A 144,179-nucleotide genomic window follows, 5' to 3' on the forward strand; every position below is an offset into this window, starting at 1 on the left:
TGAGAATAACAATGGAAAATACAGATCCTCAAAAATTGTTCTTACAGATTTTTGGGAACTGAATCGATGTTCTTCTAGCCATCCAAGAAATCAGTAACTTCTTGGAGAACAGCTGACATTCTTCTCTCTTTTTATTGTATTACTGCTTATTAGTATATATCAGGTAACACTATACATTAACTGCACCTACATAATACCTAAATAAAAATTATATGATAATAACAAACATTATAATCATATAATGTCTTGTATTAATGTATGAAGGTAGATGAATATAATTAATTTCAATTCAAAGAAATGAAGTGTGTAAAGTGTACTTTATATTTTCATGATTTTCGTGACTTTACATTTGGTTTATGTTGCCCCTTTTCCACAGGAAGGTATTTATTGTTTTTGCATATTTAGCTCTTGATGTGTTTTGGTATTTTTGAGCATTTTGCTGTAGTACCTGCATAATTTAATTCAAGAGCCGAAGAGCTGTTTGCCCATTACTAGTTTGTCTATCTTTTAACATTAAAGAAAAAGTATACATAGTAAAAGGAATTACTTGGTTTCGTAGTTCCTCCTATTTATTTTCTTATGCACACAAAAGTAAGTTTTTCCGTTCAACCATAGCACTACAGCGAAAAGCAAAACGTCATGGCAAATACAATTATGCTTTATTCCAATACACATTGCTAATTTTTCATTATTATTACATTTATTCAGCATAATATCTTCAAAGGTTTCATGATTTAATTTGCAATCTTCTGGCCTGAAATCTTTTCCTGCTACACTGAAGACTCTCTCAGCGTGTGCAGAGAAAGCTGCAGCCAAAGGGTTGGCATCCTCTGATAAACATGGTTGGTTCAGGTATCGGTGACATTATGTGAACCTTTCATGGCAGGAATAGGGACTAGTTTGACTTTTGATGCAGGAAAAGTGTTTGGGACTGTTAGGTTGAAGAAACAGTTGTTAATCATTTCTGTATGATCAGCAATGAGTGTAAATATATATGTATACGTTATTTCTTATCTTCTAGCCACATACTCTTAGCTATTGTACTCTAAGTAGGTGGTTAACAGCTGCCTACTTAGATAAGAATCTCACTTCCCTCTCTTGCGCCCCCCATTGACTATAAATAAAGAAGACAAGGGGAACCACCCTTTGTAACACATTCTGCTGTAGTTTGCATTGCAGAGAGTGTGGGTACCCTTGCAAGTAAAACTGTAACCTGTGTGTGTCTCATAAATGTGGAGTTGGGGTGGAAACGCCGGGCGCTTTCCCCAACATAGAATTTGGTCCTTCGAGCCGGATCCGAGGAACCCCGAAGACGTCTCCAGTACGCCGAGAGAAGCGACACCGAAGTCTGTCGACAGCCACTCGAAGTCGGGTGCAAGAAAGACCTGTGATGTGAATTCGTCATCAGGCCGGTGGTTAGAACTACGCTCGACGTCTGGTGATGTCTGAAGGACCTCGGTGACGGATCAGAGAGCACACTATACAGGTGAGAGATATGGCACCTAAGTGAGTAGGTGGCCAAGTGAGAGATACGGCACCTAAATAAGTAGGTGGCCAAGACATGCATGTGGTTGAGGTTAGCCGAAATTAACCGGGAGAGAAAGTAGGCGTTGTTGGAAATATATACAGTGTTGTATGTGGATGTGTTTTTATAGGTTTTAGATTAACCTACACGATCCACCCTAAAAGCAACAACATACTGGTGACTGAAGGATCAAGGACGGGTTTCATCCCTGAAAACTAACACCGCTGCTCTAATAGGGAGCAGTAGAAGGCCGTGTTAGTGTCCTCCTGAGGTCTCATGCCAGAGACTTGCTTTTAGGATTTTTTATTTTTTGTAGTGTATCCATTAAAAGGTAACAATGGGGAAGAATCAAAGTAAACAAATGGAACTAGAGGGAGATGAGAAGTTTATGGAAGGATATAAGCCAGGATCAGGACAAATAAGTAGTCAGAGATGGAGGAAAAAAACATGGGTTTGAAGGAAAACTCCACACTCCAGATATATTAAAATTACAGGGAAACTTAAAACTGGAGATGTTACAGACTACCAATAAGAAAGAAGGTAAAGACAGAAAAAAAGAATATGTTTTTTCTGATGCATGGTTAGAACAGAGTAAATTAAGAGATAATAAAAGACAGCAAAAAAAGGGAAATAAGGAGAAAAAATTACAGGCGACTTTAATTACACTAGATGAGGAGACGGCAACAAAATCTTCTGCCGCTCCAGTTCCCTTACTGCCCCCACAAATTCCAATGATTGCGCCTGCACCAGTTCCAGCTGTAAATAGACGACAAATAGGAGGAGGGGAATCATCTCGAATGATGACCCGAGGGTCTAACCCTTCTCTGTATCCGTTAAAGGATCTGGAGACAAGTAAAGTACGCTGGCATCCAAAAAATGACACAGAACAGGAAGACTGGGAGAATGATTTGGTGTGTCCACTCGTAGAAGTGGCAAATCCAAATCGAGGCCCAAATAATGCAGGACCCGAAACTATGTTAGTATATAGACCCTGGACCGCTGAGGATAGAACAGCGGCTTTAAAAGGAATACCCCCGGTTGAAGAAGGGGTACCCGAGTTTTGGACTGCCATCCTAGAATTACAAAGTAGTTTTCATTTGAACGGCAGGGAAATGTATAGATGTCTCAGACAGTTGTTTACCCATAAATGGGGACGTGTAGCGGGAGACTTCACAGGACATGGTAATAATGATGAAGTCTTAGCACATGACTCGCAGGAACTCATACAAGCATTACGAGACTTGCGAAACAGGGTAGAGACAGCCTTCGTAAGACGCGCAGACTATGGACGAATAGCGCAATGTAAACAAAAAGATGGAGAGGAACCTGAGGATTTTATGGATAGAATGAGAGTTGTATTTAGAGGAAACTCAGGGATCCCATTTGATGAAGAGGCAGTAGGAGTGTACCAACAACAGCTAAAACGAGCTTTTGTCGCAGGCCTAAAGCCCGAATTGCGAAAATATCTTGACAAACATTGGGTACATCAGAATACTGGTTCAGTCCAACAAGCACTATAATATGCTCAACACGCGCAGAAAGCGCAGAAACAGGAAAAGACAGACACAATATTCAGCGCCTCAGAAGTAGTAGCGCTAGTGCAAATGAATCCTCCGGGGAGGGGAGGATTCAGAGGAAGGTCAAGAGGCCGAGGAAGGGGGAGAGGTGTTTTCAGAAACAATTACAGGAATTCGTCTCAGCAAGATAACATTTGCTGGACATGCAGGAAACCTGGACACTTAGCTAGGAATTGTAGAGTAGGGAAACAACCATATAACCCAAACTCCATTGAAAACAATGATCAATGACCCCCCTCGGAGGCCCCTGTTACCGACACCATCCGAGGCAAAACAGAGGTGATTTTAAGAAAGGAAACGGAGGTCACTTTACAAGACCTTTTAGATAAGGAAATAGATTTACAAGCAGTGTGTCAGTTATTAGCAGAAAGGCAGTGGGAAACCTTGCCAAGTCGGAAGTTAGTCATAAACGGCAAAGTATATGAATGTCTGTGTGACACTGGAGCATGTAGGACTGTCCTAACCTCCAGTCCTCCCGGAGTCACATATTCTTCATCAGTCATAAATATAAAAACGGCAGGAGGTCAGACAGACAGACATCAGTTAACAAACCCAGTTGCAGTAAAAGATAAGGAAACTGGACTTGAATGTCAAGCACAGGTGTTAATAAGCCCTTCTTGTCCTGTTAACTTGTTAGGCCGAGACCTTATGGTACAAATGGGCATTAGCGTGGTTGCCACAGCCACTGGCATGAAAGCAATCGTAAATGAAGAAGCTTATGTTGTGCAAGGAACCACAACACCACAATATTACTGGTCTCTGGACCTAGGGGGAACTGCACAGACACGAGAATTATTGCGGAAAACTAGAGAAAAGCAGTCCCCTAGACAGGCCCAGTTCATGCCTGACGATGCCTTACACGTCACTATGTGGTACAAAGACACCCTTGGACCAGATTATGTCTATGACAAAACGTTTCATGCCCTCCAAGACACTTGTATTACCTTACAACATATGTATGTTAACCCCACCACTGGGTTTTCAGCAGCCTCAGTCATTTTATCTAACAAGCAACAGGCTGTATTTAGAGAGAGAACACCACACGTATCTCTTTCAAAACCACCCCAGATGCAGTGGAGAGATGTAGAGATGTTCTTACGAGATTCTATGCACAGTTACAATGACTACCAACCCGTATCTGGCTCCTGTTGGAGCTATGATGAGAAACACAATGTGTGGCGGTTTCCTTTGGGATGGAGAGTTCAAACCACTCCCACCACACACTTAAAGGACCCAACCTGACAAATTTTTTCAACCCTGGAGGAGGGATCATGTCCAGATCTAGATCGCCTCCCAGAAGGGTTGTGGTCGTCCTCCCCCACTGATGTAGGGCTGGTAAAGGGGTTTCCACCTTACAAAGTAATTGTGAAATCAGAACACCGTCCGGTAGTTAGGCAATACCCATTAAAACCTGAAGCAGAAAAAGGTATAGCCCCTGTAGTGCAAGACATGTTAGCATCAGGAATATTGCGAGAGGCTCCTGAAGCCACTTGCAACACTCCTATCTTTCCAGTCCAGAAGGGACATACAGGGAAATGGCGCATGGTGCAGGATTTAAGACCGGTTAATAACATAGTGCAACATGCAGCACCAGACGTGCCTAACCCACACTTATTGCTCAACTCATTGACTCCTGATAAAAGCTACTTCTCAGTAGTGGATCTTAGTAATGCATTTTTCTCAGTACCATTGCACCCTGATTCTCAACATTTATTTGGATTTACCTATAAAGGGAAAAAATATACATATACTAGACTCCCTCAGGGATTTTCTGAAAGTCCACATGTATATACCATGGCCCTTAGATACTCTATGAGTACCTGTGAAATACCATCACATAGTCAGGTATTACTATACGTGGATGATATCTTAATAGCAGCAGATTCAGAACAACATTGCAAAGAAACTACCCTAACTGTGCTTCAGCATTTATACAATACTGGACATAAAGCTTCTAAACAGAAGTTGCAGTATTGCAAAAAGACAGTTGTCTATTTAGGGCATAACCTTTCACAAAAAGGTCGCTCGCTGCTAGAGATAAGGAAACAAGCTATACAGGAAGCACCTAAACCACAGACTAAACAACAGATGATGTCCTTTTTAGGGCTCTGCAATTATTGTAGAGAATGGTTACCAGATTATGCTTTTCTAGTTCAACCTTTGCAAAATTTAATATACGGGAAGGAGATGACTCTAAAGGACAAAATACAATGGACTGAGGACGGAGAAAATGCTTTTACAAATTTAAAAAGAATGTTGCAAACCAATGTGACCCTTGCTCTACCAGATTATCAACAACCATTCACCCTATGTGTAGATGCTAATCAAGGTTATATGAAAGCAGTATTAACACAGCCATTCGGAGCAAAAGAGAGACCGTTAGCATTCTATTCAAAACGATTAGATGCAGTAGCAGCTGGCTTTCCACAGTGTTTACAGGCATGTGCAGCTGCTGCAGAAGCAGTAAAGGTATCAGCAGAATTGGTACTTTGTCACCCCCTCATACTTAAAGTTCCTCATTCTGTGTCTCTAATCTTGTTGCAGACACCGCTTCCATTCTTAACACATACAAGACATCTTACCTTAGTGTCACTTTTGCTCTCACAACCTAACATTGAACTTCAGCGGTGTGGCCTATTGAACCCTAGCACGCTCCTCCCCACCGCAGAGGATGGGGAGCCACATTCTTGCAAAGCAACAATAGAAGAACAAACAAAACCAAGAGCAGATATTCTGCAAACTTTTATACCAGGATCAGAAGTTGTTTATGTAGATGGCTCAGCATCAAAAAATGATATGGGAAAAAATAAAGTTGGGTATGCTGTAGTTACATCTACTGAAGTGTTAGAAGCCAATGCACTCCCTTCTACTTGTTCAGCACAAGCGGCTGAACTCTATGCTGTGATCAGGGCATGTGAACTGTTCAAGAACAAGTCACTTACTATCTACACTGATAGTCAATATGTGTTTGCAGCTGTCCATCACCATGCAAGAGTCTGGAAAAATAGAGGTTTTAGAACATCACAGGGCACATCTCTTACTCATACAAATTTGCTACTTAGATTATTAGACGTTGTGCATTTACCGACTCACTTTGCACTGTGCAAATGCAAAGCACACCAGACTGATGACTCTGCAGAAACCGCAGGAAATAGTTTTGCAGATAAAACCGCCAAAGAAGCGGCACTGAAACAACCTACCTTATCAGTGGCAGACATTCTTTTTATAGATAGCGATGTGCTATGTGATGCACAGATTCATGCTCCTAAAATAGAAGTACAAAGTTGGATCAAAAGAGGAGCAATACAACGAGAGAAAGTTTACTATATGAATGACAAGCCCATCCTACCAAAAAATTTATACAAAACAGCTGCTTTGGTGAGCCATGGAAATACTCATGTCTCAACAGGAGGGATGGTACATATCATACAACAATATTTCTATGCTATAAATTTTTCTGATTATGCAAAACAATTTTGTAGGACATGCTTAATTTGTTGTAAACACAATGCACAAGGAAACATCAGACCAAAACGTGGCCAGTTCCCCACAGCTGAGTATCCGTTTCAAGTTGTACATATGGATTTTATTGAATTATCTTGGTCACAAGGAAAGAAATACTGTCTAGTTATTATAGACACCTTTTCTAAGTGGGTAGAAATATACCCTGTAAAGCATTGTGATGCAATGACCGTTGCAAAATGTTTGGTAAGCCATTATTTCCCTACCTATGGCATACCTCATATTATAAGATCAGACAATGGGACTCATTTTGTAAATCAGACTATGTCCCTTTGCTCACAAGCATTAGGTTTTACGCTTAAGAATCATTGTGCGTATCACCCTCAGAGCGCAGGCTTAGTGGAAAGGACCAACGGCACTATTAAAACAAGGCTAAGAAAGACAGTGGAAGAGACAAAAAGGCCGTGGCCAGAATGTTTGTCTCTAGTAAAATTATGGATGAGAATAACTCCCACTCCTGCAGGATTAACACCTTTTGAAATAGTGTATGGTAGACCATTTCCCCTAGCAACTGAAATGAATGACATAGAAAAAGCAGACCGAGAAAATACGCTGGCCGATTGGATGCGTAAACTACTAACATCACAACAAAAACATAGCCCCAGTAGTCTGCCGGTAAATTCTGTTTCTACTCAACAGGATAACTTGCAGCCGGGAGATTGGGTCCTGGTCAAGGTCCTGTTGCGGAAAGATTGGAGCACACCTCGGTGGGACGGTCCTTATCAAGTCCTCCTTACAACACCAACAGCAGTAAAGATCGCAGAACGACCTTCCTGGATACACAAAAGTCACTGTAAACCCATCAAGCCCTTATCAGAGGCCTCAGCAACAGAGTAGCAGTGGAAGTCCGCTACAAAGGCACAGTAACCAATAGGGTGCTGTTGTCTCAACCCGGTGAAGAAAACAACTGAGCTGCACTCTATTTAGGATGGCCCTGATAGGGTGGGGATGTGGTAAAGTGACTCTAGGGGTCATTCTTGTTGTAGGACTTGTATGGTTGTCCTGGCTCTCACCAGCTCCATTACAGCACCTACGGCGATGGACCCATGATGACTTCCATCTACGCCCGTTGCCCGCTGACCACTCACATCCATTTATGCAAAACTACTGGTACCGATATGTACATGATACTGTAACAGCGAAAAATGTGACAAATTGCTATGTTTGTTCAGTAATGCTCACTCATAGTGAAGGACCTACGGTGTATGGCAGAGCTATGAATATCTTCTGCAGGTATAGGATATCAAAGTAATGTTTCACTTATATTTTCTTTTGTTTTTCATTTTATTTTTCTGTTGTTTTATTACTGTTATACCATGTTTGAAAATGTTTATTAATCAAGCTCTTAACGCTGCTTTTCGGACACGCAGTACAATGTTTCTCTCCCTTACCCAAACTATAGAGACAGAGCCTGTTTCCAGCGATGGCGATGAAGAAGACATATAATTCATAATGACGGCCGAGCCGAAAGCACCCGTGCAGGGCTCGGACCTGAAGAACCGGAATTAAATGTTTTCCAGGATAATGACAATGTGGTCTAAATGAAGGTTGTACCTAAAGTGCTTTTGCAACTTGTACAATGTTGATGCTTCTGATCATACTGTCATGATAAACAGGAGGGACTGTTAGGTTGAAGAAACAGTTGTTAATCATTTCTGTATGATCAGCAATGAGTGTAAATATATATGTATACGTTATTTCTTATCTTCTAGCCACATACTCTTAGCTATTGTACTCTAAGTAGGTGGTTAACAGCTGCCTACTTAGATAAGAATCTCACTTCCCTCTCTTGCGCCCCCCATTGACTATAAATAAAGAAGACAAGGGGAACCACCCTTTGTAACACATTCTGCTGTAGTTTGCATTGCAGAGAGTGTGGGTACCCTTGCAAGTAAAACTGTAACCTGTGTGTGTCTCATAAATGTGGAGTTGGGGTGGAAACGCCGGGCGCTTTCCCCAACAGGGACGTTTCTTAGGTTAGAAACTGCCGTCACTGCAGCCAACACTGACTTTTAAGGAGAGACACTCAGCTCTTCCTATGAGCAGATCCACCATGGTGCACAAAATGACAGTAAAATTATTATTTTAGGTGACACTTCAAATGTTGCATTATTTCATTCTTTACAAAACGACATTTTTATAACAATGATGTATAACAATGTTAATGTGTTTATGTATAATTCATATTTAAATTAAAGTTCATATTTTAGTTAAAAGCTACACCTACAGTACGTATATGAACTTGAATTTGAATCCAAACCCTTTTTCGTTCTTCTTCTTTAAATTCAAATATAAATTTCAATGCCACAACCTGTTTTCAACCACAATTCAAATGTAATTCAGATTAACAAAATGAACTGAAATTCAAGTTCATATATGTATTCAAAATCCTGAATTTTAGGATACGTATTTGAGAATTTCATTCTCAAATCAGTTCTGAATGGTGCACATCCCTAGTTCATATGTTAAATCATGCATTTTTTTTTTCAGAGTGAATACACACTGACTGCTCAGATAAATAACGTCAAAAATAATTTTCTTTTGTTGCTTAAGATTTTTGCACAGTCCTATACTGTATATAACAACTCAAACATTTTTTTATGTTATTTGTTTTAAAGAGGCTGCAATGTGTAACATTAACATCTGTATAAAGAGAAGGTTAGGCTTTTGGCTGACAGCAAGCAAAATGCAACAAATTGTATAATAATAATAATAATAATAATAATGAATGATTTTTGTTTGATGTTTAGAAAAACATTTATGGAACAAAGCAGACAATAAGGTATCTTTGCTAATTTTATATTGACAAACAACTAAACTGTCAAAATTATTTTGCAGGGAATAATCTTACTGACATTATAATAAAGCAAATATGAAAATAGTTGGAATCTCATTTACCTGTGATTATGACAAAGGTTCCATTCCCGAAGGTGACCTCATGAAGAAACACAGCAGCACAATAATACACTGCAGAATCTGACGGCTCCACGTTAGAAATAGTGAGGTTAAAACTCCCCTCTGCATTCAGTAAGGAGTAACGTTTTATGCTTTTATATTCCTTGTAAAATTCACCAGGTACGTAGAGAAGTGCTTTCGCCATGGGCTGGGGCTTCCGACCAACAGCTTGCTTAAACAAAGTAACAAAAGTTGTTTCTCCTTGACAGAAGCATGTCAGGGTCACACTGTCTCCAAGCTGAACCCTCATCAGGTGACTGGGCTGAACAACATCTGTAGTCAGTGCAGTGTCTGCAAAAACAGAAAAACAAAAAAAATCATAATCAAATAAGACATATAATAGTAATCTAAATAACTATTAACTATGATGCAGATTAAATGGCCAAATTCCACTGATCACATCATACAGATAAATGAAAATATTAAAATCCCAAAATAATTTATATTATAGGGCCTTACTAATGAAAATGAGAAGACCAAAGAGTCTGAACATTTTTGTGCTTCCACTGTTTAGAATAAACTGCTCTGCTGCTAAGTGAGAGATCATGGTCGTGGTCGGGATGAAAGGGCAGGAAACAGAGAGGAAACAGAGAGACACACATCAGGCTGATCTGATTGGCTGTTCACATGGGAACTTAAGTAACAGTGAAAAAGCATTTTAATGTGCACTTACATGACGTTTATTAATTTACTCCTTAACATCCAGTTAAAATGAGAACAATTAGATAAACAGGAGCAGATACTGAGCATATAAAGTTCTTTGTACAGAGTGCTGAGATACTGTGGGAGAGCATTTGCTAATCATCTCTCTCAGACAAGCTCAGCACAGTATGAGTCTGTTATCTATCTGATATTAGACAGTCTCTCATACAGTAATAATAATTGATACTTTATTGGTCCCTGTGGAGAAATTGTCTTAACTTCTCTCTCAACTTGCTCTCTTTTTTTTAGAGTAAACAGAGTAAGTTGTCTGCGAAGGGCAGCCACCCATAGTGATGCCCAGTGAGCTGGGGGTTAAGGGCCTCGCTCAAGGACGCAGAGATGTGCTGTGGCTGGGTTTGAACCAGCGACCATCTTATTACAAGCACACAGGCATTAGATCTTCTAATCACACTTAAAAGGCAGATTAAATGTTCTTTCCACCATGCAAACAGAATGTAAATTGTAGCTTTACTGCTTAGATTTACATTCACACATTTGCATTTAAAACAAGCATTTTAAGTGATGTACATGAGAGTAAATGGTGAATCAGTTTATTTGCCACTCTACACATTACATTGGCGCCCATTATAAGTAACTGTACAGTGACATTGCAGTTCCTCAGTTGCTTTGATGCATTTCTGGAATCACCCTTAACATCTGCAAAACTGTAAGTGCATTTCCCAAAACAATTCGTGCAAACAGCACCACACAGATGGACTGTCTACAAAAAAAGTCATAGAGGCCACCAGCAGCCCGAATACCACACCGTAAGGCCGTATGTTAGGATGCTCTCTATGGCAGAGCGGTAGGAGGCCACCAGCAGCCCGCATACCAGACCGTAAGGCAGCATGTTAGGATGCTCTCTATGGCAGAGCAGTTGAAGGTCCCGATCAAGAAATCCGACAAGTTTCCCCAATAAGCCAGTAACCCCGCTTCATAGAACAGGCCACAGGACTGGTTTTGGTGAGATAGTCCGAGTAGTAGGTAGAAATCAGGATGGAGACTGAGTGTGGGTCTAACAGGTGAGCAGATGTAGGACAGAATGTAGAGCCCTCTGGTGGAGTGCCTGTGCATGACTGAATGTATGGTTTGGGTCTGATGGTCTGAATAGTTGGTAGAAATAGGCACCTTCCTACCTGATGTGGTAGGTCTAGATAAGGGGTCACCAACATGGTGCCCCAAGGATGCCCCCAATGACCACATGAGTTGCCCGTGGACCTGTTCTATAAAATAGCACAACTCACCAGCGAACATCATCTAAAATTTTATTTTGTCCTGTTTCTAATCTATCACATTTGCATTTATATAGATTTGAAATTGAATATAAAAAAGCATTTAAAACATGTTTATCATGCATGAAGTTTAGACATGTTTAGGAGGGCGTTTAAAACTGATATCAAACTTCGTATGGCTCAGTACCCGTGAAGTAGCTCTCCGTTTTAAAAAGGTTGGTGACCCCTGGTCTAGATCTTGCAAGTTTGTTTGTACTGGCTGTGTGAACATACTGTAGCACTGTTAAGAATATGCAACACAGCCTGAGTTGGGGATCTGCTGTATGCATCAGTAATATAATGCTTTGTCCTTTTCTAGGCTGTTCATTAAGACATAAAGCCTGAAAGTTTTCTGAATGGCATTAATGAAATTGAGCACTGCCCCCACCTGCTGGCCAATTTATTAAAACATTGAAATCGCTGTCTGCACAGGCTGACGTGTCATTTAAGTCTGATAATTTTCTATGAGTCAAACGGCAAGAAAATGACAAGAAGTTAAAAACATGGAGTTAGATGAAGGAGAAAAGATTACAAATTTGAAGATTATGAAATCAGGACATGTCAGCTAAGTCAGCCAAGGTGGGTCTTAAACATATGGACGGAAGTATGAGCGCTAAACTTAAACGGGTTCACTTGTAACCGCTGCCACCAAATTTCGTTAAATTGCTGGGGAGGTCCAGATACATGAGACAGGAATAGAAGGATTATTCTTTATTAATATACAGACGAGGGTTACAACCCTCCCTAGGGCAATAGAAGGGGATACCTGCCACGGGACATTCTAAAACGCTTAATGTGAAAATGCGTAACGCAACTTAATGTATTAAAACAGTCACCACAAATCACCAAATTTCTCGCGAATGTATCTGGCCATAAAGACTTACCTGACAAGAAATCAAAACCGAAATGCTAGGAATATGGACTTTAAGCCTTTTCTTTATGGGCGTCAATGGAGGGGAAAACGCTTGACGTAAGATGAAGTCCATATTCCTAGCATTTCGGTTTTGATTTCTTCCCTGGCATGGGTGACGGGTGCACCACGTTCCCAAAGCCACGTTAGCCTCGAGCGAACTGCCCGGAGAAACCGCTCACACCAGCGCTGCAACCCGATCTCCTCCCCTTTTAAACACACATTTCTATGGCGTTAAATTAGTGCCAAAAGTCGTGCGCATAAAAACAGAAAATCCATGCTCTCTACGCGCTCGCGATTGCACAGCACTCACTCACTCGCTCGCCGTTAAATTAGGGCCAAAAGTCGAACCACGCGCGTGCGTGTGCTCGAGTGCTGAAAACCCATCCCCTCTACGCGCTCGCGTCTGCACAGCACTCGCTCGCTCGAATTTCCCGCTTCGTCTTACCGTATATAAAAGAATGGGCCAATGTACGGTAAATTGCATTGTGAATAAAATTTCTTAATACAACATCACAAAACCAATTTAATAAATTCAAATCCTGGGAAGAACGCTCCTCAGATATTAGTTCTCGGGTTAGTGTTAGCAGACTATAGGCGAAACCACCTTAAGTGCTATCTGTTAATGTTTATTAAATTAGCATTAAAATGGAGAGGTTTATAATATCTTTTGTCCTTGTAGCTGCTAAATACACTCATTATTAAAGCCATAAAGTTGTCTGCCTACTACATTGGAATCTCCACTGAGTAAGTGTTTTTGATGGATTTTATTTAACTTTATTATACTCTGGTCCTTAGATCTAATGTCATACTTCTTCACTTATATTGTTTGTGAAAAGGTTTACCACGGTCAAACAGAGCAGCCACTACATCATCATACATGAACAAGCACCTCACAAAACAAAAACATTTCATTTTCATAATTAAAACTTTTGAATGGTAGGCCTAGTGTGTGGATCAGAGACAAGATCTTGACACCTCATTAACTATAATTTGTTCTGTGAACAGCTCAGATACCACCTTCTCGAAAGTCTTCTGCATAAAATAGAAATAGGATTCAGCGCGACTCCACTAAATTTGGATTACCTGGAGTTCCTTTGTCATCAGGAGCTGTATCTTCTGCAGGCCCTGTCTAATCACATTGAAGTACCTCCTGCTATCACCCTGGCTTTGCAAGAGCTCTTTGACCTTGTGAGGGCACATCTGGAACGTCCAGCCCCATGTGTCACACAGGAAGTCGCTGCCACCAATAGACGACCCAAGATTTTGATTGAAGAACAATGTTTGAAAGAAATGCTCCATACTCAACTTCCTGTGCCTTGCATAGCCACACTGATGGGTGTTTCAAGAAGAACAATCTTAAGAAGAATAAAAGAGTATGAGCTCTGTGTTAGGGAACTTGACAATTTGGTTTCTTCTGTCAAGAATGATCTACCAAATGCAGGCTACAGGATAGTCAATGCAGGCTGCAGTCAATGGGCTACAGGGTTCGGTGGAGAAGAGTTGCAGCCTCCATGCATAGGGTTGATTCCATGCGCATCATATAAAGGTTGTCAAGTCTTGGCTGTGTTGTACGCAGAATGTACCAGGGCCTTTGTCTCTAGTACACGTGGACACAAACCACAAGTTGATCCGGTTTGTATTACCAGCAAATTTATTTGGAGTAAACCCTGGGTGGATTGGTGTGAGGTGGTGGTGGGGCTTTGGAGAAGATTTCCTGCCGATCAACACTAGCAACTTATATCTATCTGTCATGGAGGTCTCGGGACTCACAGATATTCAGAGACATGTGGATAGTTTACCAGTGGTTTTCAGCAGGAAATAGTTATTACTACAAATTGTCACCCCCCCCCCCCGCCCCCCACAGAAACTGGATCTGGCTATAGTGGGAAAATCTTTTTTTTTTTTTTATTTGTGAGAACTTGAAAGCAAAACAAAACTTGGAAAAAATATATGCTCATTCACCAATTTTCTAATCTGGGGTCTAAAGTGGTCAGGCTTGCAAGTGTATTTGGTTATTTGTCTATCCTAGCCTGTTGCAGTGTATATTTCCTGTATATTTTGCATGTAAAAAATGTTGTTTGTTATGTCAGTGCTTAATATTATCATGTAGTCTTCATGAACTTTCTTCATCTTGGCCAGGGACTGCATTTGAAAAGTAGCCACTTGACTAAAATTGGCACATTTTCAGAAATGCCAGCAACAATACTGATAATGAACACCCCTCTAACTGACTCTCAGTTGGTTTAGAAAAAAGACTTTTAAGAGAAAAGAAAGCCTTCCTTTGGTTTAGCATTTTTCTCTTTTTTGTTGGCTGTGCACAATATATTAGAAGAATACCTTACAATTATATTAGTTAAGAAATAACAGATTGCGTATATACAATATTAAGGTGATAACAACAACCCTCACTGTCTCTAGGTGCTGCTTCAGACAGGGCATTCTGCAGCAGGGACACCACCCGTCGTGCAGCATCCAGCAAATCTCCCTATCACAACAGCCCACATAACAGAATAACATTAGTGTATGATTCAGTAGGGCTAGTCCAGGTCTGGAAAGTAGTTGGGCCAGATTTTTAAACCAAGAAATTTAGCTGGGCCAGACATTTTCAGCGGCCCAGTAAGCAACAGGTAATGGCATTTTAAACAAACACAAATCAAGGTACATTATTTTAAAAAACTACAACTGAACAGAATCTGAGAGCAATATTTTTTTTCACTTCTGAAATGAGAAAAATATTTTGGTCGTATCTGACCTAGACGCATCCCAAAGAAAAAAAATGCCTATTAGATGGTAAACAGACATAAAGAAAAAGGGAAAAATCGTCTATAATCATCATCCGCTTATACTGTGGTGATCCATTTCACCCACACAGGCATGATCACCATTAGCGGTTTTCACATTATTGTCGAGGTGACTATTCACTTTACCTCTGCTTTCTCCGACATCTTCCTGATTCTGCCGCCAACAAGGGGCTCATAGGGTGGAGACTGAGGGTGTTAAACAGACCAATCTTTTGTCACTGAATGCAACAAATAATGTATTTATCTGTCAAAAGTCCAGCACCAGGAAAAGCAACAGAGTGACAGTAGAAACTGTAATAATAATGGAAGTGCGCCGCCCTACAGGGAAGGAGGAGTGATGGGAGTCCCGGTGGTGGCTAAGCGCGCGTGGGGAGAGGCGTCGTACTGTGAGGCTTCATGAACTTCCGATGGGGCAGTGCTGTCATACAGCGGGGAGCCTGAGAGGGGCACTGTGGCCGGGTGCGAGAGCCCTGGGTAATGAGTTGTAGAGCTGCGCAGTGTCACGATCGGGTACAAGCAGGCAGGCGATCGTGCGGGCAAGGCGTGCAAGGAGCAAGCGGACAGGCAAAAACGGGAGTTTAATTAGGAAGCGCGGACGGGGAAACATCTCACGCATACAAACATCAATGACAGACACTGGACTCAGGTAAGACACGGACTGAAATACACAGGACTGAGCAAATTAACTAGATACAGCTGGGTACAAATCGGGAGAAAACACGTGGGTAATCAGGGGGCGTGGCACACAGGAGGAGCGGACGAGCCGGGCATGACACGCAGGAACTGAGAGCCCAAGCTGTTGGACATTCCACTGGACTAGGAGACTGGGGTGAGTGAGGAGGAGCTCATTGACCACAAACTGGGATACTGGCTGTGTGTGAGCAATGGGGTGGAGATTAAGGAAAGACGTTAAATCAGCATGCAGTGTTGCCTGGAAACAACAACAAATATACTAGTGTCACTGTACTAAAACAATATCAAAATAATGCCTATTTTTTATTCATTTTACTTGTAGAGTGCAAAGTACAAAGGAAAACAAAGAGTAACTATGGCGAAATAAATCAAAGCATGTCCCAGAATGATGGGCCTGAATGGATCAGGACAGAAGAAGGCGAAAGTCCTGTTAACGAGGTGAGACGATGCAGACACAGGCCAGGATGTGGGTATAGGCGAGAACAAGAGGGAAGACGGGGGCCCGAGACTCAGCATGGGGACAGGTGGGGGAGGGGAGGCACGGGCTCACCTGGAGCTGCTCCCGGAGGTGCCGCTATGACTCATGGGTAACATGCCGGAATGGGACGGCACCTGTAGGCTGGACCAGTTGTCATGGGAGGGCAACATGGACAGACAGGTAGACGAGCTGTCTGAATAAGCAGCTGCAAGTATAAAACAATAAATGAAGCAGGTATGTGGTGGGCAGTGTTACAGCGTCCTTAATATGGTCAATACAGAAAAGGCATGTTATCATGTTATGTATATACTGCCTCCAGTTACTTAATGCCTAACTTTAATACATTGATTGATTTGTTCACTGCTGCAGCCTGTGTCAACTTTCCTTTCAGACAGATGTAAAGTCCATTCTGTTTTTGTTCTGTGTAGTTTTTTTTGAACAGCATATGGCTGAATTCTGTTAAACCTCAGACTGAAGAAAATTGTGTTAATTGAAAAGCAAATATCAAAAACTCAGTCTGCAGGAATGTTTTTCTAAATATTTCTGTGGACTTTTGGAAATTTCACGAAATTCCATTGCTCCATTACATAAACACTGAGTGAGATTTCATTCCCATTACTGCAACGTATGAAGAGGATTATGACTTATTACTTTAGGTTATCGGACTGAGTGAGTTTTCGAAATTTGCTCTTCGATAACTGAAGCAGTGCTGTGAATGCAGAGGTTATATGCGTCGCATATCAACAGAACTGTATGTTTATGTCTTGTCTTAATTATTTTGATTAAATGTCTAACTATTCCCAATATGTGTGAACATACTTGGCCAAATAAAGCTGATTCTGATTCAGTCAGAGGGTAATCGTCGGTGTGCTGTACTATCGTGGTGACCCACACAGAGAGCTTAGGACCATGATTTCAGTGTGTGCTTGTGTGAGGGGACAGGCAGGGCGGCGGCTCACTGGGTGATGCACTCCTGTGGGTATAGGGGCTGGGATAGGGGGCGGAGCAGTTACTCCTCAAGGAGGAGTAACAGTCACAGCCGTGGGGGGAGGAGAGGGAGAGGGTGCTCCCAAACTGGGGGTGTGGGTTTGATGAAGAGCAGAGAGACCCTGAGCCTGGGATGAACCAGCTGCCTACTGAAACGAAAGCGGATAAAGACAGAAACTAGAACCTCAAACTAAACAACACAAACAACAATATCAAGTTATATTCAATCATTAAACCGTTATATATTTAATCTAAACAATAGTAATAAATATCGTTCCGATTCAAAATATCATTTACGGGTGAATCTTATGACTTGCATTGGGAAACAGGAAACGGGCCAAGCTGCAGGGCCAGTTCAAAGGCATAGTGCGAGGCGCCCAGAAAGGGGGCGAGGTCTGGGCGGAGTCAGCTAAAGAAGAAAAAGGCCTGACCTTTTTCTGGATGCTGTGGACTGTGTTTGTGTGTGAGCTGCAGCTGCATGTTCCTTACATTTTTTTTATTAACACCAGCACCGTGAGGTTTGGCCTGGACTGGGTCCTGTCCTGCACGGTTGAAGACATGTTGACTGATGGTCAGCCCGTGTTCTGTTGGATCCCACAGAAAGGAAATGGGAATCCCGTTTGGATCGGATGCTGACAGTTGAAAAAAAACTCATGTCTGTGTGTTATGAAAGAATATCAATAAATGTTTCCGAAAGGGGATGACTCATTTGGTAATTATTTACGGCTTATGTTATGGCTGAGAAATTTACAGTCTTTACTAAAGTCTGACTTCTTTCGAGTCACCTTTAATATAGATTGGACACTCTCTATGCTATGTACAATACTTATATAGATGGTACATGTTTACTTGCTTGCACAGATGGTTGATTAGGTAATTAGTGTAAGTGTGTGTGTGTGTGTGTGTGTGTCCAATCGCATGTATGTCCAAGGTCCATAGTAAGTAATATACACTGATCAAGAGATGCCTGAAAGTGGATGAAAGAGGACATTAGTGGGTGTATCACTTAGTGTAACGGGTGCAGGAAAATGAGCAGGACTGCAAGCCATATAATGACCCACTGTCCTTATCTAGCTCTTAATACAGTATGCATACAGTGATGTATCTACAATGGACAGCTACTATAAGCAGATAGCACAGTACAGGTGCTTAATCTGTATGCTATTTCCATCCATCCATTGTCCAAACCGCTTATCCTACTGGGTCACAGGGGGTCCGGAGTCTATCCCGGAATCAATGGGCACGAGGCAGGGAAGAACCCAGGATGGGGGGCCAGCCCATCACAGCTCACACTCACACACCATTCACTCACACATGCACACCTACGGGCAATTTAGCTACTCCAATTAGCCTCAGCATGTTTTTGGACTGTGGGGGGAAACCGGAGGAAACTAGCAGCTTTGTGTGGTAATTGTTTGTATTAAAAATACATTGGATCAAGTCAAATTATTTTTATGAAGAATTAACATCTAAAAGCTGCTAGTAGACCGTGGGAAAATAATTTTTCTATTTTCTTGCTGCCATCTCGTGGCCAAAAGTAGGTATTGCAATTTCCATCATATGTAAGAGGGCCTGCCCATCAGAGTAATGTACATCCTGTGACATGTATTGACTATCAAGACAAACTGAAACACGGTGTATTAGGCTGTCAATGAGTACTGGACTAGGGTGAAAAACTGCCTGATAATCTACCTATTAACTAGAAGAGTACAAACTGGAGACGGATCCCCTAATACAGAGGGATTAACGTCTGTGCCACATCCAGAACCATTCAGTGTAGGAGTCTGGTGGTTCTACTGGATACTGACAAGTACCCAGCCCCTTTGTTCCCTCTGATAATCATCAGTCCTCCTCTGAATGCCTTCACCACTCTATTCCTGAATAGGTACACATTTAAATATGCTAGCAAGATCAAGGTATTGGGATAACTGTTAGGTTCGCTGTTAAGAGAGTTGCAGTGAAAACCATCATACACAGTGGCCCTTTCTGGATAAGATTACCTCCCTCTGATCTAACAGGTCAAGATCAAAGCAAGGTGCATTGCAATGTCTGACACCCAGCACACTACAGCATATAAAATACAGGTATCCATCGCCTTCCGCATTTGGAACCAGGACCACTTGTTGCAAGTCAATTTGGGCGTATCTCAAGTTATACGAGAGAGGCAAGACATTAAGGACAGTATACACAGTACTGAAATAATAATGTACATATTAAACCACAGCACTTAATAAACAGATACTGCACTTACATTTCACAAAAAAAAAATAAAGCACAGATTGCACTAAGAAATCAAAAGATGCATGTGCTAGCAAACAGTGGGAGCTGAGGAAGAAGCAGTGGTGAAATACTTTATTGTACAGTACAGTAAGTTTCTTTTTATAGAATGAAATAGCATACAGGGGGCGGCATGGTGGTGCAGTGGTTAGCACTGTTGCCTCACACCTCTGGGACCCGGGTTCGAGTCTCTGCCTGGGTCACATGGGTGTGGAGTTTGCATGTTCTCCCCATGTCGTCGTGGGGTTTCCTCCCGCAGTCCAAGAATATGCTGAGAATATGCTGAGGCTAACTGGAGTTACTAAATTGCCCGTAGGTATGCATGTATGAGTGAATAGTGTGTGAGTGTGCCCTGTGATGGGCTGGCTCCCCATCCTGGGTTGTTCCCTGCCTCGTGCCCATTGCTTCCGGGATAGGCTCCAGACCCCCCACGACCCAGTAGGATAAGCGGTTTGGACAATGGATGGATGGATGGAAATAGCATACAGATCTTATAAGCACCTGTACTGTGCTATCTGCTCATAGTAGCTGTCCATTGTAGATACATCACTGTATGCATACTGTATTAAGAGCTAGACAAGGGTCATTATATGGCTTGCAGTCCTGCTCATTTTCCTGCACGCGTTACACTAAGTGATACACCCACTAATGTCCTCTTTTATCCACTTTCGGGCATCTCTTGATCAGTGTATATTATTTACTATGGACCTTGGACATACATGCGATTGAACGCACACACACACTTACACTAATTACCTAATCATCCATCTGTGCAAGCAGGTAAACATTTACCATCTATGTAAGTATTGCACATTGCATAGAGAGTGTCCAATCTATATTAAAGGTGACTCAAAAGAAGTCAGACTTCAGTAAAGACTGTAAATTGGCAGCCATAACATAAGCCGTAAATAATTACCAAATGAGTCATCCCCTTTCGGAAACATTTATTGATATTCTTTCATAACACACAGACATGAGTTTTTTTTCAACTGTCAGCATCCTTCTCGATTGTCAGAAGCTCTGCGCTAGAGGGAGGTTTACTGGTCTTATACTCTTCTGGCACCTTGTGTGATTCCTGACTTGGGACATCAGTTTGGCTCCTTCTGTATGTGGTTTACATTGTATTTGTTCTTTAAAGTTGCCCCTTCAGAATTAGACAGTGTAACCAGCTTGCCACATATTGCCTGGATGACATAAGGTCCGGTAAAATCCGGTTCCGTTCTTCCTCCTTTCCGTCCCCGCTTCCTCATGTTGAACAGAAGCGCCTCATCTCCAACATGATAAACTGTGTTTTGGTACCTCTTTTGTATTCGTTTACCACATGCCTGCTTCTGTTTTTCCTGTGACTAGGAGATGTTTTCAGCTGTTGTTGCTTATTGTCTCAACTACTTTATTTTTTTCATCAAAAAACGTGCCGTAGCTTTTCTCATCGGGAAGAATAATTGTGGAAAGCTGAAGTGGAAAAACATTCATAGCAAATTATTATTATTCACAGATCATTATAAAGAGTCATTTTCTAAAAGCATTAAGAACAATGTAATTTGCTGTTTCAAGATATGTTTTTAAATAACTACTTGTCAGTCATAAGAAACTCTTCAACACACATGATCCGATCTTGCCACAAATCATTTTTAATCTCACTTTTGTTGCCAGCAGTTCAGACATTAATGGCTGTGTGTTGAGTTATTTTGAGGGGACATCAAATTTACACCATTATACAAGCTGTACACTGATTACTTTACATTCTATCAGAGTTTCATATCTTTAACGTTGTCCCTTGAAAAGATATAATAAAATATTTACAAAAATGTGTGGGGTGTACTCACTTTTGTGAGATACTGTATATTAAGGGATTGATTGTCAATAATATCAGTAATTCCTGATGTAATGTTAAAAGAATAGAGCCTGTCTCACACAGTTCTAAAACAACCTCAAAAACAGACTTACCATTTTATGTCATCATTCGTTTTCTCATCCAGGCCATTGGTTTGGGGATGATATGCAGCAGTGATCAACGGCAGAACAGGGGCTCTGAACGCAGTATGGATTAAAAAGGAATTAACCATCTCTCTCAATATAAAATTAGGATCATTTATTCTCTACAGAGGCCCCCATAGAATAGTGCATCCATCCCCTCACTCATGTTTAGACAGACGTAAGGCAACAGGCCAATGACATTCAGAACAGCAACAACATCAACAATTGTACAGCTAGTTTTAAAATTTAATAAAAAAGACAAACCAATTAGGTAATATTAATGAAATTATTAAAATGTGCAGATTAATAGTCAGAAATAATTTGCGATTTTAAGAGCGGAAAGGATACATTAAAACTCAATTACATTTATCCCTTAATAATATAAAAAGGTTTTTGAATTTTACATCATGATAAATGCGAACTATATGTGATTACTAATTACTGTTGACTAATTTCCTGTCTGGACGTTTCCCTCCTCATTGTTAAAAGTCATTATATGTCTGGGTGCCAGTCAGTGGAAGCACACAGACATGTTGGCCAGCTGTCATATTCATTCAGCACCAGCCCATCAAGTAGAGAATTCAGCACCACGGACAGTGACCTGTGTTACAATGACATCAGGTCATTGGCTCTAAATATTTTTCTAGAAATAACTAAATGGCTCTATTGTAGAAATTTCCAGCCAGAGTCTTGTGGTGCGTTCGTTTTTCTCTCGGAACTTGGAAATTCCAAATTGGGTGACATCACATCCAACAATCTCCCGTTCAAGCTAGCACAACTCGGAACAAACATGGCTGCCTCCATGAATACGCTGCTGTGTTGTTGCTTTATATTTTAGCAGTTATGGAGTAAGATTATTATTTCAGACAAATAAACAAGAAACAGGAACTAGTCAAACCACATTAAAAGCTTTATAAAGTATTTTAGTACATTCATAGCGATATTCTTTTTTCGAGAGGCAAACAAACTACAAACAAACCAAAAACACTAACAAGTCTGGTAAAAATCTGATATTGCATGTTAGGATACTGTTTACGGTCACAATATGGTATTCTCTAAATCGAACACGTGCAATTACATTAATAATTACTAATAATTATAAATAATAATAATAATAAATGGGCGGTATGGTCGTGCACTGGTTAGCACTGTTGCCTCACACCTCTGGGACCCAGGTTCAAATCTCCGCCTGGGTCACATGTGTGTGGAGTTTGCATGTTCTCCCCATGTCGTCGTGGGGTTTCCTCCGGGTACTCCGGTTCCCCCCCACAGTCCAAAAACATGCTGAGGCTAATTGGACTTGCTAAATTGCCCGTAGGAATGCATGTGAGAGTGCATGGTGTGTGTGAGTGTGCCCTGCGATGGGCTGGCCCCCCATCCTGGGTTGTTCCCAGCCTCGTGCCCATTGCTTCCGGGATAGGCTCCGGACCCCCCGTGACCCAGTAGGATAAGCAGTTTGGAAAATGGATGGATGGGATAATAATAAATTTAACAAAATAAACATTTTTAAGGATTTGTAAAATAGAATTAATGTTGAGTGTGTAAGCCGCCATGTTGAAATTACGTCACAGGGGCAACTCGGACAAGAAGATTCTGTCAGACATTAACGTCATAAAAGAGGCGTTTCTAATGGGAAGTGATGTTTTTCGTGACGTTTTTGTCCGAGTTGGAGTGAAATAATCAAACGCAGCATGTGTTCCTATTTGAAGAGAATATTCTATTTTTATTCTAAGGAACTACAGAAAATCAGCTCTGCATGTGATCTCCCCTTTACTGCTCGAGCAGGGCACACGCACATCAACAAGTGTCAAGGCAGCAAGTGCATGCAAACAACTTCTCAGGACGGTTACAGTATAGGACCTTCAGAAAGAGCCAGACTGCGGCGTCATTCAGAGATTCCATTGTCTAAGGCTTGCACTAAAACATTACAGCATATTTAAACAAAGTAGCATGGCACCTGTGTCAGAATCCCTCCCTGCCTTGTTCTGTTCTCTCTTTGTTGTCCCCATTTAGCCAGCACATGTCACTGGCCATCCTGACTCCTCTTTTGATTGTGGGTTTTAAGGATATCAGTGGGTCTGTGTTTTCATAATTGTCCCCCAGGCCACCATGCTGCTCAGCCCTTGATTCCAACTACAGTTGCAATCAGGTGGTTCTCAATCTACTAGGACTGTATAACAGGATTGGCCACCTGTTCTACCTTTACTCGTTCAGCCGCATTCATGAGTCTGGCCTATAGGTTATTCAAATTTTGTCCTGCCAAATTTACCGGACAGGAGGTGGACACTGCAAATGAATGTGTGAATACTCCAATACCTACATCTTTACAAGTTACCTGAAGTGGTTTGGTAAATGATTGTGAGGTTGGAAGTCCTTCTTGATGTCTGTTTGCAGCTCATCCACCAGCAACTGCACGAGTTGTCGCTCCCAGAGGGAATCCCACTCTCGGTCCGCTGGAGGGTCCATCTCACTGTAGCTGGAGTATGTTTCCATCAGTCACTTGGCGTGGGGCTCACAGAATTTACCAGGCTCCTGTTTAATCTGACGCACCTTAGTCCAGTCCATGCATCTGGGGAACTTCTCTGAAAATCTCTGGCAGATTCTTTGCAGCTATACTTGATATTGGGTACTTGCCGCAACTAAGTAATGGGTTGTTGAATCAAAGTCCCGTTCCATGTCAAAAATAACCCCATTTTAGGGTTTTGTTAAACAACTGGTCTAATTTGGATGCAGAGGTTCTGCACGGAAGGCCCAGTCTCTGAAGGGCTGTGGCATAGCGAGGCCTGTTCTGCCTGGAATCCGGCAGGTCACTGGCAACATCCCCCAACTCCTTCATCTATAAGGTCGGGAAACCAGAACGTTTACTCCCCCTTATGGATAAGGACATACCAACGTTGGGGCAACTCCTGCTGCCTGAGTCTTCAACCAAGTCCAAAACAAAAGTATACAATGTTAGGAAGGGTAATTCAATGGTATGAGACTGAAACTAGAAACTGTAAATCGGATGGAGTTAAATAGCAATACTGTGGAAGAGGCATGGGAATTTTTTAAAAGCACATTGTTGCAAGTGCAAAAGAACTTCATACCCGTTTCCAGAAAAACTAAATCTAGGAAACTGCAACCAAGCTGGTGTCATGACCTGCTTGTACGATCCTCGTGTGTGCCACGCCCCCTCATTAACCATGTGTGCTGCCCCGATTGTAACCAGCTGTTTTCTGTCAGTTTGAGTAGTCCTGTGTATTTAGTCCACATTCAAGTCTGTTTCCCCAGTCCTGTCATTGAAATCTCTCGCTGTTGGTACCTGTTTTCATCAATAAACCCTCATTCCCGACTCTCCGTTTCCCGGATCCTTGATTCCTCGCTTCCTGCCTGTTCGTCCAGCACGCGATGTCACAGGTGGTTTACTACGAAAATTAAGAATAAAGTCAGGAGCAAAAGGGCTTTCTTCCACAAATGGAAATTAACTAATGATTTCAAAATAAAGCAGGAGTATCTAAGTCTACAGGTTTAGTTAATAACAGTTATAAGGATGACGTTAAAAGTTTCTTCCAATATTTTAACTCCGAAAGAGCTCTAAAAGCTGAAAATCACTCATTTGCAGGATAGTAAGGGCCTTATAATTGAAAATGAAATTGATATAAATGAGTTTAATGATTATTTTACAATGGCTGTTCACAGTAGAATAGCTTACCACCATTTAGTACAAATACAACGATGTCTATGACCAATATATGTATAACTGAGGCTGATGTGGTACAAAGCCTAGCTAAGCTCAAAATAAATAAATCGCAAGGCCCTGATGGCATCTTATCTATAGTTTTAAAAGAGATGAGGGGTATTATTAGCCAACCTTTAACTTTACTATTCCAGAAATCATTATCTGCTGGTGTGGTATCTTCTGATTGATGTTAGATCATGTCTCATGTCCAGAGAGGCTACAACAGGATCTGGATTTAATTAGCGACTGGGCTCATACGTGGCAGATGAAATTTAACATAGATAAATATAAGGTAATCCATGCAGGGAGCAGAAATATAGTAAATATAGTAAAGTACAGATATTTTATGGGTTCCACTGAAATAAAGGTAGCTGATTACGAGAAAGATCTCGGTGTGTATGTTGATACTTCCATGTCCCACTCTTGCCAGTGTGGGGAAGCATTAAAAAAAGGCAAAAGGATGTTGGATTAAACTCCACACACCTAGAGATGTAAGTCAAGAGAAGTGATGCTACGATTATATAATTCCTTGGTAAGATCCCACCTAGAATACTGTGTGCAGGTTTGGTCACCATACCTTCAGAAGGACATTGCTGCCTTGGAAAAGGTGCAACGTAGGATGACTAGAATGATTCCTGCACTTAGAGGAATGTCTTATGAGGAGAGGTTCGCTGAGCTGAATCTGTTTAGCCTCAAGCAAAGGAGACTATGGGGGGACATGATCCAGGTATATAAGATTCTAACAGGTCGGGATGCTGTTCAGCCAAATGACCATTTCAATATTAATTTAAAATACTAGAACTCGTGGCCATAGTGGAAATTAGCTGGAGAACATTTAAAAATGAATCTGAGGAAGCACTTCAATTCAATTCAATTTTATTTATATAGCGCTTTTAACGACATGCATTGTCACAAAGCACTTTACATTTAACCGGCCAGAACCCCACCAAGCAAGCCTGAGGCGACAGTGGCAAGGAAACTCCCTCTAGCAGGAAGAAACCTTGAGTGGAACCTAGACTCAGAAGGGGACCCCATCCTCCTCTGGGCGACCAAGGAGCATGAAACTGCATTTACATTGACATTCATTAGAGTTCATATAGTTATAAAGTCCCAGTTGGTTTCATGTAGTTATATCCAGGAGTCCAGGTGCGGGTTCACACGGTGTAGTCGGCTCGGTATCAGCTCGAAAAAGAGAAGATGGAGAAGAGTTATTGCCCTACACCTAACCGGCAGGACTAAAGCAACTATGACAGCCTGCCTAAAAGAGTGACCTGGAAGGAAGCACAGGCATGAGGGTTTACAGAGGTTTTGGCGTCAAGCCACCTCCCATCCACAGCTTAAGTGATCGGCGAGAGTGGCAGGACGACAGCACCAATCCCCCCTTTCCCCTTCAATCTCAAATAACTATGAACCTCCAGATTTCCCATTCACCTTAGAAAAGAAGATTTAACTATCCAAAAGACTGGCGAAAGAGGTACATCTTAAGCCTTGACTTAAAAGCAGAGATTGTGTCTGAGTTCCGAACACTAATAGGAAGTTTATTCCATAGCTGTGGTGCTTTATGAGCAAATGCTCTTCCCCCAAAGGTAATGTTCTTTATTCTGGGTACGGATAGAATACCTCCATCTCGTCATCTAAGTGTATGATTCGGAACGCAAATGAGGTCACTCACATACTGCGGTGCAAGACCATTTACAGCTTTATAGGTTAAGAGCAGTGTTTTGTAGTCAACACGAAATCTAACTGGCAGCCAGTGCAGTGAAGATAAAATTGGGGTAATATGATTATATGTTTTAGTTTAACTATTGCTAGTAGCGGTTCAATCAATGCTGGGAGCATCGCTGAATAATTTTGATGGAACAGGGTCTAGCATACAAGTAGATGAATTTGAAGATAAAATTAAGTACATCAGTTCTGACTGGTTAACCAATATTCAATATTCAAAATGTTCTGTTTAATTGAGCATATTTTTGGTCAAAAAGTTTCATAAAGTCGTCACTGGAAAATAACCAGTGGTCTGGTTATTAGTCAGCTTGGACACCATAGTAAATAGGAATCTAGGATTATTTTTGTTTATTTCAATTAGTTCTGATAGATACTAGATGATTTGGCGGCACTAAGAGCCTTTTTGTAGCTACCCATAGCCTCTTTCCATGCTAGTTCGAACACCACTAGTTTAGTATGATGCCACTTACATTCTGTAAGGACATAAAACTTATAGGTCCTGCAGGCCCCAACTCTGATCAGCCTGCATCAGTCTATTTCAGAGCTCCGCTGGCCCAGGCAAGACTGGACTCAACTCGTCAAACCACCCCTTTTAAGGAAGGCAAATGCCTGCCGGCTCCTGAGAGACTGGATAGGAATAACTGGAGCAGCACAGAAAAAGCAAGACCTTTCACCCCCGGAGTGACCAGAGTTCCACAATCAATCCACAGCAACAACAGCTGTCAGCCTCCAGACACAGACACCTTTTCCACTATAAACAGGATAACTCAGCACACATAGATGTTAGGGACAAATACACGCATGTTTGGTCTCGTTTGAATAGGCATGAGACGAGGAGTATTATACTCTCAGATTTAAGGCAGTATAGCTTTTCCTAAGAGAAATACAGAAACTTCGGCTCAACCCACCAAACTGAGAGAGATTCTCTCATGGTAGAACAAGGGAATTACAACCACCCCCTAAAGTGATCTGATTGGCTGGGGACTTGAGAACCAAGGTCAGCAATGCCCCTAAAATTAACCATTGACCGAAATTAGTCAGTCTTCAGAAACATGCCATCACCTGGTCTGGATACTTAAGGAAGGGCTTCAGAAGTAGTCGGGGAGTCACTCTGTAATCAGAGCTCCCGCAGAGAACTGGGTGAAAGTCTATCTGTAGTCAGATACTTTCCACAGAACTTTGTTCACTCTCAGCTGAGGAATGTGATTGTTTAATATTGTATTTGTCCAAATGTATTTACAAGTATGTGTCCACATGTCAATAATTGTATATTGTAGTATTTTTAATAAATGTTGTTTCGATTACTTTATGACTGTCTGATTTGCTAACTTCTTCATAAACTTTCCAGATTGGACTTCTATCCTTATTAGGACTATGGTGGTAAATACTATCTTGCAGCCTCTGGGTTAAATCCCATTTATTTATCCGGGTCCCAAACTTGACTGCCCAAGTTAAGTTAGGTGGATACCAAAACTACACCTCTGGAGTTCGCACACGCTGATGACAGGTACCGGTCTACCCTCTGAGGGGCGTACACACTATGTTCCTAGGCACCGGGCATAGTCCCTGAGACGCTCACATGGTAAGACAATGGGTGGCATCGGCGGAGGCCCAAAGTAAACCTCGTACAACCTTTTTTATTTTTAACTGAGCAATTTTCTCTAGTGGAATTAAGCATAGATGCTAAATAATCCGTAATGCTATCAAGTTCAGCAGAATTCGACATTAGTTTGGTTGAAAACGATAGCTCAGGGAGGTTATCGATAAAGTTACTTGCTGTATTTGACGTGATTGTACGTTTGGCGAGTCGGGGGGCTAATATTTTGAGCAAGGGAAATATTGAACGCAATAAGATGATGGTCAGAGATAATACTGGACTGAGGCAGTAGAGTTGAATACATGATATGAAGACAACTGGATCACAACTGGATCACGGGGGAATCATAAGCAGGGAAGAACACACAGGCAAACAGCAGCAGCAACATTAAAGGCAGGACTGAGAAGCACATTTATACAAGGCTAAGCAGGGAGCAAACTAGAGGCACCTGAAATGAGTAACACAAGGGCAGGAAGGAGAGGTAAAACAAACGCGGAACAGGCATGGCACGTTATACCACACTAGGGAGGAAACGGGAGGTTCAGGAGGGCAGGGTGTGGCAGGGATCCGTTTCAAAATTTAATTTTGGCTTGTACAAACCTTGGTAAAAGCTGCAAAAGATCGATCAACCACTTTCTGAGCTATTGTCTTAACAAACAAAGCATCTGTTGGGGTGGCGGTGTCTAGGGAATACCATGTGTAATACACCTTGTGAAGATTTATATGTAAAACAAAATATTTTTTGATTCTATCACACATATAGAAATTATCCATCCATCCATTTTCCAAACCGCTTATCCTATTGGGTCGCGGGGGGTCCGGAGCCTATCCCAGAATCAATGGGCACGAGGCAGGGAACAACCCAGGATGGGGGGCCAGCCCATCGCAGGGCACACTCACACACCATCCACTCACACACACACACCTACGGGCAATTCAGCAACTCCAATTAGCCCCAGCATGTTTTTGGACTGTGGGGGGAAACCGGAGTACCCAGAGGAAACCCCACAACGACATGGGGAGAACATGCAAACTCCACACACATGTGACCCAGGCGGAGACACGAACCCGGGTCCCAGAGGTGTGAGGCGACAGTGCTAACCACTGCACCACCATGCCGCCCCTTATAGAAATTATTCTAGGTTTAAATAGTAATTTAGCTGAGTAACTAGGCTGAAATTCTAGATAGTTGCAATTTTAAGAATTATTACTATTATTCACAGCTTTTAAGCATGCAGTTGGATGACGGATGGATGGATATTCAGCCACCAGAAATGCCAATTGTTGTTAAGAGGATCAAAGTCTGCAAAGTAGTATGCAGGGTTTAAGGCCAGAACACAGCATACTCTCCGACAGAAAGCATAAAGTTCACTGGGGGAATTTCTGTGGCCACTGCCTGAACAGCATGTGTGGAGAATGTTTATGAGGGTCGAGCCATGCAGAGCTGCTGGCCCTGGCATGTAATGATGAATCACAAATCAGTTAAAAATCGGTGCAAATGCATGAAGATTTAAACCGGCTGATGTGGAAAATGAATCACTATTGTAGGAGTACTTCACAGTACTTTAACAGAAAAACTGGTGTAATATTACATTTGATTTCACAATGTGAGTTTGACGTCAGATGTCACTGCGTATCACGTCGACATCGTACGTCAGTTTTTGGTTTTGAGCGAACGCGAGATGATGAATGAATTTGAAACTGAGGACGGCACAGTGGTTAGTGCTGGCTTCGGTCCAGGGCCCTTTCTGTGTGGAGTTCGCATGCTCTCCCCGTTTTCGCCGGGGACTCCAGGTTCCTCCCACGGTCCAAAAGCATGCAGGATAGGTTGACTGGTGAGTCTAAATTGGCCCTGTAGTTGTGTGAGTGTGTGCGACCTGCGGTGTGTAGGTGACTGCCTGGGCTTGGTTCCTGTCTGCGCCCCTTGTTCCCGGGATAGGCTCCGGTCTCCCCCGCGATCCCAGTTGGGATTAAGTGGTTTCAGAAAATGGATGGATGGACGCACTGCCCGATCTTCAATTGGCGGTGTGGCAGCATATTAGCTTTCCGGTAATCACAAACGAGGAGGAAACAGCGAGAAAAGCACAGACAAGACATAAACTGCATGCAAACATTGTAATAGACTGATAACATACACAAACAGGTCCACTGGCACCACCGTGAGCTGAGTGAAGATTATTAAAAGGGCAAAGCACGCTAAAAAGCTGCACATGCAAACCTTAGCTTATTTATTTGATTTATTTTTTTTTATTTACTTATTTTGATTTGGGATTTTTTTCAACAGTATTTTATTCAAATTCAGTTGCACTGTTCACAACAGTGTCAACAGTTCAGAAAGATAAATATAAGAATATTTTTGAATATATTTGTCTGCAGCTCATTCTGCAAAAAATGAGAAAATTGAACTCAGAATCGTGAATCGTATCAAATGGTGAGTTGAATGTATCGTTACATCCCTAGTTCTTACAGTAGTACTATGGTATGGTGGAGCCACATGACAGGAAGGCAGTACATTGCGAAGTCTGTTAAGAACATCATTCGCACTGAACTGCCCTCCATTGACCAGCTGTACTTTAACTGCCACAGTAACAAGGTTCAGTCTATAATCCAGGACTCTGACCACCATCCACAAACACTGACTAGCAGATTCATGAACAGCTTCATTCGCCAAACAATTCAAACCTGCAGCTTTTGCATCCCCTGTAACAGTCATTTCCACGGCAGCTGCACTGTACAGCTGTTACTGCACTTTATCCACCACTGACCACGTATCATCCAGTTTTGTCCTGCTTTGTATCGCACTGTTTCTGCACCATGTTGTCTTGTACTCCCTTGTGTTGTTATGCACCATCTGTGTTGTTCTGAGCAGTGCCATGATGCAATATTACAAAAAGATCTTGAGGAAATGCAGAGTTCTGGAGGAGATTCTCACAGATCATGGCATGTGTTTATACTGAAGAAACTGTACAAATTGCTAGACATAAAACACAGGACTGGCAACTGTGGTACGTTTTAACACCTTGATAAAAAACTTAAAATCCATAGTAAGTAGGACAACCTCATAGAACCTTTACTAGTCATTGTTCAGAAGATTAACACGGATTAAAAACCATTACTATGAAAGCACGCTAATCAGTTAAGTTGATTATGTGGAGAGAGAGAAAAAAAACTGTCTTTGAAAAAGATCAACCATAGAACGAAGCTGCAGCATTGACACCCCCTAGTGGTGATTTGAAGATAGTTCTGTCTGTAGCAGCTAAGCAGTAGATTTGGCGTCAGGTGCCATGACAAACTCAGTGCTGCTCGGTTTGAACGGCAGAAGCACAAAAATAAAGGGGGCATCTACTGCACGCCCCCCACCCTTGAAAATGGTACAAATTATCATGCAACAGTTTTCTTAAGTAAGTCTTTTTGGGCGTCTGCAGAAACCTCCACGATGCGATTGCCCTGATTAAGAAGTGCGCAGCGGATACAATTTGGGATGCATCGTTCATCCGATTTATTAATATATAATTATTAGTATGTCTATATTATTTTAGGAACGTTACTTGACGAATATTTTTCATTGAGATTGATTCCCCGTTTAAAATTTTGGTGACACTTCATATTTTTTAAGAGAGACAGACAATTTGACGCATGCAATTTGCAGAAATATGTTGTGCCGCTATAAAGTACACAGGCAGCATGACAAACATAAGTACTCACTGAAGCCACGACATACGCCCGGCTGGCCCCAGCGGTACCCCTAAGAAGAAGGCTTTTTTCACAACCCACGACCATCACGAGGGCAAAAAAAACTGAATAGCCTAGAATTTAGTTAATTACAAGGCACATATTTATTGGAGCAAGAGCTCTAACATAAAACTACCTTGTAATTATAAAGTATTATGGCTGTGAACAATGTACAAACAGGCACAGAAAGTAAAATACTCCAAAAATGCAAAGAACCTAAATATTTTTGTTTCCACCGATTCACTCTTGATGTGTTAGGAGTCACAGTTCAGTAGCCTATTCTTCAGTATCTGCATTTAAGACCACCAACTGCTCTTTCTCCTCCTTCGCTCGTCGGCTCAGAGTATTGGACTTGGTAAGTAATGTTGCCCTTTTGGTTCCAGCAGCACTCTCTGCTTCCTCTGCCATGTGCTCAGCATCCTTTTGTAAACTCTCACATACACTTTCCAGTGAGACTCTCTTCCTCTTGAGTTCCTCAAGTTTTCTTTTTTGCTTTTCGCTCATCTTTCACCTTTGGTCAGAGGCGCTTTGGTTGCTCCCCCACACACTCTGACATGGTCGCATATAAGCCTCTGTGCAACAACTGTTTCCTCTGATAAGTTGCAGGTCTCCACCTCTATTCGTTCCACTTCGGCTTGCCCATAGGACAGCAGCAGCAAGTTCTTGCAGAACATCCAGAGGTCAGGATAAGGCCCACTAACTTTTTGATGTAAAAAGACATCAACTTTGGATGGTGCTGAAGGAATGAAGGATATAAAATCCAAGCCTTTTGCCTCATTGTGCAGGTGATTATCAGACTGCTGGGATATTGCATCACCTGTAATTACATTAATTACAGTAGATTAGATGCAGATCAACAATGTCAATACACAGAATCACATGTAGAATAGGAAAGTGATTTATAACCCAATTTTCCTATGATACCATAAATGTGCAATCATTTTAATTTAATCTTGAGATATCTCTAGGCTCATCAAAGAAAATATAACTGGGCTGATGCTTCTTTTCAAACACCAAGAGTCGGTCTTCTAAATACTGCTAAAATCTACGTGTTAACACTATTCAGTTCAGGGACGGATTATGGGTTGTGTGGGCCCCTGGGTAAAACGTTCGCGAGGCCCCCCCCCACCACCACCACCTGCACCACCACCACAACCACCACAAGTCAAGGGCCCTTGGCAGCCAAACACCCTCCCTATAGGGTCAGGGGACCTTGTAGGCAGAGGATCAAAGAATGTAGGCCCTCTAAAATAGACAAACGAAAATACATTGCTGATAAGCGTTGCAAATTGTTTTGGGCTTGGGGCCCACGGGCCCCCTGCACCCCAAGGGCCCCTGGGCAGCGGCCCCGCTAACCCGGTTTGTAATCCGTCCCTGATTCAGTTAGATGTGAAAAAAGAAAAGCATAATTTAAAAATAATATTCTGAACTATCCTATTCTTATCCTATGATTTACCAGCAGATATCCTGCCTGCCAACCGATTCTCCTGCGCAAACTTCTGCATGAGATTTCTCCTTTTCTGCTGGCAGTTATTGTCACGATCGGGTACGGGTGAAGCGGCGATCGTGCGGGCAAGCAGGCAAGCAGGAAGCAGGAATACGGGGCAAACGGGAGTTTAATACGAGGACAGGGACCGGGAAACAGCTCACGCTTACGAACATCAGACATTAATGACAGACAAAGCAAACTGGGGAGACCAGGACTTAAATACACAGAACAAGGCAGCAGGAAACAAGACACGACTGGGCAGGATCAGGAAATCACACGTGGGTAATTAGGGGGCGTGGCACACACGAGGAGCGGACGAGCCGGGCATGACAGAACCCCCCCCCAAAGGCGCGCTACACCGGGCGCGCCAAGGAAGGGGGCGACGGACGGGACGAGGCAGAACAGGACCTGGAAAACAAGAACAGAATTAACGCACGACGGGAAACAGGACCGAAGCACAAAACAAAGCCAGGGACAAGACGTGCGACAAGAGCTGACAAAGGGATGGGAAGGCAGACAGACAGATCAGGAAGGGAGAAACAGAGGGAACAGGCGGAACACAAGGAGCGGGAGTGACGGGAGGGAACGACGGGAAACCAGGAATGGAGAAAGGAGGAAAGACAGGAGGAGGAGCAAACAAAGGAGGGACCAGGGCAGGAGAGAAGGGAGAGAAGGCGGGGGAACAAAGGGGAGCCCGTGGGAGCCCCAGCGGGCGACGGGCGGCAGCCGGAGGGGCCGCAGGCGGCCGGGAGGCCGGAGCCGGAGGGGACCGAGAAGGGGCAGAGGAGACAGGGCGAGGGACCCGCGGAGGGGCCAGGGAGGGAGCAGGAGGGAGCACCAGGGAAGGGGACGAGGGAGCTGGAAGGGGCCAGGGCGAAGGCACGGAGGAGGGGGGAGCCGCAGCAGGCGGCGATGTCCGGGGGAGGGCCGGAGGTAGGGGCCCCGCAGGCGACCGACCAGGACCCGGAGAGGGGAGCGAGGCAGGGCGACGAGGCACCGGAGAGGGACCCGCAGGCGCCAACCGAGCCCCAGCGCAGGCGAGGCAGGGCGAGCCAGGGGGCAGGGCGGGCGGGACCCCAGCCCTGCGTCTGTGTCCCCTCCCTTTACGGGACACAGACCCCAGGTCGGGGTCGAATTCGCCGGGGTGAGAGAGACAAAGTCACTGGAGGAGAAGGGACAGGAGCTGGAGCTGCTGCAGGCGGAGGGGGCGCCTCTGGAGCGCGGTCAGGGACTGGAGCGCGGTCAGGGACTGGAGCGCGGTCAGCTGGCCCGGGAGCCGCTGGAGCGCGGTCAGGACTTGGAGCGCGGTCAGGGGGCGCCTGCCCTGGAGCTGCAGCAGGCGGCTGCAGTGGGGGCGCCTGCCCTGGAGCTGCAGCAGGCGGCTGCAGAGGGGGCGCCTGCCCTGGAGCTGCAGCAGGCGGCTGCAGAGGGGGCGCCTCTGCAGGAACTGGAGCGCGGTCAGGAACTGGAGCGCGGTCAGGAACTGGAGCGCGGTCAGGAACTGGAGCGCGGTCAGGAACTGGAGGTGGCTGCAGTGGGGGCGCCTGCCCGGGAGCTGCAGCACGGTCAGGAACTGGAGGTGGCTGCAGTGGGGGCGCCGGCCCGGGAGCTGCAGCAGGCGGCTGCAGAGGGGGCGCCTCTGCAGGAACTGGAGCGCGGTCAGGAACTGGAGCGCGGTCAGGAACAGGAGCTGGCTGCAGAGGGGGCGCCTGCCCGGGAGCTGCAGCAGGCGGCTGCAGAGGGGGCGCCTGCCCGGGAGCTGCAGCAGGCGGCTGCAGAGGGGGCGCCTGCCCGGGAGCTGCAGCAGGCGGCTGTAGAGGGGGCGCCTGCCCGGGAGCTGCAGCAGGCGGCTGCAGAGGGGGCGCCTCTGCAGGAACTGGAGCGCGGTCAGGAACTGGAACGCGGTCAGGAACAGGAACGCGGTCAGGAACAGGAGCTGGCTGCAGTGGGGGCGCCTGCCCTGGAGCTGCAGGTGGCTGCAGTGGGGGCGCCTGCCCTGGAGCTGCAGGTGGCTGCAGTGGGGGCGCCTGCCCTGGAGCTGCAGGTGGCTGCAGTGGGGGCGCCTGCCCTGAAGCTGCAGGTGGCTGCAGTGGGGGCGCCTGCCCTGGAGCTGCAGGTGGCTGCAGTGGGGGCAGCGAAGGCGGCTGCGCAGGCGGCGGCGGCTGCACGGGAGCGGGGTCCGCCGGCAATGGCGGCTGCACGGGAGCGGGGTCCGCCGGCAATGGCGGCTGCACGGGAGCGGGGTCCGCCGGCAATGGCGGCTGCACGGGAGCGGGGTCCGCCGGCAATGGCGGCTGCACGGGAGCGGGGTCCGCCGGCAATGGCGGCTGCACGGGAGCGGGGACTGCAGCCCTCTGGAGCAGTAAGAGCTGCCGCACGTCCTCTGCCATACTCACCAGCTCCTCGGGGTCGGAAGCGGGAGTAAATGCTGCAAAGCTCCTCTGGAGTCGCTCCGCTAGCCCCGCTACCTCCGGACTTACTGGAGGGACCAGTTCCCCCCAGATCCTCCAGAACAACCCCTGGAGGGCAAAGAACTGGGAGGCGCAGTTCACCGGCTTCCCTAAGTGAGGCGCGGGCAGCGCCTCCGGGGTGGTTACTGCAGGGGGAGAGAGCTGTGTGTCCGTGGGCGTTAACGGAGGGAGCTCCTCGGGACAGGCAATCGCCGGTCTCCTCCTCCTTCTCCGGCGCCCAGCGGCGGCGAGAGGTGGTGCGATGTCCTGAAAAACAGGCGGTGAAAGGATCGGCTCCGGGTAAGGGTAGAGGAAGGGCTCCTCGTCCTCATCCTCACTGGAGAGCCAGTACTTCCACACGGGATCGGGGTAGTGTGTGGTCAGCTTCCGGGCTGGAGGTAGAGCGGGTACTTCCCTCTCATTCTCCTCCGAAGTGATCCATAGCCGGGAGAGCGAACAGGCTCCCAGGCGGATCGTCTCCTCCGGTCCTCTCCTCCTTCTCCGGGGGCCTTTCCTTTTGTGGTCTGTCATTCTGTCACGATCGGGTACGGGTGAAGCGGCGATCGTGCGGGCAAGCAGGCAAGCAGGAAGCAGGAATACGGGGCAAACGGGAGTTTAATACGAGGACAGGGACCGGGAAACAGCTCACGCTTACGAACATCAGACATTAATGACAGACAAAGCAAACTGGGGAGACCAGGACTTAAATACACAGAACAAGGCAGCAGGAAACAAGACACGACTGGGCAGGATCAGGAAATCACACGTGGGTAATTAGGGGGCGTGGCACACACGAGGAGCGGACGAGCCGGGCATGACAGTTATCTGGCTGGTGTGCATTTTGTTTGGGTCCAAGCACGTCATCTCATGTACAATCGAGTACTTCAGAGGGCATTTATCCAAGGCCTTTTTGCACATTTTTGAGAGCACAATCTGGCAATTTTTTTTAATCTGAAGGACACCAAGGTCACTTCCACTGCCTTTGGCTCCTGACTGTCTCTGACAAAAAGATGGTTTGTCAAATTTCCAGAATCTTTCTGCACACTCAGCCCAAGGTTAACACTACCTCAGCTGTACATATCAAACCAGCTCAAACTCCATGTTATTCACATATTTTTTACTTCACAATTGTTTGATACATTTGTATGTAAAGATACCAGTGAATTCACAGAAGTCCCACCTTGATGACAGCCATTCCTATATCCACCTCCTTTGGACTGAGCCAGAGTTTTTGCCTGTACAACAGCTGTACATGTTGCTACACAACACTTAAACATTCTATTTCCTCAATGAACTATTTTTTTTGCAGCAAAAGCCATGAAGCAGCAATAAAATCTTTAAAATATGCTTACCAATAAATATGGTTCTCCCATTTAAACACATGTAAAGATAAACCATGGATATTTAAAAATCATGGGTTCGTTAATGAGTTTAAATGTTATTGAATGGCTTACCTTAAACTTCTCCAGTAAGTCTTCAGCGGTGGAGTGGCTCATGTACTGTGATCCCAGAACCAGGACTGCACTCGAGAGCCATTCTCATAATTCACCCAATACCTGACATGCACATCCAGTTGTTTTCTTTTGATGGTCCTGTTCATACTTACGTCAAACATGACAACGAAGCTCCCTTTTAATATATGGAGCGAGTCCAAATCGCGCAAGAAAAGCGGTTTTATCTTTACCACAAGTGACCCTGCGAGTCAGGGAACATCACCCTGGAGACGGTGTGAATGTCATCATTGGACGTATAGGAGTGATGTCGGCAAACCGTTTGCAAAGCCCATAGCACTTCTGCTTTCAGTGTGGGTTGAGGAGGATGTACTGAAGGCATTATTTGTCATGGGATCCGGAGACAATGCCAAAACGGGTGTAGGCCTATCTTTAGAGGTTGTACTTATCTCCACTGAATAAACATTTGAGGAAAATTTTTAGGTTAAAATCTGGGCTTATTCTATACTGAACAAAAATATAAACGCAACACTCTTGTTTCTGCTCCCATTTTTCATGAGATGGACTTAAAGACCTACAATTCATTCCAGATACACAATATTACCATTTCTCTCAAACATTTCTCACAAATCAGTCTAAATGTGTGATAGTGAGCACTTCTGCTTTGCTGAGATAATCCATCCCACCTCACAGGTGTGCCACATCAAGATGCTGATCTGACATCATGGGTAGTGCACAGGTGTACCTTATACTGCCCACAATAAAAGGCCACCCTGGAATGTGCAGTTTTTTGCTTTATTGGGGGTCTGGGGACTCAGAACCGGTCAGTATCTGGTGTGACCACCATTTGCCTCATGCAATGCAACACATCTTCTTCGCATAGAGTTTATCAGATTGTCAATTGTGGCCTGTGGAATGTTGGTCCACTCCTCTTCAATGGCTGTGCGAAGTTGTTGGATATTAGTGGGAACTGGTACACGCTGTCGTATACGCCGGTCAAGCACATCCCAAACATGCTCAACGGGTGACATGTCCGGTGAGTATGCTGGCCATGCAAGAACTGGGACATTTTCAGCTTCCAAGAACTGTGTACAGATCCTTGCAACATGGGGCCGTGCATTATCTGTCTGAGTGGCTGGTCTCAGACGATCTTGGAGGTGAACCTGCTGGATGTGGAGGTCCTGGGCTGGTGTGGTTACACGTGGTCTGCGATTGTGAGGCCGGTTGGATGTACTGCCATATTCTCTGAAACGCCTTTGGAGACGGCTTATGGTTGAGAAATGAACATTCAATGCACGAGCAACAGATCTGGTTGACATTCCTGCTGTCAGCATGCCAATTGCACGCTCCCTCAATGCTTGTGGCATCTGTGGCATTTTGCTGTGAGACAAAACTGCACATTCCAGGGTGGCCTTTTATTGTGGGCAGTATAAGGTACACCTGTGCACTACCCATGATGTCAGATCAGCATCTTGATGTGGCACACCTGTGAGGTGGGATGGATTATCTCAGCAAAGCAGAAGTGCTCACTATCACACATTTAGACTGATTTGTGAGAAATGTTTGAGAGAAATGGTAATATTATGTATCTGGAATGAATTGTAGATCTTTAAGTCCATCTCATGAAAAATGGGAGCAAAAACAAAAGTGTTGCGTTTATATTTTTGTTCAGTGTACATTGATTTACAGAATCAAATTTAAAAAACAAAGATACACTGATTTTATACAGATTACTAACTTTTGGGGATCACAATACAAATCTAAATATTTTAGACAAGTTACTTATCTGCTTATTGAATGGTGGGCGAAAAAAATATCTGTATAGTGTCCATTATCTAAAACCCCGCAATGACGTAGTTTGTGTTGTTCTTAAAATAATATTAACTTAAACGGTCAATCTGATTTTCTGGAGGAAAAATAATAGTTTTGATGAATCAACAGCTTGGGAAAATAGTCGCTAGATTAATTCAAAGAAAAATTGTCTGTAGTTGCACCTCAACAGTATAACCAGTGATAATACTATATAAATAAAATTAAAGTAATGGCACCAGCATAGACAGACACAGTAACAGTACAGAATGAGGTAACAGTGGCAGTGTGAGGAAATGTCAGCGTCACTGGCTGGTTAACAGCAATGGGGAGGAAACTTGTCTCTAAATCTGGAAATGCTTGTGCAGATGGATGGATGGAAGGTGAAAAGTGACAGTGCTGGGTGGCTAGAGTCTCTCAAGGTGCTGCTTGCTTTTCTGAGGCAGCACCTGAAGACGATGCCTTTGACCGCCAGAAGCTGTGTGCCCGAGGAACTGGAAGCTGTTGAAGCCTCTACAGCATCCTCTGCGATGTAGATAGGACTTTGGGGAGTCATCCGTTTGCGAAAGTCCAGGATCAGCTCCTTGGTTTCTCTAGCGTTGAGGGTGATGTTGTTATACATGGTGAAGAGCTGGGCCTACAAATCCCAGCATTCAAGAGGTGAAAATACAGACTTAGAGGGAATTTGGGAAAAGTGAAAAAATCCTCTTTACTCGTGTCTGTATAAATCTCACCAAGCGTAACTTTGCAGATTAAAGACTGGCTGAGAGTGTAAATGTAAACGCTGATAAGGAGTCAGGAACAAAGTGCTCATGTAGTGCACACCTGGGTCCAGAGGGCCCTTGTTCAGATGGAAAACTGAACAGGCATCTTTTGTGCTAAATGACAGCCGGTGCTGCTCAAGATGATGGACACTATGGGGAAATAAAAAAAAAAAGAGTTTTGAATGAAAAGACACACAAGAGTAACAGTGCAGCCTTGGTCACGTCTCCCCAGCTCATGACTGGACCAGGCTCCACATTGACCCCAAAACTGGCTTTACACACAGGAAACTCACTGAAACTCAACACAACATTGTCCTGATCTTGCCTGGGGAGTTTCACCTGGTTACTGAGATGACCGGCAGCACAGACAGTCTTACCAGCAACAGATATGCTATTAAGGGGTGCGAAGCGTCTGCTGCCAGCACATGGCTTTATATCTGTCGGCTGCATTTGCGCTGCTCCTCCCTCCTATAAAGAGGACAGTTGAACAGCAGTGTGAAGAAAGGGCACAGAAGCAGAAGTCAGTGGAAAAAGCCCCATTACTAACCCTAAGCCCAACTTACTGCAAACAGCCCACTGTATTTCATATGTCTGCTTCATATTTTCCATTTAATTGCCATAATCTCTGGCAGTCAGTGACAAAAGTTATTTACCCTTAAACAGTACTGAGATTGAGTAGAGTGAGGTACTTAAGCGGTATTATGGAAGAATAAAAGCTGAGTCCCATGTCCAGGCGAGATGCGTAGCTGACAGGCTGATGAATGTTTCAAACTCTTACCTCCACCGTACTGACAGGAACGGCGAGCTGCTGTGGCATCATGGCATTAAACTTCTGTTTCTCCAGGGAAGAAAACAACCAAGACCAACCTTAATAATCCACACACTTTGAAGACTGACATAAATGGTAAATATGAGACGTAAATATCATCCAACACTACCAGGTACTCAGTGAATACTCAGTCATGCAGAAATATAATCTAAAGTTATAATTATGGGGACACGTGGCTGTCCACTGCAGGTGACAATGTCCTAAACTCTTTCATACTTAAAGAACACATACAGTTATTACTTTGTAAGGATGCATAAAACTCCAGTTCAGTAAATTTATGGAATATATACTGCAGCAACTACTTTATAGTCATTTATTAAGTAACTGACTTATTTCTTCCCTGCGGGAACTTGTAATTATGCTGAAATAAAAATGTAACTTAACAGCGTTAAAAAGAACTCAGGAAACCAGTCCAAAATGCTTTAGTTTGACATGTGATCAAAATTCAAACTAAATTTCATAGAGTAAACTAATACATGATAGCATCCATGCAAAAGATCAACGGCAGAACAGGGGCTCTTAAGGCAGACTGCATTAAAAAGGAATTAATCATCTCTCTCAATTTAAATTTGGGATAATAATTCTCTTCAGAAGCCTCCATAGAATAGTGCATCCATCCCCTCACTTATGTGTAGAGACGTATCCTAAGGCTCTGGCAACAACATTCAGGTCAACAGCATCAAAAATTTCACAGCTAGTTTTAAAACTTGTTTTTCACTTTACGTTACAGCAAGTTAGTTAATATTAAATTATTGCAACGTGCAGATTAATAGTCAGAAAAGGTTTTTGAAATTTACATAATGATAAATGAGAACTATATTTGATTACTAATTACTGTTGACTAATTTCCTGTCTGGACTTTTCCCCCTTCATTGTTAAAAGTCATTATATGTCTGGGTGCCAGTCAGTGGAAGCACACAGACACCTGGCCTATTCATTCAGCACCAGCCCATCAAGTAGAGAATTCAGCACCACGGACAGTGACCTGTGTTACTATGACATCAGGTCATTGGCTCTAAATATTTTTCTAGAAATAACTAAATGGCTCTATTGTAGAAATTTCCAGCCAGAGACTGGGTTCCTATATGAAGAGAATATTATTATTCAGACAAAGAAAATAAACTACAGAAAACTAGCTCTGCATGTCATCTCCCCTTTACTCCTTAAGCAGGGCACACGCACATCAACAAGTACCAATGCAGCAAATACAGATGAACAATTTCACAGCTTCAGAAGAAGTCAGATTTCTGTGTAATTCAGAGATTGTCAAAGACTTCTGATAGAACATTTTCTGCACTTGAGTCTAATTTCAAGATAAATTGCACCTGGGTCTATTAAAACAAGGTGATGCTGCCTGACCTACCAACCAAGGCTGGGGAGGAAACGTAGGAATACAAGGAAAGCAAGGAAGAAAAGCAGCCACCCTATCTCATGGTCACGGACACAAACATCAGGGAGTGTTATGAAGAAGACACCACACTTAGGACCATTGGTTTTACGCAGTGAATTACACCAGAGAGAGTTTTTACATTCTAGCTGTGTTATGTAACATTCCTCAGCCTTCAGCTTTTTTCCCCACACAATGCAGGACATGCAGGGGTGCCAAACAAAACAGTGGAGCTGCAGTGTAGCCAATTATTTCTTTCAGTAGTTTTAAGATGGTTTGTGAGGTTGTGTGTTAGAGATGGCGGTGAGCAACACTGAGGCATCTCAGGGAACCATGTTGCCCATATTAAAAAACATGCACGCATGCAACTCAGGCAATCCAGCATTTCTTATTTCAGTTACGTATGACACTGCATGTTGCGGTTTTACATGTTCACTACAAGTCAGTGGTTTTTTCCTTGTATGATTATGGCCACATTCACACCAAAAACACACTAGACATACTGTACAAGGCACTCAAGGGAAAAATTCTCAGAACACAAAGTGAATGTATCAACCGAAGAAGGATTTTTCCTTTTCGGAATATTCATTTTTTTCCATGTGGAACCACTGTCCATGATTCAATTGAGTGCATTCAAAGAATGATACATCAAAACTAATAGTGACAAAATATTCATTTAATATGCATTGTACATGAATGTAGGACTTAGATGTTGATGAATTTCTCATCAGTGAAGGGCATATACACTTAAGGGGTATTATGAAAAAAAAAGTTGAGAACCCAGAAGTAACTATCCGATTAAAGATGTAATCTGGTACATGTGCAGACCAGTGATGGATATGTAAATGATTCAAATTGCAAGGAGTTGGCATGTTTAATCACCAGACACAGGATGCCTCGTAGTCACATTAGACAGTGTTAACGGCACTTGACGGAGTTTGATAGGGTTGCATTGCGGGTTTACATGAAGCCAGGTGGTCATGTGCTGCAATTGCATGTGGGCCATGCGGATATCACAGTGGCCTGATATTGAAACCAATGGGCACGTGAGGCATCCACACACGTCGTGAAGTTTCTGGTCATCCAAGACAGACCACGCCAAGGAAGGATCGTCGGATTGTGCTCCAAGCATCACAGATCCCCATGACACCTGCGCCTGATATATGGACACAGCTACTGGACTCTCTACAACACCCTATATCATCGTGTCGCGATGACTGGCATCAGCTGGACTACGGGTTCACCGTCCCATGCATAGGCTGCCGTTCACAATAGCACAGAAACGGTTGCGTTTGGAGTGGTGTAGTCACTGGGAGGCATGGACTGATGGACTGATGACGACTGGCGTCCTACCATGTTCAGCGATACATCTCAGTTCTGCAGTACCACAGATGACCGTCATGTGCGTATGGTGGCGCTGCAGGGAGAGGAGCAATCCTGCCAATGCTGTGGAGTGACACACCACACTCTGACGGCACAGTGGTACACCAGTGACATCCTAGTAGTATCCGGGCCCAGGGGTGTGCTATACCCTACTGACATGGGACCAGCAGTGTGACCATACCGCCAACTCCGTGGTCCGTTTGATCTGATGATTATAATCATCGCGATACAGTCACATGCCCTTTCATCACATGCAGATTTCATTTTCACAACTTAGTCTGTTGCCCTTCACTTTTTTGCCACTGAGTTTGTGTTTTGACACTAAGTTGATGGGAATTGATTATTTAAGCGTCATCTAAAGAGCTTATATTAATTGGGTAAATTGCATAAGACTCACATGGTATTTTGAAAAGATTCCCATATGCGCTGATTAGCTGGGGTTGATCCAAGCAGCTGTGCACTTTTCTCCTGTAACATAAAAGTTTGCTTTTAGGACAGAAAACAAGGTTAAGACCATATTATGTAGTTTACATCTATCAAAATAAAACCAAAGTCACTGTTACCAAAAGAGTAACCATGTGTTATCAAATTTCCTAACATTTTGCTTCATCTTACTTTGGATGCCCATGGTTAGGAGAGAAGCAGAAATCTGCTCAATCATAAGAAAGACTTTTATTGCTACAGGGAGTGAGATCTTGTTGCAGGTGACAAGGCAGGATAGAGTGTGTTTAGAAAAATAATGAAGAGGGAATGTGAGTGTGAGCTATCGTGGCATCTGTGTATAACCCAATATGGCGGCATCCTTCTGAATGTAAATAACATAGCCGGCTTAATTAGCTTAATCAAGCGTAATTGAACTAAGGAAAATTTAGCAATATACTTTCCCTGCTTGGTGTGATAAATACAGCAGCAGCTGCTGGTGGACGGGCTACAAACAGACATCAAGAAGAAATCCCACCTCACAGCCATTTACTGTACCAAACCCCTTAATGTAACTTGTAAAGATGTAGGTATTGGCGTATTCACACATTCATTTGCAGTGTCCACTTCCTGTCCAGTAAATTTGGCAGGACGGAATTTGAATAACCTATAGGTCTGACTCATGTATGCGGCTGAAGGAGTAAAGATAGAATGGGTGAAGAATCCTGTTATACAGTCCTAGTAGACCGAGAACCACCTGATTGCTACTGTAGTTGGAATCAAGGGCTGAGCTGCATGGTGGCCTGGGGGACAATCATGAAAACACAGACCCACTGATATCCTCAAAACCCACAATCAAAAGGGGAGTCAGGCACGGTGGCCAACCACTTGGCCCGTTAAGCCACATGGTGGCCCGATGAGCAGGCAAACACACTATGGGCTAAGGGGTACAAGACAGAGGAGAGAATAGGATGGCCAGTGACATGTGAACAGGACAAGGCAGGGATGGATTCTGACATAGGTACCATACTACTTTGTTTAAATATGCCCAAGTGCATAGAATGTTTTAGTGCAAGTCTTAGACAATGGTATCTCTGAATGACACCGCAGTCTGACTCTTCCTGAAGGCCCTGAGAAGTTGTTTGTATGCACTTGCTGCCTTGACACTTGCTGATGTGCGTGTGCTCTGCTTGAGCAGTAAAGGGGAGATCACATGCAGAGATGATTTTCTGTAGCTTCTCAGTCCGAGTAAAAATAAAATCTTCTCGTTATATAGGAACCAAGTCTCTGGCTGGAAATTTCTACAACAGAGCCATTTAGTCATTTATAGAAATATACAGAGCCAATGAAGGAACCAGATGTCACAGCACAGTAACACAGGTCACTGTCCGTGGAACTGAATGAATAGGATAACCGGCCAATGTGTTTGTGTGCTTACACTGATTATATGTCAGGGGGGAAAATATTTATATCATTGTTGCGATGAACGTCATTCCAGCAAGTGGTTACGTCGTTCACGCAAGTGGTCATGCGGAACCAAAGTTTACTCACCTGTGTGCACCCGAGGGGAAGGCATTAACGGACGCACCTGCTCTTTATTTTGGATAAAGTCGGCAAAACGCATTGGTAGCGCGACAAGCAAAGGGTCAAATCTACACCAAGTGCTTCTGGAACTGTGCTGCGATTGTGTACTGAAAAGTAGACTCTGAACGGACAGCCGGTAAGACCATGAACCATGCGTGTTGGACTTTGTTGCAAATGTTATTTGTAGCAAGCACTACCTGTTGCGAGTGGGGTTTATTTCTTAATGGGGTGCGCTAATGAGGCATTGAGGCGCTGGTGCTGGCTTGTAACATTATATGAGTTGTGGTATTTGACTGTATTAGGAATAAATGGTGTGCTGTAAGTGTCTTAATGACAATATGTGGAATGCTGTTTTATTGATTCAGATGTTTGCATTAATGCGGTTTAAAAGGGGGGGTTCTATTTTTAGTTTATCTAAAAGTTAAATATTAAATTGCTAAAAAGAAAAAAAAAAAGTATTAAGGGTGAACTTTCCTTTTAATAATTCATATGGGCAGAAGTGTTAAACCTATTGTTCGATTGTCTAATTGGTTAGCTTTTCATTGCAATTTATTGCGTTGAGTAACTCATTTATGTGTTTCCCCAGTGGTTTGATCTTAAACTTTGATGTTTGGAGGAATTTTATTCAGAACAAGTTATGTATAATTGTGTGGAAATTTGAAGCTGAGATTGGTCATTCATTGTATATTTTGTGTGTATGTATATATATATATATATATATATATATATATGCATTTAAAGTAAAATTTTGTGTTTGCTCATAAGATAGATTGGTGAAAGTTGGTGTTTTGTGGTTTAAGGTTTTTCACCTGTAAATGCCTGGCTTGAGGAAAGCGAAGATAAAATAAAAAGGGATAAAGAGTCCAAAAAGAAGGCCTGGTTATTCTGAGTGAAATCCAGTTATATGTTCAGTTTTGGTACATCTCTATCAAGTGAGGGGTAAAGCACAGTAAGAATTGTGATCACTTGACAATCATTGAGGGGAAAAATGTAAAAATATATACAGTAAGGACAATATAATCGTAATTTAATGTATCCCTTCTGCTCTTTAAAAAGCACAATGTCTGACTGACAAATATGTCTATTATTAGCACATTTTAATAATTTAATTAATATTAAGCAGTACACCTATTTCCTGTAATCACTCTGCGTTAAAGCAATTTTTAAAACTAGCTGTGAACTGGATGCTGTTCTGACTGTTGTTGCCATGGTGCCTTATTTACTTTCAAATCGCATTGTCCACAACCTGATCAAAGGACCAAACTTTAAAATCAGTGCAGGGTAGTGTCGCAAGTAGTGATGCTTAGGCTTTAACCTATGTCCTGGAAAGAAAGAAAATCTACAAGCAAGATATTCTTGGATAAGAACGTCAAGGTATGCAACCTCTGGCAATAAAATTTTCTGTGCACAAATCAGCTCCACAATGTCTTTTAGCTGAAGGGTCAACTGCCAATCATCATCTGTGGGCTCTTTCACCTTGTCACACATGATCACAGGAAGAAGTCTTAGAAAATTCCAGTTCTGAACAGCCTGACCATAAAGCTTTACTCCATTGGAGTTTACTGCACATGGCTTACTCAACACATCAGAGCCACTGTACTTAAATTTCTTAATGCGTCTATTCAGAATTGAATAAGTGAACCACTTTTTTTGCTTGATGAAGTACTTCAGGTAAAGGGCTAAATCATAGGAAAGGATACCCTCAAAAATGTCATGGCCTAAACAAGGTGGCAGGCCAGGCATACAAACATCGAAGTAATTCAATGAATTAAAACTCAGATATTATACCTTCAACGTTTTGTTGTTCCTCAGACTGTAAAATGCATTTGGATCTGTTTGAAAATCTGTTCGGGTTGTCCGGCAATACCTGCAGAAATATTCAGAAAAACAAAAATTTTCTGTAAATCCACCGATATTATGAGACCCCAAATTGTCCCCTGCAATGCACAAAACAGTCCCTTTAACTTTTTCCTCTGCCACCGTTATTCCATTGTCTTCCAGGTCTTTTAAGTCTGCAATGAGCCTTGAGAAAACTTTGTCATGGCCAAAGTGTTTGAAGTCTTTTTCCTGACACAGCATTACAAGTGACATGTGGTCTGTACTTGATGAGGTGGTAAATTAGCCAGAGACAAATATACAGCTACTACTTTGTGCTGCTTTTTGCTGAACCTAATGGGTTCACCGCCTCAAAAGAATCTTGATATAGAATTAGTTTTAGACATGATGGGTTTTGAGAAAAGAACTCATTGTTTTTATATACCTGACCATCACTGACATCACAAAGCACATCAGTGTATGGTACGTATGTACCCTGTGCAGCACAATTCTGCCATAAGTCTGACTCCAGTAAATGTCTCAAAGTGTCTTTCAATGGAACATAGTAGGCAAACCTCTGTGACCTTGTTTCATCCCTTCCTAAGTACAACTTTACAGGTTCTGTGTATCTAAACATCTGTTTAAAAGCCCTAGTTCTTGAAAAATTGGTTCTCATTGGTCCTTCATGACTAATGGTGAAAAGGTCAGATTCCTTCACAACATCACATATACTACCAATAACCTCATCTGTTAATTCAGTTAAGTCACTTTTCAGGAATGCACTTAATTTATTCAAAGTATATGTCTGTCCTAGTTCATGTATGCTTAGCATCTCTTCAATAATATTTTGTATAGTTGATGCTGGCAGAAGAAACTGCCCATGTAATTTCAAGTAGAAAAGAGAAATATTTCTAAGAAAAAGGTCACTGAAATTTTCTGTAAGATGGACTTCACCTTCATCAGTCTCACTAAATCTCTCTGTAGGGCCTGTAACTAACGGTTCAGTTTCAGAAACTGAGAAACTGTCTCCTTATTAAGATCTCTTATACTGTCCACAGAACATTGTCTGTGTTTCCTGGACATGTAGGCTGTAAACGACGATCGCATCCTGTCACCGGACATGTCACAACACGTCCTTCGGCTATATGTTCCTTTAAGTGAGCTGTTAGTGATCTGACATCGCGACATTGGCGCTGGCACATAGACATATTACACGTAAACACCGTAAGGGCATTTGTAGTATCAATATATGAATCTGTGTTATGTTTACGGTAAAAATGAGCCTTAAATTCCCCATATGAACGAAACGTATTGTGGCAATCTGTAGCGCCACACTTGAACACGCATCGTGGTTCATGACGGTGAAGTTTGACATGTAAAACATGTTCCCTAAGGGTTTGCACTGATGTTCCACAGAAATAACAACTAAACATTGTAACTGCGTGAACAAACACGCACTCTATTGCTGTTTTAAACACCTAAATGCTGTTTCACATCCCGCTTGCAAATCTAAGTTTTACATGTGCTGCCAAGATACGTTCATGCGCCGTCAACACGGTACATGCTACTCGTGTTTAAAACCACACACTGCTTAACACTGCTTAAAACGATTTAATTTAACTTACCAATTTGCCCAGACACATTTATTTTATTTTATATTCCCACTAGTTTGTAGATTTTTTTTAAATGTTATGTTTGTTATTGGGTGCTTTCCCACTTCATGTACCCACATACAGCGCTGGCTTAAAGCAATACATTCTGGTCCTGACGCAATGCATTGTGGTTAGATTTTTATCGTCCGCTGCATTATGTCACCATGTCACGTCGTACAAAAACCTCGCGAGAGCAAGACAGATCATCCTGCACCTCTTAAGTGTTATGTAGTTTTGCCTGAAACGCAAAAATAAAACAAAGCAATTAAAGCCGATCAGTGGCTCAAATTCTGCTGTAGCGATTGAAGAACTTTTGTCGGAAGTTGGATTCGAACCCACGCCTTACTTCGGAGAACAGAATACCCCTTACTTTGAAAGGCCATTTTCGCTGCGCAGGAGGCTTTAGACCGCTCGGCCATGGGGCAGTTTCCAGTTGAACCCTAAGGAGTAGGTTAAGTCCAGCCTTGGCTTCCAAGCTGACGTTTTTTCTACATATGTGCTTGTGTATCATGGACAGTAAGAGGGGGCAGGCAAGGAGAGAATTTCTCTCTTTGGGGATCAATAGAGTGTTGTTATTATAACGTCTAAAACGTATGATGGTCTGTCGATAAAATCAATAACAATATCAATGAAGTCAATGTTTATCTAAAGGAATCAGAATTCAGGAAAAGCCAGGGGCCGGACCGAGTGTAGGGGGCGTGGCCAGAGACAGCCTGCTGACTGTTCCAAATCATGGGTGCATGTTACAAGTCCGGAACATATTTTAACTTAGTACTAACTTAGCATCATATTTGATCTGATTCGACTGAATATCCCAGGTTTCCATCTCTCATGCATCTGGTGTGACGTGTTTTCAGACTCTCAGGCTGGCGCAAAGAAATCTTACGGGAATTGAACGTCTCACTCCGGTCAGCTGACCAAAGTTGGTAACCTTGGTATTGTGTGTAGGAGATTCGGTATAACTATAATTTCGTTCTCCATTTACATGCCCGTAGTGTCTTTAACCGGCTGCACAAACTGGATCCGCCTCCATTACGACACAACTTTGCCCTTATTGGCTTAAGAATTTAGTCACATACATGACGTATATCTGCTATTTCTCCCGAGAAGCAGGTAAAGCAGTGGTAACTGCTTTGTAGTTAATTTACCTGGTAAAATTAAGTTTAAATAAATGATATAAATACTGTAATAGTACTCGTGAGCTTTGTTTATTTGTTATTAGTTATTGTAATGTTGCACTGCTTTATTTGTTTAATCGTCTAGTCTGTGGAGACATTCAAGTTAATCAAATAAGAATTGCACTGTACACTGTACATGACCATAAAAAACTTTGTATCCTTGAAATAAATGTTTTTGATCTTTTCCTTGGCAGTTATCTTTTTACACAGGGCCTCTATGTACACGATAGTTTTTTTTTTCACGACTAACAGTATGGATCAGGAGTTGGTTATTGTAAAAGAAGTAATGTGCATGCAGGTGATATTTGTATAGATTTATCCACACCCTTGTAGCAGTGCTGCCATTGCAGTCAGATCTCGCAAACTAGGAGTATTAGTTGTCTTTATTTCTCTTTATTTCTTGACGCCAACCCTCTCCATTAATCCGGGCTTGGGACTGGGCACCTACCTGAGCTGGCTTGCTCCCTTAAGTGGCTGGGTTAGGCTAAACTATATATATATATTTACCAAGACTACAATAAACATCTCGAAATGTGTAGTCTAGCAAAACGCAGTTTAAAGAAGGTAGCCTACCTGGCGAAATTGCAAACAAATTAAGGGCGTTAGGCAGCCTTTCCAAACCGCTTATCCTACTGGATCGCGGGGGGGTCTGGAGCCTATCCCGGAAGCAATGGGCACGAGACAGGGAACAACCCAGGATGGCGGGCCAGCCCATCGCAGGGCACACTCACACACTATTCACTCACGCATACACTCCTATGGGCAATTTAGCAACTCCAATTAGCCTCAGCATGTTTTTGGACTGTGGGGGAAACCCAGAGTACCCGGAGGAAACCCCACGATGACATGGGTAGAACATGCAAACTCCACACACATGTGACCCAGGTGGAGACTCGAACCCGGGCCCTAGAGGTGTGAAGGCAACAGTGCTAACCACTGCACCACCATGCTGCCCCCCTAAATGGAAAACCCATTAAATACAAAAGGAAAACAAAAGTGCTGTAAGACTGTATACTTATGTGTATGTTAGTAAAGGCTGTAGCTGACACAAACGGACCCCACTAATTAGAAAGGGGTAATTGTACACATGTGGCATCCAGTATGTTCTTCTATAACAGTTTTTTAAAAAAAAAAAAAACTCACATTACACAAATTGGCACTATCAAAACGAGGATTATGGGGAAAATGGGGACTGTGATGGAGATTACATACACGTAGGCATGGTATTTAGTTTTTTTTTAATCTGGTCACCTTCCAGAGTAATTGTAAACTAAAACCATCTTCACCCTATTTGATTCTTTATAAATGGACAATCAGTCGTGCAGTAAATGGGGGTATAGAGAGACACAGAGCTTGTCTAACAAGAAACCCTGGGAAGCTAACATTAATAGGGTGGGTATGGATAGCAAAACCATTGATACAGATTACAGATTTATATCTCACCTGAACCCTGGCGGGCTCCGTGCCAATAGGGGTTGGGATTAGGTTAGTTAACTTAAGTAGTAATATTGATGTGTATATTCTCCTATTCTCCAGTCAGTGAATCGTGAAAACGTAATGTTAATATGTTTCTATACCTATATGTTCTGCTTAAAAACCCATAAAGGCAAGCACAGTGTTTAGACATTCTGTTACTTAGACTAGTAAACACTAAGATCCTTCAGCTTTCAATTAACCTGACACAACAGTCTAAACAACAAATGTGTGCCATGTCATTTGTCATCTTTACATCTTGTATCCTTTATATGGTAATTGGATTTTCAAGGTGGAATTGCAGGTCGATCATTTTAAGGATCTAGATGTAAACCTCCCTGGTGTTGCTTTAATATTTTTTTTGCACAATTTGCTTCACACACTTCCTCCAGCAGAGAAGCTTACAATACTACACCCCACCAAATGACTGGATGATGCCTTTTTATTTAAGGTCTGGCTGTGAGCCTCGATTACCGATACACTATCTTCAGGCTCCCTGCCGGGATCAGTCAGTATGGTGGGACCTTTGGAGGAATGGGTACAAAACCATCAGGAAAGTTTGCAGGTGCTTCAAGAGTATGTGAAGGCTTAGTTGGAGGAACAAGCCACACCACGAAATCGGAAACACAATGAGTTGGTTAATGATTAGGGGGTTTGATGAAGGTCAGCTGGTGTGTTTGCGGAACCATGTTCGAGGTAAAATACAGGATCATTGGGATGCCTGTTTGTATATGGTAGTTCGGTGTCCCCAAGATCAGGGTGCAGTTTACTCTGCAACTCCAATGGAGGGGGACGGGGTTGTCCGTCAAGTTCACCGAACAGAGTTGCGTCCAGTACCACAGGGGGTTGTTATGTCAGGGGAAGATGTTCTGGTAATGTCTCCTGAGTCTGGGTTGCCCACAGGGGCAACAGAAATGGAATCGGATGAGGACTCTGTGATTTTACGGGGACAGGGCTGGTGGGAGGGGTCGCAATAGAGCATCCACAAGTAGGCCTCGTATAATGGAGGAGGTTATGTCCCCCCCGAGGTGTAGAGACCAGTTAAACGTTCGGTGAGGTCCACCACTGGTCATCATACCAACCCTTATAAGTTACCACGGTCAGTGAATGATCGTTCGGTTGGGGAGGAAGACCAGTGGTTTGGGGATAGAATTCTTAGCTGTGATCGTTGGGTCATCAATTTCATTTTGGGGGATGGATTGTAGCCAGGCAATTATAGGCAGGTATAGGAACTGCAGTTCGGACTGGAGGCATAGCCGGGGCGAGATGGCTGTGCATGTTCCGATGGTAGGGCATATTGGCAAAGGAGCAGGCACGGGAAAGACAGGCAGGGTCCTGATAGATTTGGTGGAGCATCGGCGGGCATATTGAATTTGCAGTGTAGCAGCCTTTCTGTTTGCTTGTTTCAGGGGTGAACAATCTTATCCGCAAAGGGCCGGTGTGTATGCAGGTTTTCGCTGCAACTCCCTAATTAGATTTCTAATTAGAGGACTGATTAGCTGAAGAGGTCCTCATACCTGGTTTTGAAGAGCTGACCTAAAGGTTACCCCCAAAAACCTGTTTTTTTTTTGTTTGAATGGGGCAGTGAGTCATGGGGTAAACTACTGTTCTTTAGGGGTTTTCAAGGTGGAATTACGGGTCGATAATTTTAAGGATCAGGTTGTAAACCTCCCTGGTGTTGCTTTAATATGTTTTATCTGAGGTTGTATCGTGTATTATCAAGCCAGCCGGCTTAGTGGCCTCGGGAGCGGGGTTTAGTGGGAGCAGCTGGCTAGTTTTATTTTCTTTTTTGTTTGTGTCTTTTTCTTTGTTGTATGTATATTTTGGGTTCATTATTAGGCAGGCTGGGCCTTTTGGCACCTGTAGTCTGGGTGCTGGATTGCCCATAGGGGTCTTTTTTATTGCTGTGATTTGCTGTGTCATTCACTAGTGTGATTTGTGCTGGATGTGTTTTTAAGGTTGTGCTGTGGCGTGTACCTGAGCAAACTTTGGGCAACCTGTTCTCCTTGTTGGCTTTATTGACAAAGGGTGGATTAGTCTAATTACGGCCTGCTACAAATAGCTGCATATAACGTATAAAAAAAATCACCTTATGGGTGCTCCGTAGGGTAGCAAGATCTTGAGTTTTTTTTACAGTACTCGGGTACGTTTTAAAATTTTCGACCAATCAGCAAACATTATTCTGACAGCATAGCTGGGAAACCAATGAAAAGTGAGTGCAACGTTCTAGAACTTGACTTCGAGTTGACGCTCCCTATAAAAGAGCTGGGTACTGCTTCAAGGCGTTCAGTTGGCGCTACCCTCCTGATAGAGTAGCACTGTACGGCTCTTGTTCCGTAAAACAACATCAAAAGGATGAAAAAAAAAACAATATTTAAAGAAGACGAAAAAAATCAATTTTTAAAGAAGACGAAAAAAACATCGTCTAAAAAAATAAGCCAAAAAAATAATATCCGAAGAAGGAAAAACATGCAAAGTAAAAAAAACAAACAAAAATAAAAAACAATATCCAAAGAAGAAGGAAAAAAACATCCAAAGGGAGAAAAGAAGAACTGAAGGGCAAACGAGGTAGGAGGAAATACAAATTTCGTTTCAGCACCGTTGGAGTGCCAAGCCGTGAAAAGCATTTGGCCAGAAGACAAGGTAAGTGTTGTACCTGTTATTTTAAAACAGCGCTTTTCAAAATGCTGCTTTATAATCGTTTGAGATCGTTAGCCAGTGTGACAGCTGAAGGCTTTTTGAGTTTACCAACATAAAGTTTTATTTCTGTATTAGGACATTGTCAGGAACAATGATGTGTTCATCGCTATGATGTGGTCAAAAAGCGATGCATTGAATCTTAGAAACATTTGTGATTTTTCAAACGATGCTTTTCCTTTTATTTAATCAGTAAAATTTCCATCGGTTTTATATAGTGCCCCTTGAAATATGTCTTTAGCTCATTTTCCCCGGGCATTTTACTAGAATGCATCCTGAGAAATACACAAGCTCTGCTGCATTTCCGTGCCTCGATGTTTAGTGCCGAGTATAATTGTTGCAGTTGCCTTTTATATATTCCATGAGACCTGTTGGTACCAAGAGAAGTGTGAGACTGTCAGGGTGAATTTATCATACAATCGCACGCATAAATACCTGAGGGTTGCCAGTCCTTTTGCGTTGTTACAGGAGGACTAGACTGACGAGTGTGTTTCTACACACTATCAAGGGCATTGTAGTACAGTTTTCTCAGGTGGGAGAATGCTGCCGATCTCCTATTTGACAATACAGCCCTTGATATATTAGAATATTACAGAACTAGAAGCCTTTTGCAAGGAAGAATGTGAGAAAATCCCAAGTACAAGAACTGAAAGCCTTTCAGCTGGCTATAAGAAGCGCTTGTAAGCTGTGATATCTGGCAGAGGAGGTGTTACTAAGTACTGATTACGTAGGGTGCCCAAACTTTTGCAGAGTGCCATAATAATGTTTTTATTTTGTAATTTTGTTCAATTTATGGCATAAAAAGTAACTATTCATCAATGTTTGCTGAAAATATTGTGTATTTTCCCCCCAGTTCCTAAAGAGACTGTATTAACTGATATTGTTGCTTTTGTAATTGAAAAGATGTTATTTGTCAAGGGGTGCCAAACCTTTGCATAAGACTGTACACAGTGTGTGTATGTGTTTATGTGAGTGTGTGTCTGTGTGTGTGTTTATATATATATATATGTGTGTGTGTGTGTATATATTTCTGTATATGCATGTGTATATATATATTTATATATAGTTCACACACATTCAAACTTATTTGAATACACATTCAAAATAATTTTTATTATTATTATTTTCGTTTTTTTTTTTTTTTTGTGTTTTAAAATGTTTTATTTTTGCAATGGAAATAAAAATAAAGCAGTTCTCCATAAAGGAGGGATGGTGGATGGAATATATATATACATATATATAAAATAATTGTCACACAACCTGGGTGACATGCCTTGCCTGCTCACCCAATTTTAGTGCACCTTAGTTATCCATAATGACCATCTAGTCTCGATACACCCATATATATATATATATATATATATATATATATATATATATATATATATATATATATATATATATATAGTTTTTTTTTTTCTTCGTAATGGACAATAAAAATAACGCAGTTCTCCGTAAAGGAGGGATGGTGGATGGAATATATATATACATATATATAAAATAATTGTCACACAACCTGGGTGACATGCCTTGCCTGCTCACCCAATTTTAGTGCACCTTAGTTATCCATACTGACCATCTAGTCTCGACACACCCATATACACACCCGAAGCTCTGATCTCAGATCAGTTCCATGCCTCCAGAATCTAATGTTACCCTCAAGGAAGAAGGGAAGCTATGATGAGTAAAAAAAAGGTTATTAGAGTGTCCTGTCAGCGTTGGGCTTCTTCGGCCTCCGCCATTGATTTTTCGGTTTCAGGATGGAAAGTACAAGGTGGCTCTGTGTTGATGAATAATCCAGGAAAAAAATGCCACAAAGGCATGGAGTCACACCAGTGGAGTCTTATCCTTGCAATAAAGACCCCTGTATGACCTTTGCTGAATATTTCCAGTTTAGTGGAGCTGATCTGTGAGTAATGCAGTTATGCAGCAGTTTCTGATGGTTTCCGGTTTTGCAGGTGGTGTCCTTTTCAGCTTGGAGGAGGGAGCCTCCTTCTGGAACCAGATGTTGACCTGGAGAATCGTGAGTGACGTTTCCGATTAGCATACCTGATCTCCTTGCCCCGCCACGGGGCTCTGGTGAAATGTAACTATTCAGTGACCCGTATCTTTCAGTTCTTCGCTTCCATGATCTCGACCTTCACCTTGAACTTCTTCATGAGTATCTACCACAACAAGCCGGGAGATTTTAGTAACCCAGGTCTCATCAACTTTGGACGCTTTGACAACGATGTAAGTTTCCCATTTCTGTCGGTGTTGTGATGTAGATTGTCATTTTTAAAAGTCTGTAGATGGAATCTTGAAAATCAAAATATTGGGCATCGGTAATTGATCTGGTTGTCTTGGCCAATGGTATGCTGTCCGCAAGTCAAGTAGCTCTTGGGAGATGTCGGCCGTTACCCTCTGACATTGGTTTCCTGCCTCCCGTTAGTCAGTGGGGAAAATGTGATGTTTATGGATGTCTGGACAACTTAGAGTGGAGAGCATTTTATAATCATTACCTCGTTTGGGAAAGGCGAAAGAAGACGGTATAATTTTGACCAAAATCCAGAATGAGACCAAGTTCACACTGTTCCCGAACATGTTTTGGTCTTTCCTGTCCGTGCCGTTCAAGAAGGGGCTGATCTGTGAACTTTATGGGGAAACAAGGGTGAGAGAGAAAAGGATGAGCTGTTATTTCCAGAAAGGGCTCGACTCGGTACCCTGTCACATGAGCAGTGATGTATTTTTACCTGCCTTCTGGTCACATGGGTTGGAAAGGAAACCATGAAACGTTTGTTGGGGGACTTGGACACAGCCCCCACCCCGCAGCGCATGACTTTCCTGGGAGGCCCCCTGGGCTGGAAATATAGTCATCACCTCGGTGGACATGAGTACCGCGCTGTTTTAGTTGGGCCTCCTGGTTTAGGTAGGCATGTTAGCCATGGTTGTGGATGTTTCTCGTTACAAGAGAGGCACCTGTAGCAGTTTACATGGTATGCAGATACGGTTGTTTATTTTATTTTTTTTAAACGCAGCAGAATTTTTCCCGCCTTCGGTGCCTGAAGTTTTTGAAACGTTTGCCCCGGATGCCCACTGTATGCTTCCTGTAGGATCACAACACGTTCACCATTTTTTTAAAAATTATACACTACTGTGCAAAAGTCTTAGGCAGGCAAAGAAAATGATATTTAGATTATCCTCGTGTTGGTGTAAAACTATGATATTATGCCTGTGAAAGTGTGTCAACTTCGCCATTTCAGAACCTCTGCTAAAATCATCCTAGTATTTGCAGCGACCGTCCAATGCAGCCATGTGTTTTTTTTGACTTGGCCACCAGCACACCTCATACAGCTAGTCAGTCTCTCACTGACTTTTTAAGCCAGTATATTTAACTTTTTTTAATTCAGCTGTTGGTGAAATTTAACAAAATCATGGAACGGCTGAGGTGCCCCTGAGGAGAAGTTTGGGAACTGAAGCGGTGTTCATCTAGCCATCCAACTAGATATCAGTAACTTTTTAGAAAATAGAAGAAATTACTCTATATATATATATATATATATATATATATATATATATATATATATATATATATATATATATATATATATATATAAAATAAAATTAAATAAAAAAAAAAGAGGCAAACAAGAGGTGCCCCCATGTGTGTAGTCCTGTAGGGTGTGATGTTGTCATTTGCATGTTTGACTGGAGGATTCTGGGTATTGATTTTTTTTTCTTTTTTTTTACCCCCCCCCCTCAGAGCACGGAGTACTACCTGTATGAGATTCCTCTGTTTATCGTCATGGGAGCCTTCGGTGAGAGAGAGAGAGAGAGAGGGAGCGTCTTATTGTGGAAACCCAAACCTTGCTCTTTTACATCTTAACGGACTGGTTCTGTTTCTGGTTTTCTCATGCCGGGCCCATGTCTCTTTCCCCCCCGCAGGTGGATTGCTGGGAGCACTGTTCAACGTCCTGAACTACTGGCTCACCATCCTCAGGATCAGGTGTGCCTGTGTGCGTGTGCCTGTGTGCGTGTGTGTGCCTGTGTGTGTGTGTGTGTGTGTGCGTACTTCTGTGCGCATGTGTGCCTGTGTGTGTGTGTGTGTGTGCGTACCTCTGCCTGTGTGTGTGCACGTAAGTGAGGCCTGTTTGGTTTTTACTGTGTCACGCCTGTCTGAAACTTAGGCATCTTAACACTTGAAATTAAATAATTAAATAAATATATCCCGAGACTGTGGGGCTGACCTTGAAACTGCCCCACACTGGTTTGATGCAAATGAAAGTTGTCCCACAACAAAATCATTAGCTGAGCCACCATGCCCCCCCCCCCCCCCCCCCCCCCCCCATCCCCAGGTATATCCACCGGCCCTGCCTGCAGGTGATCGAGGCCATACTGGTTGCTGCCGTGACGGCCACTGTGTTCTTCACTATGATCTACTTCTCCAACGACTGCCAGCCCCTGGGGGAGGATCAGCTGGAGGAATACCCCTTGCAGGTAAGGCAGCTGGAGGTGGGCTCTCTGTGATTTCATTGGCTGAACAGCTGAGAGGGTGTGTATCCTGTCCTCAGGCCTGAACCTCCACTTATCCCTCTCACAGCTGTTCTGTGCTGATGGCGAGTACAATTCCATGGCCACGATCGTCTTCAACACCCCGGAGAGGAGTGTCCGCAGCCTGTTCCACAGCCCCGCAGGTCCGTGGAGTTTCCAGCACGTGTTTCAGGGCAGGATGGGTCGTGACCTGAAGCCGGATTGGTCGCCCCTGTTGTGCCCTTCTTCTGGAAGAGATTATAATTACAGTCCGTTGTCCATCTTTAGAATGAACACCTGTGTTTGATATTGGTGACAGGCTGGCTAGGTCCGGGGCAGCTGTTTGAACAGTCAGACTCGTCTGCCACCTCTGTCGTGTCGTAGGTTTGTTTACGGGCCGCTTCTGGCTGATTGTTTTCCCAGACAGACAGCTAAACCCATACACACAATCCTCCTCAATTATTCAAGGCTTCCCTCATTTGGGATGGGGGGACTGTCACCCTGCCTGGGGAGAACAGGAGCGCTTCTCAAGTGCCCTGACGAATGCCACCGTAGGCAAGTTCGAACGGCACTAAACTGTGTTCATCCATGCCCTCTAGTGGATGAAAGACATACCAAAGTAACATGGCTTGGTCTTGATCGGCTCCAAATTGCACTTTACACCAGGTAGAAAAATGGAAATGATCATATGAAAAATGCCATTCATCATGAAATAATTTCTGTACACCTGTATCCTCATTACAAGGGTGAATCAAGTAAAACTAGCTGGTTTCGCTAGATTAGCGTTCTTGGGGATCAACTACATGATCAACATTTTAGCAAAAACGTGGGAAACACTGACTTAGGTGATGAATTCCACCACCACCACCCCCCCCCCCCCCCCGGCAGGTTCCTACAATCCCGTGACCCTGGGAATCTTCACCATCACCTACTTCTTCCTGGCCTGCTGGACATACGGCCTGACTGTGTCCGCCGGGGTCTTCATCCCCTCGCTGCTCATCGGCGCCGCCTGGGGGCGGCTCTTTGGCATTTTGCTGGCCTCCATTACGCCGCACAATTCCATACAGGTACATCAGGACGGGTCGCCGTTCCTGGGGAAGCGCCGTATAGCCGGTGAGGCGGCGTGGTCCGCTGGCGGAGGAGGGGCCGTCACGATAGCAGAACTCTTCCCTCAGCAGAGAGAAACCTCACAGTGGCGACGTTTTCCACTGACCTTGATTTTTTTGCACATTTTGAAGAAGCAAAACTGAAAATCCGTTAATGGGTACGATTATATTTCAGGAGGACAAGCCCTCAAACGCTTTCAGTTTGATTGAAGTGGTTTTTGTGGCGATTCGCAAAACTGAAATGGAAGCCGATTTTGCGAACTTGTTGCTGTGTAGGACACGATGACTTGGTTCTAGAGCTCGTATCTCATGAAAAGCTTAATCCATGTTGAGGCACGGAATCATAAATTGCAGGTGTTGTTTCCATGATGTTACTTAATGGAAACACCCTTTATGCAATTTCACTTTGTCAACAAATTTGCTTGTTTGTGCAGAACTTTAATGGAAACGCTGCAGGTTTTGATATATTAAGGAAATTGAACGGGGTCTTTAGAAGTCAGAGGGCCTCCTTCAACACCCGCTTTAGATTGATTTCCTCTTTGTTGTCCAATCAGATTTACTCTTTAAGCAGTCACGTGACTCTTTGAAGGTGCCCTATTGGTTAGTGCTGTATCGATTTCCTGGGCCGCCCAGCGTCATGTCGGCATAGATGTAGTTTAACATAATGTTTGTTGGAAGTAAAGCCCCCTCGAAGTTTTTGAATGAGCATGTTTTATGATTTGTGGCGTTTCGTTTGACAGACCTTGGCCGACCCTGGGAAGTACGCTCTGATTGGAGCCGCCGCCCAGCTTGGTGAGTGTCCGTCCGCGGTCAGCCTGCTTTTCAGAGCTCGTCTAGAGGTGCATGGAGGCACATGAGGCTTCGGGTTTGCGTCTGTTTACGAAGGTCTTTGCCAGGTGGGATCGTGAGGATGACCCTCAGCCTGACTGTCATCATGGTGGAAGCCACCGGAAATGTCACCTACGGCCTACCCATAATGCTGGTTCTGATGACGGCGAAGATCGTGGGCGATTATTTCGTGGAGGTCAGTGTTGACGTTTCGGGTTGGAGCGGGTTGGTCCATTTGGCATTATGTGTGAGCCTGTCAGTGAGTGATGAGCTCATCGCCTTTCAGACCGTGCAGAACTTGGAATCGGGCCAGTCGTGTTTCGTTAACTGCTCCGGTCTCATGTTTGCTTTTGGTGTGGGTGGTGCAGCTAGCCACCAGTCTGACGCCATCTTTTTTTCATCTGTCCTTCCAGTGACTGATTTTGAGAACCCTTCCGTTGTTTTTGCACAGCTGTCTAACTTAAGGTGGCACATCATGCTGTGACAGCTCGTTTCGCTTCTCTGTTCCTCAATGTGCCAGCAAATCTGCTTAGAGGAAGTAAAACTTCAAGGGGTGGCAGCTTGTGAATGTTGTGCAGATGTGATCCTAAGCTCTTCTGAGTGACTCGAATTTTCCCACAGGGGCTATACGACATCCACATCAAGCTGCAGAGTGTGCCCTTCCTGCACTGGGATGCCCCAGCCACCTCCCACTCCCTGACTGCCAGGTATATTGCCCCCTACAGGATTTTCCCTGCTAATGCTTCAATGAGCCCAGTACACGCCTTTAGCAAGACATTGGTGCTTCATTCTCACTGTATATTCAGGTTTGGTGTGTCTGTCCATTCAGGGAGGTTATGAGCTCTCCAGTAACCTGCTTCAACCTGGTGGAGAAAGTGGGCACTATTGTGGATGTGCTCAGCAACACCTCGACCAATCACAACGGGTTCCCTGTAGTCTCCGGGTTGAGTGATGGCTGTGAGGTATGTCCCTCCCACTAGGGGTGATTTTGTTTTCCTGGAGATTTGTCACATGATGTACTTTGGGGCTTTGCTAATCTGAATTTTGTGCTCTTAGCCAGGGAAAATCTGTGGCTTAATCCTGCGTTCCCAGCTTATCGTGCTCCTGAAACACAAGGTGAGTGTGACCTAAGGTTCCTGCAGAGGTCAGCTGAATAAGGAGCATGTCTGTCCACACTAACACCTATCAGGGTGCTTGGTGTATATGCATGCCTGTGAATGACAGTGCAGCTGACCAATGAGGGGTTTGATTATTGAATACCTGGATGTGACTGGCAGTGCGATTGACCAATGAGGGGTCTGTTTACTGCGTACACGGTTGCGAATGTCAGTGCAGCAAGCCAATGAGAAGTGTGCTCATCCACGTTGTGACCGGTGTACTCTTTTCAACCAGGTGTTTGTGGAACGGGCTCGTTCTCGTCTCAATCTGCGCAAACTGCAGCTGAAGGACTTCCGGGATGCCTACCCTCGCTTCCCTCCGATCCAGTCCATCCATGTGTCCCAAGACGAGAGGGAGTGCATGATGGACCTGACGGAGTTCATGAATCCCACCCCCTACACTGTCACGCAGGTACTAGTCTCAGTCTCAGCCTTGGTCTTGGTCCTTGAGAACCAGAGACACATTTGACTAAACAGTCATGTTCTGCGACTGTGTTCTTCTGCCTCTTTTTCAGGAGACGTCGCTTCCTCGTGTCTTCAAGCTGTTCAGGGCCCTTGGTCTGCGGCACCTCATTGTGGTGGACAGTGACAACCAGGTGCGTCTGCCTTGCGAGGTCCTCAGGCCTTCGTCATCTCCAGCACATATCTCCATTCTCATTGTAAAATTCGAAAATTACTGCATCGGTTTTCAGCCAGTGGCCGTTGGGCATCCATCTAGATCAAGGTTATCACCCTGGTTTCCTGTGCTACTCCCACCCCTCCCTCATAACATAACCAGCTATCTATGCCCTGTTCTACGTACCAATCATGTTCCCGGTGCCCAGGTGGTGGGACTGGTGACGCGGAAGGACCTGGCCCGTTACCACCTGGGCAAAGACGGCCTGGAGGAGCTGCAGCTGGCACAGACGTGATGCGTGGAAGGCGACTGCCGCGCTGCTCACCAGGCCAACCCCCCCTGCCCCCAGTCAGCCCCCGCCAGAACCCGCACCGGTCGTGCATTTCAGCAAAGTCCGGAACCCGGGATGCCAATGACTGACTTTCTGGTTTCGTTCACCGAGGGTTGGTTGTGATGGGGGAGGGGATCGATTCCATGTGTGTTTTGCGACTTTTTGTTGCCCCCTCCCAGTTTGCACATAAAATAATTTATCCGTTATGTTTTTAAAGCACTTCAGAGAGAGAGTGAGTGAGTGAGTGAGTGTGTGTGTGTGTGTGTGTGTGTGTGTGTGTGTGTGTGTGTGTGTGTGTGTGTGTGTGTGTGTGTGTGTGTGTGTGTGTGTGGTTCTACACACACTTGGGTGTCAGTCCCGCTCTGTGGTCATTTGCAAAGCTTTGGTAGCATTGTGATATACATTAGTGTAAATGTGTAAAAAGCATTTCAAGCTGTGTGTGTGAGAGAGAGAGAGAGAGAGAGAGAGAGAGAGAGATTAGCCAGGCCAATAACGTTCCTCTTTTACTCAGAGTTTTTTGAGTGTGGTCTATTGACAGAGGGTACCACAGTTTTCTTGTGACTTTAGTTTTACTTTAGGGGAAGTTAATTTTCCTCTCCCAGATAATTGTCTTGCACATTGTACCATTAACCAATGCCTCCCACCCCTCCCATGCCAGTGTAGGTAAGACCAACCCTGCCCCCCCCCCCCCCCCCGGAAAAACCCTGACTCGCTTTGACCTTTTTCTCTCATGCTGGATGCTAGCGGTTTTTAACATACAGTGTTTTTTCTCGTGAATTCGCCCATTGGCTGACTGCCACACTGCCTGCGTCCTCCCCCACCCACGCCAGTATGTGACAGTATGTATCCCCCCCACCCCGGGTGATTCTCCAGGTCCTGTGTTTTTGATGGCGATTTGTCTCTTGTTGCGCCGTACAGCCTCTAGGTGGCAGAAACCCTGGTTTCTGATATATACCTGAATAAATTATGCAAATCGGGGTCAGGTTTACATGGGTCGGGTGCCAAACAATGCCAGTAGTGTGTGTGTGTGTGTGTGGGGGGGTGACTTCACAGGTGCTCTCCTGAAAATGTGTGTATATCATTGTTTTTAAATGGCACTTACTGAAAGCAGAGTGGGGTTCAGGGCAGCTTAATGATTTGCAAGGTGACCATGGGTCGTGTTTGGCCAAGGGGGCGCTAGTGTGTTGAGGAAAGGAACTTATTCTGGTCTTTGCAGGCTGTGCTAGAAACCCAAACCCACCCCCATGGCTGTATGTGGCTCCGCACTTTAAATGCTTCTTACCCCACCTCGTTTCCCATCTGCGCCCTACAACTTACAAATCCTTGCAATGTCACGTGCAAGGGGGCCCCCTACTGGCCAAGCAAGGCCCTACAGTCGCTGGTGCCCTTGGGGGTCCAGCCGTACAGTTTTTGCCAACAGCAGAGTTTACACTTTGACTAGTTATGTGCTGTTTAGTTATTTTGTTTTTAATTAAGGTGAACTTGCCTAAGTGACCCTGATCAGTTAAATAGGGTTTTTACCCACCCAACAAGCCTATCGAAAATGGACATACCAGTTAAACGGTAAACGATGTGAATCCCTTATCAGATTTTGATTTTATTCTGAATATTAAATGTCGTGTTTTAACTCAACCTTAAATAAATTAAAGTATCTCCATTTTAAAGAGCACTGTGACTGGATGAGAGAATTGTTTCGGCGTTGGCAAGTACCACCTTAGCGTACATTTATAGAAACGGCTGAAATATACTGGATAATTTTGCATAATTTTTATTTTGCCAAGCTTGATTTTCTTCTGTGATTTCTGAAATCTAATAAAGGTTTTGATGCATATGCCTATTTGTATTGCACGAGTCAGTCATGCTGTTTAATAAGAATCATTTGTATTTATACAAACAATGATAAAAAAATTATTGTATTAAATGGCGTGTTTGATGATACTGCTGGTGACTCCGTGGCACTCTTTGAGCAACGTGTCCGTATCCTAATTTTCTACCTTCTGACACACAAATTCTCAGACTAAATGAGATTACTGCAGTCCCGTTGCCGGGGTAATGCAATTGTTTAGGTGGATGTCGCTGAATGCATTTCAGTGGGAGGTCCAGAAAGCCTGGGACGCGATTTGACGGGGTAGAAATGAGATGAACGGTTCTGTTGTACCTTGCAGATTTGTACCTTGCAGATTTCCCTCGATTTGCTTATTAGTTGCTGGAAATCAATATTTTAAAAAAAATGTGCGTTGAACATGCCTTTCCATCCCGATCCATGAACCCAGTTTTCCCAGATATCAGCAAAACAATGAGAAATTCTATATATAAAAAAAAAAAAATCAACATTTGATTAAGTTTTATTAATGCTTGCTTTCATGTTAAAAAATTTTGGTGCACAATTTAATTTTTTTTTTTAACACACAACATTTGGTTGAAATTGTAACGTGGAACATCAAGTCTGGGGCGCAGTTAAGGGGGGGAGATTAGGACAGTAAAAAACTTGGAACATAACTGCATTGGTGTGGGTTTGTGGCCCAATATGATATGCATTCATGGGGCCCAAATTCTCTAGCAGAATCACAGCATAGATTTCTTTGTATATTTTTTAGGTTTAAAGGACTCCGGAGATTGAGATATTGTGTTTTTAAAGTTTCCTTGGACTCCCACAGTAAATTTTACAGAGCTGGGGTCTCCATAACTTTTGCTGTGCAATAAATTTTGCTGACTGGGAAAGGGGGGGGGGGTTCCCCAAGATTTTTGCCGGCTCGCCTACCCATCGGCTCACCTTGAAAATGCCCAAAATGCCACCTGGCTGTTCAGCCCTGCTATAAAGTTGCAGAAAGACACGACGTTGTACTGTGACCTTACGATGTTACAGATCCGAGAAATAGCGTACTAAGCAGCACGTGTTTCCCTGCTGTGTTAAGGTGGGCCTTAGAAACCCATAACGCACTAATGCAGCTCTGGATGGCGGGCTATGCGTCAGTAATGCTGTCAGAGAAGATTCACTCATTAGTCTGATGTGAACTTAATCAGATTATGGGTCCTTTTTAGTCGCAGAATACAACATAATCCATGGCAAATGGACATCGGTGCCGTCTTTATGATGTTATGCTGACAGTGCCTTTAATCCCACCCCCCACCCCCCACCAATCCCTTTCCCAACTTCATGTTGTCTCTTAATCCTGTATGTTTCAGTAATATGAAGACGGAATTTCAGTATTCTCTGTTGCGGTTGTTTTATTTTTATCTCGCGAGTTTCATGCATTTTTAAGAACCGCGCAGAACATCAGTTAACTCTGTGCTGCTGGAATCCTGAGGATTGCCTTGATGGGTAGTGTAGGAGTTGAAGGATTTGCGTAGTCAGATTTAATTTTTTAAAAAGGAAATCTATTAAAAAGTAACATGCAAAGTAGTTTATTATTATTATTTTTTTTTTTTTTTACATAAGAATTTCAAGAGAAACTGAGAGCCTCGTTTTAATGGGCTTGTCTGGTAAAGTTAGTTTGACACTTGTACTGCATGTATTATTAAACATTTATCTATCCATCCATCCATCCATCCCGGCTCCGTCAACATGCAAACTTCAGTAATTCAAAACACTTAGTATTGAGCTTCCATTGTGAGCCTTAGCAGCCAATAAACAAACCGCCAATAATGAATATCACAGGCTTTGGTGATGGACACAGACTTCCAGACACGCCCCATATTCCTGACGCATTCCTCACCATGACCCTGTCTACTTCACATTCGCAGCCCAATATTTCATTCAAACTGGAGTTCGAAAGCTTGTTGGAGCCGAATGGACAATTTTAAAGACCAACATGGCAGAAAATTCAGTTCTGAAAGAAAGGAAGTTTCGATTTTTAATGAACTTATGAGATGCAGCAGAGATTCATCTTACCCTCAGTAATCTTTAGTTATAGCTTTCAGGGACTGGGATATAGATAATTTAGAAATGTGCTGCTTTTTAAAACACTAAGTAGGATTCCAATACTTTTCCAAGACACGGTATAATAGTATAATGTATTGTTGGTGCGCTGTGGGAGGGAGGTGCTGTCCTGGCAGGGGAGACAGGTGACTGAAACCTTTTGTAGCGATTTGTTCCGCCTGTCTGTTGGGCAGAATTTAGTTTGCTCTCTTTGTGCTTCCAGTAAATCTAGGTCCCGTTCCCATCATACCAGCAAGTCCGTGCAGGGTGGATCTCTGGCTAATCTCTTTTGTTGTTTGATTCCCTCCACGGAGGAAAAAAAAAAGAACTCGAGGTCACCTGCGGTTCCGAACCACATCTCCAGCAGGTCAGTGATCTCAGAGTAGCACATGCCGTTTATAAGCCAAAAGAAAAATGGTTGAAAAGTACGACACCTGTGTTATTCTATTTTGGTATTTAAGTGACAGAATTCCACTAAAGGTGAATTAAAAACTTGCTTAATTTATTGAGAAATGCTGAAGAAGTAAATGAACAAAGGATGAGAGAAGCTGCTGGAATCTGAAGCAGACATGATGCAGGTTCGAAACTGCACAGTTTTGATCTGGAATATGGGACACAATCCACATTATAAGCACTGAGCTAAATGCCAAGTTTTAAATGGCTATTTATCTATTACAACCATTGTTTCAGTGAAAGTTGTATGCAGATGTTTATTACTTAGTAATAAGGCAATATTTGGCTCAACTATGGTTTGTCTGTTACTAATGAAATAAACTTTTCCTATATATAGAGACACAGGACTTTTCTCACTTCTGATCTGAACCATAATTTAGTCTGTTCTTATTTAACATGACACTATAATAAAAATACATCCGAAGTTAAAAATCCTGGAAGACTGCGTCAAATAGAGCAGCAGAGCACCGCCCCCAAACAGCCTCTGTGGGGCAGCAGTGAGCTCAGAGTGCATCCCCCCCCCAGGAGGCAGTGTTAGGAAGAGCAGGCTGCTGTGGGACTTGCTGGTGACCCCAGGGACTTGGTCTTGCCGTTGTCCTCTAAGGCCTGGGCGAAAAGGGCAGGGTTACGGCTGGAGTGCCGCTGGCGTCTCACAAAGGGAAAGACACTGGGGCATGATGGGAAGGAGAACATGTTAGCGTTCCGCTAACACTTGTGGCACTGCCTTTTCTAAGTCAGCCATGTTGGAAAATCCTTGACTACCGTGGAATTACAAACAGAAACTGGAGAGCATCACAGGGGACGCAAAAGCAATTAACATTACAGAACTCTGTGTAGTCTTAGTGACGAAGCTAAGCTGAAGCCAGCAGTTCACACTAAGCCCAAAAATCCCTGGAATTAATCGTTAACAACCCCAGAAACAGAACCTGTGTGTATCCCACACCAATATGAGTCTTATCCCCTTATATAAAATACATGGAATATATTACAGAAAGACCCCTTTTATAGAAGATAATAGTTTTACCTTTTTTTGGTCTCTTGTGGTTCTATGGCTCTAGCCAGCATGTTTTTGTAGAGATCGGACTTTAAATAGCGGGCGTAGGAGTCCTGAGGGTGAGAGGAGAGGCCGAGAGCCCGTTTTAATGAAGCTGTCATCCACTTTCATGGCTGTGCACAGTTAATGCTCCTACCTTCTTCATCAGGAAATAGATGTGCATCTGGGCGTCATCCAGGACAAAACGATGTGGGCTTTTCATGCCCTGCAGGGTCTTCTCCATGGTCTTGCTGTCCACGTTTACCCACTTGCTGGCTCCCGGGGCCAGGAACTGCCTGGGGGGAAGGAAGTGATGAGCCTGAGCTTTGCAGTCCCACTGGGAGTAAGCAAGTGCCACATCAGGGCCTGCTCTAAATTCAACTGGGATGCAAACTGTCCCACTGGGCCACAAGGTCGCACTCACTTGTAGACCTCTTCCACCTTCTGCGGGATCGTAGCGCTCTCGCCGTGCCGGATGTCCTCACAGGCCTCCCAGAAACAGAGGTTCTCCACTGTGAATGAAACAGCGCATGCATCAGCTACCTGCAGGAGGCGCTCATCACGATGCCAATATGGAGGAGAATTGCCTTTCATAGAGGGATCATGATTATTAATTTAGCAGATGCTAGATCCTATTTTTTTTTTTTTTTGAGAGGGCAGGGTCAGTCAGTCCCTGGAGTAACTGATCGACGGCCCAATAGTGAGGTCACTCAGCTGACTCTGGGATTTGAGCTGATGACCTCCTGCAATGAATCCCAATCTGCTGAGTCACACACTGCCCAAATAGGCCCGCAGTGATCAAATAATGAATATGATTCTTACTTGCTGACGATGCCTCCATGAAGCTGATCTACTTGGGCGGGGGGGTCTACATGCTGCTCACCACTGAACTCCTTCTCCAGGTACTCCCTGAACTTGCACCGTCCCAGAGGGTCCCTAAGGAGCTCCGTGAAGCCGAACCCCCATCGTTCCACCCGCAGCTTGGTGGGTGTCTCCACCCTGCACCAGGAGGCGTGGAAGTGAAGAGACGACAGTCACCTCTGGGGGTGTGGCCCTGAAGAGGCAGGATGGGGCGCGGTAACGCACACTCACATGTCGGCATTCAGCGTCCAGAGTGCCGTGTCATCTGTTATCCAGGGGTTGCTGGGGGGGCAGCCTTGCATCATGGGGTCATGGTTCAGGTACTGCTCGCTGAACTTAAGGAAGCTGAACACAGAAGACCAGCCATTCCCAGTTTTAGTCCTACTTTCTATAATCCTTGCAAGTCATCAAATATTCAGGTTCAATGCTGGCATATTCCAGCAAACTGGAGCTCGAAATGGTGACGAAATGATTATACGTCATTGAACCCTATAAGGAAATTCTCTTTTCATCTCCTCCATCTTGCTCTCCATAGGTGAGAGAAAGCTTGGTAGCAAAGGGCAGCTGCCCGTAGAGGCTCCCAGGAACCTGGGGGTTAAGGGCCTTGTTCAAGGACCCACAAGTGTGCTGAAGCCAGGCTTGAACCGGCGACCTTCTGATCAATATTAAGTAATTATTTGCAGTTAAATACAGTTCAATTCAGTTTAATAGTCAACCGGTTTCAATATTAGTTAGGCATCATTAATCCAGGATATGTGTGACTCTGAGATTTATGGTGAAAGATGGATGGGCAGATGGACGAAAGAACGAAATAACGAGGTTAGATTTTCACAAAGAGCAGTCCCCAGCATTTTTGTCAGAATTAACATGAAATAGATCCCCCCCCCCACCAATCAGAGGCACAGTATACAGAATACCCAGAGATATCCCCCAGTTAGGGACTAATGTGGACTGGTGTCGAACCAGTGGTCCCCCAGCTATGCTGGGACTGAGGCTGAATCACAGGTGTTGGGGGGGGGTAGGTGGGGGAGGCTGTTATCCAACCTTTCCAGGCAGATGGAGGACTTGACCCTCGAGCGGCCCAGGGATTTCCTGATGTGTTCAATCTGGTGTCGGGAGCCATGAAAAATCACACGGGGAATATAAGAGTCAGAAAAAACACATCCAATCCCTGATAAGAGCCATGCTGTTGTACCTTTAAACAGAATTTGTCAATATCTGAGAGCCAACAAAAGAAAACGACAACACAGATGTAGATCCTTCCGAAGCAATTTTCTTATGACAGCATTCTTAAGAGCCCACTTAATCACCCTCTTTGGTTGTTCTTGGCAACCATCCCATCAGCTGAAATAGGTTCACTCTAAATTCTTTCAGGCTTACCTCTCTTTTGTAGTAGTCCGCGTTCTGTTCTGTAAAGAAGGAAGAAACAAAACCGTCTCTAAACATGATATAAGCCACATGTTTATGGGAGTTTTACTTGCGCAAAAATGTTCTGAGGGCACAAGGTTCATTGGTTCAGAGAGATAACCAATCAGACTGTAGAAGTGGTGGATACAGGCAACTAGAGGAGGGGGGGGGGTCAACCAATCAGATGTCTTGTTCCTGCCTCCTCTAGTTCCTTAGACCCACCTCCTCTACAATCTAATTGGTTATCTCTCTGAACCAATCATTTTTCCTTCTGCCCTCAGAACATTTTTGTGAGGGTAAAACTCCCACGAGCGAATCACATGCAAGGAATCAGACAGTAGGAATTCTGCTCACACTCAGCTCCTGGCTTTACTAAGCAGACATCCAGTCTAGAAACCATGAATAATATAGCACTATTACGAGTATGTATTGTGGGACTGCTGACGTACTTACGTTAGCATGGAAAACGAGAGCAGGAAGTGAGGAAGAAGTGAGACAGAAAGATGAGCACAACGAAGTGCTGTCACACTCACACACGAGCTTCCCTCGGATGCCCTCCCACCAAAAACACTGATTATCACTTCACTTCCTTGGGTAATTTGGGGGCCCAAGGCAACAGCCTATTCTGCCTATAGCTGCCATATATATATAGATATTAATATACATATTTTTTCTTCATGACTTTGATCTTATCTAGGCCCCGAGCGGCTCTCTTGTTTGCCCGGATCCGGTCCTGTGACTGACAGAGGCGATAAACAGCAGGTACTGGCATTACGGAAAAAATGTATATGCTTAATAAAAAGCTCAGACCAGCTGGACTCGGGAGTTGTGCCGGTTCCTTCGCTCAGGGCCTTGTTCTTGAACGCTGAATGTTCCCGGCTGCAGAAAATCAGAGGGTGAGAAATCCTTAGCTGAACTTCAGATGAAGAGTGAGCTCGTTTCTCTCAAGCAGACTGACGCCGGTCTAACGCTGCATTAATACCCCTTAGCACTACTGGTCACATTTCCCATGATGCCACTGGGTACAGCCCATGGCGACACTGCCCAGTAGGGGACAGTGTGACAGCTTTCCAAAAGGACCATTCGGTCCTGGAGGGCCAGTCGGTGACACAGTATCCATGATCAGGACTGGGGTACCCTGCTTTACAGAATAAACTAACCAAATGTCGATACTGAATGCAATCTGATTTAACATGGTTTCCTTAAATCCCAATTAAAGTGCTTCAGATCAGCTCAGGACTTAACAGCAGAGAGACTATTTGGCAAATTATTACGCTGCTATTTGCAATTACATCCATTATCTCTCCGCTAACATGCAGCATTAAGCCTGAGCCGCAGGAATAGAGGTCAGATAATGGATCCGGTATTCCGGAGGTGGGATCCTCTTCCAGCTCGTTTAAAAGGCCCAACAAGTGGGGGGGTGGTGGGGGGGGAGACGCAAACACAGCATGTCTGCATTTTAGCTTCAGGCCGTCTCCCAGTCCCTTCGCACTCCTCTCTCCCAGATCCAAGCATCACCAGTCTTAGCGATGCGTCTCGTGTTTCTCGGGCAAAGAGAAAGGAGGCAGGAAGCGGCCATTTTGTCATTTGCTGGTTTTAATCCCCCCCCCCCCCCCCAGCTTCCCCCGTCCACCTGGCCGTACCAGAGTGCAGAGCGTCCCTGCCTTTTAAACACGAGCAGCACCTGACTGGGGGGCCCTACGCTGCGTGGTTTTTGGCTCAACTGTGTTTCCGTCTAATTGGCGTCAAAACGGTGGGTTTCATCAATGAAGGTGGTGTGTGGCTGAGCGGGTTGGCAGTCGCCGCCTATGACTGGAAGGTTGCCGGTTTAAATCCCACAGTCAGCAGAGTGACATCACCACTGGACCCCTGAGAGAAGTCCCTAAACCCCCAACTGCTCTAGTCTCAATAAAAGGTACATCTGCAAAATAAGCTGAATTTAGGATGTGATCCGCAGCTGCGTGGCTGCCATTCCCACCTCCTGATGCCGCCCCGGATGGGGATAATGGCCCACATAAACGCTGATGCTTATTAGCCCTGAGAGATGCTGCGCACCCAGCAGAAAGGGGCCCTAGTGACGGCCGGGATTAAGCCAGATACACACCACACTCTGCTCCTGTCCCACACTTTCATTCTCCACTCTCCTGTGTTATTCATGAACTCCAAATTACACTCAGCGAGGGTGCAGTTGCTCATTCCCGCAGCCTGTTGTCCTGTCTGTCTTCTGAAAGCTCTCGTCCCACAGAACATAGGCTTCTTCCCAGCTAAGTAAATATTTCATGATCACACTGAAGCAGTAGTGGGTTATCAGGCCTGAAGTGATATATTCCTCCCCCACAAAGTATGCATGGAGACACTCTGTGTGTCTTACTTAACGAAGATAAAACTCCCCCCCCCCCCCCCCCCCCCCCGTGAATTTTGCTGAGCTCAATGCTCTGGAGATGACGGAGATCGAAAATTATACCGGAAATGTTCCATATGTCCTTACAGATGTTTCCTTTGCCTTCCTTCATTGAACAAACCCGTTGTCGTGGGAGAGAACTGCACAACCCCCCAGCTCTCTGTGGGGGAATGGGACCCTGCCTATGCCTTCCTGCCAATCCTGCCAAGTTTCCCCTGTAAGTTGAAGGATCTCCTAACAGGCCTGCATGTAGATTAATGTCATACCCAGGACAAAGCAATTGCAGGTTAAGGCCCTTGCTGAAAGGCCCAACGGAGTAGAATCACTCTGGGCATTCACAGGATTTGAACCAACAACCTTCCACTTGCTTGCACAGATCCCTAGGCCCAGAGCCACCACTCTGCCCCACAACCTCAAAAAAATCCTAGAATCGCCCCCAGCCTGAGGCGATATTCGAGCTGCCAAGGTGCATTGAGTTCAGGTTTACCCAGTGTGTGCTTTACTCTAATCACAGCATACTGGGTTTTCGCCGGGGCAGATGTAGGGAGTCAGGGGTTTCGGGGGAGGTGCTTACTGGCGGTCTGTTGACGAGCCAGTAGGCCTGTTCCTGACATTCCAGCATGATGCGGTCCGCCTTGCGCCTCTGTTTGGCTGCCCTGGTAGGAGCAGAGCAGTCGATGGAGAGTCAGAAAGCATACTGGGTAATTAGCATATAGCGGTAATCACTGAACTGCAAGGTAGGGTTTTCATTTTTCTGTTTCCTTTTTCACTTAGAAATGGATTTCCGACTCTAGTGTTTAGGCTGAGGTCTGATTTAACAGATAGGAGGGAAATTATGACCACACACCATGTTACTTTTTAATTTAGGTAACATCATCATCCTCTTAATACGAGATTTATTCATCCATTCTCATCTGTCCCCTTGTGTGCATTTATGAAATTGATTTCATAGCTCGATGCGACAGTATTCCCGGGCTGGGGTGGGGTTTACCTGAGCTGCTCCTTCGCCTGCATCACCACGAAGTCCCAGGTGTGGTTGATCCGTTTGTGCAACATGTTGTAGCTGTCCTGCGGAGACGATGTTTAAATGCGACATTGCCAGGTCGCACGGCTGGCTGCGTTGCTGCATGGGTTCACGTTATGACTCACAGGCCGAACCCCTCCCAGGATATCAGCTGGCAGTGTCGGATTCACAAACCCTCTTACTGATGAGAACCTAAAATGCGTTGACCCTGACGCAACATGGCGGCAAGTTGGTGGATGTCTATGTGCGATCCTACTATGTGCATAATTGGTGGGAGGTTTTCTTACACAAAAATGTTCTGAGGGCAGAAGGAAAATGATTGGTTCGGATAGATAACCAATCAGATTGCAGAGGAGGCAGGACCAAGACATCTGATTGGTTGCTCCTGCCTCCTCTAGTTGCTCGGATCCACCTCATGTACAATCTAATTGGTTATCTCTCTGAACCAATCATTTTTCCTTCTACCCTCATAATATTTTGTGTAAGTAAAACTCCCATGAGCATTCAGCTATCACATGATCTCATCAAGCAATGCTTCAGACCAGCGAATAAGAATAGCATTGAAATGTACATAAATAAAAATTTTCTCTTACCTTTTCATAGTCTATCAGCTGCCCTTGCTTTCTGATATTCTTCTTAGTCAAATAAATCGCTTTAGAAGAGCAAAAGAAAGACATGGCAAGAAACTGTGTTTTTCTATTATTCTAGTAAAGGGAAGTAATGATGTAATAGGCGAGCACATGATTAATAATTGGTAATCACCGTAATCTAGCTCGGAGGCTGGCCACTGCTGAGAGCTCCAGAAGTACGGAGTCTAGCAAAAAGGAGATGCTGTCATTTGAAACTATTCAGAAGCAGCGTGACAAAGGTGCTTTGTGATTTAACATGTCAGGGACAAGGCGGGTGGAAGGCATTTTGCTACTTTAACTGGCATTGGTTCTCATACATCAGTGTTTCCCAATCCGGTCCTCGGCGACACACAGATGATCCACGTTTTTGCTCCCTCCCAGCTCCCTACCAGACAGTCTACGTTTTTGCACCCTCTCAGCTCTGGAGCCCGGACCAGATTGAGAAATACTGTCCTACACGGTAATTCCGCAGTCTCTCCAACGAATAGTTTCGATATGCGTGCCCCCCCACATGGCCACCACCCTCTCGCGCTGCCCTCCATCTGAAGAAACCGTGGTTTTAGGTTACCTGGAAGCGATACGGCGTCTCGTCGGGCCGCAGGACGAGCGTCCTGGGGTCCTTTAGGGGGTAAATGTAGCCGTGCTTCACGATCAGATTCCCCACATGAAGTGCCTCTGAAAACACACAAAGTGGTCACTCATTTCCACGTAAACTACTCAAAGCTCAAACAAATCCACTACTCGTAGCCCAGATTTAGGCATAGTAATTCTCTAAATTTTTGTCAGTGGAATACAGTAGAACACACGATAACTAGAAACTGAGTAGGCATATTATATTTTATTTTACGGTATAGCAAGTAACTGGAAAAAACGTTGACATGGTGCACAGAATAAGCCGCGGGGATGGTGCATTCCTCATCGGAACTATAATTAATTACGAGTAATTGGGACTTTCCACTTTCCGGCTGCCTCCGCGGCCATTGGCAGTCAGGCGCTCCCGGGGGTTTCAGACCGGCGCAGCAACAGCGCTGCTAGGGGGAAGCCTAGTGTTTACAGGGAGGGGTAACTGCTTACCGGGGCAACAGGTTTTTTGCCCATTCAAGTCTGTTAATGCATCTGCCATCTACTGCCTAAAAGTCCCCTCCTTTCCATTCCGACTTCTTTTCCAATCTGGGCTGTAAATCAGGGAAATCTGCTCCCTTGCTATTTAAAACCTCATCTGCATCGCCCGGGAATTCAGGACAACAGCGTCTTGCAGAAGTGCATAATGAGGGAGACGGATAGCGATATTTCTCCAGGCATGACTGACTGCCTCTGGCTATCAGCGAAGTTTGCATCGGGACTATCAAACCGTACAGCTCAGCATGCGTAGCGGCGCGACTCGGGACTGGCCTACAGATTATTTGTACTAATAGCCTCTCAGCAGAAAGATAAATAATTCAGCAGATAAATTGACGCCAGGGGAAGAAAATCCCAAAAGCTTCAGGCGAATGGGGTGTCTATGTTATGGACAAGCTCAATTCTGACATTTATTAATTCACAGGCTCAGCAATATCAATGGAACAGAACATGCTTCTGTCAGACACGTGAATTGCATATGCTTACACATAAATGCAGCTAGGCTAATCTGTTGTATGGATGACAAATTCTATTACTTCATTTGTATTTATTATTCAAAAGACTCGTTTATTTCTGTTATTTTATTACAAAAAAAAAAAAACCTGATGACGTCTTTCGCCAGCAGGGGCGCCATCGTCGTCACGAAGGGAAAAAAACAATCGATTAACCTCACATAAGAGCACCAGGTAACGCTTCCCTACATACTTCTCGGCCCTACCTTCTTCCATGATGGAGTACTTCTGAATTAGCCACTCCACGATATCATTTCCTGGGAAGGCATAGCGAGGAAGGCATCTAGTTAGAGTCGAGAAATGCATTAAGCCGTCATAAATCAAAAACGCTGAACTCGATAAATAAATTACATAAATAAATATGAGCGCAAGGAGATCGATGACAGTCTTAATGCACAGGATTCCCGAAGACCGCCGATGTATGGGCTTTCCTGTGAAGGGCTTAAATGACCATTAGGACCCGGCCCCCGGGACACTGCACGGCCGGGTGTAAGACAACCCGGGCGGCACGAAAAATTATTTTTAAAAAGTAAAATATGTATCGTGCACCTGTCATCGCATGTGGAATCACTGTGATTAACAGTCTTTGATTCTTCATCTTTATCCCCATGTCGGGATCTTGCATCGCCACAATGACTTGTTCAATCTGGGATAAGAAGAATAGTCAAAATCGTGAAATCAAGGTGACGACAGACATAGTGAAAACGTTCAACCTAGTAATATAATAATTGCTTAATGTGTGATTTGATATGTAATCGTTATATTCATCATTAAATCACCGGAGAGACACACTCATATATTTAGGCATATATATAAGTAAACTACAAGGTTTTTCCTCTGACTATCTTAACTGCACGTCAAAGACGTTATCGGATATTCCCGACTACAGACTTTCGGTTTGATCATTTATTCGCGTTATTAATTCGGCTCCTGATTACATTAAACTAAACATGCTCAGATTGTTACAACCTTTGCTTGTCGGTTATTTTTGGGATCTTTCTGGATGGGCTCAAGGCGGGGTCTGTAAGCACAAGCAAACTGCCAGCACTTTTGTTTTACATGAAAATAGTTTGATGTCGGCCTATTGCGTTATTGTCTGGCTATAATTTGGAGGCAATATTAAACAATAGGCCCATATATTGTAAATATACATGTTGTGTTGTTTTGTTGTTATCACAAACGTATAGCCTGATCATAAATTTCATGGATACCTGGATGTTGTATGTTCCATTATATTTATGAATGAATGATTTATGTGAAGTCTGGCTTAGATTCGAGAATTAATCATATAGATTAAAAAAAGTTTTCATTTAAAACTTATCTCATATAATAAAATCCTCGTCCGAACGAACATATGTCAGAATGAAAAAACATTTAAATTATTTTTGTGATGCATCAGTATCAATAGCTACAACGTCATAACAGATATAGATATAATGCGGTTCATACTTTTGAAGTTGATGCGTATCTCCCGAAAAAAATCAACTCCAGAAGAGTCCGCGTCTGTAAATGCCTGAACTTCGGAATCGATCCTACCTTTGTTAGGCGCGGCATCTGTGTCTTGCAGCTGTTCCCTTGGATAAAGATGTTAATTGTCATGCTTACAGCATCTCGATCTCCGGCGTTTGTGAAGTTGGGATTGATGCTGTCCTGTGTTTTTTTTTTCCTTCCACACTTAAGCTCTGCTTGTTACTGCCCCATAGCGGAGCGCAAGTGAAACGGACTACCGGAGATTTGCACTGTTTTTCTGTTAGTGTGTATAATCAAAATATGACTCAGTTTGGCCAGTTAGAAAAATATGATAATAGAAAAGTATTCTTTTCCTCTCACTTTTTTTTCTTGATTTAATTACCGACTTCACGTACTTACACTGTGTCCCGTTGCACGATGTAATATTGCGAAACTATGATTTTGTGGCAGTGTTTTGTAAAGGAATTTTCCGTTTAATCATCGTCTTAGTATAAAGCTATATGGTTGTTCTGGTATCAGTGGACGTACATTATGTATTTTTTCTTCTCTTGAGCACCATGGTCATGACATGAAGCTCAGTCATTGATTACTCGCAAATGTTAGTAGTCATCCGCTGTTTATCTTGAAGATGTAAAAGTAGTGCGCGTACATCTCCTCGTTAGTATAGTGGTGAGTATCCCCGCCTGTCACGCGGGAGACCGGGGTTCGATTCCCCGACGGGGAGAGTCTGCATCTTTTTGCCTCGGTCTCAAAAGGCACCAAGCTAGAACCGGCCCCGTGTTAGTGGAAACGGGGCTTGTGACTTGTACTCATGCATAATATTCTGCGGGTCGCTCAGCAGCGCAGCATATGAAACTAGACTCGGATTGTAAGTGCTTTGGATGAAAGTGTCCGCAAAATAAATAGATAAATGTACTAGACTTGTCAGTCATTTTTTTTCTCGTTTGCCTGTTTTGATGTCTTCAGACGTCTGCCTGTCTTCATTCAGTGTGTCTGCCTGTCTTTTTAGGAGGCCATGGCGGATTTCTTCAATACCCAGATGCGATTGGCTGGCTTATGTCAAGGTCCCACCAATCCCGTCCTCGCTGTTCAGATAAACCAGGACAAGAACTTTGCCTTCCTTGAAGTAAGAGTCTTTCCTGCCTAATGGCTGCTGTGTCCAGGCGGAGACCGCAGCCTTCCCTGATTAACGACGTTCTTCGTTCTGCCCTAGTTTCGGTCCGTGGATGAGACCACGCAGGCAATGGCCTTCGACGGCATCATTTTCCAGGGTCAGTCGTTAAAAATCAGGCGGCCCCACGACTATCGCCCCCTGCCTGGCATCTCAGAGCAGCCCGCCTTCCACGTACCAGGTCCGTTTTGCTTGTCGCCGTCATAACCTTAATCTTTATTTACCTTTGAAGAGCCGATCGGCAAGGCCAGTTTTTTGTACTCGTTACGGACTGACTGTCCTTCGCAAGCTGCGGATGTCTTGTCATATAAAGAGGGAGACTTTCACTTTTATTTACTTAATGTTGTAAATATTTAGCAGACAGTTTTATCCAAAGTGAAGAATGTTTTTTTTTTTTTTTTTTTTTTTTGAGAAATCAGGGTCAGCCTGTCCCTAGAGCAAACTCGCCGGCCCAGTGGTGTGATCACCAGTGATGTGAACCAGTGATCTTCTGATGATAACGCTGGCATCCTAACCAGCTGAGCCACACACACACACACACAGCTCAGTCACTCACTTCTTACTGTTAACATAGGGGTGTTGTGTGGCTCTGTGATGTTTGCCCATGAAAAGAAGGTTGCTGGTTGGCAGGGTTGGCAGAGTGATTTCACCACTGGGCCCTTGAGCAAGGACCCTAACCCCCAAATTGTTCTAGGGTTGCTGGCTCCTATTCTAGTTAAAAATTCTGGACACACCTACTGAAAATGACTTGTTTTTCAGCAAGATAATGACCCAAAGCCCACCTTGAAGGTTATGCAAGTAGCTTATTACCTTGTGAACTAGGAAAGAGATGGTCCCCACAGCCCCCCAACCTAAACTCTATAGAGCTGGTTTGGGATCAGTTGGATGAGAGTAAGAGTAAGGTAGCCAGCTTGCGCGCAGAACTTGTGGAAACTCGAGGACTGTTGGAGAAACGGTCCAGGTGGGTACATATGTTAGCTGGTTGAGTCCGCAATGCTGTCATCGAAGCCAATGGCTCCTATTTTGAAGAGACAAAAATTTTGTCTTTGCAGTACTTCATATGCATAACTTCCATGCCCAAAGGCCTTTTACTATAAGGTGAATAACAGCTAAAATAGAGACAAATGCATTAAGAGCAGGTGTGTCCATACTTTTGACTGGTGCTGCATGTGTCAGCATCTCCCATGGAGAGCAAGATGGGAGAGACAAAAAACAGTCGTCAAACTGCCCCAGTATTTAGGTATTTTTTTGCTGGAGTTACATTTATCTGATATTATATAGGAGATAACGACGTCATACTGATTTGAAGTTGGCTTATTTCACTCGCGCCGTTTGCTCGTGGTCATTATCCGGCATGTTGACGGTTTGCTGTGATCGGCCGGCTTTGGGCGCCGTGCCGCTCTGTCTGCAGGGGTCGTCTCCACCGTGGTTCCAGACTCGCCACACAAGCTCTTTGTCGGAGGCCTGCCCAACTATCTCAGTGACGATCAGGTACCCCGCCCTCAGTCTCTGTCGCCGGGGAGCCGACCCACAACCCTCCTGTGTTTCTGTCCCACTGCTGCACGTGGAACTCAAGCAGGCATGCACACACACGCACACGCACGCACGCACGCACGCGCACGCACATACATACATAAAATAAACACTCGTCTCTGTGTAACTGATTAGTAGGAAAAGAAAGCCTGTCAAAGTTACCTCACCGCTTAAAATTCATTACAAGATACTGGGGGGTCAAATGTCAGCATCATGTTTAAAGCTAGCTGCTGAAAATAGCCGCACATTTGAGGTTTTTTTTTTTTTTTTTTAAAGATATTCATGGGATTTATTAAACATTTATTAGACATGTAGGTAATGAGTTGACAGTTACATTACGCTCATTGTTTATCCAGCTGTAAATTATGAAGATATTGAGACCCCGCTAATGTAAAAGGTACGTTTCCCAAAACCTCATGTTATCGACTTGCATAGTTGGAACCATTCAGTTGTTATCTAATGTTGTTAGCAAATAACCTTATTAGCAACAAAGGCTTTGGGAAACGTGCCTTACAGCTGGCGGCTTGCCAAACCAGTCACGTAGCCAGTCCCTGTGCTGCCTGTTGCTGGGTACCCTGGAATATTTGTATATCGGGTTAATTGCTGAGTGTTAGTCGGATGAATCAGCCGCGTCGTTTTGCTGCATGAAAATTTAAAATCGAGTCATCTGCGCGTCACCTAACTGACGAATACCTCCACATTGCCGTACACCTGTGTTTGCCCAATCCCAGTCCTCGGGGAACCGCCGACTGTCCACATTTTCGCTCCCTCCTAGCTCCCAGCCAATCAGGAACACCGAATACCTGGTACAGGTGTGCTGAGAGGAAGCAAAAACGTGGACTGACCGGGGGGGTACCCCCGAGGACTGGGCTGGGAAACACTACCATAGACTGTGCTTGAAATGTGGGGGAGATCGACCAAGTCCCCAAACGCTTCAGTATTCGCAGACGTGCCGTGTCTCACGTCCATGTCCGCACACTGAGAACGATGACTTCACATCCCGTTAACAGCGATGGGGAGCTGCGGAAGAATCGTTCCCTACATTGCTGTGTCGCTCGAAAGGCAGAAAATACTTCGGACCTTTTTCCCGGTGAACGATTATCAGCTTCACTGGAGTTTTCACATCGTGCCCCATGCCCTATTCTGTTATGACGTCAGTGATGGATAATATTACCATAACAACATGCACAGATGAGGTCGTCTTACTCTGAAAGTGTTGAAAGGGTCACATTTTAGACATTTTCTACTTCTCATTAGCATCTTTTATGATTTTTTTTTTTTCTTCCTATATCGCCACCCCACTGAAATCGGCCCATTATAGACATAATCCATACAGGCATTTAATAGTTTACCTATTTATTTTGCAAAAGTTAATCGCAAAACGTTTTGCGTCCACCCCTGCATTGTAACATTTTGAGCTCCGGTGTCCCACTCACTTTAGCCTAAACTGTTAAAAATGGCAAGACTCAGCCCACAAGATAGTGATCGCGGTTTCAGTGAAAGGTAAGTGAGAAGTGCAGTCAGTTTGTTTTTCTTTGATTTTTTTCCTCCTTTTCGGATTGTCATCGTAATCTTTCTTATCCAGTGTGAGTCACATGTAATCCAAGTCAAGAGGAAGGCTGTACCAAAGCAGCACTGGGGGGAGAGAGTTTGAATCCAGCAGAACTGTTAATGTATTTCACGTCAAAGCCAGTAAATGTGCCATAGACAGGTGAAATGGAAACCGCTGCTTGTATCCTGGTGTTTACATTTTTTTTGCAGTCCCTGCTACCGCTTTGATACTTACAGCTCTTTCATTTTTGTTCCCCACTTTGTCCCCAGCTAGGGGCCTGTAAGATCGTTAAGTCTTCGCTCATAATTTGTTCAGTAGTACTGACCTACTGCTGCCATGCCAACATGTAACACAAGGCAAGTAAGACATTCCGTCCCTCGCACGGATATCCTCCCTGTCGACGGCCTGCCCCTGTGGGGGGGCTCTGTCCTGGAGTGCTCTTAAGCATATGGGGTCCTTTTTTTGGGGGTTGAAGGCTGGGGAGAGACTTATTATGCTGATCACAGGGTATAAATTTGATTTTTTTTTTTTTTGCCCCTAAGAGAAGGTAGGAGGTAGCGCCCTCTTGTGGCTGCCAGTGTCCCAGGTGACTCCTTTCTGAAGTCAGTGGTTAATGCGGCTTTACAGTAGATTCCTGTAGAATAAGTGAGGAATGATGTTAGCAGAGCTATTTCGTCCTGTTTGGCTTCAAGCCGTGGCCCCTTTAGCAGGACCCTGTGGCGGCTCTTAGCTTTACCTGTGAGTTTATCTCCTGTAGGCTTTGTCCCTCTAATTAACTGCACCAATGTGGTTCTTGGTTTTAAGAACAGGAAGTCAGTGATTCGGCTGGGTTTGTGTTCTGCCGAGTCGCCCCCCCCCCCTCCACATTGTATACATGGAACACTTAACATATAATTAGCTGTTTTTATTTAGTTTTTTTTTTATATACCATCTAGCTTAATTATTGTGGCCCTTAAAATCAGATGCAACTCGGTCCATATTTCAAAATTCGTAGTTGGAATTATCAGAGAACTTGATTAGGAATTCAGTTGTGTTGTATATGCTGTAGGATGGGGGGGGGGGGGGAATCTGTGTTATCATTCATTGACAAGAATCAAAATAGTTACTTTTGTACGCTCCCAGTAAGTAAGTCATGCAGAAAGGGCACAGGGGGCTTTGAGCTCTAGTGTTGCACCGTAATGTCGAGCCACTTGTCATAAAGCCATTTTCCTGATGTCTTCACTGTTTCCTCATGTCGTTTTGCAAAGTTTAACATGCTGCTTCTCCCACAGTTAAGATTAGCATTTCTAGCGAGGCGCCGTGCCTGGACTGTCGGGCTAATCGCCCCCCCGCGTCTCCTCCTCTTGCCCAGGTGAAGGAACTCTTGACGTCGTTCGGACCTCTTAAGGCCTTCAACCTTGTGAAGGACAGTGCCACGTCACTGTCTAAGGGTTATGCTTTCTGTGAATACGTGGACATCAGTGCCACTGACCAGGTGCGTGAGGTGGGGCAGCAGCTGGAAGGTCTGGGGTGACTCGGGGCTTCCGGATGGAATTGCTGACGCTTGTGTGGGATGCATCCCGCAGGCCGTGGCTGGACTCAATGGCATGCAGCTCGGAGACAAGAAGCTCATCGTCCAGCGGGCAAGCGTGGGGGCTAAGAATGCCAACGCTGTGAGTATTTGCCCTCGGCTGCCGCCTTTCTGATGTCCTAAACCCAACTTGGTTCCTGGGTGCCTCCCAGGAAGCTTAATGCCCCTATTTCTTGGGTTTATTTGGGTCCATGTAAATTTCTCGCTGTTACTCGAGACGATTGGACGATCAGGGGGTATCTGACACTCTTGTCGCCCCCCGGGACAGACGGCCATCATCGAGACGCCGGTGACGCTGCAGGTTCCAGGGCTGCAGCGGCTGCAGAGCTCCGGCATGCCCACGGAGGTGCTGTGCCTCCTCAACATGGTCATGCCCGAGGAGCTGGTGGACGACGAGGACTACGAGGAGATCCTGGAGGACATCCGGGAGGAGTGTTGCAAGTACGGCAACGTGCGCTCCATCGAGATTCCGCGGCCCGTCGATAGCGTGGAGGTGCCTGGCTGTGGCAAGGTGGGACCCGTACTCTCCTGTACCAGTGGCAAAAAGAAGACCTCTGTAGGCACTAAACACAGGCTCATGGGAGCATTTCTTGCACAAAAGTGTTTTGAAAACGGAATAATTTTTTGTGTAAGAAAAACAATCAGATTGGTTCAGATAGGCGACGGACAATCAGATTGGTTCAGATAGGCGACGGACAATCTGATTGGTTCAGATAGGCGACGGACAATCTGATTGGTTCAGATAGGCGACGGACAATCTGATTGTTTCAGATAGGCGACGGACAATCTGATTGGCTCAGATAGGCGACGGACAATCTGATTGGCTCAGATAGGCGACGGACAATCTGATTGGCTCAGATAGGCGACGGACAATCTGATTGGCTCAGATAGGCGACGGACAATCTGATTGGCTCAGATAGGCGACGGACAATCTGATTGGCTCAGATAGGCGACGGACAATCTGATTGGCTCAGATAGGCGACGGACAATCTGATTGGCTCAGATAGGCGACGGACAATCTGATTGGCTCAGATAGGCGACGGACAATCTGATTGGCTCAGATAGGCGACGGACAATCTGATTGGCTCAGATAGGCGACGGACAATCTGATTGGCTCAGATAGGCGACGGACAATCTGATTGGCTCAGATAGGCGACGGACAATCTGATTGGCTCAGATAGGCGACGGACAATCTGATTGGCTCAGATAGGCGACGGACAATCTGATTGGCTCAGATAGGCGACGGACAATCTGATTGGCTCAGATAGGCGACGGACAATCTGATTGGCTCAGATAGGCGACGGACAATCTGATTGGCTCAGATAGGCGACGGACAATCTGATTGGCTCAGATAGGCGACGGACAATCTGATTGGCTCAGATAGGCGACGGACAATCTGATTGGCTCAGATAGGCGACGGACAATCTGATTGGCTCAGATAGGCGACGGACAATCTGATTGGCTCAGATAGGCGACGGACAATCTGATTGGCTCAGATAGGCGACGGACAATCTGATTGGCTCAGATAGGCGACGGACAATCTGATTGGCTCAGATAGGCGACGGACAATCTGATTGGCTCAGATAGGCGACGGACAATCTGATTGGCTCAGATAGGCGACGGACAATCTGATTGGCTCAGATAGGCGACGGACAATCTGATTGGCTCAGATAGGCGACGGACAATCTGATTGGCTCAGATAGGCGACGGACAATCTGATTGGCTCAGATAGGCGACGGACAATCTGATTGGCTCAGATAGGCGACGGACAATCTGATTGGCTCAGATAGGCGACGGACAATCTGATTGGCTCAGATAGGCGACGGACAATCTGATTGGCTCAGATAGGCGACGGACAATCTGATTGGCTCAGATAGGCGACGGACAATCTGATTGGCTCAGATTGGCGACGGACAATCTGATTGGCTCAGATTGGCGACGGACAATCTGATTGGCTCAGATTGGCGACGGACAATCTGATTGGCTCAGATAGGCGACGGACAATCTGATTGGCTCAGATAGGCGACGGACAATCTGATTGGCTCAGATAGGCGACGGACAATCTGATTGGTTCAGATAGGCGACGGACAATCTGATTGGTTCAGATAGGCGACGGACAATCTGATTGGCTCAGATAGGCGACGGACAATCTGATTGGCTCAGATAGGCGACGGACAATCTGATTGGCTCAGATAGGCGACGGACAATCTGATTGGCTCAGATAGGCGACGGACAATCTGATTGGCTCAGATAGGCGACGGACAATCTGATTGGCTCAGATAGGCGACGGACAATCTGATTGGCTCAGATAGGCGACGGACAATCTGATTGGCTCAGATTGGCGACGGACAATCTGATTGGCTCAGATTGGCGACGGACAATCTGATTGGCTCAGATTGGCGACGGACAATCTGATTGGCTCAGATTGGCGACGGACAATCTGATTGGCTCAGATTGGCGACGGACAATCTGATTGGCTCAGATAGGCGACGGACAATCTGATTGGCTCAGATAGGCGACGGACAATCTGATTGGCTCAGATAGGCGACGGACAATCTGATTGGCTCAGATAGGCGACGGACAATCTGATTGGCTCAGATAGGCGACGGACAATCTGATTGGCTCAGATAGGCGACGGACAATCTGATTGGCTCAGATAGGCGACGGACAATCTGATTGGCTCAGATAGGCGACGGACAATCTGATTGGCTCAGATAGGCGACGGACAATCTGATTGGCTCAGATAGGCGACGGACAATCTGATTGGCTCAGATAGGCGACGGACAATCTGATTGGTTCAGATAGGCGACGGACAATCTGATTGGTTCAGATAGGCGACGGACAATCTGATTGGTTCAGATAGGCGACGGACAATCTGATTGGTTCAGATAGGCGACGGACAATCTGATTGGTTCAGATAGGCGACGGACAATCTGATTGGTTCAGTTAGGCGACGGACAATCTGATTGGTTCAGATAGGCGACGGACAATCTGATTGGTTCAGATAGGCGACGGACAATCTGATTGGTTCAGATAGGCGACGGACAATCTGATTGGTCCGTCGCCTATCTGAGCCAATCAGATTGTCCGTCGCCTATCTGAGCCAATCAGATTGTCCGTCGCCTATCTGAGCCAATCAGATTGTCCGTCGCCTATCTGAGCCAATCAGATTGTCCGTCGCCTATCTGAGCCAATCAGATTGTCCGTCGCCTATCTGAGCCAATCAGATTGTCCGTCGCCTATCTGAGCCAATCAGATTGTCCGTCGCCTATCTGAGCCAATCAGATTGTCCGTCGCCTATCTGAGCCAATCAGATTGTCCGTCGCCTATCTGAGCCAATCAGATTGTCCGTCGCCTATCTGAGCCAATCAGATTGTCCGTCGCCTATCTGAGCCAATCAGATTGTCCGTCGCCTATCTGAGCCAATCAGATTGTCCGTCTCCTATCTGAGCCAATCAGATTGTCCGTCGCCTATCTGAGCCAATCAGATTGTCCGTCGCCTATCTGAGCCAATCAGATTGTCCGTCGCCTATCTGAGCCAATCAGATTGTCCGTCGCCTATCTGAGCCAATCAGATTGTCCGTCGCCTATCTGAGCCAATCAGATTGTCCGTCGCCTATCTGAGCCAATCAGATTGTCCGTCGCCTATCTGAGCCAATCAGATTGTCCGTCGCCTATCTGAGCCAATCAGATTGTCCGTCGCCTATCTGAGCCAATCAGATTGTCCGTCGCCTATCTGAGCCAATCAGATTGTCCGTCGCCTATCTGAGCCAATCAGATTGTCCGTCGCCTATCTGAGCCAATCAGATTGTCCGTCGCCTATCTGAGCCAATCAGATTGTCCGTCGCCTATCTGAGCCAATCAGATTGTCCGTCGCCTATCTGAGCCAATCAGATTGTCCGTCGCCTATCTGAACCAATTTTTTGTGTTTGTGAAAACGGGTCTTTAATCGGGGAAACGGAGCGGGTAGAGCAGGACGGAACGCAGGCATTGACAAACTACAATGACGGACAGGGCAAACAGGTAAGACCAGGACTTAAAATAGGTCATGACTAATCAAAGTAATCGGGCAAAGCAGGAGACGATCAGGGAAGCACACGTGGGTAATCAGGGGGCGTGGCACACACGAGGAGCGGACAAGCCGGGCATATATGTATATCTATATAAAACCTCATTAATGAGGGACAGGGAACAGAACGGACAGACAGAACTGGCACAGGGGAAGGAGCCAGGACAAGACTTGACATAAGACAGGAAAGGCAGAGAAACAGATCAGAAAGGGGGACACGGAGGGAACAGGCAGGACAAAAGGACCGGGAGTGAACGAAGGGAACATCGGGGAAAGAGGAGCAGAAGCCAGAGGGACGAGGGACAAAGAGAGGAGGGACAGAGACAGGAGGAACAAAGCGAGGGGGAGCAGAGGCAGGAGGGACAAAGACGGGAGGCCAGGGAGAGAAGGAGGGGGAACCAAGAGGAGCCCGAGGGAGACCCAGCGGGCGACGGGAGGCAGCCGGAAGGGCTGCAGGCGGCCGGGAGGCCGGAGCCGGAGGGGCCGAGGAGATGGGGTGAGGGACAGACGCAGGGACGAAGGAGGGAGTCGGAGGGGAGACCAGGGAAGGGGACGAAGGAGCTGGAAGGGACCCTGGCGAGGGCAAGGAGAGAGGGGGAGCCGCAGCAGACGGCGACGTCCTCCGACACGCCAGAGCGGGAGGACCAGCAGGCGAATGAGGAGCCGCCGTCGGGGGGCCCGCAGGCAACCGATAAGACGCCGGAGGAGGGACCGAGGCAGGGCGACGAGGCCGCGGAGGGGGACCCGCAGACGACAGCCGACCCGGAGGGCCAGGACCCGCAGGCGCCGACCAAGCCCTAGCGCCGGCGAGGGAGGGCGAGCCAGGGGGCTGGGCGGGTGGGACCCCAGCCGTGCGTCTGTGTCCTCTCCCCTTATGGGACACAGACATAAGGACCCGTGGCCGGGGTCGGGCTCGTCGGGGTGAGGGTACCAGAGTCACAGGGGGAGAAGGGACTGGAGTGGGGCCAGGGACTGGAGCTGCAGGCTGCAGAGGGGGCGCCTGCCCGGGAGCTGCAGGCAGGGAAAGCGCCTCGGACGTGGGCGCGGTAGCTGCAGGCAGCGGAGACGGCTGCTCGGGCTCTGGGGCCGCAGGGGGCACTTATTTTATTATATAAAATAAGTGTCACACAACCGGGGTGACATGCCTTGCCTGCTTGTGGGATGAGGAAGACTCAGGGACTGGAAATGGGATTAAAACTGAAGATGTGCTCATTCCTTTGTGTATTTACAAATTTTCCTTCCGTCAGACATGAGGAGTTTGCTGCTATATTTGGCACTAATAGAGATTCTGATGCTGCTATTTTTATTGTCTATTAGTTTGTTATTATTTACAAGTTCTTTTGTGTTTTTGCATTTTTCTCTTCTGGTTAATTAACTGCTGTCTGATTGCTGTGAAGTATGAGTGTGGTGAGTAAGACTCAGGGACTGGAAGTGGGATTACAACTGAAGATAACATGCTTATTCCTTTTTGTATTGTTTACAAATTTCCTTCCGTCAAACATGAGGAGTTTGCTGCTATATTGTGCACTAACAGAGATTCTGATGCTGCTATTTTTATTGTTTATAAATGTGTTATTGTTTCCAAGTTGAGTATTCAATAAATGCTAAATTGAGAAATTTTGTGTATCGTTTGTTATTATTAGTGTGATATTTTACCATGCAAATAGAGGGGAAAACGTCCAATTATCGGCCAAAAAAAATCAGCAGCATATATCGGCCATCGCCTGACCCTGACTCCTAAATATCGGCATCGGCTATTGAAAAACCCATATCGGTCGACCTCTAGTAACAGTACATTCTGTCCAATTCATCCATCGAGTTAAGTCACACACCCACTTGAGGGGGCACTCCGGCAGACGTGAGGATGGGGATGTTCTTTCCGCTATAACATCCACTGCAGAAGTACATCTCGCTCCTGTTCACAGGGCTTACTTCAATGATGAAGCAGGGCTGGTTGTCTGGACAAGTGAAGTTGTCCTGCTGCTGGGTCTCGGTGCCGTTTTTCCACCTAAGCTTGAAGGTGGAAATGTGTTCCAACTTGGTCCCTGGGACTGCAGCATAGCCAAACATCGCGAGCAGCGTCGGCCACACCCACCACCAGAACCATCACACCGTCCTATACACATAAAGAAGAACTAAAACATAGAGTGTTGTGACAATCTATGCGTTAATGTTTGGCAGCATAGGTGATTCGTTAAAATTATACCGAAGAATGGAAAATGTGATATTTAGAATATTTTTTGCCATTTAGTAGCTAATTTAAGCACTTACCCAATGCCTCAATTTGTTTTAGGTCAGTAATGTCTGAGCCAAAAGAATGAATGTATGAATTTAATACAATTCACCCACTCCCACCCACACACAAATCTGAAATTCAATTTATTAAGACACTTCTTAAACATTAGTGCATTAACAAAAAAGGAAAATCTTAAGAGATTCAGTAGGATTTTCTATGTTAGACTTAAGTTAATAGTTCAATAGTTTTTATATATTTCAGTATACCAATTTGACTTTAATGTTGAAACAGATGCTAAAACATGGAATAATTTCATAACTAGAGAAACATGTTATTCACAAACACTAGCAAAGGTAGCTTATAGTTAAACTTACTTAAGTCAGCAAGTCAGGCTACAGTGTGTAAGAATTGTCGTAAACGATAATTTGTCTCAGTCTTACATGACAGAATAAGTAAACAGAAAATATAAAATGGCTGAAACAGCATCATTAACGCCAGCTACAGTAGAGGCGCAGAAAAGGTGTCATGACTGAAGTATTCCCAAACTTTGGAAGACCGCATGCGAGCCTTTTTTGCCGCGTGTTTCTCCAGAGGCTCCGGAGCTCCGCTGGTTGACGCAGCCAAGTTGGCTCATGTGCAGGGGGACAAGCGGCAAATTTCTTTTTTGCAGGGTGGTAGGTGATGTCTCATTAATATTTCTGAGAGAAGTGCTACATGATTGGCCAGTGCATGCCTTACAAAATGGTGCGGCACTGCATCCAAGCCTGCGGCACTCAGAGTCACAAATACAGTGGAAACCATTTGTAGTAATTACGTCTGTCTGGCTGATTTCCAACTAATTGATATTTGTATATTTATTACATGAATATAAGGTAATATAAGGTAATAGAAGAGGTATTTAATGGTTTTCCGTCTGAGGAATTTGCAAAAAACTGCAGTGCATGATGGGTCGGATCTAAAGGCTGCCTAACGTCCTCATCTGTAGGACGACTTACATCAAGACTAGGAAGGTGCATAATGTTCATGCCTGGTTGCGTTTGTTGGTCCAGAAAGTAATTCAATTTCGCCATGTAGGTTACGTTCTTAAAAACTGCTTGGAATATAGCCCGATTATATGCTGTGGGCCTTTTAATTTCTTTGTTTACCAGGTAGGCTACCTTCTTTAAACTGCGTTTTGTTAGACTACATATTTAGGGAGGTCTTTATAAATTTATTGTAGTCTTTATAAATATGTACATAGTTTAGCCTAACCCAGCCACTTAAGGGAGCAAGCCAGCTCAACTAGGTGTCGGTCCCAAGCCCGGATTAATGGGGAGGGTTGGCGTCAAGAAATAAAGAGACTGTATCTTCACTGCATGACTGATGTCAAAATGTGTGAAATATGTGGTTGTATAAATAAATTCATTAAAGTAGGTTAATGATTCTGTGCTGTCTAAATTGTATAGAAAATTTCTACATATAGCCAAACAAATCTCCTCCTGTTTGAAAAGGCATAGAAAAAGCAATTTAGCCACTAAAACTTTACAGTTTTTGTGAGGGACAGTCGAATTCTCTCGTTAAGTTTTTTGTGATCCTGCACCTACACTTTGCCGGCCCCAGGAGGATGGGCTCCCCCTTTGAGTTTGGTCCCTCCCAAGGTTTCTTCCTTCTTGGGAGTTTTTCCATGCTATCGGCGCCTATGGCTTACTCACTGGGGGCTTTGGGTGGGCATGATATAAAGCAAAGCATTTTCCCTTCCAGTTTCCTCCTCTGGTCCACATTGCAGGACCATCAGCCATCAGAAACAGCCCAGACAGTCTCCTTCAGCTTCTTTAGTGTCCTTGGAAGCCAAGGCAGTTTTAGATCTGAGAGGAGGTTTATCAGAAGGACACATATTACGTCGTTTGTCCTGAAATGTAACATGGGGAGGAAAAGTTAAGCGGTTTAGTCAGATTGGAGTCGTTTATTCAGCAGTGGCAGCGCCAGTGACTTAATGCTACAGGTGCTATAGGGGAGTGAGATTATTTAGAGCGGGTGCTTTAGCTTTTCAGCTTATGTAGATGCTGTATAGAAGCACACAGCACGATAAGCTACAGCATGGATAAAATATGATAAAATATGAAATTCTAACGTCTAGCTCACAGAGCCTCTATGTGTACTTTGAAGAAAAAATACACTACAAGTATGCTATAAAAACCGCAAAAATGTCTTACACAATATACAGATTTTACAGATAGTTAAAGAAAAAATGAAACCAATATTTTGGGGGTGCTGTGGGGGTACTATGGTCATTGGAGGAGGAGCTAGAGCCCCCCCCCCAAGCTTTTCCCTGGTGCTGCCACTGTTGTTCAGATTAAAAGTAACCTTGTCATTAATAAACAGTACTCTGATCAAATTTTTGCATGTACAAACACAATCAAAGTTTAACCACATGTTTAGACACAATTCACACACCTGTTACATTTCCATAATGCTAAGACTCTCTACACTTACTTCATCCACTTTCTTGTTTGGTACACAGTCAATTGATGGATGTGTAAGATTATTACCAGACCGTCTGCTGCAAACTCTACAGTTAATGAATGGCTGCAAAAACACACAGACACACAAAAACAGTATTTAAAGAGTGGTGGGCAATAAATACAGTGAGAGAAGGTGTAGTAAAGATATATCTAAAGATTTAAGGCAGAGCTGCTGGACTGCAGGGTTTAATGACACAGAACAATTTTAGAGGAAAGAGCTTCCAAAGCAGGGTCACCTTAAGGCTATATTATACAAAGCAAGTTCATCTAAAAGTATGAACAACAAATCCCGTTTAACTGAACACTGCTCTGTATTAAAATACTGTCCTCCGATCAAGCTAAGTGGTCCTGTAGTTCACTATTTAAAGAGGTAAATTTAAAGGGTAATTCACACTGCGCATCTACCCTGCTCTGACCAGATTTAATTGCCCTTTCACCACAAAACACCACACTGCCATTTAAGGCTGATTTCAACTGCCTGGTAATCCAGCCTTTAAGCCTGTAAACCTACTAAAATTTGAGAATAAGGTGATGGAACTGGCTGTTTGAGGCCACCTATCTATTTGTTACTTTATTGTTGGCTAACTTTCCTCCGCAGGGCATCAAAAAAGTTAACATGAACCTAAATTAATTTGCTAACTGATATGTCCAATGCTCACAGTCACAGTGACTCTTTACTTACCCTCTTGTCCATGAAAATACAGTCAGCCCGATGGTCTGTTGCAGTTGACTTTGGACATTTTGTTGCTCTCAAGAGAATCTCAATGTCAATGTATTCACTGCTGATCTAAATCACATAAACACGTTATATACAAAATTGCCTACAACTGTTTTAAAGGCAATATAACAAACAATAATCACCCAAAAAATGGCAAACTGTCACAGACTTGACTGCAGCAGATTCAGAGAGAAACTGTGAGAAGGTAAAATTGACCAGGGCTGAGATATACAACCATCACTTTCATTGTGAAGAGACATTAAGCATCATATGCATTGAAATTAAAACATCAAAATCAATGTGATTCTCATTAGTTCAGCTTGCAGATGATGAAAGTTTCACACTTTTGTAAACACTTTCTCAGCAGTTACCTTCGGACGGCCCTGGATGTTATAGAAATTCATGTGCTGACGGGTTCCTTGATGAGCATTTTCGACTGCGAGTTTAATGGCCGTCTTGTAGAGTGCAGGGAGACTGTGGTAATCTTGCTGGGCCTCTGTGGAGATAAGCAGAGCTCCATAAGCCAAAACCAGAACCAGCAGGCGGGTCATCTTCCTCTCAGCTTTGAAGGGAGAAGCAGGACTGAGGACACTGATCTGTGGTCCCCTTATCCAGCACGTCCAGGGGCGTGTCCTTCACCCGAAACAAACAGACCTTTGAACAACATTGGAAAACTCTTCAGGATGAATCGAGGCAGGTGGTCAAGTGGGTTTATTGTTATTTCAGCAATATACACAGTACACAGTGAAAGGAAACATTGTTCCTCCTGGACCACGGTGCAAGACAAAGAAGAAAAACAGAAACAACACAAGATGACACAAGTGCGGGCAAGATAGAACTATACAGAGTGAAAGGAGCACAAACAGAGGGAGAAAGTGCAAGATAAACACAAGAGCAACAATACAATACTACAGGACAAGACAGCGCAGTCAAGAACACAGAGTGCAGCCAGAGCTAACCTGAATAGGGGCATCAAGGTTGCCAGGCAGGCAGAGAAACAGAAAATAGAGGTCTACTTCACATACAACAACCCACAGTGGGTGTGGCAGGGAATACAACACATTACAAACTTCAAAGGCAACAACACCGTCACTGTTAACAGCAACGCCCTTTTAGCAAAGGAGCTAAACAGCTTCTTTGCTCGTCTGGAGGAACACAGAGCAGACATAGCCACACTGCCCCCTCCCCCAATCTCCAGCACTCACAGACTCCCTCTGCAGGAACACCACGCGAGAAGGCACATTGCATCTCTAGGTGTGTGGAGTTTAAGACAAGGCAAGTGATGCTACGATAATATAATTCCTTGGTAAGACCCCACCTAGAATATTGTGTGCGGGTTTGGTTACCATACCTTAAGAAGGACATTGCTGCCTTGGAAAAGGTGCAACGTAGGGCAACGAGAATGATTCCTGGTCTTAGAGGAATGTCTAATGAGGAGAGGTTAGCTGAGCTGAATCTGTTTAGCCTCGAGCAAAGGAGACTAAGGGGGGACATAATCCAGGTGTTTAAGATTCTAACAGGTCTGGATGCTGTTCAGCCAAATGGCTATTTCAATGTTAGTTTAAATACCAGAACTCGTGGCCATAAGTGGAAATTAGCTGGAGAACATTTTAAAACGAATTTGATGAAGCATTTCTGTACACAGCGTGTAGTTAGAGTATGGAATAGTCTTCCTGTTATTGTAACACAAGCTAAAACCCTGGGTTCTTTTAAATCAGAGCTAGATAAGATTTTTGAGCTATTAGCTAAGTTCTCCTCAAAGGAGCTTGATGGGCCGAATGGCCTCCTCTCATTTGTAAATCTCTTTGGTTCTTATGAGTCAGCTTACAGAGATGAGGTCCAGAAACTGATAGGTTGGAGTTCAGCAAACAATTTGGCACTAAACAGCACAAAGACAAAGGAATCACTGACTTCAGGAAGGATGGAGGCGACACTGGCCTGCCTAGATGGATGGATGGATGTTTTTATTGACATTGTAAGTACAATGAGATTTAGTTTGGAACGCGCCAGCAGCTACACAGTATATTTACAATTATATAGATTGTGAGGCATAAAATAAGGTGTGAGTAATATAACATAACGACATAATATAAGTAATCATTAATTAATCATTACAGATGGTATGAGGTGTGAACCGCTAGGCTGCTATGGCATGTTTGGTATCAAACCGATGGAAAATCACTCCAGTTTCCAAATCTGGTCAGTGGTTACCACGAAAGTGAATATATCAAAAGTTACACCAGCCTAACGAAAATCATCAATACAAGGGAAATCACTCTGGTCATAAATCTCAAAAGGACTGATACAGACCCCCTTCCGAAAGCCCGCCAAATGGATGGTCAGCCATTGGTCCAGGAGTCGAATTCCTGGTCACTCCTATTCACGAACTTTACACTATAAAACCTGGCACCTCAGAACAAAGCCAGGAGAGGAGAAACAGAAGGGAGGAGAAAACAAAAGACCATCAGCACGAAGAGAGGCAGAGAACATCAGCCCAAGAGAAGAGAAGCCCACAAGAAGCCCTCCTGAAGCCTATCAGTGAAGACCCAGCTGGACAGAGAACTGCAACCAAGCCCAAGCTTCACCAGGAGAGGGAATCAGAGGGGCTCCACTCCAACAACCGCTGCAAACACCGCGCCTCCCTGAGTGCCATCACCCATCAGCTCATCAGCCTCCGCAACCAACTGCCAAGACCCCCCCCCCCCCACTCTGCAACCAAGTAAACAAACTTCCTTTCATTTATAACAACCTAAACTCCTATTCACCTGCTATATTACTTTAGGACAGTATTTCCACAAATTGCTTGCTTTGCAGAACAGTATTTTCCCTTTTAAGGTTACTCATTTTAAATCTGGTCATTGCATTTTCATGATTACATTGTTTGTGTCCACTCCGTTATTTCGTGTTTATTGTTTGTTAGGTGTAATGTCTGTCTTATGTTAGTTATAGGAATAAATGCATGTCTTTTACACAACTTCAGCCTCCGTTCATTGAGTGCTCACAAGAATCCCTGCCTGTGCGATCTACGCTCTGAAACCTCAAATTCGCCTGAAATATCGCGAGACTCTCTCTCATTGGCCGTGAGGGGAGCTTCGCTACCGATCGTTTACATTACCTGGTGACGCAGCTCGTTGGACAAGCCTTCTATTCTAACCCAGGTTATTACGTGATACTGGTTATTAATGAGTTCCATTTAAGTCACACATTAACAGACTCACAGTGTTTCGCAATTGAGTTTGAGCCGACCATTCAGCATAAAAATTGGTTAATAATCACAAGGCACAAGGTTTAAACTTATTCTGAGCACACAATTTAAACTTTTTATGACCGAACGTGCAGTGAAGAAGCGCTACTGTGAACTGGTTGCAAAAGTCGCACTCATGGCAATCTGAAGGCATTTAAGCGGGATCATATGGGCTTATTATAGTTATTTTTATTTCTATTATTAGTAGTTATATTATTTTGTTTTATTTTCGGTGATTTCATTGTAGTTCTTTCGTATTAAACTGCAGTAAACTTTAACCCTATGTCTGACGAGATTCTCAGATGTAGCGCTTTGTTTCCAGGTTCAATTCGGACGAGTGTCTCCGTTTCTATATATCCTGGGAGAGATCTCTCTATTAGCGAACGGGAATACTTGTTATGAGGTTCTAACCTAAATTATGTTGCGCTTGGACATAAGACCGATAGCTTAGTTACCTATCAGGATCATACTCGTATGTGTGTGCCTGCTTTAGACAAAGCAAGTTTAACACAACTTTGCGCTGTGAGCCAAGTGTGTGTCATTTAGAAATTGGGAGTCTCCTGTGCTTGAGACCCACCGTGGTTAAGCACCATTTGCGACGAGATATAGTGCACTCACAATTTAAATCTGTCGCCGTAACGCGTGCGCCGTCTCGCTTCAGTAATTGTTTTAAGGGGTTTTATACTGTGCAAGGCACAGAAGAAGGCCACAAGCAGCATGCGCATGCATTAAATGTGTGTGTCACTCATCTAGCGTCGGCAACCGCCTAGCTATATCTCTACCTCTAGTGGTCAGGCATAGAACTACCACTCTATTTCGAAATTGCGCCTCTAGTGGCCAGGCATAGAACTACCACTCAATTTCGATATTGCGCCTCTAGTGGCCAGGCATAGAACTACCACTCCATTTTGATATTGCGCCCCCGGTGGTCAGGCATAGAACTACCACTCCATTTCGATATTGCGCCCCCGGTGGTCAGGCATAGAACTACCACTCCAGTTCGAAATTGCGCCTCTAGTGGTCAGGCATAGAACTACCACTCCATTTCGAAATCGCGCCTCTAGTGGTCAGGCATAGAACTACCACTCCATTTCGAAATTGGGCTTCTAGTGGTCAGGCATAGAACTACCACTCAATTTTGAAATTGCGCTTCTAGTGGCAAGCCATAGAAGTACTACTCCATTTCGAAATCGCGCCTCTAGTGGTCAGGCATAGAACTACCACTCCATTTCGATATTGCGCCCCCGGTGGTCAGGCATAGAACTACCACTCCATTTCGAAATTGCGCTTCTAGTGGTCAGGCATAGAACTACCACTCAATTTTGAAATTGCGCTTCTAGTGACAAGCCATAGAACTACTACTCCATTTCGAAATCGCGCCTCTAGTGGTCAGGCATAGAACTACTATTCCATTTCGTAATCGTGCCTCTAGTGGTCAGGCATAGAACTACCACTCCATTTCGAAATTGCGCTCCCGGTGGTCAGGCATAGAACTACCACTCCATTTCGATATTGCGCCCCCGGTGGTCAGGCATAGAAGTACCACTCCATTTCGATATTGCGCCCCCGGTGGTCAGGCATAGAACTACCACTCCAGTTCGAAATTGCGCCTCCAGTGGTCAGGCATAGAACTACCACTCCATTTCAAAATCGCGCCTCCAGTGGTCAGGCATAGAACTACAACTCCATTTCGATATTGCGCCCCCGGTGGTCAGGCATAGAACTACCACTCCATTTCGAAATTGCGCTTCTAGTGGTCAGGCATAGAACTACCACTCAATTTTGAAATTGCGCTTCTAGTGGCAAGCCATAGCAGTGCCACTCCATTGAAATTGCACCTCTAGTGGTCCGCCATAGTAGGTTAACAACATCTGAGTTGGGTCTCTGGTGGTCAACTGCGGTGATACAATACGCATAATTGGACACACAGGTTCTTGCCTGAAAGCAGGAATCAACTTCACGGACTAAATCAGTTTGATCACAATACATTAACATCCAATTAGGTTATTGTTGCATAACTAATTGATGTTTACAATTGAATAAGAAACACAATTCATTTGGTTTGATTCCCGTTTAACCTTTTTGATTTATTTTAGGTTTTATTTCACCTTATGCTTTCATTCATTCCCTCTCCCCCAACAAGGGGACTTGCATAGAAGTTCAACCACTATTAACAACAGTAAACCAGTTACGTACACAATCCCATCAGGAAGTCGTTTGGATGTGATCAGTTGAGCCCTTCGGGTGCTGGGTGCTTACCATTCGCTCTCTGTTGGTTGAGCTTGTCTGTGGCTCTGCTGTCACTGCTTGTGATCGTACAGTTTGTCAGAACCGAAGGGGAGTTCTCAGCAATTGGATGCCCAAAAGCGTGTCAGCCCGGCTACACCCACTGACTCATTACGGGCAAGGCTGACAGGTACCTCAGGCGGTCATTACAACTTTTGAGCAGGACTTCGTTTAGGGTGAGTTCTGAGAACGGCCCTAGCTTGGACTCTCACTAGGGTGGGTGATACCTGAAGGCAATTTTGCCAGCCGATAAGCTGAGCTCCACCTGGGTTGTCTCAGTTGTGCATACAGAATACGCCCTTCCAAGTTAACATTGCTGGGGATCGGGGGAGTGGAAGCCGGACTCAGGCTTGCTTGGCTGGGAGAATGATTCCTGGTCTTAGAGGAATGTTTAATGAGGAGAGGTTAGCTGAGCTGAATCTGTTTAGCCTCGAGCAAAGGAGACTAAGGGGGGACATAATCCAGGTGTTAAATCTGGTCATTGCATTACATTTTTTTTGTATCCACTCCTTTATTTCGTGTTTATTGTTTGTTAGGTGTAATGTCTGTCTTATGTTAGTTATATCCATCCATCCATTTTCCAAACTGCTTATCCTACTGGGTCGCGGGTGGTCCGGAACCTATCCCGGAATGTGGAATGGGCACGAGGCAGGGAACAATCCAGGATGGGGGGCAGCCCATCACAGGGCACACTCACACACAAATCGTGATTATATTATTGCACTATACTATATAAATAAAAAGTAAACTTAATACCAGTTGTGGTAATAAAGTGCACAGAGAGTAAGAGAGAGTAGGGTTTCACATAAACGTATGTTCATTAGCATTTAGTATTCTGATGGCTTTGGGGTTAGAAGCTCTTATTAAATCTGGTTGTTCTGCAATGCATACTGCGGTAACGTTTACCAGAGGGCAGAAGTTCAAACATCTCATGTGCTGGGTGCGTGGGATCTTTTTTAAATATAATTATGCATATGTAGAACTAGGGATATGATCCTGTTAAGTATGATAGTTCTGTCTCATTATTGCAGGATCGACATCCATAGTAACTGTGGTGATCTATCCATTTGTGTGCATGTCTGTGTGTGTGTGTGCGAGCGGGTATACCTATCCTACCCCATAGCGTGATAAATACCTGTTTTTTTTTTCCCTTATGGGGACCACGAAACTGAAAACCAGGAAAACTCTATTTTATAAAAATCTGTGACTGCTGTGGAAAAACTAAAAATGCAAAACCTCTTTTATTTTGCTTGGTTACTTATGGTTATGGTTAGGGCAGGGTGGGGGTTAAGATTGTCATAGTTAGCGTTAGCATTTATCCAATAGAAGTCAATGAGCGGGCCCCATAAGGATAGGTATACCCTATGTGTGTGCATGTGTGTGTTTGTCCCATATTGCCTGGGCTTCAGGATACCTCATAACCCGGAACTTCATCAGAAGTAGTTAGAAAATGGATGAATGGATGGATGGATGGATGGATGGATGGATGGACAGATCAATAAAAGTACAGAACATCCATTTTACAAAGAACCATCAACACTAAATGTATGCACTGGTCATGCTCCTGGAAATTAAACTTTTCTGAAAAGCAGCATGTTCATAAATTAGCTGCTGTTATACCTTGGGGGAACAAATGCAGATGAAATTGTAAAACAAACTGCAGTGGCAAAACAGTTCTGGCTGCCTGTGCTGCCCTGCCTGCCCGCCCTCCTGCCCATTACGTCCTGCCTGTGCCACCCTCCTGCCTGCCCTCCTGCCTGTTTACGTCTTTCCTGTGTGCCCTGCTGCCAGTTATTCTGTATTTACATCCGGACTTAACTAATTGAACCATATAAACCATATAAATCAGGACTTTGTTAACCTGACTTCTGCCCTGTGGAGGATGGGCTCCCCCTTTCACTCTGGTTCCTCCAAAGGTTTCTTACTATGACTGAGTTTATCCTTGCCAATGTCGCTTTCTAATTTTTCAGGCTAGATCTTGCTCACTGGGACAATTGGGCAGGGACAAAGTAAAGTGCTTTGAGACAATGTAAGGCTATGAAAATGTACTATACAAAATAAAGTGAATTGACTTGAGTAATGTGGCACAAAGCAACCCTTCTTTGCCACAGGAAATGTCTGGTGCAATTTCTTTTTTAATTGTACATGTCAATTGCATAATACCCTAAACTAATTCATTATTATTTCTATTATTATCATCATCATCAGTATTTCATTAGTATTCCATGGTATTTAGATTTTTCAGGAATCAGTGTGTGTACTGTATACTTTTTAATTTATTTGCACTATGTGTAGTGTCTCTGCAGCTGTATATACTTGCTGCATTATGCACAAGAACTTCCCTCAGGCATCAGTATAGTTAATCAAATGTAATATTTCTTGCTTGTTTATTAAGTTGTTTTAGGTATTTTGTGTGTTCCACTTAATTTAGTGTAATTAGTCCTAGTTGACTCAGGTTTAGTTAGATTTTTCCTTCTGTTGTTCCTCTGCATCATGCTACTGTCATAAAATTTCAATGTCTTACCTAACTTAAGAGTTTTGTGCATTGTGTTTTGGAGAGAAAGAAATCATTACTTTTTTTCTTTAGATTCATCCACTGATTCTATCACCTATGACACATTCCCCCTGAATATTTGTTTGTTTATTTATGTATTTGCTTGGGGGATGGAATTAACAAACAGAAATAACTGAATGAATCAGGGTAGTGAAAAACATTTATAAACTTATCATTTTGGTATTGGTACGATCCTGTTCTGGTTAGTTAGCCGAGGGAGTAAATCATCCGGAGTTTCATCTCTCAATCTCCTCCTACACCCACTCAGCATCACAGTATGGACTCCCCAATGCAACTGATCTGCACGTATTTGTACTCTGGGAGGAAATTGAAGCCCCCATAGGAAAAACTCAAAGCCTACAGACATATGCACAAAACCAGGGGACATGCTCAGTTCTGCAGGCCTGGAAGTGTGAGAGAAGGCTATTTATTGAGTTTCCCCTCTGCCCCTGGTAAAGATGAAACATGCACAAGTCATTAAACACACATATACTTACATGAAAGTCTGACTGATACTGGAGCTTCCAGTGCCCGTAAACCAGGTACTGGGGTACTCCATTTCCTTCTTGATAATTAGCGCCATTGAAAAAAAAAACGGTGCCTTTCCTAATATTAACTGACTCTCAGACAAATGTACTGCTTGAAGACCCTGCCACTATTCGCATTTTCCAGCAGGAGTCACAAATCTTCATTGCATTCAGTTTATTCTCAGATGAGCTCATGCATGTTTCTATGTGCATCTTTACACTTAAACAAATACAGCTAACCTCTGTTGTTATATTCCATATATATTTGTCGTGACTGGCCTTTTTTCTCAAATGATGGATTTCTGAAACTAAAACTGACAGTATTCTAAAATATTTATATTGCCACATCATCGACACATGTTCTAATATGACATAGCATTCCCCTGGACCATAGTGCGACTTAGAGACAAGATATAACATGCCCTTCACGGTAAAACACTAGATAGGTGCAACACTTAATGTCAACGTTGTCAATGTCAATGTTGACTTAATGTCAACGTTAAATTCATGGATTCGCAAATTAAGTAACACGGTTACAGTACAAAAACGAGCAGAGCTGTGTATGGCATGACTATCTCGCGGCGGCGACAAAATATGCTTATCCTTCTAATTATTCAGAAGAAAATATATTTGCAAGCACAGCCGTTCACGGCTTCCGTACAAAAAGCTGTCACTACGCTACAGGAAGAATACACGACCAATATAGGATTTACACAAGTCTGCTTCTTTTGTTTTATTTAGTAACAACTTTCACAAAAATTGACAGCAATACTGCTAAAAGTGTAGATCTGTTGCCAAATTAAATAAACAAAGAAATTAATCATAAAAATATTCAAAGTATATACAGCCAGGGGCGCCGCTAGCAATTTTGGGCCCTATGACAAAATATGAGGTTGGGCCCCCCTACCACACCCATTCAGATCTCTGGGGGCCCCTAAAGGGCGTGGGCCCTTAGAATTGTCCCAACTTTCCCCCCCTTAGCGGCGCCCCTGTATACAGCTAACCATTTCCAATCGAAAAGTACATACAAGTCTCCAATATAAGTTATACAATGGAGCGCAGATAAAACTTTTAAATAGTAATTAACCAAACTATATAAAGAATACAAGTTTGAATACAGGTAATTTGTATAAATTTTACTGTGTTCAGACTGAAAAATCAGCACCAGCCTTACACACATTGCAGTTCTGCTTTTTTCTTCTTTTAGCATAATTACCCGTTTCACGTTCACGAGGCAGAAGATCCCTGCAAATGTGAAAATTCACAAGTAACAGGCACCATTAACCTCAAGCCATAACAGTCTGCTAGCCTGAACAATAGCAAACTCTATGTATTACCAATTATTACGCAGGTTGTCACTTTATCAAATCATGACTGTTACTAAGAAGTGGGAGTGAAACGCGTGTCACGAGATCTCGCGATATTACAACATGACGAGATTTCTCGTTGGAGCGAAAAGCCGTTTCACGAATGCGCTGCAAATGAGCTGCTGTAAATATGTCGGCATCTGACTAAATTACTATAGTAGATACCCCAGACACTTTTGAATCTTTTGTGTGTCAGCATTTCGGGTGCCCGGCGGAAAATATAAATGGCGAAAGGGAGACAGACAAAACACGAACCATCTGTAAGGACTGTAGAAAGCTAATGCCGCACACAGCGGCTAATGCTACTACTAACTACTATGCAAAGCCATTTGCAGCACCATCATAGCTCTTTATTTAAATTCACTGCACCGGTGAAGAAAACATTTTTAAAAAAATGTTATGTTTATTATTGGGTGCTTTCCACTTCATGCACCCACATACAGCGCTAGCTTAAAGCAATGCATTCTGGTCCTGACGCAATGCATCATGGTTATATTTTTTATCGCCCGTTGCATTACGTCACCATGTCACATGGTACCAAAACTCCGCGAGAGCAAGACACATCAGGCAGCACCTCTTAGCAGGCTGCACAGGCTGGATCCGCCTCCATTACGACACAACTTTGCCCTTATTGGCTTAAGATTTTAGTTACATACATGACGTTTGTATATCTGCTATTTCTCCCGAGAAGCAGGTAAAGCGGTAACTGCTTTTCAATTAATTTACTTGGTAAAATTAAATTTAAATAAATGATATGAATATTGTAATAGTACTCGTGAGCTTTGTTTGTTGTTAGTTACTATAATGTTGCGCTGCTTTATTTGTTTAATCGTCTTGTCTGTGAAGACATTCAAGTTAATCAAATAAGAACTGCACTGTACACTGTACATGACCATAAAAACTTTGAATCCTTGAAATAAATGTTTTTGATCTTTTCCTTGGCAGTTATCTTTTTACACAGGGCCTCTATGTACACAATAGTTATTTTTTTCACGACTAACAGTATGGATCAGGAGTTGGTTATTGTAAAAGAAGTAATGTGCATGCAGGTGATATTTGTATAGATTTATATTTACCCCTAGGTGATAAGTTTGACAGTCATTTCTTTTACCGTTTGGCCTCTCGGTTGAACATAATAGTGGCGCGAGCAGCTCCACTTGGTTTTTTAAAAATACTCAGCCATGAACTTTTGGTGAACTCAGGTGAATCCCTTCCTTCAGTAGTAAACCTTGGTAGTTTCAGCCGTTTACACATTGTCTCACTAAAAGGTTGATAATATATTTGTCCTTTTACATAGTGATAAAATATACGCGATAAAAATGTGAATATTCATAGATTCAGGACTAACAAAGTAGCTAACAGAAACTCAGACTAACAAAAGGTGCAAATACATACTCAGTTGGTTCCATTGTGTTGATTACATTATAATGTTTACATTGTAATGATTATATCATGGATATTTGGCATACTTTTTATAAAATCGTAATTCTTATATTCTGCGTTATATAGTGCTAAATAATATTCCATAGATGGATGGACTTTATTAATCCCCGTGGGGAAATTGTGTTTTTTATGTCTCCCTCAACTTACTCTTTGTGGAGTAAGTTGTCCGCGAAGTGCAGCTACCTGTTGGGGCGCCCAGGGAGCTGGGGGTTAAGGGCCTTGCTCAAGGACCCACAGACGTGCTGAGGCTGGGTTAGTTTCAACTGGTGACCTCATTACAGGCACAAGGACTGACCCCTGCCCCCCAACTGTGTATGAGTAGCATTTATGCTGTTTCTTGAGTGTGAGCTAGTACATAAACCAGCTAGTGCTCACCATTGCAAAAATACTCTAGCTTTCTGTCATACACATTTTTTTATTTTCTTACATTGTCCGTTTTTGTTCATAGTCTGTAATATTCTGAATAACGACAATGTAGAGGAAAAACAGATTAAATTCTCCTTGTTTGTAATTTCCCCATGTAATCCACTGCCTTGTGGTAAGAGGTGCAAAAGTCAGACGCGTTGAATGATGAGGATACGATATTGAGTTTAGTTCTTGAGAGGATTTATTCATATGATATTTTAACACACAGTACTTTGAACTGGTTTGTTTGGCGCAAAAGGGCCGATATGCAGACACCATCACACATGGCAAATACGGTCAATGACTGTTTCACTTTGCACCTTCAGCCCTGAGCCGCGTAATCTCAGCACCTTTAATAACAACCATTGCTGCCTCCTACAGGTGGGAATACACTTAGACAATAGTAAATATCACTAAGGCAGGCAAGTACCTCTCGTTTCAAGTGTTGCAATACTATATAACATTATATTATAAACAATAAATACGAATAAATAAAAACATTAAACAAATAAACATAATCAATAATATTCATGAATAATTATGCTTAATATACAAATAAAAGAATAGCTCCTGCAGATGATTTCAGATAACTACTGGAACAATGAGTTCTGGAGGGGAGCAAGCTCTGTTACATGCTATAGAAATGTTGATCTGATTCCTTTCATTATCAGATTGTTACCACTGTTAAAAACCACAGATATTGTATTCTGATTGTATGCATTTCCTTATTAGGGCATGTCAGTTACTTCTGTTAAAAAATCCGTTTATTCTGACGTCGTAAATTTCCTGATCAGAGTTTACCCTCTTTAAAGTGATGGAGGTCCACTTGTGCCAAAGATACATCGATATGCATATGAGATTTCGTTTGTGCCAAAAATATGTAAATAGCACACAGTCCATGTCGACTGAGCATGTGACAAAGAATTTTTCTGTGACAATTCTATTTTGTCAATGAGTTTGTCTGTGGAGCCCCTGAAGGGACCTAATGGTGTCCGCTAATTAGATACCCAGAAATAAACTGTGTGGCTCCTGCCCAAGCATTGCTGCCCAAACAGCAGCTTCCTCCTTATGCCACCGAGGGAGGAGTAGCCAGTGGTTCCCCTGCCCCTTCCCCTCTCCCCCCTGCAGACGAGGATCATAACCATTCAGCACCCGACTCTACCTCCTTCTCGGTGAAGAAGTGCCGTGGCGAAACACTCAGGCAGCAGGACGAGGTAGCAGAAATTCTTGCCCCTATGTTGGTATGTCCAAATCCTCAAGGGGGAGATAAGGTTTGCTCATCTGACACTGTAGATGAAGGAGTTGAACATAAGAACATAAGAACTATACAAACGAGACGAGGCCATTCGGCCCATCAAGCTCGCTTGGGGAGAACTAAACTAATAGCTCAGAGTCGTTAAAATCTTATCTAGCTCTGATTTAAAGGAACCCAAGGATTCAGCTTGCACTACATTATCAGGAAGACTATTCCATACTCTACACGCTGCGTAAAGAAGTGCTTCCTTAAATCCAGCTTGAAATGTTCTCCCGCTAATTTCCACCTATGGCCACGAGTTCGTGTATTTAAACTAATGCTGAAGTAACTATTTGGTTGAACAGCATCCAAACCTGTTAGAATCTTATATACCTGGATCATGTCCCCCCTCAATCTCCTTTGCTTGAGACTGAACAGATTTAGCTCAAGTAACCGTTCCTCGTATGACATTCCTCTAAGACCAGGAATCATTTTTGTGGCCCTACGGTCCTTTTTAAGATATGGTGACCAAACCTTGCACACAATATTCTAGGTGAGGTCTCACCAAGGAATTGTATAATCTTAGCATTACCTCCCTTGACTTAAACTCCACACACCTGGAGATATACCCCCAACATCCTATTGGGCCTTTTTTATTGCTTCCCCACACTGGCGAGAATGGGACATGGAAGCATCAACATACACACCAAGGTCTTTCTCATGATCAGCTACCTTTATTTCAGTGACACCCATGAAATACCTGTACTTTATATTTCTGCTCCCTAGATGGAGTACCTTATATTTATCGACGTTAAATTTCATCTGCCAGGTATCGGCCCAGTCACTAATTAAATCAAGATCCCGCTGTAGCTGCTGAGCCACTAATTCAGTATCTGCTACACCACCCACCTTGGTGTCATCTGCAAATTTCACCAGTTTACTGTATATATTGGTATCCATATCATTTATGTAAATTAGGAACAATAGTGGTCCTAAAATCGAACCCTGCGGTACCCCACTATGAACGCAAGCCCACTGTGAGTTGAAGGACAATGCCAGTGACCTGCTGGACCCCAGGCAGAACAGGCCTCACCATGCGACAGCCCTTCAGAGACTGGTCCTCCTGCGCATGGACTGGGGCATGATGCATCAGTTTAAACAGGAGCCTGGTAAATCCTGCGAGTGCTACACCAAGCGACTGATGGCAGCATTCTCCAACTACAGTGGGATGGACTCCCACAACGGACCGAGAGTGTATGTGATGTAAAATACACTAAGATAGGTAAAAACTCTTTTGTGGACTAAGTAAAACAAACATTTTATGTTCTAGTTTTCTTAAAACTACTGAAACAAATAATTGGCTACACTGCAGTTCCGCTGTTTTGTTTGGCACCCCCTGCATGTCGTGCATTGTGTGGAAAAAACCTGAAGGCTGAGGAATGTTACGTAACACAGCTAGAATGTAAAAACTCTCTCTGGTGTAATTCACTGCATAAAACCAATGGTGTTAAGTGTGATGTCTTCTTCATAACACTCCCTGATGTTTGTGTCCGTGACCATGAGATAGGGTGGGCTGCTTTTCTTCCTTCCTTTGACTAGTATTCCTCCTAAATTGTTCATCTGTATTTGCTGCATTGGTACTTGATGTGCGTGTGCCTTGTGTCACGATCGCCATTTAACGGGAGCGGCGGACGGGCAGGAAACAGGCAAGGCAGGCAGGATACGGGGATTTATTAGGAACACGGGGTGCAGGAAACATCTCACAGGCAAGGCAGGCAGGATACGGGGATTTATTAGGAACACGGGGTGCAGGAAACATCTCACGCAGACGGACTTCAATGACGGACACTGAACTCTAGTAAGACATGAACTCAAATAGACAGGACTGATTGAAAATAATCGGACACAGCTGGGTACGATCAGGGAAGCACACGTGGATAATCAGGGGGCGTGGCACACACGGTGGTCAGACTGTCCGGGACCTCCTCGGGGACTAGGGCAGGAAAGTCTGGAGCTGGGTCAGGGACAGGAGTGGGGCCAGGAACAAGAGCCCCAGGGGGCACAGTCATTTGAGGCGGAGGGAGCGCCTCGGGCGTGGGCTCTGGGGCCGCAGGGGGCAGCGGAGGCGGCTGCTCAGGAGCTACGGGCAAAGCAGGCGGCGGCTGCTCGGGCTCTGGGGCCGCAGGGGGCAGCGGAGGCGGCTGCTCGGGCTGCGCAGGAGCTATGGGCGACGAAGGCAACTGCTCAGACGCTGTAGCAGGAACCCAGGACTTTATGCTCAGCCCACTGCTGTTAACTCCGATGACTCACAACTGAGCAGCAATGCACATTTCGAATTCCATCATCAACATCAGGCAGATGACAAGACTGTTGTGGGTCTCATCAATAAAAACGGTGACTCAGCATACAAAGAGGAAGTGTGATGACTATCGGACTGCTGCAGAGCCAACAACCTGTCTCTGAATGTTGACCAAAGAGATGGTTGTTGACGTTAGAAGAACACAAAACACAGAGTGACCACTCTCTGCTGCACATCGATGGCTCATCTGTGGAGATCGTAGAGAGTACCAGATTCCTTGTTGTCCATCTGGCGGAGAATCTCACCAGGTCCTTCAACATCAGCTCCATAGTAAGGAAAGCACAGCAGCACCTCTACTCTCCACGGAAGCTCAGAAAAGCCCATCTCCCATTCTCACACTCTATTGGGGAACTGTTGAAAGCACCCTGAGCAGCTGCATCACGGTCTGCTTTGAGAACTGTGTCGCCTCAGATCACAAGTCCCTACAACAGATAGTGATGACAGGTGAGAAAATCATTGGGAGTATCGTGTTAGAGAAATATGTACTTTTTTTATCATCATTTTGCTAGACGCTTAGAAACAACACCCTGCCGCAGCTTGATCTTAATTGAGCAATAACACGTCTCAAGAACTGTCGCTTGAATATTTCCACCCCATATATGGTGACAAACAATGTTCAATGTCAGTTGCATATCCTGTTTGTGTACCTCAATAAAAGACACTGCGAGGGGAGTTACTCTTTCGAAGTTGGCTGAGTTCGACTGAGAGGCTGACACCTCGAGGTCAGGACCGGGCTTCCCTTTGTAAGGAAAAGTGGTAAAAATGTCCCAAGGTTCTTGGTTGATCATTTGAATGCAGACAATGTTAGGAATTTATGATCATGGGGGAAGCCAGGGAGAGAATGGGGGTTCCAGTTGGCACCACTATGGTGATAAGGATAAGATAAGGTGATAAGAATTGAATTACAATGATCATAAAAGTCTCCACCCTGTCCTGTCCCGTCCCTGTCTCAGGATCCTCACACTCCAGGGGGTCACTCTTTATATGTAAATTCACTCACAACACCTACACACAACACCTTGGTGGGGAGGGCCTTTTTGGGTATAAAGGGGGGTGAAGAACTGTCTTCAATTTGTATCTGAGCTGCCTTTCAGTACCCGGTGTGTCTCTACACTGTATTACATTGTATTATTTTTGCTGTTCAATAAACCATCATTTTGCTGAAACTGCGGAGACTCTGCAAGTGGATTCCCTACACCTTGCAGCAAGTAAAACGTCATCACAGCTGTCTGTGTTGTTCTGTGTTCAGAGACTGGTTTGTTTCCAGCGCATCTTCAGAAGAAGATAACCCTAACATATCTCTCCCCTCCATCACAGATATTCACACCACACACTGCATCCGCAAAGCCACCACCATTGTGGATGACCCCACCCACCCCTCACATTATCGTTTCACCCTCCTGCCTTCTGGAAATAGGTCCCGGAGCATTCGGGCCTTTACAGCCAGACTCAAACAGCTTTATCCCCCATGCCGTCAGACTACTGAACTCTCAGGGACTAATCTGATACCACACACACATACACTCATTAACACACTTTATTATTTAACTACTATTTTTTATCTTATTGTCGCCATGTTTACAGTTACTTTTATTTATTTTTATTGCTACCTCATTGGACAACCAAACTGCGCCTTCTCAGTACTGGGTTTACTGTGCTGTTTGTGCTCGTTGGTGTCAGTTGTCCTCTCTTTTTGCACTGTCCTGCAATGTTTGCACAGTTTTTGCTCATTATGCACCATACAGTATGTTGCTAGGTTGGTATGTGTTAGTCTTCTGTTAATTTAAGTAGCACCTTGGTCCGAGGGAAACAGTTTCTTTTGTAACTGTACTATACTCAACTGTGTAAAGTTAAAAATAACATTAAAGACCTACTTGACTTTTACTGAACAGGTGCTAAAGTGAAATTACTTGCTTCTGGGAAAGAACTCCAGCTGAAATTCTGTACAACAATTATGGGAGACATATGGGAAGGACGCGGTGTCAGACCTGCCCCAGTGGGACGAATGTGGTTTTCCTAGTAACAGCAGCTTCAGTCCCAATCAGATAAGCCAGATGCGTCTGAAATTAGAGGAACGGGATCAGACTGGTTGCTCAGGGACTAATGTGGTAGAACTAAAACAGAGACAAATTGGACGGTGTTTCAATTGTGGGAAAATGAGACAAAGCAGGCAGAGGAGATGCGGGTGGCAAAGAAGCATGAGATAAGGAATGCAGAGAATGTGGATGAGGGTGAGACTCCTGTGAAAACTGTGTATTGAAAATTAGGGCCATAGTATTGTCATCCATCCTGTCAGGGTATGGAAATACACTGAGGGTAAATGGCCTAATGCAGGAAGTGTCTTAATCCTATAACATCCAGCTGATTCAGGCTGTGGGGGACAGTGTAGTACTGCACTCTTCTGGCTGGGACCTTGAATAAATGAATGAATGTTACATTTATACAGCCCTTTTCTAAGATACACAAAGAGCTTTACAGAAGCACTGGGGAGCCACTTCAACCCAAAGGTGAGGCAGCAGGAGAGGGGGCCCAGGCAGAGAGAACAGCCAACAAGACGGGTGCTTCCACAGACAGGACGGGGGCCCCGGCAGACCAACGCTGACGACTCCTGGGACCAAGTCAACAGAGCAGCTGTCGTCATTGTGACTCACCCTCATACATCCATCCATTGTCTAAACCGCTTATGCTACTGGGTCGCGGGGGGTCCAGAGCCTATCCTGGCAGGATCTGTGCACGAGGCAGGGAACAACCCAGGACGGGGGGGCAGCTCATTGCAAGGCACATTCACACACCATTCACACACACATGCACTCCTACGGCCAATTTAGCAAGAGAGAACATGCAAACTCCCCACACATGTGACCCAGGCGGAGACTCGAACCTGAGTCCCAGTGGTGGGAGGTAACAGTGCTAATCACTGCACCACCAAGCAGCCCCACCCTCATACATGATTTCTGATTCTTGATTTTAATCCCCTTTTCTGTTTTTGGCAACATATAAAGTGCTGTGAATGTCACTGTCAGATTGTCATATCATCCTCCAGTTGTCCCTTGTCACCCTGGATGCACATTGAGTGTTTGCTAAATATTTTATCTTGTAGTGTTCCTGATTTTTTCCTGTGTTTTAATTTGCAATTCTCAAATTTCATGACTGGCATCCGTGGGGACGATTAATTAAACCTGTTAACTCTGCACTTCAATTTCAAACTGTTGGTAACATGTGTACATATTTTTGTCTGATCTTTTCACCACCAGGTGGCGATATAGCAACTCCAGAGTTATTGATGGCTAGAACAAAAAAAACACAGTAACACAGAGGTGTAGCTAAAAATTCTGGGCCCCTGACAGAATGTCACCTTGCGCCCTCTGTCGAATTTTACATTCTGTGAAAGAGATTTGTTGAGCCATCTTCCAATGTAATCCAATCCAGCTCTTTATTTGAAAAGCACTTTAAACAACCTTATGGACCAAAGTGCTGCACAAAGGAATAAATAAAAACATTCACACACTTAAAAACGAAGTAAAAGAAATTTAATAAAAACCAAAACATTCAATGTGAGTAAAAGGCCATTAATAAAAATTTAAAAAAATCAATTAATTAATAAAGAAAAGGCTAAGATTAAAATAAGATTTACTATTAAAATTAACATCTCACAATGTGTCAAAGGTGAAGGAGAAGAGATTAGAAGAGATTTAAAAACGGACAGAGGGGATTCCTCTCTAATGTGAAAAGGCAAGTCATTCCACATTTTAGGAGCTGCGACTGCAAAGGCTCGATCCCCTCTAAGCTCACGCTGAGTCTTAGGAACCATCAGGAACAGCTGATCAGCTGACCTGAGAGAGCGGGTGGGGGTGTAAGGGTGAAGCAGCTCACAGAGGTCAGATGGAGCAAGACCACTGAGGGCTTTAAAAGCAAATAACAGAATTTTAAAATGAATCCTAAAATGTACGGGCAGCCAGTGGAGTGAGGCTAAAATGGGGGAGACATGCTCATATTTCCATGTGCGGCAGCATTTTGAACCTTCTGGAGGTGAACAATAGTGGAGCCTCTAACCCCAACATAGAGGGCGTTACAGTGGTCCAAACTAGTAGTGACAAAAGAGTGGATTACTGTCTCAAAGTGCTGCCTAGAAAGAATTGGCTTTATTTTGGCCAACTGCCTCAATTGTAAAAAGCTTGACTTGACAACTAACCTTATCTGAGTGTCAAACTTAAGGTTGGTGTCGACTTTAACCCCTAGGTGTGTGATGACTGGTTTACAATATTGTTCCAAGGAACCTAAAATTACAGTGGAGGTCAGAGGAGTGGAGTTACCAAAAACCAACACTTCTGTCCATTACCTCCCCACTTCCTTGTTAGTTACAATATTTGTTCTGCATTACTGTACTGCTTTGGAGCCTTTTGATATTAAGGTGAATAACACAGGTGAAAAATTAAGGTGAAAAAAGAGACAGATGCATTGACAGCAGTCGTGGCCACACTTTGGACTGGGAGTGTAAGAGCAAAGGAAACTGAATCCACTATGTTCTGTCCTGTAAATTTTTATTAAACACCACATGACACACATACGAGTCCTGTTTTAACTTTCAGGGCTGATGGTCTGCAGCCTGGCTTGTGTTCTACAGTGCAGCGCAGGTGCAGTCACTGTGCTGAGCCCGGCGTTATATTAATGACGCAGCCTTTCACACTGACCAGTGAGAAATAACCTTGAAAATGACTGTGCTCTTTGTGGTTCTCCTTTTTTCTTACCACCAAGCAAGAGACTAAACATATTTTCTACTTATCAGTTATCAGAAATCAGAAATGTCATGCAGTAATCAGAGGTTAGACAGCAAGAATGACTTTTGTATTTTTATCTTTTGTCAATCTTTTATCCAGCGACTACTAATTCTCATCGGGGTCTGGAGAGGGTGGGACCTGTCCCAGGAAGCACAGAGCACAGGCCTGCATGGGATGCCATTCCACACAAGCAAAAACAATTAAGATGGTCAGATTTGCCTCACTGTGTGATTTTGACTGAAAGATGAACTAAGCACAGTCTTGTGTGTATAAAAATGCGTAGATTCATTTAACTTTAACAATGAGATTCAGCAACATGACCTTATAGTGTTAATGATCGGTATCTTACTGGTATTAACTGAATTATGCAAAATTCTACATTATTCTATATTATTGCACCCAAATTGTTCATACTGACTAAATGTAATTACTGACATCCTGGACATACTGCTTTTTAGGTTTGAATTTAAAATGTTAGTAGACAAATTCATGCTGTCAATAACATCTCACTTGCTCACCCACTTTTAGATAAAAATACCCTTTGTGGTTTTTCTAGTGAAGCAGTGGGCCTGAGCTGAGGACCTGATGGTTGTGTGGTTTTCGCTCACTGAGAAGAGAGACACAAACACCCTGCTCTCAGTCGGTCAGTCTTCCTGTAAAATGCAGAGGTGAGACTGCTAGTGGAAAATTACTGACTGCAGCGTCAACAACACATATAAACAGCAGCACAAACAAAATGTTCCACAAATGCAGGACATCTGTATGCTTACAGCACACATCAGACACGCTGACCCTCAGCACTGAGCTCCTCCAGGCTCTGTGCTCTCCCTCTTCTCTTCAATTTCTACACAAATCACTGCTGCTCCAGTGAAGATCCTGAATTTTGCAGGTGATACTACTGTGTTTGCCATCATAACTGAAGGTGATGAGTCTGCCTACAGACTGGAAGTCGTACAGCTGACCATCCAGTTCTGAACTCACATTATCCCAAATGTCCACATGCTTAGACTCCTCTCATCATCAGGGAGGAGCGTCCCTTGGCACTGTAGAGTAGATGGATGAGAGCAGGCTGATAACAAGGCTGTCATCAATTTTATGTGACACCTCTCACCCCCCCAGCAGACTATGGAGGCCCGTAAGGGCAGCTCCTTCAGTAAGAGACTCAGACACCCGGCGTGTGACAGAACGGTACCGCAGGTCATTGGGCCCCACAGCAGTCAGGCTTTATAATCTGCACTCTGCTCATTGAACTTTTCCCCTGTTCACTGTCTTCTGATACAGTTTCTATCTGCTGCTGATCTGCAATATTGTTCCTCCTTATTCACTGATGTGCAGTGTTGCATTGAGCCAGTGCATTATGCCCTGTGTGGCAGCTTCCTTTGGGAGGCTAATATCTGGCACATGAGCAATAATGTTACATGCAATAGGATTGTGTATAAGTTAAGGATTGTGTATAAGTTAATTTTAATATTCCTATAATATTCCTCTGTATGTAATATATTCTTATTTTTTGTTTCTATTATTACCCTATATTTATATATACATCCATTTATTTTACATTCATAATGATGTTGTTTGTTGTTTTGTGCCCCACTGCTCTTGTAACAAGCCTCAGTCTTGACTCTCCCTTTTAAGGTCTTGGCCTTAAATCACACTCGATATAGGTGGTGTCGTCCCCATCACCCTGACCAGGATACATGCTGTAAGATTAATGGATGGTGTTTATCTGTGTGATGAAAAAGAATGTGAATAAAACAAAAATGTACCATTATAAATGGGAGCCCTAGGATGTGTGGTGGTTAGAGATGTGGACTGATGAGAATTTTGCTTTTCTAAAGTTCTGTTGTGAAAACTGTACATTCCGTTCCATGTACAGTAGTGATATGTAGCAATCATGTGCTCCAGTCAAATGTCCAGCTGCATGAATAATAATGGTGGCTTGTTTGGATAAAATAACTTAGGCTGAATACTTGAAAGCGTGACCTGGGTGAGGTAGAGAGGAAACAGGGTCTTACAAGAAGCAGATATTGTTCTGTCTGTGTGGTTTTTACTCTTTGCAAAGTGAGTCCAGCACAGTGCAGTCAGTGGGTCAGTCTTCCTGAGCTGCATCTAACCAGTGGAAACATCTGCAGCACTGCAGAGAAGCACTCAGCAGACAAACAAACCCAAACAGCTTACAGCTGTATGTCACTTTTGGACAGAGGTGGACAAAGTACACAACTTCACTACTTGAGTTAAGTATAGATACTCCTCGTCAAATAATACTCAAAGTTTTTCAGTTAATTTTTTACTTCAGTTAAAGTACTGGAGTATTTGCATCTAAAAATACTTAAGTATTCAAAAGTACATTATGTTTTAAATGCAAGACATTTTTCAGAACCTAATGACTCCTGAACACCCCACTGAATACACTGACTGGCTTGTACATCTTGTAGAATAAAAAGCTTGTGGAATATGATACAATGACTATAGAAACACAACTGACATAACAAAAGTACAGCCATTGTCATTTTCATCTTATTTAACACCCCCCACCCCACTCACACAAAAGAGCATGGTAGTGTTCTTACAGAGCCGTAGCAGTGTGTGTGTGTGCATGTGTGCATGTGTGTTTGTGTGTGTGTGTGTCTATGTGTGTGTGTGTTTGTGTGTCTGTGTATGTTTGTGTGTGTGTCTATGTGTGTGTATGTTTGTGAGCCAAGTAACAAGACAGGGAGCAAGAAACAAAACTCCTCTTTCTTAATTATCCACATCGTTATTAACGACACAGGTATATATACAGGTACATATACAGGTACATGTATATACTCAAAAATACATCCAGAACACACAATTAAATGAAAAACGTAATTTAAGAACACTTGAAATTTTCATTCAGTTTCTTTCATCTGTTTAATATAATCGATCAGTCCCTGTGCGTTTGCCCCAAACCATTCAGCATGGTACACAAGGGAGACAAGTAAGCATGTGTGACATCAAAGAACTGATTGCAGCAACTCAGCCTTTCCACAACATTAAAGCCGCTTATTCCCCCCCATGCCATGAAGAAATAATCTCTGTGGCTCCCCTCTCCCCCTCCCTCAGCCCCCAGTCTGGCTTGAACATTTGCACTTCCAGTAAAAATGCGCCCCAAACACACTGACACCAAACTCAGCACCGGTACTCCGTAAAATCCCGTGATTCAGTCTCAGAAGCACTGGCTCCCCTGCCCTCCTCTGAACATTATTAAAGCTACACCCTGAACACTCTGTGTGACTGACATGAATGAGAAGCATCTTTATTCATAATCTCTGTAGCGGAGGTCAGAATACAGAGTGTCATTATTCCCGTCTTTCTTCTGTCTCCTGGGTTTTGGCTTCTTAAGGTTCAGGGCAGCGTAATTCAGTGTGTCCTCGTCATGGCACTGTGGAGACAAAGATGGCAGAATTGGATGGATCAAATCGGTTTGCTATTACCTATTTTCACAAATAGCACTTAAAATGCTGATCCCAGGATGGAAATCAGTCTGAGGTTCATTTGTTTTACTGACGATTTGTAATTTGAAATATTTATTACATACTTGCTTGCGTGACCATTCCACTTTTGATATATCACTGTTCTTTTCATCTGTTTAAAATATATAACACATCAATATATTATTTAATTTCGCACGGTATCATACCGTGGTCAGATAACATTCCGAATTTTCAAGCAATCAACATCCTTTTTGTCTCAAAAATGAAAGTAAAAATGACTTCTGTCAATTTAAGTGTGCATGTTTGGATACGTGTCATTTGTTCTCATATATCATATATAATAAAATTGCTATAAAGGAGATCTTGGTAATAAAAGTTATTGATATGCAACTTATTGCAACATGTATATTTCAATAGATTTTGCAAAATATGAAAGATATAATACAAAAATGTAAATCTTACAGTACAAAAAGGTTTATATAAATAAGGTGAGATTTAATAATGGATTTTAAAACTGTATTACCTGCAAGAGTGGTTTTAATATGAAAATGTTATCTATCATAAAACAATTTTATATTTCTATAATTTGTTAAAATCTACATTTTGTCCTTCTGAGTGCATAAAGCCGGGCAGCGTACCTGCACAGTGTGTACAGGTCAGTTTACATCTTATACAAATGAGAGCAACGTTCAGAATAATGCTGCAAGATAAAACTATCAGCAAGCCAGAGTGAAGAGGATCCAGCAGCTTCTGAAAGCCTGTAACAAAGAGATAGATTTCAGCATAATGATATAGAGACACATTTCCCATTTGCTTACATTACATTAGTTAAAGATCAAATCGATAACACATTACAGCAGTTGTTTTGTAAATAGTCCATTTTTAACATGAACTTCTAGTATTTTGCATTTTAACAATTTATATTAATATTTGAAATAATTATTAAATTAGGCTCCGGACCCCCCGCGACCCAATAGGATAAGCGGTTTGGAAAATGGATGGATGGATGGATATTAATATTTGAAATAATTATTAAATTAGGCTCCGGACCCCCCGCGACCCAATAGGATAAGCGGTTTGGAAAATGGATGGATGGATGGATAATTATTAAATTAACATCTGTGTAATTTAATTTAAGCACTTAAATTAGAAAATTCATTACATTAAAAAAAGAAATAAATGTCTTAATAGCAGAATAAGCTAAATAAAACTTTGAAGCAGATATACTCTCCACACTGGGTGCTACCATCTATATCCAGCTGTGTGCCGTTCCCAAACAGCATCTCCCCACACTGGGTGTTACCATCTATATCCAGCTATGTGCCGTTCCCAAACAGCATCTCCCCACACATGGCCACAGCGCAGTAGTAAGTCCCAGCATCGGAGAGGCTGAGGTTCCCCTTGGGGAGGCTGTAGACGCAGCTCCGTGTAGGAGATCCAGCCTCAGGGCTCTTCTCACACTCATCACTGCTGTTTCCATGGCTGTAAATGACTCCAGGAAGGGATTCTCCTGATCCATGTCTGAACCAGTAAACACTGTGTTCTCCTGCACAGCTCCCAGTCTCTATCGTACACTGCAGGCTCACAGAGTCTCCTGGCTGCAATGTGTCAGACACAGGCTGCTGTACCACAGTCCTGCTGTTGGAGTCTTTACCTGAAAAGCAAAATAGTCATGATGACAGCCCTTTGAGAATAACAATGGAAAATACAGATCCTCAAAAATTGTTCTTACAGATTTTTGGGAACTGAATCGATGTTCTTCTAGCCATCCAAGAAATCAGTAACTTCTTGGAGAACAGCTGACATTCTTCTCTCTTTTTATTGTATTACTGCTTATTAGTATATATCAGGTAACACTATACATTAACTGCACCTACATAATACCTAAATAAAAATTATATGATAATAACAAACATTATAATCATATAATGTCTTGTATTAATGTATGAAGGTAGATGAATATAATTAATTTCAATTCAAAGAAATGAAGTGTGTAAAGTGTACTTTATATTTTCATGATTTTCGTGACTTTACATTTGGTTTATGTTGCCCCTTTTCCACAGGAAGGTATTTATTGTTTTTGCATATTTAGCTCTTGATGTGTTTTGGTATTTTTGAGCATTTTGCTGTAGTACCTGCATAATTTAATTCAAGAGCCGAAGAGCTGTTTGCCCATTACTAGTTTGTCTATCTTTTAACATTAAAGAAAAAGTATACATAGTAAAAGGAATTACTTGGTTTTGTAGTTCCTCCTATTTATTTTCTTATGCACACAAAAGTAAGTTTTTCCGTTCAACCATAGCACTACAGCGAAAAGCAAAACGTCATGGCAAATACAATTATGCTTTATTCCAATACACATTGCTAATTTTTCATTATTATTACATTTATTCAGCATAATATCTTCAAAGGTTTCATGATTTAATTTGCAATCTTCTGGCCTGAAATCTTTTCCTGCTACACTGAAGACTCTCTCAGCGTGTGCAGAGAAAGCTGCAGCCAAAGGGTTGGCATCCTCTGATAAACATGGTTGGTTCAGGTATCGGTGACATTATGTGAACCTTTCATGGCAGGAATAGGGACTAGTTTGACTTTTGATGCAGGAAAAGTGTTTGGGACGTTTCTTAGGTTAGAAACTGCCGTCACTGCAGCCAACACTGACTTTTAAGGAGAGACACTCAGCTCTTCCTATGAGCAGATCCACCATGGTGCACAAAATGACAGTATAATTATTATTTTAGGTGACACTTCAAATGTTGCATTATTTCATTCTTTACAAAACGACATTTTTATAACAATGATGTATAACAATGTTAATGTGTTTATGTATAATTCATATTTAAATTAAAGTTCATATTTTAGTTAAAAGCTACACCTACAGTACGTATATGAACTTGAATTTGAATCCAAACCCTTTTTCGTTCTTCTTCTTTAAATTCAAATATAAATTTCAATGCCACAACCTGTTTTCAACCACAATTCAAATGTAATTCAGATTAACAAAATGAACTGAAATTCAAGTTCATATATGTATTCAAAATCCTGAATTTTAGGATACGTATTTGAGAATTTCATTCTCAAATCAGTTCTGAATGGTGCACATCCCTAGTTCATATGTTAAATCATGCATTTTTTTTTTCAGAGTGAATACACACTGACTGCTCAGATAAATAACGTCAAAAATAATTTTCTTTTGTTGCTTAAGATTTTTGCACAGTCCTATACTGTATATAACAACTCAAACATTTTTTTATGTTATTTGTTTTAAAGAGGCTGCAATGTGTAACATTAACATCTGTATAAAGAGAAGGTTAGGCTTTTGGCTGACAGCAAGCAAAATGCAACAAATTGTATAATAATAATAATAATAATAATAATGAATGATTTTTGTTTGATGTTTAGAAAAACATTTATGGAACAAAGCAGACAATAAGGTATCTTTGCTAATTTTATATTGACAAACAACTAAACTGTCAAAATTATTTTGCAGGGAATAATCTTACTGACATTATAATAAAGCAAATATGAAAATAGTTGGAATCTCATTTACCTGTGATTATGACAAAGGTTCCATTCCCGAAGGTGACCTCATGAAGAAACACAGCAGCACAATAATACACTGCAGAATCTGACGGCTCCACGTTACAAATAGTGAGGTTAAAACTCCCCTCTGCATTCAGTAAGGAGTAACGTTTTATGCTTTTATATTCCTTGTAAAATTCACCAGGTACGTAGAGAAGTGCTTTCGCCATGGGCTGGGGCTTCCGACCAACAGCTTGCTTAAACAAAGTAACAAAAGTTGTTTCTCCTTGACAGAAGCATGTCAGGGTCACACTGTCTCCAAGCTGAACCCTCATCAGGTGACTGGGCTGAACAACATCTGTAGTCAGTGCAGTGTCTGCAAAAACAGAAAAACAAAAAAAATCATAATCAAATAAGACATATAATAGTAATCTAAATAACTATTAACTATGATGCAGATTAAATGGCCAAATTCCACTGATCACATCATACAGATAAATGAAAATATTAAAATCCCAAAATAATTTATATTATAGGGCCTTACTAATGAAAATGAGAAGACCAAAGAGTCTGAACATTTTTGTGCTTCCACTGTTTAGAATAAACTGCTCTGCTGCTAAGTGAGAGATCATGGTCGTGGTCGGGATGAAAGGGCAGGAAACAGAGAGGAAACAGAGAGACACACATCAGGCTGATCTGATTGGCTGTTCACATGGGAACTTAAGTAACAGTGAAAAAGCATTTTAATGTGCACTTACATGACGTTTATTAATTTACTCCTTAACATCCAGTTAAAATGAGAACAATTAGATAAACAGGAGCAGATACTGAGCATATAAAGTTCTTTGTACAGAGTGCTGAGATACTGTGGGAGAGCATTTGCTAATCATCTCTCTCAGACAAGCTCAGCACAGTATGAGTCTGTTATCTATCTGATATTAGACAGTCTCTCATACAGTAATAATAATTGATACTTTATTGGTCCCTGTGGAGAAATTGTCTTAACTTCTCTCTCAACTTGCTCTCTTTTTTTTAGAGTAAACAGAGTAAGTTGTCTGCGAAGGGCAGCCACCCATAGTGATGCCCAGTGAGCTGGGGGTTAAGGGCCTCGCTCAAGGACGCAGAGATGTGCTGTGGCTGGGTTTGAACCAGCGACCATCTTATTACAAGCACACAGGCATTAGATCTTCTAATCACACTTAAAAGGCAGATTAAATGTTCTTTCCACCATGCAAACAGAATGTAAATTGTAGCTTTACTGCTTAGATTTACATTCACACATTTGCATTTAAAACAAGCATTTTAAGTGATGTACATGAGAGTAAATGGTGAATCAGTTTATTTGCCACTCTACACATTACATTGGCGCCCATTATAAGTAACTGTACAGTGACATTGCAGTTCCTCAGTTGCTTTGATGCATTTCTGGAATCACCCTTAACATCTGCAAAACTGTAAGTGCATTTCCCAAAACAATTCGTGCAAACAGCACCACACAGATGGACTGTCTACAAAAAAAGTCATAGAGGCCACCAGCAGCCCGAATACCACACCGTAAGGCCGTATGTTAGGATGCTCTCTATGGCAGAGCGGTAGGAGGCCACCAGCAGCCCGCATACCAGACCGTAAGGCAGCATGTTAGGATGCTCTCTATGGCAGAGCAGTTGAAGGTCCCGATCAAGAAATCCGACAAGTTTCCCCAATAAGCCAGTAACCCCGCTTCATAGAACAGGCCACAGGACTGGTTTTGGTGAGATAGTCCGAGTAGTAGGTAGAAATCAGGATGGAGACTGAGTGTGGGTCTAACAGGTGAGCAGATGTAGGACAGAATGTAGAGCCCTCTGGTGGAGTGCCTGTGCATGACTGAATGTATGGTTTGGGTCTGATGGTCTGAATAGTTGGTAGAAATAGGCACCTTCCTACCTGATGTGGTAGGTCTAGATAAGGGGTCACCAACTTGGTGCCCCAAGGATGCCCCCAATGACCACATGAGTTGCCCGTGGACCTGTTCTATAAAATAGCACAACTCACCAGCGAACATCATCTAAAATTTAATTATGGTCCTGTTTCTAATCTATCACATTTGCATTTATATAGATTTGAAATTGAATATAAAAAAGCATTTAAAACATGTTTATCATGCATGAAGTTTAGACATGTTTAGGAGGGCGTTTAAAACTGAGAGGGCGTTTAAAACTGATATCAAACTTCGTATGGCTCAGTACCCGTGAAGTAGCTCTCCGTTTTAAAAAGGTTGGTGACCCCTGGTCTAGATCTTGCAAGTTTGTTTGTACTGGCTGTGTGAACATACTGTAGCACTGTTAAGAATATGCAACACAGCCTGAGTTGGGGATCTGCTGTATGCATCAGTAATATAATGCTTTGTCCTTTTCTAGGCTGTTCATTAAGACATAAAGCCTGAAAGTTTTCTGAATGGCATTAATGAAATTGAGCACTGCCCCCACCTGCTGGCCAATTTATTAAAACATTGAAATCGCTGTCTGCACAGGCTGACGTGTCATTTAAGTCTGATAATTTTCTATGAGTCAAACGGCAAGAAAATGACAAGAAGTTAAAAACATGGAGTTAGATGAAGGAGAAAAGATTACAAATTTGAAGATTATGAAATCAGGACATGTCAGCTAAGTCAGCCAAGGTGGGTCTTAAACATATGGACGGAAGTATGAGCGCTAAACTTAAACGGGTTCACTTGTAACCGCTGCCACCAAATTTCGTTAAATTGCTGGGGAGGTCCAGATACATGAGACAGGAATAGAAGGATTATTCTTTATTAATATACAGACGAGGGTTACAACCCTCCCTAGGGCAATAGAAGGGGATACCTGCCACGGGACATTCTAAAACGCTTAATGTGAAAATGCGTAACGCAACTTAATGTATTAAAACAGTCACCACAAATCACCAAATTTCTCGCGAATGTATCTGGCCATAAAGACTTACCTGACAAGAAATCAAAACCGAAATGCTAGGAATATGGACTTTAAGCCTTTTCTTTATGGGCGTCAATGGAGGGGAAAACGCTTGACGTAAGATGAAGTCCATATTCCTAGCATTTCGGTTTTGATTTCTTCCCTGGCATGGGTGACGGGTACACCACGTTCCCAAAGCCACGTTAGCCTCGAGCGAACTGCCCGGAGAAACCGCTCACACCAGCGCTGCAACCCGATCTCCTCCCCTTTTAAACACACATTTCTATGGCGTTAAATTAGTGCCAAAAGTCGTGCGCATAAAAACAGAAAATCCATGCTCTCTACGCGCTCGCGATTGCACAGCACTCACTCACTCGCTCGCCGTTAAATTAGGGCCAAAAGTCGAACCACGCGCGTGCGTGTGCTCGAGTGCTGAAAACCCATCCCCTCTACGCGCTCGCGTCTGCACAGCACTCGCTCGCTCGAATTTCCCGCTTCGTCTTACCGTATATAAAAGAATGGGCCAATGTACGGTAAATTGCATTGTGAATAAAATTTCTTAATACAACATCACAAAGCCAATTTAATAAATTCAAATCCTGGGAAGAACGCTCCTCAGATATTAGTTCTCGGGTTAGTGTTAGCAGACTATAGGCGAAACCACCTTAAGTGCTATCTGTTAATGTTTATTAAATTAGCATTAAAATGGAGAGGTTTATAATATCTTTTGTCCTTGTAGCTGCTAAATACACTCATTATTAAAGCCATAAAGTTGTCTGCCTACTACATTGGAATCTCCACTGAGTAAGTGTTTTTGATGGATTTTATTTAACTTTATTATACTCTGGTCCTTAGATCTAATGTCATACTTCTTCACTTATATTGTTTGTGAAAAGGTTTACCACGGTCAAACAGAGCAGCCACTACATCATCATACATGAACAAGCACCTCACAAAACAAAAACATTTCATTTTCATAATTAAAACTTTTGAATGGTAGGCCTAGTGTGTGGATCAGAGACAAGATCTTGACACCTCATTAACTATAATTTGTTCTGTGAACAGCTCAGATACCACCTTCTCGAAAGTCTTCTGCATAAAATAGAAATAGGATTCAGCGCGACTCCACTAAATTTGGATTACCTGGAGTTCCTTTGTCATCAGGAGCTGTATCTTCTGCAGGCCCTGTCTAATCACATTGAAGTACCTCCTGCTATCACCCTGGCTTTGCAAGAGCTCTTTGACCTTGTGAGGGCACATCTGGAACGTCCAGCCCCATGTGTCACACAGGAAGTCGCTGCCACCAATAGACGACCCAAGATTTTGATTGAAGAACAATGTTTGAAAGAAATGCTCCATACTCAACTTCCTGTGCCTTGCATAGCCACACTGATGGGTGTTTCAAGAAGAACAATCTTAAGAAGAATAAAAGAGTATGAGCTCTGTGTTAGGGAACTTGACAATTTGGTTTCTTCTGTCAAGAATGATCTACCAAATGCAGGCTACAGGATAGTCAATGCAGGCTGCAGTCAATGGGCTACAGGGTTCGGTGGAGAAGAGTTGCAGCCTCCATGCATAGGGTTGATTCCATGCGCATCATATAAAGGTTGTCAAGTCTTGGCTGTGTTGTACGCAGAATGTACCAGGGCCTTTGTCTCTAGTACACGTGGACACAAACCACAAGTTGATCCGGTTTGTATTACCAGCAAATTTATTTGGAGTAAACCCTGGGTGGATTGGTGTGAGGTGGTGGTGGGGCTTTGGAGAAGATTTCCTGCCGATCAACACTAGCAACTTATATCTATCTGTCATGGAGGTCTCGGGACTCACAGATATTCAGAGACATGTGGATAGTTTACCAGTGGTTTTCAGCAGGAAATAGTTATTACTACAAATTGTCACCCCCCCCCGCCCCCCACAGAAACTGGATCTGGCTATAGTGGGAAAATCTTTTTTTTTTTTTTATTTGTGAGAACTTGAAAGCAAAACAAAACTTGGAAAAAATATATGCTCATTCACCAATTTTCTAATCTGGGGTCTAAAGTGGTCAGGCTTGCAAGTGTATTTGGTTATTTGTCTATCCTAGCCTGTTGCAGTGTATATTTCCTGTATATTTTGCATGTAAAAAATGTTGTTTGTTATGTCAGTGCTTAATATTATCATGTAGTCTTCATGAACTTTCTTCATCTTGGCCAGGGACTGCATTTGAAAAGTAGCCACTTGACTAAAATTGGCACATTTTCAGAAATGCCAGCAACAATACTGATAATGAACACCCCTCTAACTGACTCTCAGTTGGTTTAGAAAAAAGACTTTTAAGAGAAAAGAAAGCCTTCCTTTGGTTTTGCATTTTTCTCTTTTTTGTTGGCTGTGCACAATATATTAGAAGAATACCTTACAATTATATTAGTTAAGAAATAACAGATTGCGTATATACAATATTAAGGTGATAACAACAACCCTCACTGTCTCTAGGTGCTGCTTCAGACAGGGCATTCTGCAGCAGGGACACCACCCGTCGTGCAGCATCCAGCAAATCTCCCTATCACAACAGCCCACATAACAGAATAACATTAGTGTATGATTCAGTAGGGCTAGTCCAGGTCTGGAAAGTAGTTGGGCCAGATTTTTAAACCAAGAAATTTAGCTGGGCCAGACATTTTCAGCGGCCCAGTAAGCAACAGGTAATGGCATTTTAAACAAACACAAATCAAGGTACATTATTTTAAAAAACTACAACTGAACAGAATCTGAGAGCAATATTTTTTTTCACTTCTGAAATGAGAAAAATATTTTGGTCGTATCTGACCTAGACGCATCCCAAAGAAAAAAAATGCCTATTAGATGGTAAACAGACATAAAGAAAAAGGGAAAAATCGTCTATAATCATCATCCGCTTATACTGTGGTGATCCATTTCACCCACACAGGCATGATCACCATTAGCGGTTTCCACATTATTGTCGAGGTGACTATTCACTTTACCTCTGCTTTCTCCGACATCTTCCTGATTCTGCCGCCAACAAGGGGCTCATAGGGTGGAGACTGAGGGTGTTAAACAGACCAATCTTTTGTCACTGAATGCAACAAATAATGTATTTATCTGTCAAAAGTCCAGCACCAGGAAAAGCAACAGAGTGACAGTAGAAACTGTAATAATAATGGAAGTGCGCCGCCCTACAGGGAAGGAGGAGTGATGGGAGTCCCGGTGGTGGCTAAGCGCGCGTGGGGAGAGGCGTCGTACTGTGAGGCTTCATGAACTTCCGATGGGGCAGTGCTGTCATACAGCGGGGAGCCTGAGAGGGGCACTGTGGCCGGGTGCGAGAGCCCTGGGTAATGAGTTGTAGAGCTGCGCAGTGTCACGATCGGGTACAAGCAGGCAGGCGATCGTGCGGGCAAGGCGTGCAAGGAGCAAGCGGACAGGCAAAAACGGGAGTTTAATTAGGAAGCGCGGACGGGGAAACATCTCACGCATACAAACATCAATGACAGACACTGGACTCAGGTAAGACACGGACTGAAATACACAGGACTGAGCAAATTAACTAGATACAGCTGGGTACAAATCGGGAGAAAACACGTGGGTAATCAGGGGGCGTGGCACACAGGAGGAGCGGACGAGCCGGGCATGACACGCAGGAACTGAGAGCCCAAGCTGTTGGACATTCCACTGGACTAGGAGACTGGGGTGAGTGAGGAGGAGCTCATTGACCACAAACTGGGATACTGGCTGTGTGTGAGCAATGGGGTGGAGATTAAGGAAAGACGTTAAATCAGCATGCAGTGTTGCCTGGAAACAACAACAAATATACTAGTGTCACTGTACTAAAACAATATCAAAATAATGCCTATTTTTTATTCATTTTACTTGTAGAGTGCAAAGTACAAAGGAAAACAAAGAGTAACTATGGCGAAATAAATCAAAGCATGTCCCAGAATGATGGGCCTGAATGGATCAGGACAGAAGAAGGCGAAAGTCCTGTTAACGAGGTGAGACGATGCAGACACAGGCCAGGATGTGGGTATAGGCGAGAACAAGAGGGAAGACGGGGGCCCGAGACTCAGCATGGGGACAGGTGGGGGAGGGGAGGCACGGGCTCACCTGGAGCTGCTCCCGGAGGTGCCGCTATGACTCATGGGTAACATGCCGGAATGGGACGGCACCTGTAGGCTGGACCAGTTGTCATGGGAGGGCAACATGGACAGACAGGTAGACGAGCTGTCTGAATAAGCAGCTGCAAGTATAAAACAATAAATGAAGCAGGTATGTGGTGGGCAGTGTTACAGCGTCCTTAATATGGTCAATACAGAAAAGGCATGTTATCATGTTATGTATATACTGCCTCCAGTTACTTAATGCCTAACTTTAATACATTGATTGATTTGTTCACTGCTGCAGCCTGTGTCAACTTTCCTTTCAGACAGATGTAAAGTCCATTCTGTTTTTGTTCTGTGTAGTTTTTTTTGAACAGCATATGGCTGAATTCTGTTAAACCTCAGACTGAAGAAAATTGTGTTAATTGAAAAGCAAATATCAAAAACTCAGTCTGCAGGAATGTTTTTCTAAATATTTCTGTGGACTTTTGGAAATTTCACGAAATTCCATTGCTCCATTACATAAACACTGAGTGAGATTTCATTCCCATTACTGCAACGTATGAAGAGGATTATGACTTATTACTTTAGGTTATCGGACTGAGTGAGTTTTGGAAATTTGCTCTTCGATAACTGAAGCAGTGCTGTGAATGCAGAGGTTATATGCGTCGCATATCAACAGAACTGTATGTTTATGTCTTGTCTTAATTATTTTGATTAAATGTCTAACTATTCCCAATATGTGTGAACATACTTGGCCAAATAAAGCTGATTCTGATTCAGTCAGAGGGTAATCGTCGGTGTGCTGTACTATCGTGGTGACCCACACAGAGAGCTTAGGACCATGATTTCAGTGTGTGCTTGTGTGAGGGGACAGGCAGGGCGGCGGCTCACTGGGTGATGCACTCCTGTGGGTATAGGGGCTGGGATAGGGGGCGGAGCAGTTACTCCTCAAGGAGGAGTAACAGTCACAGCCGTGGGGGGAGGAGAGGGAGAGGGTGCTCCCAAACTGGGGGTGTGGGTTTGATGAAGAGCAGAGAGACCCTGAGCCTGGGATGAACCAGCTGCCTACTGAAACGAAAGCGGATAAAGACAGAAACTAGAACCTCAAACTAAACAACACAAACAACAATATCAAGTTATATTCAATCATTAAACCGTTATATATTTAATCTAAACAATAGTAATAAATATCGTTCCGATTCAAAATATCATTTACGGGTGAATCTTATGACTTGCATTGGGAAACAGGAAACGGGCCAAGCTGCAGGGCCAGTTCAAAGGCATAGTGCGAGGCGCCCAGAAAGGGGGCGAGGTCTGGGCGGAGTCAGCTAAAGAAGAAAAAGGCCTGACCTTTTTCTGGATGCTGTGGACTGTGTTTGTGTGTGAGCTGCAGCTGCATGTTCCTTACATTTTTTTTATTAACACCAGCACCGTGAGGTTTGGCCTGGACTGGGTCCTGTCCTGCACGGTTGAAGACATGTTGACTGATGGTCAGCCCGTGTTCTGTTGGATCCCACAGAAAGGAAATGGGAATCCCGTTTGGATCGGATGCTGACAGTTGAAAAAAAACTCATGTCTGTGTGTTATGAAAGAATATCAATAAATGTTTCCGAAAGGGGATGACTCATTTGGTAATTATTTACGGCTTATGTTATGGCTGAGAAATTTACAGTCTTTACTAAAGTCTGACTTCTTTCGAGTCACCTTTAATATAGATTGGACACTCTCTATGCTATGTACAATACTTATATAGATGGTACATGTTTACTTGCTTGCACAGATGGTTGATTAGGTAATTAGTGTAAGTGTGTGTGTGTGTGTGTGTGTGTGTGTCCAATCGCATGTATGTCCAAGGTCCATAGTAAGTAATATACACTGATCAAGAGATGCCTGAAAGTGGATGAAAGAGGACATTAGTGGGTGTATCACTTAGTGTAACGGGTGCAGGAAAATGAGCAGGACTGCAAGCCATATAATGACCCACTGTCCTTATCTAGCTCTTAATACAGTATGCATACAGTGATGTATCTACAATGGACAGCTACTATAAGCAGATAGCACAGTACAGGTGCTTAATCTGTATGCTATTTCCATCCATCCATTGTCCAAACCGCTTATCCTACTGGGTCACAGGGGGTCCGGAGTCTATCCCGGAATCAATGGGCACGAGGCAGGGAAGAACCCAGGATGGGGGGCCAGCCCATCACAGCTCACACTCACACACCATTCACTCACACATGCACACCTACGGTAAATTTAGCTACTCCAATTAGCCTCAGCATGTTTTTGGACTGCGGGGGGAAACCGGAGGAAACTAGCAGCTTTGTGTGGTAATTGTTTGTATTAAAAACACATTGGATCAAGTCAAATTATTTTTATGAAGAATTAACATCTAAAAGCTGCTAGTAGACCGTGGGAAAATAATTTTTCTATTTTCTTTCAAAAGTAGGTATTGCAATTTCCATCATATGTAAGAGGGCCTGCCCATCAGAGTAATGTACATCCTGTGACATGTATTGACTATCAAGACAAACTGAAACACGGTGTATTAGGCTGTCAATGAGTACTGGACTAGGGTGAAAAACTGCCTGATAATCTACCTATTAACTAGAAGAGTACAAACTGGAGACGGATCCCCTAATACAGAGGGATTAACGTCTGTGCCACATCCAGAACCATTCAGTGTAGGAGTCTGGTGGTTCTACTGGATACTGACAAGTACCCAGCCCCTTTGTTCCCTCTGATAATCATCAGTCCTCCTCTGAATGCCTTCACCACTCTATTCCTGAATAGGTACACATTTAAATATGCTAGCAAGATCAAGGTATTGGGATAACTGTTAGGTTCGCTGTTCAGAGAGTTGCAGTGAAAACCATCATACACAGTGGCCCTTTCTGGATAAGATTACCTCCCTCTGATCTAACAGGTCAAGATCAAAGCAAGGTGCATTGCAATGTCTGACACCCAGCACACTACAGCATATAAAATACAGGTATCCATCGCCTTCCGCATTTGGAACCAGGACCACTTGTTGCAAGTCAATTTGGGCATATCTCAAGTTATACGAGAGAGGCAAGACATTAAGGACAGTATACACAGTACTGAAATAATAATGTACATATTAAACCACAGCACTTAATAAACAGATACTGCACTTACATTTCACAAAAAAAAAATAAAGCACAGATTGCACTAAGAAATCAAAAGATGCATGTGCTAGCAAACAGTGGGAGCTGAGGAAGAAGCAGTGGTGAAATACTTTATTGTACAGTACAGTAAGTTTCTTTTTATAGAATGAAATAGCATACAGGGGGCGGCATGGTGGTGCAGTGGTTAGCACTGTTGCCTCACACCTCTGGGACCCGGGTTCGAGTCTCTGCCTGGGTCACATGGGTGTGGAGTTTGCATGTTCTCCCCATGTCGTCGTGGGGTTTCCTCCCGCAGTCCAAGAATATGCTGAGAATATGCTGAGGCTAACTGGAGTTACTAAATTGCCCGTAGGTATGCATGTATGAGTGAATAGTGTGTGAGTGTGCCCTGTGATGGGCTGGCTCCCCATCCTGGGTTGTTCCCTGCCTCGTGCCCATTGCTTCCGGGATAGGCTCCAGACCCCCCACGACCCAGTAGGATAAGCGGTTTGGACAATGGATGGATGGATGGAAATAGCATACAGATCTTATAAGCACCTGTACTGTGCTATCTGCTCATAGTAGCTGTCCATTGTAGATACATCACTGTATGCATACTGTATTAAGAGCTAGACAAGGGTCATTATATGGCTTGCAGTCCTGCTCATTTTCCTGCACGCGTTACACTAAGTGATACACCCACTAATGTCCTCTTTTATCCACTTTCGGGCATCTCTTGATCAGTGTATATTATTTACTATGGACCTTGGACATACATGCGATTGAACACACACACACACTTACACTAATTACCTAATCATCCATCTGTGCAAGCAGGTAAACATTTACCATCTATGTAAGTATTGCACATTGCATAGAGAGTGTCCAATCTATATTAAAGGTGACTCAAAAGAAGTCAGACTTCAGTAAAGACTGTAAATTGGCAGCCATAACATAAGCCGTAAATAATTACCAAATGAGTCATCCCCTTTCGGAAACATTTATTGATATTCTTTCATAACACACAGACATGAGTTTTTTTTCAACTGTCAGCATCCTTCTCGATTGTCAGAAGCTCTGCGCTAGAGGGAGGTTTACTGGTCTTATACTCTTCTGGCACCTTGTGTGATTCCTGACTTGGGACATCAGTTTGGCTCCTTCTGTATGTGGTTTACATTGTATTTGTTCTTTAAAGTTGCCCCTTCAGAATTAGACAGTGTAACCAGCTTGCCACATATTGCCTGGATGACATAAGGTCCGGTAAAATCCGGTTCCGTTCTTCCTCCTTTCCGTCCCCGCTTCCTCATGTTGAACAGAAGCGCCTCATCTCCAACATGATAAACTGTGCTTTGGTACCTCTTTTGTATTCGTTTACCACATGCCTGCTTCTGTTTTTCCTGTGACTAGGAGATGTTTTCAGCTGTTGTTGCTTATTGTCTCAACTACTTTATTTTTTTCATCAAAAAACGTGCCGTAGCTTTTCTCATCGGGAAGAATAATTGTGGAAAGCTGAAGTGGAAAAACATTCATAGCAAATTATTATTATTCACAGATCATTATAAAGAGTCATTTTCTAAAAGCATTAAGAACAATGTAATTTGCTGTTTCAAGATATGTTTTTAAATAACTACTTGTCAGTCATAAGAAACTCTTCAACACACATGATCCGATCTTGCCACAAATCATTTTTAATCTCACTTTTGTTGCCAGCAGTTCAGACATTAATGGCTGTGTGTTGAGTTATTTTGAGGGGACATCAAATTTACACCATTATACAAGCTGTACACTGATTACTTTACATTCTATCAGAGTTTCATATCTTTAACGTTGTCCCTTGAAAAGATATAATAAAATATTTACAAAAATGTGTGGGGTGTACTCACTTTTGTGAGATACTGTATATTAAGGGATTGATTGTCAATAATATCAGTAATTCCTGATGTAATGTTAAAAGAATAGAGCCTGTCTCACACAGTTCTAAAACAACCTCAAAAACAGACTTACCATTTTATGTCATCATTCGTTTTCTCATCCAGGCCATTGGTTTGGGGATGATATGCAGCAGTGATCAACGGCAGAACAGGGGCTCTGAACGCAGTATGGATTAAAAAGGAATTAACCATCTCTCTCAATATAAAATTAGGATCATTTATTCTCTACAGAGGCCCCCATAGAATAGTGCATCCATCCCCTCACTCATGTTTAGACAGACGTAAGGCAACAGGCCAATGACATTCAGAACAGCAACAACATCAACAATTGTACAGCTAGTTTTAAAATTTAATAAAAAAGACAAACCAATTAGGTAATATTAATGAAATTATTAAAATGTGCAGATTAATAGTCAGAAATAATTTGCGATTTTAAGAGCGGAAAGGATACATTAAAACTCAATTACATTTATCCCTTAATAATAAAAAAAAGGTTTTTGAATTTTACATCATGATAAATGAGAACTATATGTGATTACTAATTACTGTTGACTAATTTCCTGTCTGGACGTTTCCCTCCTCATTGTTAAAAGTCATTATATGTCTGGGTGCCAGTCAGTGGAAGCACACAGACATGTTGGCCAGCTGTCATATTCATTCAGCACCAGCCCATCAAGTAGAGAATTCAGCACCACGGACAGTGACCTGTGTTACAATGACATCAGGTCATTGGCTCTAAATATTTTTCTAGAAATAACTAAATGGCTCTATTGTAGAAATTTCCAGCCAGAGTCTTGTGGTGCGTTCGTTTTTCTCTCGGAACTTGGAAATTCCAAATTGGGTGACATCACATCCAACAATCTCCCGTTCAAGCTAGCACAACTCGGAACAAACATGGCTGCCTCCATGAATACGCTGCTGTGTTGTTGCTTTATATTTTAGCAGTTATGGAGTAAGATTATTATTTCAGACAAATAAACAAGAAACAGGAACTAGTCAAACCACATTAAAAGCTTTATAAAGTATTTTAGTACATTCATAGCGATATTCTTTTTTCGAGAGGCAAACAAACTACAAACAAACCAAAAACACTAACAAGTCTGGTAAAAATCTGATATTGCATGTTAGGATACTGTTTACGGTCACAATATGGTATTCTCTAAATCGAACACGTGCAATTACATTAATAGTTACTAATAATTATAAATAATAATAATAATAAATGGGCGGTATGGTCGTGCACTGGTTAGCACTGTTGCCTCACACCTCTGGGACCCAGGTTCAAATCTCCGCCTGGGTCACATGTGTGTGGAGTTTGCATGTTCTCCCCATGTCGTCGTGGGGTTTCCTCCGGGTACTCCGGTTCCCCCCCACAGTCCAAAAACATGCTGAGGCTAATTGGACTTGCTAAATTGCCCGTAGGAATGCATGTGAGAGTGCATGGTGTGTGTGAGTGTGCCCTGCGATGGGCTGGCCCCCCATCCTGGGTTGTTCCCAGCCTCGTGCCCATTGCTTCCGGGATAGGCTCCGGACCCCCCGTGACCCAGTAGGATAAGCAGTTTGGAAAATGGATGGATGGGATAATAATAAATTTAACAAAATAAACATTTTTAAGGATTTGTAAAATAGAATTAATGTTGAGTGTGTAAGCCGCCATGTTGAAATTACGTCACAGGGGCAACTCGGACAAGAAGATTCTGTCAGACATTAACGTCATAAAAGAGGCGTTTCTAATGGGAAGTGATGTTTTTCGTGACGTTTTTGTCCGAGTTGGAGTGAAATAATCAAACGCAGCATGTGTTCCTATTTGAAGAGAATATTCTATTTTTATTCTAAGGAACTACAGAAAATCAGCTCTGCATGTGATCTCCCCTTTACTGCTCGAGCAGGGCACACGCACATCAACAAGTGTCAAGGCAGCAAGTGCATGCAAACAACTTCTCAGGACGGTTACAGTATAGGACCTTCAGAAAGAGCCAGACTGCGGCGTCATTCAGAGATTCCATTGTCTAAGGCTTGCACTAAAACATTACAGCATATTTAAACAAAGTAGCATGGCACCTGTGTCAGAATCCCTCCCTGCCTTGTTCTGTTCTCTCTTTGTTGTCCCCATTTAGCCAGCACATGTCACTGGCCATCCTGACTCCTCTTTTGATTGTGGGTTTTAAGGATATCAGTGGGTCTGTGTTTTCATAATTGTCCCCCAGGCCACCATGCTGCTCAGCCCTTGATTCCAACTACAGTTGCAATCAGGTGGTTCTCAATCTACTAGGACTGTATAACAGGATTGGCCACCTGTTCTACCTTTACTCGTTCAGCCGCATTCATGAGTCTGGCCTATAGGTTATTCAAATTTTGTCCTGCCAAATTTACCGGACAGGAGGTGGACACTGCAAATGAATGTGTGAATACTCCAATACCTACATCTTTACAAGTTACCTGAAGTGGTTTGGTAAATGATTGTGAGGTTGGAAGTCCTTCTTGATGTCTGTTTGCAGCTCATCCACCAGCAACTGCACGAGTTGTCGCTCCCAGAGGGAATCCCACTCTCGGTCCGCTGGAGGGTCCATCTCACTGTAGCTGGAGTATGTTTCCATCAGTCACTTGGCGTGGGGCTCACAGAATTTACCAGGCTCCTGTTTAATCTGACGCACCTTAGTCCAGTCCATGCATCTGGGGAACTTCTCTGAAAATCTCTGGCAGATTCTTTGCAGCTATACTTGATATTGGGTACTTGCCGCAACTAAGTAATGGGTTGTTGAATCAAAGTCCCGTTCCATGTGAAAAATAACCCCATTTTAGGGTTTTGTTAAACAACTGGTCTAATTTGGATGCAGAGGTTCTGCACGGAAGGCCCAGTCTCTGAAGGGCTGTGGCATAGCGAGGCCTGTTCTGCCTGGAATCCGGCAGGTCACTGGCAACATCCCCCAACTCCTTCATCTATAAGGTCGGGAAACCAGAACGTTTACTCCCCCTTATGGATAAGGACATACCAACGTTGGGGCAACTCCTGCTGCCTGAGTCTTCAACCAAGTCCAAAACAAAAGTATACAATGTTAGGAAGGGTAATTCAATGGTATGAGACTGAAACTAGAAACTGTAAATCGGATGGAGTTAAATAGCAATACTGTGGAAGAGGCATGGGAATTTTTTAAAAGCACATTGTTGCAAGTGCAAAAGAACTTCATACCCGTTTCCAGAAAAACTAAATCTAGGAAACTGCAACCAAGCTGGTGTCATGACCTGCTTGTACGATCCTCGTGTGTGCCACGCCCCCTCATTAACCATGTGTGCTGCCCCGATTGTAACCAGCTGTTTTCTGTCAGTTTGAGTAGTCCTGTGTATTTAGTCCACATTCAAGTCTGTTTCCCCAGTCCTGTCATTGAAATCTCTCGCTGTTGGTACCTGTTTTCATCAATAAACCCTCATTCCCGACTCTCCGTTTCCCGGATCCTTGATTCCTCGCTTCCTGCCTGTTCGTCCAGCACGCGATGTCACAGGTGGTTTACTACGAAAATTAAGAATAAAGTCAGGAGCAAAAGGGCTTTCTTCCACAAATGGAAATTAACTAATGATTTCAAAATAAAGCAGGAGTATCTACATCTACAGGTTTAGTTAATAACAGTTATAAGGATGACGTTAAAAGTTTCTTCCAATATTTTAACTCCGAAAGAGCTCTAAAAGCTGAAAATCACTCATTTGCAGGATAGTAAGGGCCTTATAATTGAAAATGAAATTGATATAAATGAGTTTAATGATTATTTTACAATGGCTGTTCACAGTAGAATAGCTTACCACCATTTAGTACAAATACAACGATGTCTATGACCAATATATGTATAACTGAGGCTGATGTGGTACAAAGCCTAGCTAAGCTCAAAATAAATAAATCGCAAGGCCCTGATGGCATCTTATCTATAGTTTTAAAAGAGATGAGGGGTATTATTAGCCAACCTTTAACTTTACTATTCCAGAAATCATTATCTGCTGGTGTGGTATCTTCTGATTGATGTTAGATCATGTCTCATGTCCAGAGAGGCTACAACAGGATCTGGATTTAATTAGCGACTGGGCTCATACGTGGCAGATGAAATTTAACATAGATAAATATAAGGTAATCCATGCAGGGAGCAGAAATATAGTAAATATAGTAAAGTACAGATATTTTATGGGTTCCACTGAAATAAAGGTAGCTGATTACGAGAAAGATCTCGGTGTGTATGTTGATACTTCCATGTCCCACTCTTGCCAGTGTGGGGAAGCATTAAAAAAAGGCAAAAGGATGTTGGATTAAACTCCACACACCTAGAGATGTAAGTCAAGAGAAGTGATGCTACGATTATATAATTCCTTGGTAAGATCCCACCTAGAATACTGTGTGCAGGTTTGGTCACCATACCTTCAGAAGGACATTGCTGCCTTGGAAAAGGTGCAACGTAGGATGACTAGAATGATTCCTGCACTTAGAGGAATGTCTTATGAGGAGAGGTTCGCTGAGCTGAATCTGTTTAGCCTCAAGCAAAGGAGACTATGGGGGGACATGATCCAGGTATATAAGATTCTAACAGGTCGGGATGCTGTTCAGCCAAATGACCATTTCAATATTAATTTAAAATACTAGAACTCGTGGCCATAGTGGAAATTAGCTGGAGAACATTTAAAAATGAATCTGAGGAAGCACTTCAATTCAATTCAATTTTATTTATATAGCGCTTTTAACGACATGCATTGTCACAAAGCACTTTACATTTAACCGGCCAGAACCCCACCAAGCAAGCCTGAGGCGACAGTGGCAAGGAAACTCCCTCTAGCAGGAAGAAACCTTGAGTGGAACCTAGACTCAGAAGGGGACCCCATCCTCCTCTGGGCGACCAAGGAGCATGAAACTGCATTTACATTGACATTCATTAGAGTTCATATAGTTATAAAGTCCCAGTTGGTTTCATGTAGTTATATCCAGGAGTCCAGGTGCGGGTTCACACGGTGTAGTCGGCTCGGTATCAGCTCGAAAAAGAGAAGATGGAGAAGAGTTATTGCCCTACACCTAACCGGCAGGACTAAAGCAACTATGACAGCCTGCCTAAAAGAGTGACCTGGAAGGAAGCACAGGCATGAGGGTTTACAGAGGTTTTGGCGTCAAGCCACCTCCCATCCACAGCTTAAGTGATCGGCGAGAGTGGCAGGACGACAGCACCAATCCCCCCTTTCCCCTTCAATCTCAAATAACTATGAACCTCCAGATTTCCCATTCACCTTAGAAAAGAAGATTTAACTATCCAAAAGACTGGCGAAAGAGGTACATCTTAAGCCTTGACTTAAAAGCAGAGATTGTGTCTGAGTTCCGAACACTAATAGGAAGTTTATTCCATAGCTGTGGTGCTTTATGAGCAAATGCTCTTCCCCCAAAGGTAATGTTCTTTATTCTGGGTACGGATAGAATACCTCCATCTCGTCATCTAAGTGTATGATTCGGAACGCAAATGAGGTCACTCACATACTGCGGTGCAAGACCATTTACAGCTTTATAGGTTAAGAGCAGTGTTTTGTAGTCAACACGAAATCTAACTGGCAGCCAGTGCAGTGAAGATAAAATTGGGGTAATATGATTATATGTTTTAGTTTAACTATTGCTAGTAGCGGTTCAATCAATGCTGGGAGCATCGCTGAATAATTTTGATGGAACAGGGTCTAGCATACAAGTAGATGAATTTGAAGATAAAATTAAGTACATCAGTTCTGACTGGTTAACCAATATTCAATATTCAAAATGTTCTGTTTAATTGAGCATATTTTTGGTCAAAAAGTTTCATAAAGTCGTCACTGGAAAATAACCAGTGGTCTGGTTATTAGTCAGCTTGGACACCATAGTAAATAGGAATCTAGGATTATTTTTGTTTATTTCAATTAGTTCTGATAGATACTAGATGATTTGGCGGCACTAAGAGCCTTTTTGTAGCTACCCATAGCCTCTTTCCATGCTAGTTCGAACACCACTAGTTTAGTATGATGCCACTTACATTCTGTAAGGACATAAAACTTATAGGTCCTGCAGGCCCCAACTCTGATCAGCCTGCATCAGTCTATTTCAGAGCTCCGCTGGCCCAGGCAAGACTGGACTCAACTCGTCAAACCACCCCTTTTAAGGAAGGCAAAGGCCTGCCGGCTCCTGAGAGACTGGATAGGAATAACTGGAGCAGCACAGAAAAAGCAAGACCTTTCACCCCCGGAGTGACCAGAGTTCCACAATCAATCCACAGCAACAACAGCTGTCAGCCTCCAGACACAGACACCTTTTCCACTATAAACAGGATAACTCAGCACACATAGATGTTAGGGACAAATACACGCATGTTTGGTCTCGTTTGAATAGGCATGAGACGAGGAGTATTATACTCTCAGATTTAAGGCAGTATAGCTTTTCCTAAGAGAAATACAGAAACTTCGGCTCAACCCACCAAACTGAGAGAGATTCTCTCATGGTAGAACAAGGGAATTACAACCACCCCCTAAAGTGATCTGATTGGCTGGGGACTTGAGAACCAAGGTCAGCAATGCCCCTAAAATTAACCATTGACCGAAATTAGTCAGTCTTCAGAAACATGCCATCACCTGGTCTGGATACTTAAGGAAGGGCTTCAGAAGTAGTCGGGGAGTCACTCTGTAATCAGAGCTCCCGCAGAGAACTGGGTGAAAGTCTATCTGTAGTCAGATACTTTCCACAGAACTTTGTTCACTCTCAGCTGAGGAATGTGATTGTTTAATATTGTATTTGTCCAAATGTATTTACAAGTATGTGTCCACATGTCAATAATTGTATATTGTAGTATTTTTAATAAATGTTGTTTCGATTACTTTATGACTGTCTGATTTGCTAACTTCTTCATAAACTTTCCAGATTGGACTTCTATCCTTATTAGGACTATGGTGGTAAATACTATCTTGCAGCCTCTGGGTTAAATCCCATTTATTTATCCGGGTCCCAAACTTGACTGCCCAAGTTAAGTTAGGTGGATACCAAAACTACACCTCTGGAGTTCGCACACGCTGATGACAGGTACCGGTCTACCCTCTGAGGGGCGTACACACTATGTTCCTAGGCACCGGGCATAGTCCCTGAGACGCTCACATGGTAAGACAATGGGTGGCATCGGCGGAGGCCCAAAGTAAACCTCGTACAACCTTTTTTATTTTTAACTGAGCAATTTTCTCTAGTGGAATTAAGCATAGATGCTAAATAATCCGTAATGCTATCAAGTTCAGCAGAATTCGACATTAGTTTGGTTGAAAACGATAGCTCAGGGAGGTTATCGATAAAGTTACTTGCTGTATTTGACGTGATTGTACGTTTGGCATATAGAAGCGAGTCGGGGGGCTAATATTTTGAGCAAGGGAAATATTGAACGCAATAAGATGATGGTCAGAGATAATACTGGACTGAGGCAGTAGAGTTGAATACATGATATGAAGACAACTGGATCACAACTGGATCACGGGGGAATCATAAGCAGGGAAGAACACACAGGCAAACAGCAGCAGCAACATTAAAGGCAGGACTGAGAAGCACATTTATACAAGGCTAAGCAGGGAGCAAACTAGAGGCACCTGAAATGAGTAACACAAGGGCAGGAAGGAGAGGTAAAACAAACGCGGAACAGGCATGGCACGTTATACCACACTAGGGAGGAAACGGGAGGTTCAGGAGGGCAGGGTGTGGCAGGGATCCGTTTCAAAATTTAATTTTGGCTTGTACAAACCTTGGTAAAAGCTGCAAAAGATCGATCAACCACTTTCTGAGCTATTGTCTTAACAAACAAAGCATCTGTTGGGGTGGCGGTGTCTGGGGAATACCATGTGTAATACACCTTGTGAAGATTTATATGTAAAACAAAATATTTTTTGATTCTATCACACATATAGAAATTATCCATCCATCCATTTTCCAAACCGCTTATCCTATTGGGTCGCGGGGGGTCCGGAGCCTATCCCAGAATCAATGGGCACGAGGCAGGGAACAACCCAGGATGGGGGGCCAGCCCATCGCAGGGCACACTCACACACCATCCACTCACACACACACACCTACGGGCAATTCAGCAACTCCAATTAGCCCCAGCATGTTTTTGGACTGTGGGGGGAAACCGGAGTACCCAGAGGAAACCCCACAACGACATGGGGAGAACATGCAAACTCCACACACATGTGACCCAGGCGGAGACACGAACCCGGGTCCCAGAGGTGTGAGGCGACAGTGCTAACCACTGCACCACCATGCCGCCCCTTATAGAAATTATTCTAGGTTTAAATAGTAATTTAGCTGAGTAACTAGGCTGAAATTCTAGATAGTTGCAATTTTAAGAATTATTACTATTATTCACAGCTTTTAAGCATGCAGTTGGATGACGGATGGATGGATATTCAGCCACCAGAAATGCCAATTGTTGTTAAGAGGATCAAAGTCTGCAAAGTAGTATGCAGGGTTTAAGGCCAGAACACAGCATACTCTCCGACAGAAAGCATAAAGTTCACTGGGGGAATTTCTGTGGCCACTGCCTGAACAGCATGTGTGGAGAATGTTTATGAGGGTCGAGCCATGCAGAGCTGCTGGCCCTGGCATGTAATGATGAATCACAAATCAGTTAAAAATCGGTGCAAATGCATGAAGATTTAAACCGGCTGATGTGGAAAATGAATCACTATTGTAGGAGTACTTCACAGTACTTTAACAGAAAAACTGGTGTAATATTACATTTGATTTCACAATGTGAGTTTGACGTCAGATGTCACTGCGTATCACGTCGACATCGTACGTCAGTTTTTGGTTTTGAGCGAACGCGAGATGATGAATGAATTTGAAACTGAGGACGGCACAGTGGTTAGTGCTGGCTTCGGTCCAGGGCCCTTTCTGTGTGGAGTTCGCATGCTCTCCCCGTTTTCGCCGGGGACTCCAGGTTCCTCCCACGGTCCAAAAGCATGCAGGATAGGTTGACTGGTGAGTCTAAATTGGCCCTGTAGTTGTGTGAGTGTGTGCGACCTGCGGTGTGTAGGTGACTGCCTGGGCTTGGTTCCTGTCTGCGCCCCTTGTTCCCGGGATAGGCTCCGGTCTCCCCCGCGATCCCAGTTGGGATTAAGTGGTTTCAGAAAATGGATGGATGGACGCACCCCCCGATCTTCAATTGGCGGTGTGGCAGCATATTAGCTTTCCGGTAATCACAAACGAGGAGGAAACAGCGAGAAAAGCACAGACAAGACATAAACTGCATGCAAACATTGTAATAGACTGATAACATACACAAACAGGTCCACTGGCACCACCGTGAGCTGAGTGAAGATTATTAAAAGGGCAAAGCACGCTAAAAAGCTGCACATGCAAACCTTAGCTTATTTATTTGATTTATTTTTTTTTTATTTACTTATTTTGATTTGGGATTTTTTTCAACAGTATTTTATTCAAATTCAGTTGCACTGTTCACAACAGTGTCAACAGTTCAGAAAGATAAATATAAGAATATTTTTGAATATATTTGTCTGCAGCTCATTCTGCAAAAAATTAGAAAATTGTATCGTGAACTCAGAATCGTGAATCGTATCAAATGGTGAGTTGAATGTATCGTTACATCCCTAGTTCTTACAGTAGTACTATGGTATGGTGGAGCCACATGACAGGAAGGCAGTACATTGCGAAGTCTGTTAAGAACATCATTCGCACTGAACTGCCCTCCATTGACCAGCTGTACTTTAACTGCCACAGTAACAAGGTTCAGTCTATAATCCAGGACTCTGACCACCATCCACAAACACTGACTAGCAGATTCATGAACAGCTTCATTCGCCAAACAATTCAAACCTGCAGCTTTTGCATCCCCTGTAACAGTCATTTCCACGGCAGCTGCACTGTACAGCTGTTACTGCACTTTATCCACCACTGACCACGTATCATCCAGTTTTGTCCTGCTTTGTATCGCACTGTTTCTGCACCATGTTGTCTTGTACTCCCTTGTGTTGTTATGTACCATCTGTGTTGTTCTGAGCAGTGCCATGATGCAATATTACAAAAAGATCTTGAGGAAATGCAGAGTTCTGGAGGAGATTCTCACAGATCATGGCATGTGTTTATACTGAAGAAACTGTACAAATTGCTAGACATAAAACACAGGACTGGCAACTGTGGTACGTTTTAACACCTTGATAAAAAACTTAAAATCCATAGTAAGTAGGACAACCTCATAGAACCTTTACTAGTCATTGTTCAGAAGATTAACACGGATTAAAAACCATTACTATGAAAGCACGCTAATCAGTTAAGTTGATTATGTGGAGAGAGAGAAAAAAAACTGTCTTTGAAAAAGATCAACCATAGAACGAAGCTGCAGCATTGACACCCCCTAGTGGTGATTTGAAGATAGTTCTGTCTGTAGCAGCTAAGCAGTAGATTTGGCGTCAGGTGCCATGACAAACTCAGTGCTGCTCGGTTTGAACGGCAGAAGCACAAAAATAAAGGGGGCATCTACTGCACGCCCCCCACCCTTGAAAATGGTACAAATTATCATGCAACAGTTTTCTTAAGTAAGTCTTTTTGGGCGTCTGCAGAAACCTCCACGATGCGATTGCCCTGATTAAGAAGTGCGCAGCGGATACAATTTGGGATGCATCGTTCATCCGATTTATTAATATATAATTATTAGTATGTCTATATTATTTTAGAAACGTTACTTGACGAATATTTTTCATTGAGATTGATTCCCCGTTTAAAATTTTGGTGACACTTCATATTTTTTAAGAGAGACAGACAATTTGACGCATGCAATTTGCAGAAATATGTTGTGCCGCTATAAAGTACACAGGCAGCATGACAAACATAAGTACTCACTGAAGCCACGACATACGCCCGGCTGGCCCCAGCGGTACCCCTAAGAAGAAGGCTTTTTTCACAACCCACGACCATCACGAGGGCAAAAAAAACTGAATAGCCTAGAATTTAGTTAATTACAAGGCACATATTTATTGGAGCAAGAGCTCTAACATAAAACTACCTTGTAATTATAAAGTATTATGGCTGTGAACAATGTACAAACAGGCACAGAAAGTAAAATACTCCAAAAATGCAAAGAACCTAAATATTTTTGTTTCCACCGATTCACTCTTGATGTGTTAGGAGTCACAGTTCAGTAGCCTATTCTTCAGTATCTGCATTTAAGACCACCAACTGCTCTTTCTCCTCCTTCGCTCGTCGGCTCAGAGTATTGGACTTGGTAAGTAATGTTGCCCTTTTGGTTCCAGCAGCACTCTCTGCTTCCTCTGCCATGTGCTCAGCATCCTTTTGTAAACTCTCACATACACTTTCCAGTGAGACTCTCTTCCTCTTG

At 43.5% G+C, this 144,179-nt stretch overlaps 1 non-coding gene across 1 annotated transcript; it reads left to right on the top strand.

Annotated features, from left to right (window-relative positions):
• Window positions 1-78,858: 78,858 nt before the first annotated feature.
• trnad-guc (transfer RNA aspartic acid (anticodon GUC)) lies at window positions 78,859-78,930 on the top strand. The gene has a single exon. It is a non-coding gene; the product is annotated as a tRNA-Asp (tRNA).
• The last annotated feature ends 65,249 nt before the right edge of the window (window positions 78,931-144,179 follow it).

Source organism: Brienomyrus brachyistius, unplaced genomic scaffold, assembly GCF_023856365.1.
Source record: "Brienomyrus brachyistius isolate T26 unplaced genomic scaffold, BBRACH_0.4 scaffold185, whole genome shotgun sequence".
NCBI lineage: Eukaryota > Metazoa > Chordata > Actinopteri > Osteoglossiformes > Mormyridae > Brienomyrus > Brienomyrus brachyistius.